Source organism: Sabethes cyaneus, chromosome 1 (genome assembly GCF_943734655.1).
Source record: "Sabethes cyaneus chromosome 1, idSabCyanKW18_F2, whole genome shotgun sequence".
NCBI classification, from domain to species: Eukaryota; Metazoa; Arthropoda; class Insecta; order Diptera; family Culicidae; genus Sabethes; species Sabethes cyaneus.
Genome location: NC_071353.1, coordinates 168,351,823 through 168,496,001, shown reverse-complemented (window position 1 = coordinate 168,496,001; position 144,179 = coordinate 168,351,823). Strand labels below are relative to the sequence as shown.

Below are 144,179 nucleotides of genomic sequence, written 5' to 3'. Positions count from 1 at the left end.
GGTGTACTCCGCTTTCCACATGAACAAATTGTATGCCAAACCAAGCATTTCTTGGCAAAGTTCGACATTTTCTGTTTTCGGAAGTTCTCTGAAACACCAAACTTATCCTTTGCAATAGGTAGAATTTGGGATTCCCAACTTTTTACCAATGACACGATGTGACAGATTCTGATTTTCGATGTATTTGTGCAGAACTTTTCCGCAAGTGAGTTGTTTTTTGACGGCATAATTTATATCTTTGCGCACCTGATAAAAAGACTCACAAAGTATAAGCAATGCACTTTGAACTTTCTCAATGCAAATTTTAAGTTGATTTTACCTAACGGTTCAAAAGTTAGAGCGTGCTGCAATTTTACCGTGAATACCCTTTACTTGTCAAACATCCTCTGGACCGCTGAGGGTCCGTAATAGAGGTTTTTCGTCAATTTTTTTTCTCATTCAATTCGGTTTTGACTCTTAGAAATGATACCCAAATAAAACCTTCTTTATTAAAGCCTCTAACCACTGTAAAAATGAATAACTAAAATACGTATATTTCAACCCGTCATTTCTCGGATGTATTACATGCCTTTTTGTACCAGTGTCCTCTAATTTCACCACTTCGAAACCATTTGTGCCACTCTTTACTCTTGTGGCAAGCATCACACGTCACGAAAAAGAAGGTAATCATTATCTTTTCATTCGTTTTGTCCTTTTCACTCAGCCGCTGATACACATCTGTCAAAATCTGTTGTGCAATGCTGCCAAAAAAAACTAAAAAAATTGATAAACAGTGCTGCCGAAACGAATTTTTTAAAACTCAACATTCGTGATTTGGTGAAAAGAAACTCAACATTCTTGCAATTTGCATTTGGATTGCGTAGTTTATTCTAGAGTCAACGAAAAAAATATATTTTTCACCATTGTCACTCGTATTGGGAGTACTTTCGAGAAAAAATAACAAAAGGAGGGAATGATCTGATGGATAACCTTGAGGACCAAGCGCAAAATTTAAAAAAATGAGGTAATGACAGCATGGGCGTAGCCAGAAATGTTTCCTCGGAGGGGTGGGGGGTTTTAACAAAAAAAATCTGACGTAGCCTAACCGTAAGGAGTTTATTCAGGAAATGGCGAATTATTTTCAGTTAAAAGCTATTTTGGTTGAAATTGAGTGTTCTTTTGACTAAAAAGATAATATTGAAATAATACCAAGCCAAATGTTAAAATTTTGCCTCCCAGTTGGCATTGAGATACGTCATATGTTCGAATCTCGGCTGGGAGAGGCTGTTAGAGTCCATCGGATTGAATCTCTTCGAGACGCAGTGAAGGTGCTGCTAACAACTTATCTTGCATGATTTTAAACTTCGCTCTTGAAGTGATCCGACGAGCAGATTTCGAAACCGGTGGTTTGATTTTCAGAAAAGGCAGCAAACTTCTTGGTTACGCAGGTGACTTTGATATTAAAAACAGAAACTTTGCCACTGCAGAGACCATTTGCGCTAAACTGAAAGCGGTGGCTAGGAGGATTCGGCCTAAAATAAACGTGTCGAAAATTAAATACATGAATAACAGAAGCTCAAACGAAACGAACGTGCTTTTTTCGCGGACGGTAATCGTTGACGGCGACGAACCAAAAGTGGTAGATGAGTTCGCGACAACACAAATAAGAAGATTCAGTGGTGTTGCTGCTCACCAATCACGGACAGCACAAGTCCGCAGACGAAAGAACGATACCCACTATCTTTGAACTTAACCTGTGGGCCAGAAGACGAATAGTATCAGTTTTCAATGGACAGCGAAACAGGACAAATTTTCGGCAGAATAAAACACCGCATGATCGTACTTGACCATCTATATTACGCAACTAAACTATCTCGGACAACAGTATTCTATTTATACGGACGTTACATTGTTCTAATCTTCTTACATTTAGCAAAGCTATTTGTCTCGCAGAGAATGCAGTAATAGAATTCGTCGCACTCAATCTCAGATAAAACAAATGACGTATTCAAACAGGACATCGAACCTGCTTTGCCCTTTGTAAAACGCTATGATCAAAAGGCATAATCCGCCGTACGAACCCCCTACTAAACCGATAGTTTTTATAGATTTGACAATACTGATGCAGGGCACACGCGCCTTTGCGGACGACATTTGGAGGAGTACAAGCTGAAAGCTAAGAGCAGCGGAGATGCATGAATCAAGGATAATAGATTGCTTTTGGGGCGAACCAACCACTGGTTGAAAGCCCCATTGAAAAATGTTAATAAATAAATAGATACTGCTTGGGGAGACGTACATTTGACGAAAACCGGTACCGGACAGGTCGTAAGGAAAACAGTTTTTCACAACAACCCCACCGGCACCCAGAACAGAGGGACTGAACGTGCGAGATGGCTCGTACAGGTCTAAAGTGACATTTTTTATTTTATAAATAAAAACTGCGACTTCAGAGACGCCTGGGAAATGAGCGACGAGTAACCCAAGATCGAGTTGATTAGAGCAACAGTAAGAACCAACCCGGCTCTAAGCTGCTGCTGATGACGACGAGGATCGCACAACATGCCCCGTAAATATTCCTTTGCTCTAAACAGCTGGCTGTGAAATTTCAAGCTTGAAAGTATAGAACAAATTTTCATCTGGGGGGCCCAAAACCCCGTCGCTACGCCCATGAATGACAGCAAACGATTAAGGATTTCTTAAGTTACATTTTACTCTGATCAGATTACATAAATTACATAACATAATTACATAACAGCCAGAGATGTGAGGTGATTTTTTAAAGCTTTTTGATAGCTCAAACATGACAGAGTGGCAAATTGTCGTTTGGTTCGGTCTGACATAACACCCGCCAAATATGCAAGAGAAATGACGGTTAACTAAGACTTTGATGCATCGTACCACGAAGCTAACTTGGCAGTTTGATGTCGTTATGAATGCAATATTTATCCGAATAAATCTCCTCTATTTTACGACTAAAATCTGGGGACGCCATTTTGAGGATTTGCTTGGAGCGACAAATTGGCTAGCGCCGGTCCTGTGTGTAAGGCTGGATGATGGAGTGGATTGCCAACCTGAATCCTTAAGGTCTGAAGCAGATATGGCAGTTCTCAATTCTCACAAACTAATCATCACGTGGGTTAGAGTTGGTACAGCGAAATTGATTATTACATGGAAGGATCCCAATGCTGGAAGGCGACTCTTATAACCCCGGAATGCGCACAAGTGTCTCTTCTTGTGGGTCCGCTCAATCCCTTTTGGCCCTTCTGTGACAGCATTAATGTGAGATTCATTTGATAATCAAATTTGGATCTACTGTAATTCTACCTACATACACTGGCAAGTCCTTGAAGTGATGATGGCTTTTCCCCACTACCTGCTACTACTGGTTTCTTCGACAAAGTTGTAGAAAACGTGAAAACAAATAACTTTGCTGAAGTAAAAACATTTCTATCTCTCTCGGGGGCAGAGTTATGAAGCATGTTCTTTGGAAGTTTCATGAACATTATTTTTTGACGTAGGACTACGTCTTTGTTTACTATACTGGGACTGGGTAGCACTTTGTGAAAACGAAAATAGAAGTGTATCGTTTGAATGAAAGATTTCAAATGCTAATAACTACTAATGTACTGAACGAAACTGAACAATTTATTGGATTGGATAGATAAAATGACCGGCAAATTTATTTTGTTTATTTTGTTATAAGATACATCATCTGACTTAATAGTAGCTTAATGATAAATAGTACGAGCATTATACAATACAACTAACAATGCAAGCAATATGAAAACATACAAAGAACATAGTTATCTACGAAGCCGTTGTTTGAACGGTGTTACGGTTAAGTTAAAATCAAATATATCGGCTACGGCTTTGAAGCTTGCCGACATGAAGCGTATGGGTTCATGTTGCCCGCACGTCACATTTCGCTGAGGTAATAACAGCAAATTTGGCCTTGGCAAGTATTTTGTTGTAGTGCAGCTTGAATGTTAGCGACGTATCCAAAGTAACACCCAAATCACGAACCTGGTTTACTCTGGTTACCGTCTGACCAAACTTTGTATAACTGAAGGTAATCGGGTGAGATATTCTATGAAACGAGATCGCACAGCATTTCTCGATGCTAACAGTTAGTAGGTTACTGGAATACCACTGGAGAAAAATATCAACCATGCACTGAAGCTCCAAACAGTCTACAGTATCGTTGACAATCCTAAATAGTTTCACCTCATCTGCAAACATCAGTCAGCAATCGTCCGGGAGTAAAAATGAGACCTCGTTTATAAATAGCGTGAAGAGCAATGGTCCGAGATTGCTGCCCTGTGGAATGCCTGAGAGATTCGTGTGCTGTGCAGACTGCTGCTTTCCTATCTTCACATAGAGCATTCGAGTCAAAAGATAGGTTCGAAGCCATCGTATTAGCGCAGAACAAATCCCAAGCTTTTCCAATTTAGCTAGTAGAATGTTGTGATCAACGCGGTCAAATGCAGCTTTTAAAGCGGTATAAACCGCATCAATTTGGGCACCTACGCTCATGGTTTGTAAGCACGCATAAAAACCATGTTTCTCTGAGGAGATGTAGTGCTTGCAGCTTGCGAAAAGAGAGTCGTGTATAGGGGGGGGGGGGGTCTAGGAGAGAAGTTTCAAGGAGGATGTAAGAGGGAGAGGGGGTTTCCTATACAAACGAAACACAAATTTCCTCATAACTCGAGAACTAATTAAGCAAATGGAACCAAATTTGAGACCCCTCACCCCTGCGGTAGGGGGATATGGATTCTCAAACAAAAAAAACAGAAATTTTTGCGTATGTGCCACATTTTATGCTAAGTAACAAGCGGTAAGCTGTGATGGTAAACTAGTAAAACCTTCTTGGAGCAAAATACAGTGAATCGACGCCGCTAACTTACATGCCTATTGCCATTCAAGTCAAAAGAGAAGGTGATTCAAATGGCATGTCATATTTGCGATGAACGTGCTTTGGCTCTAATATTATTTGTAACCAACGGCCCTTTTAAAGGCTACATGCGAGTTAAAGTAAGATTATTGAAACATGTCAAACTACGCATAATCATATTTAACACAATAATCTGTGAGCTGGTCATTCATTACTATTTCAACCTTTATGATGCACACAAGTGCGTTGTACTTATGAACCTCCGTCCACGTATTTAAGCCACCGTTGTATTTAATGAAAAATTGAATCTGAATATTTCGCTCTTCTCTTTTATAAATCCACTTAGACAATGTTACTCACAGATTCTTTTGAACATGCATATGCCAGTAATGCAGTTTACATTAGTCTTTGATCTAATGATCTGATACAGTCCTACGTCACCCTTTCGTACAACCCTTAGGGCTGTATACCTTGTAGTTTTTGAGATCCTTTCAGCAGCCCGCTGGTTCGTCTCTAATGTAATATGTTTGAAACATTGCACTGATTGTAAACTAGCCAAGTAACCTAGAAGCGGTCGTTGACAATGAATAAAGCAAGTAGGGATGGGAGCTATCATTAAAAATCGTTACTGATAACTCATTTGCCAGTACATTACTGATAACTATCAGTAAATAAACATAGGAAATTGTTATATTATAACTGCGTTATTCATTCTAAGTTTACTTTGTAATCTGCCAAGCGGGCTTCTGACCAGATTTTTACTACCCGGCAGAAGTATTGAGAGTACAACGTACCCACGCATCACATGTTTATTGATTTCAAAGCAGCATACGATACAGTTGATCGAGACCACCTATGGCACATGATGCACGAACACCCAGGTTTCCCAGATAAACTGGCACGACTGATCAGAGCTACATCGGTTCGAGTGATGTCTTTCGTGCGCATTTCGGAAACACATTTGAGTCTATCTAGATAACTATCCGTAGTTAATGATAGTTTTCCCATCCCTTAAAGCAAGATTGAAAGTGACAGTGTGAACCAACTAGAGTGGAAAAACAGTACAAACCTGAACCTGAATGAGCTAAAAAGAAAAAGTTATATTGCTATTTCAGTGTTAAATTTACCATTAAAAATAGCAATTTAAAATTAAAACTTAGCTTTGATCGGCTAGTCTATAAAGCTGATTCAGAAACGGTTTTGTTTTGATTAAAAACAGTCCGAACGTAATACATAACACTTTTAGTAGGGAAATCTGTTTTTTTTCTTCAGCTTATCACTTTCTGTCAGAGTAAGAAAGAGTCAATTTGGATTGTATGTGAGGAAAGTGAAAAACGCAATTGTATTCAATGCTGTTAGTGGACTCTAACGACCTTATCATTAGGTAATTGTGGAAGCAATCAAATGTGAGGATTAAAAAAATAACATCCACCGACTGCCATCAGTTATTTATTTTTTCACACAATAAAAACTTCAATTAACATTAAGTACATTAGACTTCAAATACGACCACAACCTCTTCCGTTCGCCCCTGCTCTTTTGCTCCACCCGTTTGAAGGCAAAAAACCCATGTTTAGTTAGAAGAAACACAAACAACACGGCGTAAAAAGGCAGATTTCACTTGCCCGCACCACCTCCCGCAACCGTCACCACGCCAGGACGGACCAGTCGGAAATCTGTCTCTGTCGGTCGGTACTTACCGATGATCGTGTCGAACCAATCATCATCCGGCCGCCCGGGTCATATTTGTGGTAGCAGCCGTCATCACGGCCACCATTCTGCCCCCCTTTTCTCCCCCAGCTTCCTCCCGGGGTACCCCCAGGTAGGTGCGAATGACTCGCAACAAAGTTGCGGTCATAATTTTCTCCCCACTGATGATCGAGAAAAAGAAATATTGTAAGACTTATGGCCAGGCTAGTTTGCCAGTAAACCAGTCGAAAATGAAACCTTCGGCCAGCTTCTCCGACGGGCGGGTACTTTTGAACTGCGACGCGGCGAGTAAGTCGAGAGCCGATCGGCCACTCGGCCCAGTCCAGTCCGACAGATCGACTCTTCGAACGCTGCGAGAGTTGGCTCCCACACAGGCCCTCTTCGCGGTGGTCCGCCGGTACACAAGGGTCCGGCCTTGTGATTAGCAACTTTGTTGCCTCCCTCCGAAACGCGGGTGAAGGGTGCAATTAATCGACTGACCGATACGGTTCGCTCGCGGTAAGATTTCTTAAAAACATCCTTTTTTGAGTGTTGAACCGGGGGCATTCCACATCGCTTGACTTCTTCGGATTTAAATCAGGAATTTGTTTATCGAAGCCACTGCGTCCAATCAAATACACGCACGCACACAAACACTCTTGTGTTGCATGCCCGAACGGAGCTCCACTTGCTTGCTCGCGGCAAATGCATAACCCTTTAAACATATCTCGTGTGATGACGCTCGAAGATAAAGATTCGGCCGGCCGCTTTTGCGCTGCATTCGGCGCGCTGTAAGGTGCAATCGATTCCACGGCCTGATGGGTGCGGACCTCTTAACCTATATATGCTGTGCTGTGTGTGGACCCTACGATACGAAGCGGTGCGGCGTAGCTTTTCGCTTTCGCCTGCAGTGAGTGAGACCGACCGAGAAGCAGATACCTACGGCTACGGTGATAGTCGTATGTCAACGGGTTTATCAAAGGAGGGCGAGGTACGGTAGAGAGCAGGCAGGGAGCGACGTGTAAAATCGCATTCTCTGCAGCCGATATGAGTACACATATCTCGCAGAGGAGGCTGCCTCTGTTGGTCCAGCTCGACTCTCTCGTGCACGAGGGTCCACGAGATGATCCAAAAGTCCATCCGAAAGGTTTCCATCGACGACGACGACGAGGACGGACGAAACGAACGTGAAATTGGAAATGTTGTCAACTCTATGTGTATGGTTCTTCTCACGTGTACGGAATTTTCCCTTTCTGTCACGTTTCGGCACGTTTATAACTATATGTGAAATGGTCAATGAAAGGGAAAAGTTGTCCGATTTGGTGATAAACGATCAACGAACGTCCTGTTTCGAGTGATATGGTCGAAGTAATTATCTCCGGATCAATAAAATATTCTGTCAGGGAAAAATTCTTGAACAGAATGTCAAGGACAAGTTTGTCAAAGTATTTACGGCTCACAAACCTGACAAAAACGTTTAGAATTCTGTCAAGCACCTACCTAGAGATTCGCTACTAAATTTTATATTCTTCAAGTGTTGTGTTGTGTTGTGATGCTGCATTTCCTCACTTTCGATTTTCTTAATTATTTTCACTTTTCCTAATTGAGGAACTCTTTCACATTAACTACACACAGATAAAACTCTTTGCTACAGTCCGAACCGATTGTCAGGAAACTAATTAAGAGATTTTATCACTTTGATACACTGACTAACTAGTGACTTCAATCACGAATACATTACGCTAGTTTGTTTATAGAGCGAAAACGGTAACCAAGGTAACGGCTCGCAGATTTAAGGCGCTGGCGCTGCCAACAAAAATGATTGCGAGCATAAAATTGAGTGATTATTTGTACCTGCTATTAACAGACAATAATATCTACTTTCATCATATGCAACTTTTCTGCGGTAAAAGTATCATCAATGAAAATTAAACAGCAAAAATGAATGTATGTTTGTTTGTTTGCATGTATGTCAATTATAAGCGGATTCGAACTCAACCTCTCCTCCCAGGCCAATCGTTGCCAAATACTGTAAAAGTATTACCTTCTTACTTACTTACTAATTGGTTTACCGTCCTACAACATAGCCTAACGAACAAAATTTCTCCAATTTACTCGGTTATGTGGGCTACCGGTCTGCAATTCCTTCGACACCGTGTACCACTCTCCTTCCGCCAGATCTCGCCCTGGTCATTTTGTTCCAACCGGATTTGAAGCGAACACTATTTTCTAGCTTTAGCGTCCTTTTGAATACTGAACGGTGGGACGGTGGAAGCAGTTCTTCGAAGAACACTTCAATGGAGAAGTTCAGAAGGAGCCGAAGCAGAAGTAAACCCGTGGAGTGCCCATGGAAGATAGCAACGTCCCAGTACCTGATCTCTAAATAAGAAGTCAAACGAGAAATTTGCTGAAGACCAATAAATCCGCTGGTAATCTTTATTGATTTCAAAGCAGCGTACGATACAGTGGACGAGACTAGCTATAGCAGGTAATGCACAAACACGGTTTTCCGGATAAACTGACACGACTGATCAGGGCTACATTGAATCGAATAATGTGTTTCGTGCGCATCTCGGAGACACTCTCGAGTCCCTTTCAGAGACGCGGTGAGACAAGGTGTCGGCATGCTGTTTAACATCGCTCTTGAGGGAGCGATGCGACGAGCATTTTCATCAAGAGCAACCAAGTCCTAGGGTTTTCAGATGACTTTGATATCTTAGCCAAGAAGTACGTCACGGCGGAAGCAATCTATGCAAGACTGTAGGCGGAGTCTAGGAGGATTGGATTAAAAATAAATGCTTCGAAGACCGAAAGTATGGAAGGAAGAGGCTCAAAGGAAACAAACGCGCGCCTCCCACGAATGGTAACCGTTGACGGCGACAACACTAGTAAAGAGAGCCAGCGACGCATTCAAGCGGAAAATCGGCCTTTAGCAAAACGCTACGATCAAGAAACATACGCCGCTGTACGAAGCTGACAATATACAAAACCCTTATCAGACCGGTAGTTCTTTATGAATTTGTAGCTGTGACGCTGCTCACGGAGCCCTTGCTGTGTTCGAGCGGAAGGTGAAGCGGACGATATTCGGCGGAGTACAAACTGCAAACGGAGAGTGGCGGAAGCGTAAGAATCACGAGCTACAGGCACTGCTTGGAAATATTCTCATAGCTTTAGCCATCCCAAGCTTCTAGCGCCTCCACGGGGCCATACCTGGAAATACTTCAATTTGTTTAATTGAGTATAGCCTAACAGTTCCTAACCTTACAACTGTACTTTTAGGCAACCATTGAACCACACGACTTTATTTTCAAGTTCAAGTACTTAAAATAATATTTTTGGTGGACTAAACTATTTTCGAAGAGTGTAATAAGGCGCTATATCCCTGGCCAAATGCAGCCTGGCTTCTGGTCTAAACGCAATTAGTTCATTCCGGAGGGCCCGAAATATCACTTAACCTTTATTAGCAAAGATACTCCCAACGTCTATGAATAAATCATTACCTTTATGGGAAGCGTTTGCTACTGGAGGTCCACGCTTTCTTCCTTCCCCTTGATTTCAAGAAGTTTAATGGAATACTATTTCACTTGATTTCTTGGAATTCTCTCTACGATTCATGCTGCGTAGTAGTTGGCCTGCTTATTGACAAGAAAAATGGTTAATTCAAGTAATCGTTATTTGCCAGGTTACTTTTAAGAATTGGCTGCGTTAGTATGAGATTAGATGGATTAGACAACCCCACAGGAGCAGTCAAAGGTGATTTGCGACATATGCTACGACTGGAAAATTGATACAGAGCGGCCCAAGACTCAGACCAATGCTTGAAACAGCACGAACCATCCCGGCTCTATGCTGCTGATGACGACGACGACTATTAGAACGGCAAGCCAATTAATCGAAGGTGTAGCTGAATTGCACATGTAAGTAGAGGAGTAGAGGAGCAAACGAAATCAACAGAGACCTACTTGACTCGGTGAATCTGCAGAGACGTCGCAGGTGGAGACGTAGATCCAGAGATTCACGGCTTGTGGATGAAAGTCATAGCATCTGAGCGTTAGCAGTGAAGAAAGCTGACTACATCCCATTTGTTCTAGCGAACCGGCGGATATGAAGTAAGAGCGCTATCTTGCGACTCATAGCCCGAACATATCCGGTTTCGGCAATTCGAAGACAATCGTGCAAAAAACTTACCGAGGGTGATCAGTCTATCTCTAGCGGAAACCCCTAGAACGACAACTCTATTAACTACGAGTTTGCCGAGTATAGAAGTAGAAGAACTACTGGTTTGCCAGGACACACGCAACAAGGCATAATGGAAGCTCGTTCTTATCCCGTAACAACCTCGTCTTGTAACTCAGTTAACTTTACAAACAACGCTTGTTTATCTGATTGCTGCCATCTCAGTCGTCTTGGTCCTGTTCACGGTGGTTCGGACGGAGTCTCCCAGCCTGCACTTCCAGGTAAGTATGTGTGTAATACAAAATTCGTCGATGAATTCAAAATTTTTTGCCTCGTTCCGTCTACAAGTCCGTACAATAAACAATTAGTGGATCCTTATCGCAATGAGCCTCCTCTTCATCCTACTCTACAACCGGGTCGCACTGTGAACCCGGGTCGCACTGTGAACCCTCCCAACTCAGTCGAGCTAATCGCAGCCTGCGCTCTTCACAGTCGTCCCGGTCCTGCGGTTGGTTGTGGTGTGAGAGTCTTTCAATCCGTAGCCTCAGGCGAGTACCCTTTCAACTCAAGTAATGAACTTCCGGTACCTGACACTCCAATTTTTTAGTTCGTCCAATATACAATCAAGGCCGGACCTTGCGCGCGATGATGCCAATGACGATGTGCTCATCTACTACCAAAACGCTGGAGGGATGAACTACGTCGTGAACGAGTACCTCTTGGCTGCATCTAATGACTGCTACGTTATCCTTGTTCTAACCGAAACATGGCTCGACTCTCGAAGTCTCTAGTGTCAGGTGTTTGGTCCCGAATATGAAGTTTTTCGATGCGACCGTGGGTCCACAAATAGTCGGAAGTTAATGGGTAGAGGCGTGCTTGTCGCGGTTAATCAGTGACTGAAAGCAAAACTAATCGAAAATGATCAATGGAACAGTATCGAGCAAGCGTGGGTGTATCTCGAGTTCACTAACTGCAGGTTGTTCCTGTGTGGAATTTACATTCCCCCCGATCGAGTACGGGACGAAGGTCTGATCGACGTTCACTCCCGCTCGGTAATGTGATCGATTTGGCAACAACAACCGACGAGCTCATTACTATCGGTGATTTCAATCTACCAGAACTTTTATGGCAACCATCCAGTAATGGTTTTCTCCATCCGGATCCCGATCACTCCACTGTGCACAGTGCAGCATTACGGCTTCTAGACTGCTACAGTTTTGCCATTTTACGACGTGACCAACGAGAACGTTCGCTGTCTGGATCTCTGCTTCACCAGCGCACAGGATGTTGCTCCAGTGGTTTCGCTCGCTCCGTCGCCATTAGTTAAGCAAGTGAGGCATTACCCTCCACTAGTGCTTACCCTCAGCAATCACCACTCGAATCTAACAAAAACTATCCCCCCTGTTTCGTATGACTTTCGAAATGCTGATCACCGAAGCATTGCCGAATTCTTCGCCACTATCAACTGGTTTGATGTTCTCGACGGAAACGATGCCGATAACGCCGCCTTAACTCTTTCGTACGCAATCGTTCGTCACCCAAGGTAATACATTCGTCAAACAGCAAACCCTAGTTGACCCGCGAGCTTCGCATGTTGAAGTCTGAAAAAAGAGCTGCACTTAGGATATAATCCAAGTTTCGCACCAGCTCACTGCGTGATCAATACATAAAGTTAAACACTGTATACAAAAGAACCAGTGTGACATGCCTTAGACGACACCTGCAGAGAATCCAGCGCAATCTAAAGGTGAAAACGAAAACGTTCTGGCAGTATGTTAGCGATCAGCGCAAGAAATCGGGCCTTCCATCAACTATGATCCTCAACGGACAGGTTGCTTCGGAGCCCCAGTATGTGTGTCAGCTCTTTGCCGATAAATTCGCCAGAACCTTTTGCGCCGAAATCATTCCGGACGACCAAATCTCCCAAGCTGCTTGCAATGTTCCGCTAATGACTGTGAATACTCTGTGTACGCTCAACATCGACGAAGACATGATCATTCGAGCCGCATCAACGTTAAAATCATCGACTAAATCCGGCCCAGATGGTATTCCGTCTGTGTTTTTAAAGAAGCACATTGAAGACCTGTTAATCCCTCTCCTGCTCGGGTTTGGTCTATTAATCACAAGCGGGGTATTTCCGCTTGCATGGAAAACCACCCAAATGTTCCCTGTGCACAAAAAAGGGGATCGGAAAAATGTCAACAACTACCGAGGAATTTCGTCATTGTGTGCCATTTCCAAGTTATTTTAGCTTGTAGTCATGATTCCGACAAAATCAATCATGCTATTGCGACTGTTAAATTGGAAAGACTCGGTATCAGCGGCAGTATGTTGCGTTGGTTCAGTTCGTACCTCGTAGATCGCTAACTGCTTGCGACAGTTGCAGGTTTTCAATCAAATGCGTTTCCGGCCTCATCTGGAATCCCACAAGGTAGTCATTTGGGACCGTTAATCTTCCTATTGTACTTCAATGATGTCAACTATGTACTCAGAGGTCCTCGTTTATCCTTCGCCGACGGTTTGAAGATGTACTCGAAGATACGTTCCAAGGACGATGCAATTTGGCTTCAACAAGAGCTTGAGACCTTTACGAATTGGTGCAATCTGAACTGCATGCTCGTCAATCCTGAGAAGTGTTCCATTATTTTTTTTGCCCGTATCAGAGAACCCGTCATTTTTAACTACAAGCTACGCGGTATAGAAATCCAGCGTGTCGACCAGGTAAAGGATCTCGGCGTTATTTTTGATAGCCAGCTATCGTTTAAACGGCATATTTCTTACATTGTGAACAAAGCATCCAGAACATTAGGATTCGTCTTCCGCATCGCTAAGAGCTTCACTGACGTATATTGGTTCAATGCATTGTCAAAACCGAATTGTGCCCTTCAGCAAGGTGTACCGTTCTGATTCAAACTTAGAACAGTCTCAAACTTCGAACACTTCAGAATAAAATGCTCGTAGCATCGCTAATATGATAAAATATTACGCTTATTGTACACCACCGTGTTCGGTACACTGAGAAAACTTTTCGTATAGTTTCTATGTGTCCCACACATAGATTTTTGCAATGTGCCTAGTCAATGAACTTTATATGTCACACAGTTATAATTTATGGGTAAGCGAAACTTTTGCACATACTATTCATATGCGTATATTTATTATGTGTATAATTGCACATACTATTCATATCCGTATAATTTCTATGTGTATTTCTAGGCGGATTATGTTTATATGTGGCACATGATAATCATCTAGAATTTCATATGGAAATTTACCATTAGTTATGTGCAGAATATTTTGAGTGTAGAATGTCCTCTATCCGGTGAGGTATGACATTGAATTGTAGGACTCCTTGTAAGAAATCAGCAGGCGCTGGAAAAAAGTGAGAACTCAAATTTTAACTTCGTTCGCATACTCTTAGCGTTTGGTGCAAAAGCAGCTGTTTTTTCGTTTGCATTATTTTACCAATTTTAGAACATTTACCTTCCCATATCGCGATTATTAGGTAAGTGCAAGATATACACATATTAAAGCATAGTCAAAATACAATATTTCATGCATTATTTCAAAGATATTAGATAAATAAAAAGTGTTCGAAGTTTGAATCACGTTTTGAGGCTCAAACTTCGAACACCCACGAATAATATCCGGTTTTTCCGGATTTTCTTTCGGAAACATGAATTATCTGCATTGTAAAATTGTACAAAGTTAACTTGCTTTAGATGTGGTACATAGAGTTTGAAAATTTTAGCAAATGACTGCAGAAGTACGGATTGAAACTAATTATTGTGTGAAAAATTTAAATCATACTGATAGGTGGATTTAAAAAGACAGTGTTTAGAAAAAGGATGAAATTTAACTTATTTATGTTGAATGACACTAAAAACATTAATGCTTTTTAAAGTAATACAAGTGTTCGATGTCTGAGACTGAAATATTCGAGCTTTGAATGTCGACCATGAAAGTGTTCGAAGTTTGAATCAAAACCGAACTGTAGTTTTTTAGTGTTTTTCAATGTAAATTAACATTTTATCCTCATTTTTTAAATTTTAACACAAAAATAATTGAATTGTCATGCTATTAAACCATTTATGGGAGTAGAATAAAGATGTTTTCGAGCATTTTTTTTTTTGTAGAAAGTTTCAGCATAGCTTAAGTGTTCGAAGTTTGAATCAGAACGGTACCCATCAGCCGCCATTATCGCTCATGGAAAGCTGGATTGCTTGACGTTCACAGTGCTATGTGTGAAGAAAAAGAGCTACAAAATGATTCTTTAGCTTTGAATTTCGGGCGATGTGATTTCGACGCTTTTAATAATTATATTGCTTCCATCGGCTGGTGGCAGTTTCCAGTAGGAGACTCCGTCGATTTGAAACAGAATTTAAAGCATAATTCAGCGACTTTTTGGAAGTATGTGAAGTCATTGAAAGCAGGCTCTAAAATACGTTCCAATATGGAGTTCGGTGGAACAAACTTCAGGTACGACAGCCGAAGCGGTCAGCTTCTTACCCAGTTTACGGTAGAACGACACACACATTGAATTCTGACTGCTTTCAGCATATACCATGCCATGATATCATATGTATTAATCCCCGGCGATAATATTTTCGATCGGCGAGGATCAAATAAGCACTCAAAGAAGTTGACATATCCAAAGCTGCTGGAGTCGATGGATTACCACCGTTATTCCTCAAGTATTGCCTTTTTTCAGTTGCGTGTATTTCAATCAATCGCTTTCAGAGATGACCTTCCCGCCGGTTTGGAAATCTGCTCGAATCGCTTCAATTTACAAATCGGGTACATCATGTTGAAAATTACCGCGGAATATCCATTGAGAAGCACATGGTATTTTCTCCATAACATATCGCTGGATGGCTCCACTCATATCTTAGCACCGGCGAAGTTTCGGTGTGCGTCAACTCAATTTGCTCCAGTGAATTTGACATTATGTCTGGTGTGCCACAGGGAAGCGTATTTGGTCCACTCATTTCCATCCTGTTTGTAAATGACGAATACGTTACGAGGACTTTCATGGAATGACAAATAGACAAATAAGACAGGGTAGCGTTAAAGTAAAGCTTTCCATAGAATAGAGAATTAGCACAATGCTCTTTCTCTCCATAGTTATTGGTATTTGTTTTTTTAACAAAGCAGTTCCAGCAGCATGAACATACATACGCATTCTCCTGCTTTTTAAAGTTTTGCTCCTATTTTACTAACACCAAATTATACCGAAAGGAACGACGGACCGTTCGTCCTGCAAAACTAATTCTATAGTAAAACAGCAGCAATAGAGACCTTAACCCAAAGGGGAGGAATGTTTCCCCCCTCGGTTGCGTGGCACGCCCGGGGAGAGAAAGCGAAACTATTTGCAGTTGTTGAGTTGAGAAGATAAGTCCCAGCCGAACAAACCAAACACACACACAACAAAGACTGACCAACCGAAACTTCCGAAAATAAAAAAAAAAAAAGCACAAAGCCAACAACAAAACCCCTGCTTGATCCAAGCAGGCAGCCGGGCGACCGCGACATAACCGCCCGAGGGGGCCAAGTTTGTTTTAGAAAGTGATGCAAAGTGTTGTTGTTGTTGTTGTAGTCGTCGTCGTCTTTTTGGATCTCCCCGAAGACCACGGGGAACCCGTTTATTCACGCTTGTAGGTATACGCTTTTTCCCGGCGCGCACAGATCATTCTTTATTATCTCTTTTATTTCCGCATTGTTTTCCTCCTCGGTTTACAATCGAAACCGGCATGACTTATGATGGCAGCAGGCAGGCAGGCGAGAATTGCTCCGCATTAAGATATGAACCGGCCAGAGTGAGGTTAGGTTGAAAGCTCGCGATGGAAATGAAAATTGACGGTGTAATATTTTATTTAAGCTACTAAAGAGGCTGTACGAGTGATTCTGTTTTTTTTTTCTCGGTTCACCGCTAACTAAATGGCTATCATTCCGCAAGGCCGTCTCGGTAGCAGCAGCGCAGCGCAGCGGCGCTGCTTTAACAGATTATCGCGTAATGCACTCCAACCAGCAGCTGCAGCTGGACTCGAAGGGGCCAACCGGAGAGTGAAACTGTACAACAACTATCCGTCTTAATACCCATCATCAGTACCGCGGCGCTGCGCTGCGCTGGGAAGAGACTTGCCCGGTGTGGACTCTTGTTGGCCGTTAGTGTTTTTGCTGACTCGAATGAAGTGCGAGATGAATTATGGAAAATAGCCAGGAAAAGTGTAAATAAAGACGACACAGACTGACCAAGAAGACCGATGCCGTTTGGCGCTGCTTCCCCTCTCGCTCGCGACGTTTTGATGGACCGATACGGAGATGACCACATTCCGAACAAAAGGAAAAGCTCAGTACCCCATCGCAGCATCGGCATCGGTGGCGGTCCCGCAGATGAAAACGAGCGAGGCGGTGACAGCAACGAGAGGGATAAGTATGTGCCGTACTCTAACTCCGGTTGTGGCTGGCTGGAGGTGATTTATATTTGTTTTGTTAGGGAAAGCCTAAAGAGATTTCAAACAACTTTCCCAAGAAAACTCGGACCAAGATGTTGCCAGGTGGCTGCAATCTGTTTGAGTTTCGCAATCCTGAACTATTTATCATAGCCGATCGGGTTGCTTCGATTGGTTTCGGTCTCAAAAAAAAAATGTTTATTTTGGTGACAGACTGACTCACTGCGAGTTGTCAATTTTTTCGAAACCCTTCAGCATCGATCAGTGCCGAAAAGTTCGCACTGCACGCGGACACGATCGTGGATGTGGCCGTATTGTGAAAGCATTGCCTGTACCTTTCTCCGTACACCAACCTAATCCTCATCCTCGACATCAACAACCTCATGAATGATCATCATCACTGTAGGACGGACCGGACAGCGGAACACATTGATGGCCCTGATGTGACCGAACGAACAAACCTGGAGCGAAAAACGCGCGGCGGTGGCTACTTTCACGATGGCATGGCCATCGCGCATCGTGAACGCGCGGAGAATGTCAAAAATTGTTCGCAATTTGGGACCGCCGTAGCCTCGAGGCTTATCGCGAATATTTCCAGCGCCGCCGCTCCGTACGAAGCGAGACGATCGATCGCAGGCAGGATCACGCCTAGCTAGTAGCACCGCGCCGGTCTTTCTCTTTCGTCGAGTCGAGAAAAGAAAACTCGTTTCCTTTGTGAATGCGCTGCCAACTGCGATTCTACGTTCGGTTCGGCCGGGCGAGTGTCGACAAGTTCAAACGAAACAGTAAATCTGTTATCAGAAAGATGCGTGGGTTTAGGTTTTCTACGCACTTATAAGAGTTTAAATGCGTCTAGTCCTTTAAAACACTAGCAGTAATGGTCAGTCAAAAAGAGCACTCCTTTCGCACTTTGCGGTGAAATATTATCAGGTAAAAGATGTGAAATTCCAAAATTCTTCGCCGTCGGATACTACATAAATGGTCCATGTAAACTTTACACTTGAAACACCTAGCGGCCGCGTCGGCTGCCACATCGCTATCAAGGAATGGCGAACGATTTCCCGAATTGCTTATTAACTTTATCAGGTCATTGTCATCGGGTCGGTAAAGCGTCCTGAAATGACTCTTAATTTCTTGCCACGACCAACGCAACGGAACGTTGCGATGCGATGCCGTGTTTCTTCACGGCGTCCGGCGGGCGATTTTGGGGGAAACCGCAAGCGCCGTTCAGAGCGGTTTTAAAATGAAACGTCGTTGCCGAGGGGTGCTTGGATTGCAGGCTTTCTTAGTTCATGTGGTCACATCAATAGAAACTTTCTTCTGATTTTATTGCTTGACAATTAATCACTAACAGTATAAGTTTTAACCTTACCTTTAATTGACTTTTATGTTGAATGTTTTTTTGTTTAGATTATAGTCACTTTAACTTTTAAAATGTTTGTTTCCACAACTGAATTAATTTTTACACTTGACAGATTGAACAAGCCGTTCCCAGCTTCCTCTCATATTAAGTGACATCGTTGTCGAAAACAACGCCATTTTGTGCTGCGCCGTTTTGTGCTGATCTTCTTTTGGCGTCAGTTTTCAATAAACCGGACGACGTATGCACTAATGGTTGCACTCCTGCAAGTATGAATGTTTGTCGCAGGTGTTGCCTCGCTCATCGTTTCAATGTGCATATTTGCACTTACACAAAGGTCCTTTGCAGGTTGAGCTAAGTATTTTGACAGATTTTTTTGGCCATTCCTCTTCACCTTGCCCAGCAATTTTAGGTCCCTTGAACCATCTACTATCAGTGCTATTATATACCCTCATCAGCGACGTTTCATTTCATTGGAACTCATTTCCATTCGGTTAGATATGTCAGGTTCAGAACATCACTGACCTTTGCTGTCACGAAAGTGCTGTACATATGGTCCGACTAGTAGATATGCTGAGAGATCCCTATGGATAATCCCTGAAGGACGGAGACGGATAGTTCAGCTCCAATCGAGGAATGGTAAGATACTTGAGGGGCTACACGACTCTTCGTGAACATTTTCACTCGCATCAACAAAGGTATGCAACTGTGTTTCCGTCTGAGGCTAGCCGTCGTTTGGAGACTGTTAGGAACGTGGAATATTTAGGTGTTTGATCTGCGGAAGGAATTCCAGCGACGTCTGCTACTTTTCGTAGCGTTCAATATCTCGTAGCATCACTAGGTTAATCTTGGGATACATGAGATGGTGTACAACCTAACCTAACAGATGGTAGATGGTCATTATAAAGCGGAGCACTTCTCACTTCGTGGAATAACGAGCACCGTCCAGCAAGTTCAGCTCAGAATCTGACCCATTTGATATTCTGGGTGAAACCGACGCCGAGTCGTTCATGATCCTCCGTCAGCCGCTCTTCGGTCAGTTTGCGAACGTAGTTCTTCGGTACGAAATCCAAAAACTTTCCCAACAGCACCCGTGCGAGCTCTGGGCTGTTTTCCACCCGCCCTTCAAGGCTATAGAAGCATTTTAAAGCAATAAGCTTATTAACCGGCATCCGTACGTCATTGTATCCCATCACTATGCCGATCGTTCAACCCTGGTTGGTTTTTATTGTGATTGATTTGCGCTTATGTGCTGTATTCCGAGGACCCTTCGACCGTTGCGAGTCTTAGTAGGCTAGGGGAAAAAGTAGGTTGGATTTTTTATGGTGTAAGTTGAAAGTATCTGACGTATTAATGACCTGTCAAAAGGGATTACCTACGACTGGCCAAAACACAAATGACCCAAATAACAAATGGCATAATATATCTAATGGCTGAATCACAAAAGGCCGGAACACGAATAGCCGAACGTTATATTCGGCCGAAAATATTCACGGGCTTCAACGTCGCTACCGACTAACTAACTAACATAACTAAGGGATAATCAGAGACGCGCGAGTTCGTGGTTCATTCTTCGCCTCCGTAGACCGTTCCTTTGTACGCCGCCAAAGATGGTTCGTAGCATCCGCCGTTCGAAAACTCCGAGTACTCTTAGGTCCTCTCCTAGCAGTATCCACGTTTCGCCTGTAGAGGTCACCCGGTCTAACTAGCGTTTTGTACAGTGTGCACTTTGTACTTTGTTCAACCGCAAGTATTTGTGGAGTGCGTAGTAGGCCCGACTTCCGCTGATAATACGTCTTTTAATCTCATGGTCACGGCTGGTATTGTTGTCCTCTGTTGCCAGTGAGCCAAGGTATACGAACTTGTCGACTACCTCGAACTCATCCTCGTCGATTACCACGGTACTGTCTAAACGGGCTCGGTCGCGCTCGGTCACGCCCGCCAGCATATACTTCGTTTTAGACGTATTCATCTTCAAATCAATCTTGTCTGCTTCACGCCTCAAATGTTCTGCCGACAGCATCCACACGTCGTCAGCAAAGCAGATAATTTGACTGGATATATTGAAAATCGTACCCCGCATTTCGATCGCCGCGCGTCTGATAACATCTTCAAGCGCAATGTTGAATTTAGCAAGTAGGAGAGACCATCTCCTTGTCGAAGTCCCCTGCGAGATTCGAATGGGTCCGACAATCCACCCGAGATTCTCACACAGCACTGGATCCCATCCATTGTAGCCATGATAGGTCTAGTAAGCTTACCCGGAAAGCTGTTTTCGTACAAAACTATTCATAGCTCTTGTTGGTTTACACTATCATATGCGGCTTTGAAACCGATGAACAGGTGATGCGTACGGACTCGAAATTCGCGGCACTTCTGGAGGATCTGCCGCAGGGTGAAGATTTGGTCCGTTGTAGACCGACCCTCCATGAAGCCGGCCTGGTAACTTCCCACAAATCTATTGGCTATTGATGATAATCGGTGAAAGATGACTTTGGACAGCACTTTGTAGGCGGCCTTCAGGATAGTGATCGCTCGTAGTTTTCACAATCCAGCTTATCGCCTTTCTTGTAGATAGGGCAGATAACCCCGTCTTTCCACTCCTCCGGTTCTCGCCTCGTATCCCCAATCTTGACAATCAGTTGATGCAGACAGCCGACCAACTTGTCCGCCCAAGTATGCAAAAGTTCCGATAAAAGGGGATTATGTGGCTTAATCAGCCAACGAAATAATCATGAATAGAACTCTATTCAGCCTAATTTTTAAATAATTAACGGTACTTTTAAGTTCATATTTGATGATTAAACTTCGAAGGGAACACAAAGCAACTGCTAACAGAACTAGAAAGTTCGCAAAAAGTTCACCTAAGTCACCTAAACACTGTTGAGCTAAAAAAGAAACTCCAATAATCTTAAAAATAAAAAAGATTGGGGGAATTTTCCCACTTCTTCCTGTTTTGTTGATTCATGACATTTCCCATTTAAAATTTCGGTTAATAGTGATAACCAATATCATTTATTTTATTTAATGAAAGAATCGACTGTTTTTTTAATAAATATTAATGTATTGTAAACTTACCATACACTACCAACCAAAGCTCGGAGGTTTGAACTTGAGTACTCCCTTTCGGTGACTTAGATGCATACCACTGCTGCCACTGGAATATGCGATTTGCATCGATTTTACTCGATGTGCTAATTTCTCATTTACCACAGCCGCGTAACGAACTTATACTCAATAACAACTCATAGGCAAAGATGGTGGAGGAAGAGATGGTGCAATGCATCAGGATAGGCTTGCAACGCCGAATGCTTGGGTTCAAATCCACTTCAATCCATCCAATTTATATGGTCTATCTTAATAGAACTTAAAGTGCTATTTTATAAATTTTTGACAAAGTTTCTTTAGAAGCTGCTTAGCGCTTTATGCAGCGAATCCAAGGCGACTTTGAAGTTTGGTTAATCACAGGCAAAGCTGCTTAGCAAGTTGTAGATCCACAGACGTAAAGCTTATTAACCTTCCTTAGACACCATTATCCGAACTATTAGTTACTTTCAAGTTGCACGTTGAACTTTCAAGCTGCTAAAGACATTTACGGTACTTTATTAATAATGAGGTTCGGTTTACAAATGTAGTGTCTGATTGTTCAGCATGAAAGTTCTGCGGAATTAAATTTGAACCACATCTGAACTTCCAAGTTCGTTCCTTAAGTGAAATTGGAACTTCTGGTTGCTTGGGCGGGCCCATTTTAATGAGTTCCGCACCAATGCCATTCTTTCCCGCTGCTTTGTTGTTCTCCAGCCGCTGGATGACTTCTTAAATTTCACTAGTCGATTTAGGTGGCACATCTTCGTTCCTTGCTACACCAATGAGGTCACTTCCTCCATATCACAGAGAACAGACAATTATGTTCATATAAAATATTTCGCAAATGGTGTGTAAGCTTCTAAGAAAGACACTAGCGACATCTCTCTTAGTGTGCGCTAGTTGCCCAATATCGTTGCTAAATTCATTATATATTCTTGTCATAATCTACATATTCGAAATACTGGCAACTCTAATGTCAGTTACTGTAGCAACCTTGCAACGGATTGATTTTGTTTACGTTATTTATTGAATACGACTAAACATTGAAAACAGCGAATTGAAAAACGCAATTCATTTTCTTCTGTTATTTTGATCGTATTGTGAGTTTTTCAACATTGCATCGTAAAAATCGCGGCTTATTCCCGGCCTGTGTGCCAATGGCTCGTAGTTTTCAAGTTCGATAGCTTGGGTAAACAATCCTGCTTTTTACGAGTCATAATGGCGGACGTGTTCGTAATATTTGGACAGCATTTTTGACATTTCCCTAATACATCGCACGTTTTCTTTCCGCGCGTTCACGGTAAAACTAAAGGAATGTACGGAAAGAAAACGTGCGATGTATTAGGGAAATGTCAAAAATGCTATTCAAATATTACGAACACGTCCGCCATTATGGCTCGTGAACAGCTGGATACGATAGTTGCTGTAGCAACTGTTAAATACAAGTTAAATGCTTTAGTGAAAATATGACGATATGTATTGACCGATATTAACAACCAAAGCTCTTTCTTTTAGTGATGTGAGCGCCACGTAGCGGGAGCATTACCACATACATTTAAAATGGTGGCGAAACTTTTACACACGTTGCGAGGCCAAGATGAATGTCTGTTCTCTGTGATCATATCATGGTCTTCCGCCCGGACGCCATTCAGGTGTTCAACGTAGTGCTGTTTCAACCTTTCGATCACTGACCCATCGTCAGTCAAGATTTTTTTCCTCAGTCAAGATCAGGGGCGTAAAATGTACTGATTGGTGACAAAAATTTGAAGACATTTATCTTTCTTTCTTGTTACCACTTTTGCGACATGCACACATGCACACTAAGAGAGATGTCGCTAGTGTCTTTCTTAGAAGCTTAGAAGCGACTGGTACACAAGCACCGAAAAGAAATGCAAGAACAACGAAAACATCTCTTGGTCTACATGTCATACACTCTTCGGTATCGGGGAGAAAATGTCACCAGTCTTGGAGATATTTTTTTGTATTCTCTTTTGCTGTTGCTCACGTAAACCAAACATACAGCTTTCCCCCAAACAACACGGTTTTAAATAAGAATCCTTATTCTCTATCACTGCTCCATACTATTCCAACTACAACTGTAAGCAAAAAGCGACAAATGCATGTCATTTCTACGACATTTTGTATGAATGGTCGGCTGACATACGAAAATGTTTGCTTATTATCATGTACGTATTCGGGCTAGTCTCGTCACGTGCAAGAGATAGGCACTGTCGATACAGAAACAGTACAGAGCGCTGGTATTGGTTAGAGTCTGACATGGCATTGCATGCTGGTAAATGTAAAGAAAAAATGTAACCGTTTCGGTCCTTTGACTCAAGATACCTCCATCTTTATCTCTGAACATTTCGGCTCACGGCACAAAGCTTTTGCGAGATTCGTTGAGTCTCTAATAAAACTCCCGTGCGTCGTGAAAGCGATCACAACAGGCATTTGTTATCAGGAAACATTTATTTGTTTACATCATGGCGTAGCGAATCCTTTCACGTATGCAATAAAACCCCTGCTGCACTATACGCTTGTCAGGTACTGGACAGTTTAATTAGAGTTTTGCACGGACGAACATAACCTCGCTTCTTTGACGTCTATCGGTGATTTGTTTACATGGACTTAGAATGGGGGTAAAATTATGGGAGGGAATTTGTTAAAGGAGTTTACTGAAGGTCAGAAAAGCACGAAAACTGCCATTCCAAGTAGTTTAGAGGGGGACACTGCTGGACAATATGCTTTTGAGACGTTTAACTCGAATTTATGTATGTCGCGTTCGTAAAATTCGGTAAATCCAGATATTAAACAAACCCCGAATAGATGTCAAATGGGTGAATTGCGTTCATTCGTGACGTTAGTGTGCAAAACCTCATTCCAATTCATTTCAGGTGGTCGGTGTTACGTCTTGGATTTCGGATATCTCGTTCAACATATAACCACTAGAAATTAACTAACGCCAACTATCTGCGCAACCGTTGTTCAATCGATCACACGTTTATTCTCGTTTCTTCCCGTTTTACACTGTTAATCTCATTCAATGTACTGTGTATAAAAGGTACGATACCACCGTCGGATTCTTAATATTAAAATAAACAGAAACATCTATAGAAACCATCATGCACCATTCATTCGTAAAACATGTGCAAAACGCTTATCCTTCACTTCGAGCAGTCCCCCGGACAGACTGGATTCGGTTGATTCGGTTTCACGGGTCCGTTCGGTGGCTCGGCTGAGACGGCTGGGCGCGGGCCGGACCGAGCCGGGCCGGCTAGGAAGTGTTTTATCGGGTCGTAATTATCGAAAATAAATTTCCTCGCTTGGACGATGTTTCATGTTTCATTCGGTTCGGTCGGCGATGGCCGAACGATAGCAAAAGAACCGACCGAACTCTTTGAGGAGACCCTAATGACGATGATTATAATTATTAAATTAAATATTTTCGGTCGTCGCTCGGTCTGCACACTGACTGGCTTCCTCGCCGTTCTCCTCCTTCGAACGAAGTGGTAGGTCGTTGTTCGACCGTTGTTGTTGCCGCGGTGTGATGGCAAGTTGCAACACAACTTGTTTTCCGCTTTCTTTTGCGAAAATGAGATGTTTTGTTTGCGGTTTTTTAAAAAAGACAATCGTCCACCGCAAGTGGTACGGTCCATTTGGTTCCCTTGCGCCCCAGTGCAGTGAGTGGTTAAATGGCGGTTTCGACTAATAGCTTCAACTTAGCGCGGGTAACATCTTTCTCGTTAAACGCATGTTTATCCCAGAGTCTCAAGGAGAAAAGTTGAAACCGCTGATTAAAACTATGTCCAAACAAAATAAAAAAAAAATGTTGGGCTTTCGAATACTAACTCAATTGCCATTCCCTCCGCGCAGTTGGATAACAGAACGCGCCCATCGTGAGGCTGCACGGTGGGCAGGCAGCGGATTACTGTCAACTATGTAGTGTACAATGAACACTAAACGGTTGTGGAAATCAGCAATCAACGCATTGAAGCCCTCCCCCGTGCACCTGCCAGCCACCCACCCGTCCGGAACAGTCAGTCGGTGGCGGCATTTGCGATAGGATTTATTTTCGTTGGCCATTCCGTTTCGAACCCGACAACCCGTCGAACGGACGACGTCGTGTCGGTCGCTCGCGGTTGCTGATAGACACTAATTGTGGGAAGACTATGCGCTTAATTCACAACGGTAGCGAAAACAGTGCAATCGCTCCGAAAGTGCATTCCCAAGTGCACAGTGCGGGACGGTCGGTAATCGCGCAATACGAGTGCACCCGCGTCCAAACGTGTGCCAGTTACAAATTGATGCCCGATGAAACCTGGCCGCGGGGGTCTCGCCGGTTGGAGGTTCACTAGATGCAACACAGGATTTGAATGCACTCACCACCATCTGAACGCGTTCCGTGAACTTGATTTGGATCGTTGTGAGGAAGGGCGGAGAAAGGTTGCTTTTCATCATCCACGACGTATTAACTAGACGGATCAGCCGCCACCACGAATGGAGTGATTTATTTCATTTGGCACATTCATCCCGGCGCTAATGTGCCGTTGATCGTTGATCCTATCCCATTCATCGCTAGGTTAGGTATTATACGAGAGACAATTGTGCGCAGGGGGTTGCTAATCGGGCAGGTTGGAAAGCTTTCCATGCTGATGATTAGGGCACGCGGTCCACGGCAGGGACCACCCACGGGCACCCTACTACTATACCTCCCGCCGAACGACAGGCCTGGGCCGAATCGTTCCGTTCAGCGGAGTCGAGCGTTAATTGGATCGTACTTAGCGTGCGGTTGATTGGAAATGAAGGGGTGTCAAATACCGCTCCGGCGGATATTTTGACACTCGGAGACTTTCATCGTCAAGCAAGACCGTGCGTGGTAAAGCTTTGTAAGTTTGCTGGCGGAAAAAGATTTGATTTGAAGCTTTTAGTCATTAACTCCTAATTCATAACAGACCCAATCTTCCCTTCCCTTTTCACGCTTATCAACGTTCTTCCATACCTAGTCTTAGGAAACAATCACACTAGAAGGAAATTTTGCAATTCAATGCACTAAAAACTACATTCCTTAGGTTGCATTGCCACTTACAAGTTCTACTAAATACTGAGATGTGTGTAAATTTTGGATTTTCAAATATTGTTTTCAACACTTTCACTTATCGAAGCATCTGCAAAAGTTAACTTGACGCACATAAAAGACAGACTTACCGTCCGAGCTGTTTTTTTAGCAAGAAATAATCATGATCATTTTTTCTATCAGTGTACATCTGAATAGGGAAATTTTCAATTAATTTCGATTTTCGGAAATTATGTATCTCGTTCGCCATTACCTGGTTTACATGCATGACAAGGAACCAACGTTCGAAGGTAAGACGAACACCAGCATAAAAATGAATTTAGCATCTGAACGACTACCGGTCGTAGCGCAGGATCTCCTGAAAATCTTTCTAGAAGTACATGAGGAACTTGGAGTACCGAAACATGCGGCATCTGACGACTTGGAATCTTACCGACGGCATCTCCAGAACCAGAAATTTAGTAGGGGAATGTCCCCGGTTATGAAACAGGTTTTGTTTGTTGGCCATAGCTTTTGATTGAATCATCCAATTTTAAATCTTTTTGAAGCATTAGAAAGTTTAAACATATACCTATCTTTTCGCCAAAGGAGGTATATGGTTTTTGTTTAAAACACAGAAGTTATAGCAAAATTTCAAAACATGGTTTTTTGTGGCTAAAAGAAAAGTGTCCCCGGTTGTGAAACATCTCGGGAAATCATTAGAAAAGAAAAGAAAATATAGAAATATCGTAGGAAAATCAAAAAATAAAATCATTTATTCATGGAAAATACTAAAAATACAAAATCATTAATCAATTTCTTCGTTTAATCATTTAAATCTGAATCGCAATGAATGCATGTAAAAAAGCAAGCAATCATATTAGCGCATTTCAAATGCACCGGCCTGTTACATGTGTTATAAGGAATTGATTTTTTGCTAAACCTAAATGAATCCTGCTGCCATAAAAACTCATAATGCTCCAATTGAAGTAATGTACGATCATTTAAGTATAAAATATTTGATTTTCTAGATGTTTCAAAACCGGGGAGCTCGACTGTTTCATAACCGGGGCGGTGGCCATATTGCAAGAAAATTATATTATAATTTTTGAGTCAATTATTTCACCTAAAATTTGCCTGTGTGATGAAATAGATGCCCAAAACTTAGCTTATATGCCTTTACCTGAGCTTTTTTATTCCATTTGGTTCACAAAATAATCAATTGCAAAACACGCGAAAAAACTTTTTTGGGTGTTTTTTGAAACACTTTTCCTACAAAGCATAGTAAATGATGAAATTTGACCGCTGTTTGCTCAAAAGCTATATTACTATGAAACTAGACGTTGGTAGTAACTTGACAGCACTAGGATAATAAAAACGTTCAAAATTATGGGTGTTTCATAACCGGGGCCGTTTTACAACAGAGGACAATCCCCTATCCGCAACGCGCAAGGGAAAGCGCCGACAAATTCAACAATCCGGTCCGAATTTCCAGTCAGAATTTTCGGAAGTAACGACTCCTTTCGACGAGAAAGAGGTAACTAATTTAATTATTTCTTCAACCGACCTACTTCCATTGATTTCTCCACTAAGACAGGATGCGACTGAAATTTTAATTTATTGTCAAAATTTCAAACGCATGAAAAGTCCAGCGAAAATGAAGGAAATCAATAAACATTTACAAATTTCATTCTTTTCTACTATTCTGGCAATTGAAACAAGCTGGGACGCTAGCGTAAAAAGTGAAGAAATTTTCGGAAGTGCCTTTAACGTATTCAGAGACGACAGAAATTTTCTTGAGTCTCAAAAGAAGTCGGACGGCGGAGTCCTCATAGCTTTGTCGTCTAATTTCAATTCTGAAATTATAACGACAACAAAATTTAAAGAATTTAAGCATGTCTGGGTGAAATAGCACGTATAGCAGATGAAACACATGTATTTGCCTCAGTGTATTTTCATCCAGACCATGCTCATAAAATGTCTTACGAGGCATTTTTCCAAATTGCCGAAAAAATTTTATCACAACTACCTCCTGAGGTTAAAGTTCACATCTATGGGAACTTCAATCAACGCCATGCAGACTTCATTCCGGACTCTGAAAATGAATGTATCTTACTCCCAATCGTTGGGGAAAATGAAACACTGCAGTTCAGTTTTGACAAAACTGCTGATTTGCATCTGAACCAAATTAATAATATTAAAAACCAACAAAATTGCTATCTAGACTTTTTGCACACAAACATTTATGAAGACTTCTGTGTGACTGAATCATTAAACCCACTTTGGAAAAATGAGGCATTTCACACAGCAATTGAATATTTTTTATTTATACACCAATACCAAAGACTCAACGATTGCGAATATGAAGAAGTTTTTGAATACGAAAAGGCTAACTATGAAAGTATTAGAGGTAGATTAAACTGTGTTAATTGACAACATATTCTCAAGAATGAAGAAAATGTCGACGCTGCTGTAGACATATTTTATAAAATTTGGTTAGAAATAATGATACAGAACATACCGTTAAAGAAAAGAAGACGTCACAAAAATTCAAAAAACCCAGTCTGCTATAACAACCAGATTAAGAATCTAAATCGCATACAAAAAGCCCATAAAATTTATAAAAACACGCCAATAGTGAAAATTTAGCAATATACTTGGACATATAAGGCGAGCTAAATTTAGCAATCACCCAGGTAACCAATAAGCATTTCCAATGCAATTTAAATGCAAGCCAATAAGCATTTAAGTTGCCTTAAATGCTACTTAAATGCTATTTTGGCAAAATATGCGGCTACTTTACGGCTAGCCCTCTTATAGTGCTGACAATGCTTATTTGCAGCTAGTTACCGACAAGAAGAATTTAAATAGAATTGTGGATGCCAATTTACAACAGTTATGCAGTCAAAAGGCTGATAAACAGCAACCTGCAGTATAAAATGCCAGGGATGCTAATAAACGACTGATTTACTGCTTATACTAATGCTTATTGGTTACCTGGGCAGCAATGCATTTGAAGAGTACAATTCAAAAATTGAAGTTGAAATAAAGACAAGTCCTAAAAACTTCTTTAATTACGTGAAAACCAAACTAAAATCTGACAACTTTCCATCCATAATGCATCTTGATGAGAATGTTGGGGATAGCTCGGAAAAGATTTGTAATCTCTTTGCAAAATTTTTCCAAGAAATCCATACAACATTTTCTGAAGAAGATCGCGATCGCGACTATTTTGCATTTTATCCGGAATTTTCAGTGGATATAGGCGTTAACCAACTTCGTGCCCACGACATTTTGCAGGCTTTTAAAAATTTAGATGCCTCAAAAGGCCGTGGCCCCGACGGAATCCCTGCAGTTTTCATAAAAAATCTTGCAATGGAGTTTACAGCTCCTTTGTTTTGGCTTTTTGACTTATCACTGGAATCCGGAATCCTTCCAAAAATATGGAGAAGCTCATTTCTAGTACCTTTCTTTAAATCGGGTCGAAAATCTGACGTACGCAATTATCGTGGTATTGCCATAATCTCTTGCATTTCATTTTTCATTTTTTTTTTTGCGAAATTTTTTTAGGCATACCGCCTCCCAAGAACCCAAAGGGCTTCTGTCTTGGGTATAGCTGGCGAGACACAGCGTTTCATAAGTCAGCCGCCCGCTCCGGATCAGTCGCTGTTGTATGCCGCCCCTAACTTGGGATACAGCCGCATACTTCCTGGTACGGAAACGCCGATTCACCGTGCAGTGGGATAACCGTCATGAGCCGCCCCTAACCTAGAGTCAGACGCTCACGGCTGGCAAGGCTGTTCCTTTTGCCACCACTCAGCAGATGCATGAATTAAAAGTATGGAAAGTATCAGCAGTAGGATGGCAGAGGGAGGCGGTTTGGAAACTGCGTTCTCCTTGATCGTACGCAGGGACAACTAAAGTACATATATTGGCGGGACTAGCTTGACTGCGGCGAGGAGATTGGAGTCTCCATGAAGCTGGTATTGAAGCATCCCGGGGTCCGGTTGGATACCGGTAAAGCGACAGCGTTGCTCGCAGAAACTAGGGTTCCATTCCTGATCGGCGCAGGGCGGTCATCGCCGGAGTTAGAACAGTTCTACAGTTCGCTAAGCAATGGAATGGATCCAGTAGTTTTCTTATGTTGTTACTAAACTCTCTAAAGTACATCTCCGTAAATTCATAAATAACCTTAAATAGCTCACATAGGAAAGGGGACAGTGGATTCCCCATTGCAGCTTCCGTCATTTGTTTATAAAGTTGCCTCGAAATTCAAAATAACTTTCTTCCATACAAAGTTGGAACAGTTTCAAATAACACTTCACTGTTGTTCTCAATTTATTTCCACTATATTGTGAAAGTAGCCGTTCATCGGAACACTAGGGAACAAGAAATCATAATTTCCTCATGTTACTTGAAATTTTTAGTTTTTAGTTTTTATATTTGCGATGGACATTGCTACATTCGGGGCAACACCAATGCTCAAAGGTTCGTCCGGGAGTTTCCTAGAGCTGTCGAAGAAATCGTCCATAACCATTACGTGGACGACTATCTCGACAGCTTTCAAAATGAAGAAGAAGCCAAACAAGTAGTAGCAGAGGTTAGAGAGATGCACAGAAGGGACGGGTTCGAAATCCGCAATTGGTGCTCCAACAATTCAGAAGTTTTAGCGCATTTGGGGGAATGTACGACTAAAGTGGAGAAAGATCTGAATTATGAAAGCGCTGGGACGCCCGAGCGGGTACTTGGCATGCTTTGGAACAGTGAAGAGGACACGATCCATTTTGAGACGACCATGCGAGGGAACATCAAGCAGGTTATTGAAGGGGACAGAATTCCTACCAAACGCCAAATTTTGCAATGCATAATGACACTCTTCTATCCGCTGGGGCTTCTAACACCGTATTTAATATTGGGTAGAGTTCTGATTCAAGATGTGTGGCAATCTGGAACGAAGTGGGATAAACAGGAAGGCGACAACGTTTTTTGGCGATGGCGTAAATGGATTAAACTGCTTTGCAACATAAACCAAGTGCGCATTCCCCGCTGTTATTTTCGTCATTCAGATAGCTCCAGTCTGAAAAATGTCCAGCTGCACGTCTTTGTGGATGCTAGCCCAGTTGCTTGTGCGTGCGACATTCGAATAGTCCATGCGCAAGGAGTGGAGGTGTCGTTAGCAGCCGTCAAAGTAGAGGTTGCCCCTCTCAAACACATGAGTATCCCCAGATTAGAGCTCCAGACCTGTGTTCTAGGTTCGTGCATGATTAAGCTTGTTTTGGAGGGTCACACCTTCGCCGTCACTAGGCGGTACTTCTGGACAGACTCGAGTACAGCTCACACTTGGATTAATAAGGATCCTCTTATATATCGTCCGTTCGTTGCCCATCGAGTGGGAGAAACACTGGAAACAACAAAACGCGAAGAATGGCGATGGCTCCGGTCTGAAATGAACCCAGCGGACAAACCAACTAAATGGGGTGTCGGGCCACATTTCAGTGCCGACAGCGTCTGGTCCAATGGTCCTAACCCAGCTAGCATTTTCATATGTATATAAAAGATTAAAATCAGCATTACGTACAGATATACATGCTAATAAATCGTATTTGATGCGCAAAATTGGCATATCCGTACTATTTTGGAGGCGATATACGTGATTAGGAATATTTATAAGCGTTACGGCTATATATGTATTTATATACGATAATATCCGATTAAGCGCGACTCGCTTCGTAACGCTATACGATTTTGTGCTGAAAATCGTATGTATGTCAGTTATTATCATTATATACGATAGAAAATCAACTTAGGCCCACTTTATCAAGCTTTAATTACAAATTCGAATTTGTTAAGAGATATTTACGATAATTTTCGTACATTGATATTTGAGTTGGTGCTAGCTGGGAAGTTTCTTCAGTTTCCAGAAAACCACTGACCATATACAGAGCCAGATGACTCCGGGCTTCCCTGTCTACTACGCCCGTCTTATACGCATCAAAAAATGCTCGTACCGGCTACAATCGTAAATGTTAACCGCTTCTCGTCGTGGATCAGACTCCGGCGGGCCATGGCATATGTACATCGAATTATTATGAATGCTCGTACAGATGCTGCTTTCCGATGTACTAGTTTCAGTTACAGCGAGTTGCGAAAGGCAGAAATGACTTTATTCCTGATGGTACAGTGGGAATCGTATCCGGAAGAAATAGCTATTTTGACATACAATCATAGTTTAAAAGAACTTGCAAAAAATACTGTAGAAAACTCTAGCTCCATTTATCCATACACTCCGCAGACCGATAAGCAAGGAGTCCTGCGCGTGGCCGAATAGGGGCAGCCAAACGTGTCAGCTGTGGTGTCAAATTTCCTGTAATACTTCCTCAGAAACATCGCGTCACTAATTTGATACTCGAAGACATGCATCGAGGGTTCAAACACGGAAACAATGGTTGTGAACGAGGTTCGTCAACAGTTTTGCATCCCACATTTGAGAAGAGTAGTACGAAATATTTCCAACCGCTGTCTGACCTGCAGAATACAAAAGGCGCGACCGGCTATACCACAGATGTCCCCACTTCCCGTGGCACGATTATCTCCATTCGTCAAACCTTTTACATATGTTGGCGTAGATTATTTCGGCCCAATTCTAGTAAAAAGAACCCGTAGTCAGGTCTTCGAGATCGTAGTCAGTCGTTGTCATTCTTCACATGGTTGACTATACGGGCAATACATCTCGAAGTTGTCTGCAACCTTACAACCGAAGCCTTCATCCTGAGCGTTCGAAGATTAGTCGGCCGCCAAGGAGCACCCATCAAACTGCATAGTGACAATGGCACGAACTTTCAGGGAGCAGAAAGAATCTTACGGAAACAGATATTTGTCGGGTTATCCGCTACATTTACTAACACTTTTACGATATGGCGATTTATTCCTTCTGGTGCACTACACATGGGAGGGTGCTGGGAGCGTATGGTAAGAACGGTCAAGAACGCATTGTCATCAGGATATCATAGGGAGTTAGTTGTCTAATACTGTTAAATCGTAGCAGAAGCTGTTGGAATTTTTTGTCTCCCAGTTTACGTTGCGTTCGTGCGGAACAATTGCGGTCATGTTAATGCTTCTGTCATCATTTGTAATCTTTTTAGCATTTTTTGCCGTTGTTTTGCTATACTTACCGTTGTATCTTCGTTGTCTTTTCTTAGAAATCTTCATGTCGGCTGCATGTAGCGCATTCATGGTCTTAAAGAAATTGACAGCCTTTGTAGTGAAGTTTATGGAAATCCTTAGATACGAGCACTTAATCTGTAGGTCCATAGTAAATTGCTTAGTCCGTATAAGCCTACCTACAGCTGTAACCAATAGAAAATTTTTGGGCGAACCTCAAATGAAGGATTTACTACAATGACCCAACGCAACGGAGAAGCAGCTGATCGCCAAGGCCACGAAAGAGTTGAACAACCTGCCGACATCAATTTTTTCATCGGCCATGGCTAAGGTTCCCGGCAAAGCGTCGAAGCATTTTTGTAGAAGGTTCAATAAACGTAGGACTAACGAAGATTTGTTCCATCGATTTCTTTTCCAGTCATTTTTTCATCGCCATTCGAGATTTATCAGGAACCTAGTTTCTTTTGTATCGCGAATTGCTAACCCTTCTAGTTCACCAAATAAGCCGCTCAGCTGCACATTTCTAAGGTGACATTTTTTGACCCGCACAAACCCTGTTTTGCATATTTCTAAAAGTAATTATGCTTGGCTTGGAAGGCTACCGACGAAGAATTCGGGCTCTACATATTTTGGTAATGAATAAGAGAAATTTGAATGCATTTCATAAATCGTGACCTGAAAAGTATATCATTCCGAAGGCCTACAGCGCATATCTGGAAGATGTCAGAGTTGTCGGCCGTAAAATTCACTTATAAACTAATTTTCTCACGCAGTCGCGTTGATGACCTGCCGTTTTTTCCGTCCTCCAATGCGGAAAGACCCCTCCGACTACAAATATGTGACACTCGGCCGAGCCGGCCAGTCTCCCTTTCGTTTTCCCTCACACATTAAACCAGTCACACAGATTTGGAAATTTGCATTTAAAATTCATTTGAATTTTTGATGACTCTGGTGGTCTGCAGCGCGGTACTTTTCCTGTGTGATTCTCTTCCCGGCCTGCGTCCCTTTGATCAATCGGTTCGGATGATAATCCAACTCGGCACTCGGCCGCGGTCAGTTTGACAGCTATTTGTTTATGTCCCTTGCCGGAGGCGATCGCCGCATTTGGTCGATCGTTTCTCGCGCGCTCTCTCTCTCCCTTGTGCGAACATGCACATACGACCGGCCAGCCAGCCCAAGCCCAGCATCAGCGAAAGTTGTTTTGGCACATGACAGCGACGGACGGACGGTCGGACAGGGGGTCTGTCGTCAACGCGTCGTTCAAGGGAATTTTCCCTTTCCATTGTTTCGCGAGCGCTGAACTGCGTGCGGAACCTGTCGAATTAGTTTTCGGGCAATTCTTCTTGCTTGCGCGAATGAACGAACGCTTTCGGTTCCACCGGAGCGTTTGATTGTATCGCGCGCGCTAGATTAATTGGAGGAAAATTGCTTTTCCAATTTCATTTTTTGGGCTCCGACCAACCAAGACAAGACCCAGCCCAGTCAGTCAGTGCCGATTTTACGTTTAATTACGATCAAGGTAGCTCACAGGATGAAAAACGTCGCTCATCTTTCCTCTATTACCGAATGCAATTTTTTGGTGCAATTTCTCTTATAAATCGTATTGTTTAGAGGCGTTTTTTTCTTCTATCGAACTCATGTCTGCTCGATAATTCAATCGCGGTTTGTTGTACCTGTTTTGGTGGAGGTATATCAATTGGGCTGCCTTAGACTGCAGGTGGGCTTCCTATAAACGGAGAAAATATTTTAAACACAATTTAATTCAAGCTCTAATAACACACAATTGCTGCGATTATGAAACGCGGGAACTTATTTGGGGAAATTACCGCCATCCGCGCTTGGAGTCGCAGCCATCATCATCGGCAGTCGTGAGATTTGCGTTTTAATAGGGACTGTTTTTATTGTTTTTTCCACGATCTTTTGTGCAATAGTACATTGACCTTTGATTGACGGAAAATTCCCGGCTGTCACATGTTTCTCTAACTTCCCCATCTTCTATCTTTATGCCGCACTGTTTATTATTACAAATTACTTCCACGTGCAAGAAATCGAACAAAAATTGCACACATTGTTTGATGAATTTGATAACGACTCCCTAACCATACACATTAGACGTCAATTTCAAACCCGTTTATTTAACTATTTCGTTTTCTCCGTTCCCATTTCATCTTGCCGGACACACAAAAAGGCAGTAATGCCGTCCACGACACCCGAATGGCATCCACTTTCATTGATTGATTAGCTCGACCGCCGGCCACACCGGCAAGGCTGCTGCTGCCTTGTGGTCCAGAGCGAGCGGAAGCGACGAACCTACCTATCATAAAAAAGCAACCGACGCACATACCAACCATCAGCAGCAGCACCAGTCAATCGCATCACAACGCGACAGTGTCCGTCCATACCGGACCGCACCGGGGCACACGAAAAAAATGTCAATGTCACCGCGCGCAGTGAAATTTCAAGGATTTATTGACTTGTTTTTGGCAGCTTTCTTCTATCACGCAGGCTGATGCCTCCTTTCGGCTAAAGTTGGCAGAAAATTTGCATACTGCCCGCTGCTGCCGGGCGAAATTGTTCGAAAATCGCAGCAATAAACATCGGGAAACGTGTTCCGTGGCATCCGATCGATGCCGTCCGATACCGGCGACCGTGTCAGTTTAAGCTGCATGGATGGATGGTGGAATGATATAGTTTTTTTTGTGTGTCTCCGTTTGCATGCACAGATCTATGGCGCGTGTTCAAGATTTTGGATGCCACTGTGGCTGGCCCATTTGGCCGGATAATGCAAGATCCGTTTTTGCCCCGCAAATGACAGTGAAATTTTATGCATACCGATGCGATGGGGTGATGGTGGCTATAAATCATACACACGGTGACGGAATGGCTTGGAGTCACATCGAGATGAATGGCAAATATATCATCGGATTTGGTTTTTAGTAAACTTTTTACCATATTCTTTTATGCTCTCAATGTCTTCCGCATGTGCAGCTGTAAACAAATTAATTAACCTACATCGGGTGATAGTTTGTGGTCCATGGCTTTGTGAGGCATCTCTGTTTGGGCAAAAATCTAATATAAATCGCTTGTGGGGGGTTTTCCATTACTGCAGATGAAAACTGTGATCTGGCGAAATTTTACGCGTTATTATACTAAACCGATTGCCGTAACTCTGTCAGTCCAATACAAATCTATCTCCCTTTGCTTTAATTACCAGTCGCAGCCGTTATTGAAAAGCGTTACTGCTGGTTCGCATGACATCCTGAGACATTTCATCCTGAATCTTCTCCAAACGTTGCTTGAAGGTTGTTGACACCGCTGGGGAGTGCGACGGTGTAATCAACTACGGTGCAATCGGCTGAACGCGGCTCATGGAAACTGACGGATAATAATCAAAACAAATGAAGCAAGGAAATCTAAAATCTAAGGTTTTACAAAGTAGTTTAGTAAACTTTATTATTATTTAATAGTTATTAAATATCCCGCAAGTGCTTTATATATTGAAGAGCCAAAGAGGATAAACCGTTAAGACAGTTTGTGCAAAACCCACAAATATTAAACTGATCGCTTAGCAATACAGTGTTTTGAAATAGAAATTGGTGAAACAAGTCTGCACACCAGGTCAAAGGTTTGAACACGCGAATCTCGCTGTTGTGCTTGTTAACTAGCATGGAAAGAGAGAAAGATTTATAGTAAAATCAAAAAGTAATCTTTACCAGGAAATGCATAAGCAAGAAAAAGTAAAGGAAAAGTGAAAGAAGAAACGATAGAAATAAGGAAATTCTAGTGTGTACGAAGGATAATAAGGAAACTACTTATTGTAAGGCAAAGAATCAAATGAAAATATATGAAAATCAGATATAGTTACAGTTTGAGCTGCACAAAACAAATTGCTGCTACGAAAATAGTTGACAGTTCCATCCGAACATTCTCAAAAATAAGTAACGAGAAACCGGAATAGAATATCCTTTAAAACGCTATGTCCAGACAAGCGACGTAGCCAAGATTTTCGTCGGGGGGGGGGGGCAGCCATTTTTTTATTAGAGAAGTTTTAAACCTAAGTGGTTCACTCGCCTCTCGATGGAGGCCAAGTTATTATGCAGAAAACCATTTGTTTAAGCAATATATCTAATGCTTATGCTACTGAATTTTCTTTCGAATTAATTAATGCCATTGCAAATCATATTTAAACTATTTAACCCCCCCCCCCTTGGAAATTGGCTTGAAAAATGGGGGGGGGGGGCAAAAAAATAATTTGGTGCCTGCTGGAATACGAGCAACCTTAGCGGAGATGGAAACTAAGGTCGTATACCAACAGGGGAGGAGGCACAGTGTGTCTCGACACTGCAAGATGGCAGCCCCATCACGAGACTCGGAAGCGTAAGCCCTAGTACGGCTACCAACAACAAACACCTTACAACAAGAGTCAAGAAATATCTTCTCGGAATATTCCGCATGGACCAAGGCGACGAAATAAGGACATGGAATGGAGACTTGGTACCTGGAACAGCATATCGCTAAATTTCGTTGGTGGCGACAGGGTGCTGCTCGATCAGCTAGAACCCCGAAAGTTTGGCATCGTGGCACCGCAGGAGATCTGTCGCAAGGGCGAGAAGGTGTGGAGGATCCGTGGCGGCAGAGCCCGATTTTTCCAGAGTGGTGGAGCTACCAACGAGCTGGGAACGGGCTTCGTAGTGTTGGGCAAAATGCAGGATCGCGTAATGGATTGGAAAGCGATCAACGAGAGGATGTGCGTGTTGAGGATAAAAGGCCGTTTCTTCAACTACACCATCATAAACGTGCATTGCCCACACGAAGGTAGACCCGACGACGAGAAGGAAGGGTTCTATGCGCAGCTGGAGACAACGTACGACAGCTGCTCACCACGGGACATCAAGATCGTCATCGGGGATATGAACGCCCAAATCGGCAGGGAAGTAATGTATAGACCGGTGATCGGGCCCCATAGCCTGTACACCGACACGAACGATAACGGCCAGCGATGCATCAACTTTGCGGCTTCCCGAGGCTTGGTGATCAAAAGCACCTTCTTTCCCCACAAAGATATCCACAAGGCCACCTGGAGATCACCTGACCAACGAACCTCGAACCAAATCGACCATATTCTCATCGAGGGACGGTTTTTCTCGAACATCACCAACGTACGCTCCCTACGGAGTGCGGATATTGACTCGGACCACTACCTAGTAGCAGTACATGTGCGCTCAAAACTATCGATACCTCGCGACAAAGTCGCCCTCCTCGGCTAAACCTTCGGCAACTAGACAATCCGCGTACTGCCGAAAACTACGCGCGCGTGCTGGATGAAGCTCCGCCTTCTTCTGTGGAGCTAGATGCTTCGACCCTCGAAAACGGATGGAGTAGGATACGCTCGGCCGTCAACGAGGCCGCAACCGCGGTGCTAGGTGTGGAAACCTCGAGTGCACGAAATGATTGGAATGACGGGGAATGCCAAGAAGCGATAGAGAGGAAAATAAGAGCTTGGGAAAACTATCTGAGCATATCCACGAGAGAGAATTTGGCCAAGTATTGACGAGCGAGGAATGAGTTGACCACGATCCTGAGAAGGAAAAAGCGCCAGAAGGAGGACAGAGATCGTGAGGAGCTTGAACAACTATTCCGGACTAATGATATCCGCAAGTTTTACGAGAAGGTGAACCAAACTCGCAAGTATAACACACCAAATCCTGACATGTGTAGGGACGAGGGAGGGGATCTTATCACAAACGAGCGCGAGGTGGTCGACAGGTGGAAGCAGTCCTTCGATGAACACTTCAACGGCGATATAGCAGCAGGAAACGCAATGGAAGTTAACCTCGGAGTATCTACAAACGACAACAGCGTACCGGCTCCCGATTTCGAAGAGATCTGACGGGAAATCGGTCTGCTGAAGAATAATAGAGCCGCCGGGAAGGACCGACTCCCGGCTGAACTCTACTAAAATAGCCAAGAAGCGCTAGCAACGGCACTTCACTGGCTGATTTCAAGGATTTTGGAAGAAGAGAAACTACCGAAGGAGTGGATGGAAGGCATAGTCTGTCCCATCTACAAAAAGGGCGACCGGCTAGACTACTGTAACTATCGCGGAATTACGCTGGTCAACGCCGCCTACAAGGTACTCTCCCAGATTTTGTTGCGTCGTCTATCCCCAATAGCAAGAGATTTCGTAGGGCAGTGCCCGGCGGGCTTTATGGGGGCCCGTGCTACTACGGATCAAATTTTTACTCTCTGACAAATCCTCCAGAAATGTCGAGGGTACAACGTGCCCTCGTATCATATTTTCGTGGATTTCAGAGCAGCATACGATACCGTTAAACGCGAACAGCTATGGAAGATAATGCACGAATACGGTTTTCCGGACAAACTGACGCGGCTGATCAAAGCTACTCTGGAGCGAGTGATGCGCTACGTGCGCGTTTCGGGGACACTCTCAAGTCCCTTCGAATCGCGCAGAGGACTACGGCAAGGGGATGGACTATCCTGTATGTTATTGAAGGTGTGATCCGGCGAGCGGGCATCGAAACGAGAGAAACGATCTTCAGCAAGAGTAGCCAACTCCTAGCCTTTGCAGACGACCTCGACATCATTACTAGAAACCGTGGGACGGCGGAGGCAATCTACGCCAGACTAAAAACGGAGGCCAGGAGGATAGGGTTACAAATTAATGCGTCGAAAACCAAATATATGGTAGGAAGAAGCTTCCGAGAAAATAACGTTTGCCTCCCACGGACAGTGACTATTGATGGCGATGAACTAGAAGTGGTTGATGGGTTCGTATATTTGGGATCTTTGGTCACTGCCGACAATAATACGAGTAAGGGGATCCATCGACGCATTCAAGCTGAAAATCGAGCCTACTTTTTCCTCCGCAGGACGTTTCGATCTAGGAGCATACGCCGCCGCACAAAGCTGACGATGTACAAAACGCTAATAAGACCGGTAGTCCTCTAACCTCTACGGACTTGAAACGGTAACGTTGCTTATGGAAGACATACGTGCACTTGCCGTTTTTGAACGAAAGGTGTTGCGGACTATTTTTGGAGGAGTACGAACGGAAAGCGAAAAGTGGCGGAGACGTATGAATCACGAGCTACAAGCACTGCTTGGAGAGATTCCCATCGTACACCTGGCGAAAGTTGGGAGACTACGGTGGGCCGCCCACGTCGCAAGGATGCCGGACGACTGTGTAGTGAAATCCGTTCTCTTCAAGAACTCCACCGGCACCAGGAATAGACGGGCTCAACGTGCTAGATGGCTCGACCAGGTTGAAGCCGACTTGCGTGTGTCGCGACGCGCAACGAATTGGCGATGAGTAGCCCAGGACCGAGTACAATGGAGAGGAATTCTTGATACGGCAAGAGCCACCCCGGCTCTCGGCTGAATAATCATCATCATGTGAGACAATATTTCAGCAAAGAATAGCCAGAAAACTGCGCTTCCGTATAACTAAATTCCTTTTTGGCTGGTCTGCGAAAACTAAACAATGTTTACTTTTTTCCACTCAACCGGCAAACAAGCGTAGTGGCTTCCATAGTAACCGCGGTAATCGCTCCTGCATTGAATGTCAAAACCGAACTGTGCCCTTCAGAAAGTTGTATCGGCCATTATCGCTCGTGGAAAGCTGGATACACACCAACGAACGACAAACCCGATGACGTAAAAGAGGAGTTCTATGATCTTCAGGAAACTCTGCCCAGGGTATGCCATAAAGATAGTCATCGGAAATATAAATGTATAGGTTGAAAGCGCAAAGTTCTTTCGTCCCGTTATTGGTAGAGAAAGCCTCCATCCTACCACAAACGACAGTGGCCTGAGACTGCAACATCACTGCAGCTAGAGGAATGGCTACATATTTTACACGATGGAATATTTGGAAGCATAACTGGAAACACCTTAACGGAGATGCCTGCTCTCAAATCGACCACGTTTTGGTTGACAGCCGGCACTTTGCTGATATCGCAGACTCGGAAGACAGATGAGCGGATCGGTGAACAACTTGGGGAGAACCTGAACGAACAGTGGAGGCACATCCACGACGCGATCAGTACTACAGCGCGAGAAGTGATGGGTACTAGTGCTGCAGCCACTTCCGGTGAGTAGTTTGACGCAGAGTGTCAACGAGTGACTGATGAGAAGTATCGAGCCAGTAGTCACATATTGGCTGCAACTGTGACACGCCAGAGCAGAGAGAGATACCGAGATGCTAGAGCTGCCGAAAGAAGACTTCACCGTCGCAAGAAACGCCAGCACTGGGATCGCGTTCTTGCGGAGGCGGAAAATTGCTTCGAGAGGCACGATACGAGAAGCTTCTTTAATGCAATCAACGGAATCAGGAACCGAACCGTGCCAGCTCCTGTTATGTGTAACGATAAGAAGGGGAATCTGATTACCGAAAGATCGGAGGTGGCTATGCGTTGGAAACAACATTTCGATGCATTGTTGAATGGTGGACAAGATGGAGCGGTCAACAGAAACAAGATAACGATTCAGGATGATGGGCAAGCTGTGGATCCACCAACTTTGGACGAGATTAGGAAAGCAGCGAAAGAGCTGCAAAACGGCAAAGCAGCTGGAAAGAACGGCATCCTCGCTGAACTTTTGAAAGTCGGGAATTTTGTGCAATCCATCAGGTCACACTACAGGTATGGACTGAGGAGGAATTACCTACGGACTGGTTGGAAAGTCTGATAAGCCCTATTTATTTACAAAAAGGGCCATCGACTCGAATGCAGCAATTTGTCGAGGCATTACTCTCCTCAATTCTGCATACAAAATTCTCTCCCGTATCCTGTTTCTTGCGACCTTCACCCTTTTGTTAATTCTATCTAGAATTGAAGGAATACCACATTGAAGTATTAAGGCGAACAGTGAAGAGGAGGGTATCCTGGTGAAATCTCAATTCAAATCTAAAATCTAAAAATCTAAAATAAATAATCGTAATGTTTTTATAATTGATCAGTTAAGTAAATGAAACTAAATGAGTTTTCAAAACTTTATTTTATCTTTTTTTGGTGCAAACTAAATAACATATTGTGAATGGAATCAAAAATAATGGAAAATAATTAAATATTTTACCGTTTAGTTATAAGTTCCAATGTCAAATTAAATTTTTTTAAAAAGAAAACTTTCCAATTAAATTTTTGAATTAAATTAAGTTCGAAAACAGACACTGATGAAGTCTGCAAGTCATAAGCTAAATATGTATCTGTCAAGAATAAATATACATATGTAGTAGAATTTAACTGGAAAGTTTTCTTTTTTGTTTAACTTCAAGTTTTGTTTTCTACTAAGACGCTCCAAAAACTTCAGTAAATTTTTTAATTAGAAACAAAATTTCATACTGTTTCAACGATAATAATTGGAGAATACATTTAAAAAATCTTTTTGCACATCTCAAAACTATTATGAGTCAGCCAAATTGTAACAAATCTACTGGTCAAATGTAGCAAATAAAGGTTCTATTCTTTTCGACAATAAGATTGACCGGCGGCAGATAAAAACGGCTTTGATGGGTTAAATTATAATGGCTAGTTATCAAAATTCAGCAGGAAATTAGGTTCTTGATTCTGTTTCAGTAAACCATAAAGGCTAAGTTTTCTATTAAAACATTTTTAATAAGAAGTCAAATTGATTAAGTGACCAAAAGCAATATTATAACGTGGCCCGGTGAAATTCCTTTGCTCAGAAAACCTCACCTGTCTATGGGGTTTTAAAGCGTTTCGTACTTAAAGTACTGCTTCGGATCCTGCACCGTATCGGTGCAGTTGGCCTGCGGGATCGTAAACATATAGCTCAGATCGATATCGTACCGGGGCAGCTTCTCGCGCAGGAAGTTAATGACGTTGGTCGTTAGGGTCGGCTCTCGGGACAGCATTAGCGCCGACAGGTACTTCTGGGTTTTGGTCTTCTCGGCACAGTGCATGATTAGGCCCCATGAGCGGTAGTCGGTGTCAATGACGTAGGTGTTGTACACTTCCTCATCTGCGGTGGTGGCAGTAGGCGGTGAAAATAAGGGAGTGAAAAAAATGACAACAGAAACGTTTACTTACAGGTCCATTCGGCGTGAATCCAGTGGGCCGGCGCGGAATAGTTCGGAATAACCCAGGTGATATTTCCTCGCTGGAAGTTTCTCAACGGATCATCGGAGAAATAGTAGGTAAAGTTCATGGTTACGAATCCGTCGGCGGTGGAGAACGAACTCTGCATGCAGGAGTATTCCGGTAGGGTTTCCGAAGAGGCAAAGTACTGGATCACGTACCAGTAGCCCATCATTGCCGTCAGATCGAAGTTCCGCATCGCTCGTACCTAGAAAGTTGGGTTTGAAATTGGAAGCGTTTCGCGGGAACCGGTTGCGATTATACTCACTCTGGGGCACTTTTCATTTCGGTTACGTCTTCTATTGCCCGATTGGGTACTGCACTGGTGCACCAGTATGAGCAGGATCAGCATGCACCTCAGATAGTGGCGACATCTGATCATCATTATCAATTCTCGTTAGTTCAGGTTGGGCCTGACGGGTAAAGCACTGAATAAAAGAGGAAAACATAAGGTGACAACAGCACGAACGAAGAACATGCTTTAGAAGGGAAGCAGCCGGTGCTGCGGGAGACGGGAAGTGGACAACGACGTGCACACCCTTCCTGCACTGACGGTTGTTACTATTATTTATAATGTGTCAAAACTTTCACCGTCAAGGATGATACGGCGGAGAGAGGGATCGCGGCTGGCGCGGAGCAAAGGAACGCAAGCAAAAGCCGCCGCTCGTTGGACACCGCCGCGTCACGAGATGGCTATACGATCGGGGAGGCCCAAGTGTTGTATATCCGTGGAATGGTTTTTCGGCGCAGCCGAACCTTCTTCCAGCACTGCGCAGCAGCGGAAGGTTTCTCTTTTTTCGGCTTGGGACCTTCGGGCGGTTTCGCAAAACGGCACATTGTTTGATACGTACCTACATGGTCGATGGGACATGGTCTCTTGGAGGTTTGGGGGAAATTTTCAACCCAAAACGTGTTGATTCTTTTGTCATGCTTGTTTTTTTGCCATCCAGCAGCGTAATACTAGTTAGCATTTTTCTTATCTTCCGGGGGCTTTCGTTGATGACTGCATGGCGCTCTGCGCATGATATTCTTCAAAGATCATTCCCGGATGGTCAGCTCACATTTCAGTTAAAAATATTTGAAATATTGCAGTGAGAAGCATACTTACCAAATGACCAATAAATTGTTATTTAATTTAAATGCCGAAATTGCGTTGCTAATTGAACTTTAAAAGAATTCACTCGTCACTGGCACGATATTAACTACTCACTGCTTGCAGTTTGATTTTCGTTTTCGTTCTCAGAACGATTACGAAAAAGATGGGTAAGGTTCGATAAGAACTATGCAGTACATTTCTTGTGACTAGGAGAAAACTAACACAGAAACAAAGCCTGTGGGCGTAGAGATATTTATGTTTATGCTATGATTTCATTTCGCATAGCAGCGCACAGGTTTATGGAAATAAGGAGAGAAGGAATAGGATTATTTGGCTTTTTGTACCGAACGACCATAAAACAATCAATCAGAATTGGTCGTAAAATGGGATTACTTTCTGCACTTGAGTAAACAATCGGCGTCAAATTTTATTTTGTCTATAACATTCAAAACTTCCGTCCGTTGGCACTGGCGGGCACTGACGTGCCCCTTCTTCTTCATACAATTTAATTTAATTTAATTTAAAATAATTTCGGTAACTCAGAAGTCCGCAGTTTATAATTTAATCGGCCACTATTTTTGCGATAAGTAAATGAATTGCTTGAAAATAGTTGAACCCGCAGATTAGGTTTAAAACTCCAGACATTCGGGTGCAATTGAATTTAAAATCAAAGTTGAAATTGAACTAGAAACTAGACTTGAAACTGGACTATAAATTAGAGTTTAAATTGGCTTGAAGTCAGACTTGACATAGGACACTGAATTAGATTTGAATTTGAACTTGTTTGGGCTTAGAGCCCATGTACTTCATACTGAACTGGAAGATAGACTTGGAGTTGGATTTCAAATCTGACTTAAATTTGGAGTACTTTGGACAGGAAGTTTTACTTGGAATTAGACATTAAATCGAACTTAAAACAGCGTTAGAAGTTTTTATTTAACATTGGAATGGAATTACACTCAAAATTGGATTTGAATTGTCAATTTCGAACATGAACAAAAACTGATCATATGACACCTTGAATCACACTAAAACTTTTAAAATAGATTCAAATAAGCCAAATTGAGTACCAAGAACTACAATGGCCAATTCCGAACATGTCTTTATTATCAAAAATATACCACATTGTGTTATTGACTTCCCAGGGGTTCCCGGAGTTCCCCAAATATGTCCAGATATGACCAAACCTGACCCTAGATAGCAGATTTGGCTTCCATTGAAATCTAGTGTGACTTAAGGTATCGCACGATAAGCTTTTGTTTATGTACGTAATTGGCCACTTGTCTGGGTGTTCCCGGAAGTCCCCGGAACTTGTCCAGATAGAACCAACGTGGTGCTAGGTAGTTGATCTGACTGTCAATGATCTAGTTTTTAAATTCTGGCGTAATTTGAGGTGTCGCATGGTAAGTATTTGCTCATGTTCGATAATGGCTATTTTCCACAGCGATAACTTAATCCGTAACATTTCCCAATAGAGCGTAAAACTCCTAAAATGGTCGGCAATGGGCATTTGTTGCATAAAAAATCAATACCGGCTGTGATTTACGTTCATTTTGGAAGTGTCATTGAAGATTTAAAACTTCAAAAGGGCGTAACTCAAAAATTCGTCGATCGATTTTTTTATAATTTGGCTCAGATGTGTAGGATGGCAATACAAACCAACTGGTATTTTCCGTTTAAATGGCCTATTTTATTTTTTAATAACGGTATTTTGAACTCCGTGTAACCACTACACCGAGACTGACCCTGCTGGCCAACTTGTCCGAGCCCATTTTAATAAGTTCCGCTCCAATATCATCCTTTCTTTGTTCCATCCGCTGCTTTGTTGTTCTTCAGACGTTGGCTGACTTCTTAAACTTCCCTCATCGTTGGGTGTGGCACATCTTCGTTGCTTGCACATCAATGGTGCTATACACACAAATTGCCATTAAAATAATATCTGCAACGTCAAACTAGAAACACTGTAGAAACGATTTCGTTCGAAACTCAAATTCCATCGGAATTGGTTTGCTAGATCACAAATTTTACGACCAACAGGGAAATTATCTTTAATGCAAATGATAAAAATTTTGCACACAGGAAGAAACATTGAAACGAACTATGTATCACTATGTATCATGCAGTATTGAAACTTGAAGTTAATTTTTCCTCTGTTCACATTTGATGGACCGAAAATCAAAGCCTCGGGTACGGGTTAAGACTGACCATTCTTTATCGACAGATTTCGCAGTTGGCTATTAGAGTACAGAACAATGACGGGGCGAATGCAACGATCCTACTACTGACTCCAGAAGCACCTCCCAGCCAAAATTCAAACATATGACGACTGGCTTGTTCGACCAGCATCATACATAGCTCGAACCTAATTGGCATTGGCGTAGCTAAAAAAATTTCCTGGAGGGGGCCCAGGGGGTGTCTTCCAAAAAAAATTTTTATTATGTATGAAAACATCAATAGTAACTGCACAAAGGCTGGTAAACGGCTTGGTAATGCGTAGCATCGGTGCCTTGTGCACTGAGCCCCTCTTACCTAGCAACTCCTACCCCTACCTCCTCGTGGTACCAGCCGGGATACGAGCAACCTCGGTGGAGTTCGGGTAACCAACCCCGGTGGAAACCAAGGTCGTATGCTGACAGGGGAGGAGGGCTCCTTCGAGCTACGTTGGCCCTCCGGCAATACTGTGGGGTTGGTTGCGGGCTTTGCAAGCCTGAACCACTAAAAAAACCAAAGCAATGGACTCCGTAAGTAATAATAACTCTAATCGGAACAATCGGCAAAGACCCAGGCGACGAAAACGGACTAACGATTGGAAATTAGGAACATGGAACTGTCGGTCTCTAAATTTCCTCGGAAGTACCCACGTGCTTTCTAAAGAAGTGAAGAGCCGCAAGTTCGACATCGTAGCTCTGCAGGAGGTATGCTGGAAAGGAACGATGGTACGTACGTATAGAGATGGTCATACCATCTACCAGAGCTGCGGCAATACACACGAGCTGGGCACAGCTTTTATAGTGATGGGCGAGATGCAGAAGCGGGTGATCGGGTGGTGGTCTAAGACATGATGTCAAAATTGTCATCGGGGACTGTAATGCTCAGGTTGGTCCGGAGGAGGAATTCAAACAGGTGATTGGACGGTTTAGCGCTCACCAGCAAACGAACGAAAACGGCCTAAGACTTGTCGACTTCGCCGCTTCCAAGAACATGGCCATACGTAGTACCTTCTTCCAGCATAACCTCTACCATCAGTACACCTGGAGATCACCCAACCAAACAGAATCACAAATTGATCACGTTCTGATAGATGGTCGGCACTTTTCAGACATTATCGACGTCAGAACCTATCCGGGCGCTAACATTGATTCGGACCACTACCTAGTGATGGTAAGGATACGTCAAAAACTATCTGTTGTGAACAACATACGATACCGGCGCCCGCCACGGTATAATCTAGCGCGACTGAAGCAACCGGAGGTCGGCGAAAACTACGCGTTATCTCTCGAAACCGCGCTGCCGGAAGAGGGTGAGCTGGATGAAACCCCTCTTGAGGACTGTTGGAATGCTGTGAAAACAGCCATTAACAGCGTAGCGGAGAACGTCCTAGGCAGTGTTGCACCGAATCGACGTAACGAATGGTTTGACGAGGAATGCCAGCAGATATTGGCTGAGAAGAACGCAGCGCGGGTACAAATGCTGCGTAGAGCCACCCGTCAGAATGTGGAGCGATACAAACAGAAGCGGAGGCAGCAAACCCGACTCGTCAAGGAGAAGAAGCGCCACCAAGAGGAGAAGGAGTGCGAAGAACTTGAACAGCTGTACCGCTTTCACGACACATGGAAGTTCTATCAGAGACTCAACGGATCTCGCAAAGGCTTCGTGCCGCGGGCCGAAATGTGCAGAGATAAAAATGGAGGTATCTTGACTGACGACCGTGCGGTGATCGAAAGGTGGAAGCAGCACTACGATGAACATCTGAATGGCGTGCAGGCGGAAGACCATGATAGCGGAGGAAATGACCACATTGGTGCAGCAAGCGACGGAGATGTGCCACCCCCATCGACAAGGGAAGTAAAAGAAGCCATCCAGCGGCTGAAGAACAACAAAGCAGCAGGAGAGGATGGCATTGGAGCGGAACTTATTAAAATGGACCCGGACAAGTTGGTCGGCTGTCTGCATCAACTGATTGTCAAGATCTGGGATACGGAACGACTGCCGGAGGAGCGGAAAGACGGGGTTATCTGCCCTATCTACAAGAAAGGTGATAAGCTGGATTGTGAGAACTACCGAGCCATCACTATCCTGAATGCCGCCTACAAAGTACTGTCCCAATTCCTCTTTCATCGACTATCGCCAATAGCCAATAGATTTGTGGGAAGTTACCAGGCCAGCTTCATGGAGGGTCGGTCTACAACAGACCAAATCTTCACCCTGCGGCAGATCCTCCAGAAGTGCCGCGAATTCCGAGTCCTCACCTGTTCATCGATTTCAAAGCCGCATATGATAGCGTAAACCGACAAGAGCTATGGAAAATTTTGGACGAAAACGGCTTTCCGGGTAAGCTTACTAGACTTATCATGGCTACGATGGATGGGATCCAGTGCTGTGTGAGAATCTCGGATGGATTGTCGGACCCATTCGAATCTCGCAGGAGACTTCGACAAGGAGATGGTCTTTCCTGCCTGCTATTCAACATTGCGCTTGAAGGTGTTATAAGGCGAGCGGCGATCGAAATGCGGGGCACGATTTTCAATAAATCCAGTCAATTTATCTGCTTTGCTGACGACGTGGATGCTGTCGGCAGAACATTTGAGGCGGTGGAAGATCAGTACACCAGACTGAAACGCGAAGCAGAGAAGATTGGATTGCAGATAAATACGTCTAAAACGAAGTATATGCTGGCGGGCGGGACCGAGCGCGACAGGGCTCGCTTGGGCAGCACCGTGGTAATCGACGGGGATGAGTTCGAGGTAGTCGACGAGTTCGTATACCTTGGCTCGCTGGCAACAGAGGACAACAATACCAGCCGTGAGATTAAAAGACGTATTATCAGCGGAAGTCGGGCCTACTACGGACTCCACAAACACTTGCGGTCGAACAATCTGAGCCCCCGTACAAAGTGCACACTGTACAAAACGCTAATTAGACCGATTGTCCTCTACGGGCACGAAACGTGGACATTGCTAGAAGAGGACCTACGAGCACTCGGAGTTTTCGAACGGCGGGTGCTAAGAACCATCTTTGGCGGAGTGCAAGAGAACGGTGTATGGAGGCGAAGAATGAACCACGAGGTCGCGCGTTTCTACGGCGAACCAAGTATTCAGAAAGTGGTTCAAGCTGGACGGATACGTTGGGCAGGACATGTTGCTAGAATGCCGGACAACTATCCTGCAAAAATGGTCTTCGCATCAAATCCGGTAGGAACAAGACGAAGAGGGGCACAGCGAGCGAGGTGGCAAGACCAGGTGGAGCGAGATCTGGCGAGCACTGGGTGCCCGCGGAACTGGAGATCAGTTGCCATGGACCGAAACAGATGGAGAAATTATACTGCGCAGGCCTTGTCATAAGACGTTAGGCCAATTAATTCAGTAAGTAAGTAACTGCACAAATACAATGTTCTCAGGATAAATATTTCACTTATTTTATTAACTTTTGCGAGTCGTCCTGTACGATGTAAAGAGTAATAAGAATGGTCCAGTGAAAAACCCTCAAATGCAAAACTTTTCAGTTTGCAGTTTTACGAGAAGGTGAACTAAACTTGTAAGGGCTACAGACCGAAGCCTGACATGTGTAGGGACGACGGACGAGGAAGGGAATCTAATCATAAACGAGCGCGAGGTGGCCGACAGAGGGAAGCGGTTCTTCGATAAACACCTGATTGACGAAATTGCAGTAGAAGGTGGAACGGATATTAAGTAATGTTCCAGCACTTGATCTCCAAGAAGTCAAACGAAAAATCGGGTTACTGAAGACCAACAAAGCCGGTAAGAATAGCCTACCGCTAGATCTTTAAAAACATGCCCGAAAAATGCTGGCAATGGCTGTACGCTGGGTTATTACCAAGATTTGGAAGAAGAAGCTACCAGAGGAATGGATGGAACGAGTGGTTTATCCTATCAACACAAAAATTGATAAACGGCTGGTAAACGCCGCCTACAACATACTCTCGCAGATCCTGTTACGGCGGCAGTCACCGATAGTACCGATAGTGATAGACAGATCTTGCAGAAATATCAGGAGTACAACATGCCCATTCATCATATCTTTATTTATTTCAAAGCAGAATACGATACAGTCCATCGATACCAGCTACGGCAGATAAAGTACGTATAAGGTTTTCCGGATTAACTTACGCAACTGATCAGAGCTTCGTTGAATCGAGTAATGTGTTTTGAGCGCATCTCGGGGAAACCGTCGAGTCCGTTCGAGACACGACGAGGGTTGACACAAAGTGACGGCTTATCCTGCATGCTGTTCAACATCGCCCTTAAGAGGGTGATCAGACGAGCGAGCATCGAAACCAATGTTAGGGTAGACAACCTTTCGCTACTTGATGTGCTAGCATTTGCGAATGCTACCTATATGCGTAGTAACGATCTCATATACCTTTGCATACATTACATTGTATCACTTTGTTTACTCTGAAAGTTATTTTCGAACAATAAACCACGTTTCTTAAATTCGCTGTTTATTTTCTGTACGAGTGCATTTCACTATCCTAGACCCGTTTTAACCAAAAGCATAATTTTCTCTAATTCCTAGGCTTTGCAGATGACCAAGATTTATATCATAGCCAAGAGCTTTGGAACGGCAGGGCAGAGGCAATCTACGTCAGACTGAAAACAGGGTCTAGGAGGATTGGGCTAAAAATAAATGCGTCGAAGATCAAATACATGAGAAAAAGAGCGTGCTTCCCACGGACTGCTTGGAGAGATTCCCTTCGTACATTTGGCGAAAGTCAGTAGGTTGCGGTGGGCCGGACACATCGTAAGCATGCCGGACGACAGTGCGACAGTTCTCTCCGCAGCACCGGCACCAGTAACAGGAGGAGTCAACATGCAAGATGACTCGACCAGGTCATTAATGTTTTGTAACTTCTGAGACGACTGGGAAATTGGCGACGAGTGGGCCAAAATCAAGTTGAATGGAGACGACTGCTTGAACCAGCATGAGACACCTCAGCTCTAAGCTACTGACAACGAGAACAACTACGTGTTTACAAAAATACATCTACACAGTGGGAACATACACGCCAAATTTTCTTCCGGTTTTGAAGTTTCAGTGGGGAAAATTTGTAGAGGGGGCCTGCAGAATTCTGAAGGGGGCCTGGTCCTCTAGGCACCCCCCCTAGATACGCCAATGCTAATTGGGTGGGCTATTCGATTAGCTGAGTTGAGGTTATATTTTATTTAGCTTCCTAAAAACCACGAAAATCAGCTCTGGTGATAGCTTGGCACTAGTTGACGACTGGTGGCGATACTGAACTATTTTTCCCAGAAAATGAGTTTGCTTAAGGTGAAGAAAACTCAGAGACAGTGACATTATAAACGACTTTTTATGGACAGAAAATATAATCGTGTAATTAGATGTATTGTTGATCGCAGTTGGGGTCGTTGAGCTGCTGCAGTTTGGCTGTCGTAAAAGATCACTATAAAAATTAATCATTCTGTACTTTATTGCGTTTTTAAAATGAAATTTCCCCTAATAGAAAATAAATACACAAGTTTTGAATAAAGTGGCTTTGGTATAAAACAAAATACAGCAAAGTAAGTTTGGTTGCATGCAACCCACCTGCTCGATTTCTCTGCAAGAACCAATCACCAAAGGTCAACGAAAAAGGAAAGTTTGATGAATTTCTCCGTAAATTATTTGCTATTTTCTCACAATAAAATAATAAACACCTGCTCGTCTGCCGTCCCGCGCCTTCCCCACTGGTCCACCGCGTTCGCCAGCAGACAGACGGCCAATTTTAGCAACGTCTCACGCATTCGGCAAATAACGACATGCAAATAAGTCAATGCTGACAAATTGCTTATCTCGGGCCGGTCGACTCCGACGAGCATCATCGGATAGTGTGCGCCGGTCCATCGGCACCGTCCGTCCGTGATACGACGACAGTTGCCATCACAGCCAGCAGCCGTGGCCGGCAGCTACTTAGCTTTGCTAATGTTGCTGTTTTACGTGCAGGCGTCCGACGATGCCCCATGCCAGGGGTGTGGCACGGCAAGGGGGAACTTGATTTGCTTACACATGTGCGCAACACAACGACGACGGCGCAGCGGCGTGGTGACGCGGTAAGAGTGCAATGTCATTCATCAATTGCACACCGAGCTTCACCGAGGATTGCGGAACATGCAACCGCGGGATCGAACGTTGACCACTGTTCACCTCTCGCGTTTACCTCACCGCACCACACACACCGTTGTACGGGCCGGGCCGGGCCGAGCCGAGCCGGGAGTCCACACACGGTACTTAGCGCTGGCTGTAAAGTGATCGGCGGTCACTTTCGCAAATTATGCACCAAGAAGAACAGGACTGGCCTGTTGCGGCACGAATTAATGGATTTGACATACCGCAGCCAGCGAGCGAGTCACTCGGCGGTGGGTCGAGCGGGAGGAAGCAATGCGATGTATCCATTAGCATAGTATTCGGTTCGCTGCCGCTGCTGCTGGTGCCGCTGGCTGCCGGCATGGGTGGTGGCAGTTTGATCAAGGTCGTTTTGGTGTATGGCGGCTTCCAGTCTCGCAACGTTATTTAAACTGTCCGAGAGCAAACTCTCCAATATGCGAGGTGTACGCTGTTTTATTCTTCTGTGGGTACTTATTTGTTGAGCAAATTTCCTGTAATAAAATAGAGACCTGTTGCTGGACCAGCCAGCACTGGCGTGTCCAGACTTAGGCAAAAGGTGGGACACCCGACCTTTGAGAAGAATGTTTTGGCCTGGCAAAACGGCGTCACAAAAATACCGGCCGATTAGTTCGAAAGCTCTCGGACTGTCGGGTGCAATTGGATTTAAAATCAAGGTTGAAATTGGACTAGATTGGACCCAAAAGCCATTTTATAGTTTTTATCTGAAATTGAATATGTCATTAAATTAGTTTTGAATTAGGACATGGACACGAAATTAGACATGAACTTGAAATTGATAGTCCTCAACTCTTTCTCACAGTTTATTCCTTTCGTTCTTCCTTTTCCAGTTCCGGTTTTTCACTTTTCGTTCGACTTCTCTTTTCTGCACAAGTTTCTTGGTTCTGATTCTAACTCTAATTTCTTCTTTTTCCTTTCATTTTTCCTCTTTTTTCTGTCCCATATTCTCTATTTTATTGTTCTGTTTCTTCGATTACTGATTTTCAATCCTGTTTTTCCGCTTGTTTCTCACTCACTTTTTTATAAATTTTTTTCACGTTTTCGGTCTTTTCTCTTCCCTTTTTCTGTTTTTCGGTATCAGTTTTCTGACTGTTTTTATCTCGTTTCCTTTTCGTTTTGCGTCTTCCTCTGTTCCGTTTTCCCACTTTTCTGTCACATCGATTCTGGTTTTGGCTCCCTTTTTCTCTGTGCTTTCCGGTTTCCCTTTTTTACCCATTTCTTTGGACTATTTTCTTGTCTTCTTCTTTTTTTGTCCCATTTTACCATTTACCATTATTATTTTGTCCCATGCTTCTCCTTTTATATCCTGTTTGACATCTTTATCGGTTCCCTACTTTCTCGCTATTTTATTTTCTCCTTTTGGGGTCTTATTTCCCTATTTTTCCCAGTTTACTCACCTTTTCTGTCACGTTTTTTTTCTGTCCCGCCCTCCCTCTATTTGTCTCGTTTTTTCTCCTTTTCTCTATCTCTTGTTTTTCTTTTTTTTCCTGCTGTTTCCTGCTTCTCTTCCTTTTCTGTCCCATTTTCCATATATTTTCTTCCGTTTTTCTTCATTTTCTGGTCCGTTTTTCCTCTTTTGTTGTTTCATTTTTGGTTTTCGGTGCACCTTTTCTACTATTTATTTTTCTCTGTTCCATTCTTCCTCTGCTTTTTCAGTGTTTCTTTTTCGTTTCCCATTTACAGCAGTACAGTGTCTTCAGGGCATACACGTCGTGGAATTCACGGGCAATACGACGGATAAATCCGAGCACGGCGAATGCTTTGGAGGTTGTCGCAGTGATGTGCTCGTTAAAACAAAGCTTGCCGTTCATTGTTTTACTCCCAAGTCGTTTATCGACGTAACACGATCCAGGCTGAGACCGTTTACTTCGTAGTCATTGTTCAGATGTGTTCGCGCTTTCGTAAAACTTATTACGTTGCACTTCGTCCCGTTCATTTCCATGCCATTTAAGACACACCAACTGGCTACATTGTCAAAATCTTGCTGCAAAGCAGCGCAGTCGATCAGCGAGAGCTGATGGTCCGGTATATTTTCAAGTCGACAGCGTACATGAGATGCTGAGAGTTAAGTCGGTAGCTTAATTAAGGGGCCAAGATGACTACCTTGCGGCACACCAGATGGAGTTGAAAAACTGCCTGACTCGACCGATTCTAGTTGCACGATAGCATATCTGTCCGAAAGGTATGATTGCAACCATGAGATGAGCCAGTGAGGAAAAGCAACCTTTCCAACATTTTCAGTGTTAATTCGTGGGGCACCTTATCAAAGGCTTTAGCAAAATCCACGTTAATACTGTCTACTTGGTGGTCCACTTATTAAGGGTTTAGCACAAGGGTAAGTCGCTGAGAATATTCCGTTCACCTCTCATTCATAGACATTTTGTTCAGTCTGTACCTTACTGTGCCGCTGAGGTGCTGATCGTGTGAAGCCTGTCAAACTCACCTGCGCCCAGCCAGACTGTTTTGATCGTTTTGACATTAACAAACAATGGCAGGGCTGTCAATTTCTAACATTTCAAAATTTAAATGTGGAAGGGGTCAAAGGGGTTGGGCCACAGTTGCCATGAACTGTGAAATGAATGTGCCGCAATAGGGGTTTTCCGTCAAAAAAATTTTTTTTACTAAATGTTCGGTTTTGATTCTTAAAAATGATACCCATATAAAACTTTCTTTATTAAAGCCTACTGTAAAAATGAAAAACTAAAATACGTATATTTCAAACCGTCACTTCTCGGATGTAATACATGCCTTTTTGTACCAGTGTCCTCTATTTTCACCACATCGAAACCATTTGTGCCACTCTTTAGTACTCTTGTGGCAAGCAACACACGAAACGAAAAAGAAGGTAACCGTTAGCTTTTCATTCGTTTTGTCCTTCGTTTTTGGACTGGCAACCCTATCCCTACTCAATGTGTTTGACAGTAGCCAACAGAGCCAACATCTACTGCCGGCGTGGGTATTATTTGCAAAAATCTGGCTAAGATTTGAAAATAGTACCCATCTGCCAGCATACCGGCTTTGCAGAGTGAAAGGAACAGAACAAATAGCGGTGTCATGCTGTTTCATTTACGCAAATGGTTAGATGTTGACTCTAAAAACATGGCTGCCTAGCAGGACCGGCGTGTCAAAAACTGTTGTGCAATGCTGCCAGAAAATATGAAAATTTTGATAAACAGTGCAGCCGAAACGAATTTTTTAAAACTCAACATTCGTGATTTGGTGCAAAGAAACTCAACATTCTTGTCACTCGTATTGGGAGTACTTTCGAGAAAAAATAAGAAAAGGAGGGGTATGATCTGACGGAGAACCTCTATTGTAATCAATGAGGTAAGCTGTTCTCTAAATTGAGCCTGCAACAATGTTCTAAGCAACTTACCCTTGGTTTAGCAGCAGAATACAATTTCTCGTCGATCAGAAGTTCGAGCGTTTTTGCCCTTTTCTTCATTTGGGTCAATTCTTAGAAGTTTTTCCGATCGGTTGGTGTAAGAATATTGAAAATCGATCGAAAAACCGCTAAGCAATTAGCACTCAAAGCCTTTCAATTTTCGTGACGCTCGCATTTTTCGATTTTTTGGAATGACACCCTATCTCAAAACTTGCCGTAAGACGTAGTCCTACGTCAAAAAAACTGACTCACATGCAGCGCTTGTGTGAGCCTTTTATCATCTAACTGGCACGATAGAAAAATAATCAATATAGGACACTTTCTGGGCGGGATGCTTAGTCATCCGGGACCAAGTCATCTGAATCCAGGACAGTTCCGCAACATTTTGTATGTAAAACTGCTATTGAAATCCAAAAATTCAAAAATGCTAGAAGCTTAAATACTTCTACTGTCATAGTCATAGAGGTAACCGTTGATCGTTAAAATTGCGTATTTTGCATTTTATTATGAACAGTATTTAATGGACACCAGAAATCAATGCGGCCCGCGGTTGTGTTAAAAAGATTTAATTTGATTTGGTTCGCCTCCGCATGTTGCCCCTTAGCGCATAGCGTATCCAGCTTTTTACGCGCTATAATGGCGGACGCTATAAATTGTGTTCGTAATATGTGAACAATCTTTTTGACAACTCTGCATACATCAAAACTGGGCACTCTTTTCCTGTACGGTAGTGTTGCTCTTTTTTTCGTTTACGCAAAAGAAGGAAGGTAATAGTTTTGTTTACATTTCGCACAGTTTTGCTTTCCTTCTTTGACGTAAACGAAAGAAAGAGAACGGTAGTGTTGCAAGAGAAGAATGCCAGATTTGATGTGTGCAGAGTTGTCAAAAAGTTTGTTCGCATATTACGAACACAATTTATAGCGACCACCATTATAGCGCGTAAAAAGCTGGATAGCGAACGACGATGAAATTTTCGTGCTCGAAAGCACAAGAAAAGCCAAGACACAAACCACCACCGAGGCGAAGGTGTAAATTGCTCGAAAACTAACGATTGCCCTTCGGGCGGCCCGTATGCAACTGCTGTGAAATCAAGAAATTAAGTATAAATTGTATTTATTAAATGATAAATCAGACTTTCTTACACAGATAGTTAATTATTTATACAGACTTGATGCTGTGAAGGCCCAGACACAATGCATACGGATTTTACTACGTTGCGGATATTTGACAGAAAACCCATGGAAAAACTGTCAAATTGCCGCAACGTAGTAAAATCCGTATGCATTGTGTTTGGACCTTGACGCTGCTCTGCTCACGGAGAACATACACGCTTTTACCGTGTTCGAGCGGAAGGTGCATCGAACTCGAACGATATTTTGGCGAAGTACAAACTCAAAGCGGAAAATTGCGAAAGCGTACACTGAGAAAACTTTTCGCATAGTTTCTATGTTTTTCACACATAGATTTTTGCCATGTGCCCAGTAAATGAATTTTATGTGCCAAACAGTTACCATTTAAGTGTTTTTAAAATTCATCTTTAAAATTTGCACATACTATTCATATGCATATAATTTTCATGTGTACTTCTGGGCGGATTGTGGCACATAATAATCATAAGGATTTTCATATGGAAATTTTCCATTAGTTATTTGCAGATTATTTTGAGTGATGTATGAAATGAATCAGCAGCTCTACAGGCACGTGGCATTGCTTGGAGAAATTCCCATCGTACATCTGGCAAAAGTCTATATGTCACAGTGGGCCGAACAGGGAGACTGTCTTCTTTTCTGTATATTCGTCGCTTTGTCATCTAGTTACTTTAAAAGACGTTCTTTTAATATCTCTTCGTCGCGTTTACGCCGTTTGTTCTTTTTTTGTCTGTTTTTGGCATTTTTTTATCATTTTTCTGCGGCTTTTTTGTCGTTTTTGTTGTATGGACATTACCACTGCACCCATACAGCTACCGGTTTCTTCATGGTACAGTCCAGGGTTTCTTCAGCTTCGACTCGCCTTGCTGCTTTTCCGAAAGTCGGCACAAGAATGAGGTATCACTCATAATATCTTTTAACGTTACATTTGAATTTAATGTTGTATATATGAAGTGCGACTGCATTTAATTATAAAGTGACCAGATTTTTTTGGGATGAATGCAGGACATATTGAATGGCTTATTTGCTAAATCGGTTCGGAAGTAAAAATGGGATCATTTAAAAATTGGGCACTTCATGTTGGCGATAGCGGCGCTCCCACTGGCCGTGGATGCTGCTTAACCCTCTAACGGGTAAGACCGTCTGTAGACGGCCTTCGCTTTTGGTGCTCCACAGTTGCATACGAAATTTGTTTTGAATTGACAATAAGCAAAATGTGTTCAGAATAGATTTCTTGACATTTTGATATTAATATCACAACATTCTGACTATGCATTCAAAAGTTATCATCTTTCAAAAACAAAAATTCCGAAAAATTTCGAAAATAATGCGCGAATATTCCGTTTTTTACTTTTGGAGAAAAAGGATATCTAGAACAAAGTGATTGACCTTAAAATTTTTGTATGAGTAAATTTCATGCTTTATTTCAATTTTGTATTGTATTTGAATTGAAAAAATATAATATATTTGAATTGAAAAAAAACTGGGTAGAGCGTTAGACATGAAAAACGAAAAAGAGAAATTTGACTTTGTTACCTAGCGCTCCTCCAGATAATTATTTTTGCATGAAAATCAGAATTTAAGGTTCTTTTGAGTGCACTTTTATGATAAAATAGTCATTACCTTGATCGCATCGTTTTTACGATGTTGCCTGTTAGAGGGTTAAAGGTAACGTGGTTTCGAGATATTCATCATGCAGCAGGAGAAATGAAAATAATTGTGTAACTGTGGTCACCTGCAGAATCCATCAGCGTCGGCTCGGGAGCTGGCAGAACTGACAGATTATCCTAAAAGAGGTGTAGTGTACAGGGGGTTACAAGGAAACTCACAGGGCAGTCCGCAAGGCGCAGGCCAGACGTTGGAGTTGAACTCTTGATCGTCAACTGCGGTTGAGGGTCACTCGTAAAGTCAATGCTGATCTCAGCATCACGGATTGTGCTTTGGCGAAAAAAACTGAATACTGACCGCTGTGTTGTATGGCGAATCCATCTCGGAATAGCTACAAGTGTTATAGAGCAAGTGGGGAGCCCAACAGAAGCCTCAAACAATAAACATCGGCTAGAATCCGGTCTCGAGGGCTCTGCGGCCTGGTGACGACGAAACGCGACGCATGTGTCTGGCTCGATGATGAATGAGCTTCAGAGAAGGTCGATTTCATCCAAGCCTAGGGGTTCAATTATTCATGCTCTGGCTGGCGGAAGGGTTTGTAGCAGATTCGAGATTGGTTTTGGGGATGGGTTCGTGATGAAAGGTTATGACTTGGCAAGGGATCTGTTTCATTGGCATCCGTGTGAAAACCAGTATTTTGTGACGGATAAGAATTCGAAGATGCACAGGGATAGGTGCCTAATGAGGGGGATTTTGCCCTTCATTAAGTTCCATGATAGCCTGCCGCAGTTTCAGCATGCATGCTACAATGGACAATGGACTTCAGCTCATCTCTAAAGAGCTTAGTGCACCAAATTGTCTCCGGGTTCGTCCAGTATTGAAATACTGGGGGATAATAGTGCGAAAGCTGAAGATGAAGTGAACACTCACCAGCGACATTGGTCAGATGAGGAGTTCGAGGTGCCGGCTGGATGGGACCGTGACTGGAGAGGGTATACCGGCTGACAGGCTGACGTAGGTTTTTTTATGCAATGTAACATAATTTTTTATGTTTCATGCTTAAAAACTGTTTCGATTAAAAAATTGATCAATGCGGGACACTTTCCGGGACGCTTAGTAATCCGGGACAAGCCATCCAAATCCGGGACAGTCCCGCATAATCCGGGACGTATGGTCAGCCTAATTTAATATCCAAGAATATGTAGAATTCAAAGTTTCAATCCAAACCTTATAATTATATACTAACTCAAAATAGTTCTAAACATCATGAATGACGTCTTATGGAAGTTCGTTCCAGTAGACAACTCTTCTAATGAAAAACGTTTTACCATAGTGACTCGTCCTGCGCCTTGGAAAGACAAATTTCCTCAGTCTCAACCCTCTGAAGTATTGCAGCTTGCTGTATAAATAATCCGGATTGTTAGACTTAAGGAGCTTATGAATGGTTATACATGCCCTCGCTTTAGCAAAGTTATAGAAAGAAAAACCGAACTGACAGTGTTGTTAGAACATATCAATGTGAATACGGTTAGTGATGTCCGTTAATCGTTCGATTAATTTAACTAATCGAATAACTATAAAAATATTCGAATAATTTTTAATCGAATACTGCCAGCACGAGTAGTTGAATTAATCGAATAGTTCAAAGGAAATAATATGAATGCGAATAGTCCCCGAATAATGGCCGCTAATCGTTCATAATCGTTCGATTAATGAAAAAAGTATTCGAATATTTCTAATCGAATACCACTAGTATGAATAGTTGAATTAATCGATTAGTGCAGACAACGCTCGTCGAATAATCGGTAATCGAATAATTGAAAATTTCGGACATCACTAAATACGGTTATTATTGCGATATTTGCCCCTATTTAGACTACCCCGATTTACACGATTATCACAGTCGAATCTCGCACACGATTTCGCTCAAGGAAAAAGAAGGGAAAGAAGAAAAAAGAAGTCCTACTTATAAGTTGATTAAACTAAACGCCACTCTATCAGCAGGTATCAGCATCTTTGGCTCGAGCAGCACACCCAGTAAACCATTTGGTTTGTATATCCCGATTACAACTGAGATATACGAAATCATATCTGAACGAAAAAGTTATATTTCACGCCATATAAGAACATATATGTACCAAAGTGGAGGCGATATACGTGCGAAAAAATTTTGACAACTATTTGTAATTCAATTTTGAGTAGTTTTTATAACACGCAACTAAATACTCCTGATTATATGATTAAGATATAATCAAATATTGCAATCGTCTATAATGCTTTATAATTCACAGTCATGAATTGTATATGAAGACACGCACGACTGCAAAACAACTTATTGTTCACTTCGGTTTGACATACTCTAATCATTATACAATTCCAATGTGAAATTGACATGCAAACGATTTAATGTGAACTTTCTATTACGATTTTGTGTTATCTGGGCGGCGGCCTTAGGCCCCGTACAGAGTAAACGCGACAGCGACGCGACACGACTTCGCTCTCATGTTGCTAAATGCACAGTCTTGCTTCGGGCGAGAAAGGGCTGCGCGTATAACTACGGCAAGAAATGTCGCGTTGCGTCGCATGTCGCTTGCACTCTGGCGGTACCCTTACGCCGGCTTTATATTAGCAATATTTTCCGTTGTGTTTTATTCATATTTTGATAAGTCATAATCTCGGTCATAATGGTTGGTTGGTTGGTTTTTATTTATTAACGGAGACTTTAAATCATAAGATTCATTCGTCTCTGAAGTCATAATGGGACAAATGTGAATGCAAGTGGCGCCGCTGACTAACGAATCGCCAAAACTACCGAAATCGAGCAGTTATTTGAACGTGAACGAGGAACGGCTGTTGCAAAAGTTTACACAGGTTGAGCGCGCTAGCTTGGATGTCAATTCGCCAGTGGTAACACTTCCAACAAATTTTCCAGCAAAACATCGTTTCAATGACACCCCTAAAACTTGGAAAAAACACTAGCATCACCTGGTGCAGTCTTCACGCTACGGAGATCAGGTGACTATAAGGTTAGCAATGATATAAATTCACTTGTATATTATCTGACAACAGCGCCACCACAGGCGAGCGGCGTTCTCGCGCAGCGGCTGTTGTTTGAGTCCCGGCTTAAGTGAATATTTGAAATGATCGTTTTTATTGGCAATGGAATGAGGCTTCAGTGTTACGTCTGTTAGTCTGTACTATACCGTCTGATACTGTGGATGAGGTCCAGGTGGTTCAGATCCAGGTTGGTTACCGTAATTTTCAATTTTAGCCAAGTTTTTTTTTTGCAAACTCTGCAAACTGCCCTTCACAGCCCTAATCATCGCTATTTGATTTTCGAGCTGTCTCCGATTCATATCTTCCAAAAGTTTCTGACCTCCCTGAATTTCAAGCTTCGTGATTGTCAGACGTTTGCGTTACGTTTCGGTTCAGGGATACCAGATGTGCAAACTGGTTGACCATTGCAGACTTTTAGAAGCATTTAAAAAAATAAATTTGGAGATTTTGAATAAAAACCGTAGATTTATTTCAATTTTTCATTTCAGATCTGAAATCTTTTTCGGATTTTTCTATAAAACTTAATTCGATGCAGATTCTAAATGGATTATTAATAAGAGGTGGGAAAATTTTCTTTTAATGCTCGTTGTTTTTTTTCAACCACCGAAATAAGCTGGCACCTCCGGTGCGCTATAGTGTTTGTGTGGCCAGTTTGTTCGCATTTTGCGCGAGCTCTTTGCTTGCGCTTTCGGTTTGACACTGTTGGCAAAAAAGGCGAAACTTGCTGCTGATGTTGCTGGATGTGTGCAACTCTGCTGTCGGTCGCTGTGCTTTGACTGCCTGTCTGTGGTGTGCTGTGATCAGTCACTTTCGGAGTGGTGTGTCGTTTCGTTTCATTCGCGTTTGCGTTTGTCGTCGTGTGTGAAGAAGGAAAAAGTAACTTTCCCGTAAATAGCTGCCATTTCGGGGTGATTTTTGCGTGTTTTTCCGCCGGAAAAGTGTACCTCTCGATCGTTGCACGATCGGAAACTATGGAATACGGTAGTGAAAGTGGATTCCACTGGTGGAACGGTTCAAAAGAGCGTTTGTTGGAGATTTTTTCTTCCTCGCAGCAGCGGAAGCAGTAAGGGTATCGAAAACGGGTTGGTGTGAGGAGGAGGAGGAGGTTCCTCCACCACTAGTGCACACACATCCCACCATCGGCTACTATTTGCTGCTGCAGCTGAGTCGGAGGTGGAATAAGTGCGAGCGAAAAGGCAACAAACCACACGGACCTAAAGAAGAAAAGTGCGTATGCACCATTCATGTATAGTTGCATTGTCAAGCGTGAAGGTGAGAAAGAGATGGGCTTCGCTAGGTTTCAGTGTTAGGATAGGAGAAAGAAGCTGGATATTTGTGGATATTTTGAACCACGCGCGGGGTTCCATCATAGCATTAATTTATGCGGCGCGGGTTGGACTGGCTGGCTGCGGCTGGCTGGGGTGTGCATTGGGCAGTAGTCATCATCGGTCGCCATGAATTTCTGCCATTGACAAAAGTCTGGCAGGGAATCCTTCGCGAAAAATTCCACTGTCAAATCCGTGACGTTCGGAAACGCTTTTGGTTCAGCACGGTCTGCTTGGCTTGGCCAGGCCAGAGAAGGCAACATTGTTTACAAACAATTGCAGTAGGTTTTGTTTTCATGGCCTCTGCCAGTTTTGCCTTGTCTTGCAAGACTAGTGGCGCACGATGTTGCGTTTAAGGAGGTAGATTTTTTTTTATTTGTTCAAATCACACAACTGAGAAGAAGGAGCAGCGAGACAATCAACTACATACTATCGGGACAAAAAGAAGGTATTTTCGTTCGCAGACACACGGTCTTTCCCCACACGACACCCCGGCTGACCGTGCGTCGCTCGTGCTGCTCGAGCCGTTCGTTCGATTCGATCCGTCTTCTGGTGTGCTGGTGTTGGTGTCGCTGTTGGGTTGTAAACATGAAGGTGCACCATTTCCCACAACAGCGTAAACCAGTTTTGGATTAGAATGAGATAAACCTTTTTCTTCTGTGTTGCTGCTCTCGGTATCGGGCCTGGCGACGTTTGTTTCGTGGATTTTTTAAAGGGTTGTGCCAGTTTCTGCGTTATGCTGCCGTTGATTTACCTGTCCTGGTTCTCAAAGAGAAATATAATTGGTGGAAGAAGCTGAACGCTGTGATGTTCATCTAATTTATTTGATTTGATTAGTTTTGCATTGCCTGTATGGGCACAGGAGAGGTTTTTCTACGGATTAGCAATTAACCTGGTGATTTGAGGTTTTTAAATTACGTTAAACTTCGTTTAATAGTTTGCAATATTGAAGAATCCAACAGTGCTTTATGTTGTAGCTATAATTTCGCGGTGAAAATTTGTGATAATGTTGTTTGAAATGATTGGCACTTTCTTTTGGAAGTAAAAAACTGTTTCCGTGAATCACAGTAATTGAATCGGATTGGCATTTGATAATAAATTTGAAGTAAAATGAACTGTTAGTGAAAAATTATGGGTAAATGAAACTATAAATCTCTTTCTCATCACAACGCACTCGGAAGCTAGATTTTATAATAATTTAAACTTATTATATTCCAGAACAATTTTAAAATTAAAATTATAACTGTTAGTAAAAAAAACCATACTAATAACGGAAAAATGTCCAAATGGAACAAAGGACATGGGTTAATCGTCCCGATTGATTCCCTGTTGAAGGAAAAGGAGAACACCAATCGACCAGCGCCGCTGCGCTCGGCTGGTTTGGTTGGGCGTTGGGGCATCACCAGCTTTACCTCAATTCGAAACACTACCTACGGTATGACCAAACCTCTCAAGACTTATTCAATTTGAGGTTAATATTTGTCGTTGTTTACAGCATATGAAAGCACCAGTCCGAAGGAACCGGAGGTGGACCTCAACTGCTCGTCCAGCCTGGCGAGTTTGTCCACGCAGGTCCCCAACGCACCGAAACCGAAGAAATTCTTCAAAAGTCGCAACACTCTACCCCCTGTGCCGTCCAGTGCAACGCCCGAACGGCAGCAGGATGCGCTCTTTCATCACCAACACCAAGCGGCAGCACAGCTGCAGGCTCGTATAGCGCAAAACGCGGGCGGTAGCCCGCCCTACCCGACTCCTGCAGCGGCGGGATTTTATCAGCAGGCTTCCTCGAAATCACCGGCACGGGCTGCCGGTGAGAAGACAACGGTAAAGAAAGAGAAAACCAGAAAAAAGAAACAGAAACCACTGGAAGTGGTACCGGAGGTTCCCGTTGAACAGCCCGAACCAACCACCGAAGAGCTAAATAGCTCTTCCAAAAAAGAGAAAAAGGAAAAGAAAGAGAAGAAACCGAAAAAACTTAAAAAAGAAGTCGAATTACCGCCGGAATTACCCAAGCGGAACTCGTCTCGAATCCGAAATAAAGTGGTCAACTATAACGAAGATGACGACAGTTTCGATACTACTCCCTATCGGCAGGAGGCAATGCCAACGCCTCCGGTACCGACAGGAGAAGCACTGGAACAGCCGGCTCCGCCAAGCGGAGCCACAGCACCTGTTGCAGAGCAACAGCAAACGGAAGAGGAGTTAGAAGAACCCATCCCAGAACCGGAGGATGACGATGAAGATGAAGAGCCGAACGGTGAGCCCACGGCTGGTGTGAGTCCAGCTGCCGCTCCACCGATTGCCCTTCCAATTGTTGAAAATGTGACCGAGACTCGACCGAAGCTGAAGGAACTCAAAGCTGTACCACCACCAATGGCAGTGCCTGTTCCGCTGACCTCACCTTCGATCACCGAGCATCCGCCCATTGTGCTGCGAATTTCCAAGGTAAGTGTGCAATGTTCACTTGTAATATGCGAATTGAAAGAGATTAATTGAAGCGCCGTGTGTCAATTGGTGGTTGTTAAAAGCGAGGAGAGACTTCTAAGGTCTAAGTGGCTCTAAGCAGCAAAGTGAAGTGTTTGGTAAACTATTTGACTTGTTCAAATAGTTAATTACTTCTGCATATTTTAAATTTCGTTACAAAATTATTGTGCAAAGTGCCAGTTGCTTTCACAACTTATTATTTATGTCTGTTCCAGGAGTATGGCAGCCAAATTGATGAATATGCTTTAAATCAATTACTTTGCATGTGGAATTGAACTTATTATTAAAGCCTTTTTCAATTCACAAACATTAAGGCGTCCTTTTTGCTAGCGCTAGCAATTAGGAAAAATTCAGTTTAAGAACCGAAATTGATTTACTGACACCGAGCTATATAATGAAGAAGGTTGTCTGGATAGATCCAGCGCAGATCGCGCTATGCAAATCTTATTCTTTTGAACTCATTTGAATGCAATATAGAGCTGAGGTAAATTCCAACATGCTGCTGAGTGAATGTTGATGAAGCTGGAAGCATTGGAGACGATTTAAGCGCACCTTAACCGTCTGCAAAGATATTGAAATGTAATGGTCCAAGCATGCTGCCTTGGGAGACACCAGAAGTCATAAGAACCCATTCTGGAATCAAATCTTGAATTTGTCGCTAATCAAAATGTAAGCTGCACCGTCGATAGCAATTTTGCAAAGTCGATGTAGACCTAGTTGACTCACCTTGCCGTTTTGCTTCGATTGTTCTGTACATACCAGAAACGTAGCACATCCGATCAGTGTTTGTTTCGTGAATAGCTGCAGTTTTGATGTACTGGTCTTTGACTGGAGTCAAGTTCTTTGAGAATGCTATCTATTTCGTCATGCAGATTTGAACAATGGAAATTGGAATCATATGTTGGCTCGTGAGTGAGAAACAATTTAGTTTCTGTCCTGGTGCAGCTTTGCGAAACACTGAGAACAACGAAGCGACTTGTCTCGTCTGTTGAACAGAGAACTTCAAGCAAGCTCTAGCTGAAGCTGGTGACTATTTCAAATGACGGTGATTGGAAACCAGGCACGATTGACTAGGTTGACTTGGTCGTTTTCAGTACTTGTGACTTGAGCAGCACGTTAATCTCATTTTACCATGAGCAAATGCTGCTCAAATTCAATTTATTTGCATTTAAAGGTACTAAATCTATTAAATATTTGATAGAAAAGTACAAACGAAACATTAAAACCGATCGTCATGATGAAGAGAGTCCCGCTTTATTGATGCTGGTTAAAGCCAGTTTTGAATCAAAGTGGTGCTGTAGCGATTGAAACCAAAGTCGCTAGATTGTTAACTGACGATTTGCAATTGGAAGTGACATCAGGTCCTTCCCGCAGTAATTACCAATACAAGTGTCAGGACCAAAGTTGTGAACAGTATTTGGGATGTAGCTGGTGAGCTTTAATTCATTCATATGCTCCAAATCCTGCAGGAATAACACTAAGCTGGATTGTCGACATGTAGTTCTCGTAAGTTTATTTGAACCGTTCTCGACAACTTAATTATCCCTCACAAAGAGATGTGCGAATAGAATCTGATCTAGAAAAGTGTTTCCGAGTTTTTCTTGGTATGTTACAGAAGCTGTTCAGTCCAGTAAAGATTAGCAAAACCTCATATGGATGTTCTTTTTCTGTTGATTTTTTTCCTCTCCTGTAGAGCCATATTACAACTGCGTCCATTGTTGTATGACCCATATTTTATCTGGTGCTAGTTAGATATCCTATCACAATTAAGGTGTAATGGACAATGGTTAACATAGCACACGGTCCCAGTTAGGCTCGACTCGTTGTATAAAGTCTAATACCCTACCAGGATCGCCAAATGCCAGGATGCCAAATTTCGAAAGGCTCTAATAACCCCTTTCCAAATATTGACATCCTTTGATTGAATAATGCTCCTCAATTGCAGAGTATATGTTCAGCAGTTTCTATATCTAATCGGCAAAAACGACATTCAGTAGTATCATTTTTACCTATTTTATTTAAGTTATATCTGCTCGGGCAGTGACCAGTCAACAGACCAGTAATTACGCGAAGATCTTTTTTACTAAGATTTAATAAGATCCGGGCTTTTGCTGCACTTGCACTTTTTGCTTGTCTGGATGTGTCCGTGGCGTTCCAATTTGATTCTACCATGGACATTTCCCATTTTCTTATTTCGGTTCTCAGAGCACACTCCGGGACTCCGCAAAACGGTTCCGGACCAATGAAGTTTGATGCAGGACCTTCTCTTGCTAGACTGTCGGCTTTTTCATTTCCCTCAATACCACAATGACCGGGCACCCTGTATAAAGTTACTTCGTTCCTACTAGTCAATTGCCTAAGAGAGAGAAAGCATTCCCACACTAGGTTCGATATACATGTAAAAGTTTTAAGCGCATTGAGAGCCGCTTGGGTATCTGAAAATATGCAGATCTTTGCAAATCTGTACACCCTATTTAAACAGATATTCGCACATTCAATAATGGCGTGAATGTCTGCTTGAAATACTGTTGAGCTATGACCCATTGGTATAACTTTCCTGGCTCCAGGGTCAGAAACCCCAGCTCCAGTATTTTCACCCATCTTTGACCCATCAGTATAGAACACAATTGAACCTGGACGCAAACTTGGCCCACCAAACTCCCAAACATAGCGGCTTGATTTAACCACTTTGAAGGGAACGTCATAGTTTATCTTCGTTGTCATCCAATCTTCAATTGTAGGAATATCTGAGTTTAGCCTGAAATCCTTAACGATCCTTAAATGTCCTGTCAGATCGCCGACTAAAATCTTGTTATACCGTTTGATTTGCAGGGCACTTTTCGCGGCCTGTTGCTTCACAAATTGATGCAGAGGTAACAGGTTAAGAAGGGCATCCAAAGCAACTGATGGTGTACTTTTCATTGCTCCAGTTATTGAAATACAAGCAAGCCTCTGTAGTTTATCTAGCTTTACTTGAGCGGTTACCTTATTAGGTTTGGGCCACCATACAAGTGAGGCGTATGTAATTTTCGGACGAACTATTGCCGAGTAAATCCAATGGACAGTTTTTGGTCGTAGTCCGCATGTTTTCCCCATGGCTTTACTACCAACCCATAGGGCATTTGTACCCTTAGTGATAACCTTGGCTAGATGGGAGTTCCAACTTAGTTTTTGACGTAGGACTACGTCTTACGGCAAGTTTTGAGATAGGGTGTCATTCCAAAAAATCGAAAAATGCGAGCGTCACGAAAAATGAAAGGTTTTGAGCGCTAATAGCTCAGCGGTTTTCCGATCGATTTTCAATATTCTTACACCAATCGATCGGAAAATCTTCTAAGAATTGACCCAAATGAAGAAAAGTATGCATTTTTGATGTTGAACTATTGAAAAATTGAAAATAATGAACCTATGTTTTACCAGAATTCTCGCTTCGTAATTGGTTGGAAGATTCATAACGATGATCTAAACCTATACCAATTTGATATCTGTGCTTGGAAAGTAAGCCAAAACAAGTGACAAAGTTCCCTCATTTCAACAAGATTTCTTAACATCGCGGTTCAACCTAGACCATTTTGATGTCCTTGCTTGGGAAGTATGCCAGAGAGAGTGACAAAGCCCCCTCGTGCCAACAGATTTCTTACGAACGCGATTAAACCTAGTCCAATCTGATGTCTGTGTTAGGGAAGCGTGCCAGAAAAAATGACACAAGTTCGTTGTTCCAACAAATCGCAAATGCTTTACTGCGTGACGATTAAACCTCGGCGAATTTGATATCTGTGTTGGAAAAATGTGCTACAGCTGTAGTTATAATACGGCTCTGTATGAATACGCATGCTTGCCGTTTCATTAGAAGTGTAGTGAAAAGATGTGCTGTTGATAAAATACGATTGAATTGGTAAAATCCCTTCAATATGGGAAACCATGGATAATCAAAACAATCTTTAATTTCAGTAAGGTAGCAGGAAAGTAATAGTTTGTGTTCTTGATTTTGTTAAATTGTTTTCAAATGCACAATCTTTGCAATGCGTATGCAATGTTACTACTTTGATAAATGTTACATACAACGCATGTAACATGTATATATGTTGCATATAGCATGTATACATGAAGAATCGAATGATTACAAGCATAAATACATGCTACTATCACTACAACGACACTTACGTAGTCTTGCGTCACCTATATATGCGGTCGTGTCTTGCACACAACCCCTCTGATTTTTTGGCCAAAGTACAAGCATCATTCCTGTTTCTATCTAACCCAGTCATTTCACTCGCTATTTCGAGAATGTCTGTCCTGGTTTCAAGATTTACAGTTCTCAATGCCGGTGCACTTTGGTCTCCGCATGTATTAATGATTGAACAGGGAAAATGTGATCTCATCATTAACTCTAATGTTTCCTTAGTTGAGTTAGTAAAAGAGCCATCCTCTTTTTTCAAAGTACCTAACCCATTAGAATGATCTTTAGCGAGGATTTTCTGCAATCTAGCAGTTGCTGGAGTATTTTCAATGTTTTCACATGTGTGCCTCCAGTGAATCCTCTTTGATCTTCGTATTTCCCTATTATAGGCAGTGAGAGTTTGTTTATACTCCTCCCACTGTTGTGTTCTTTTTGCCCGGTTAAATAATTTCCGAGTTTTCTTTCTAAATTTCTCCAAAGTTTTGTTCCACCAAGGTACATCTCTATTCGTAGAGCGTTCCTTTGCAGGACAGCTTTCGTGATAAGCTTGTTGGATCAGGTTTGAAAGTTGTTTTGAGTTGTCCTCAAGTTCTTTACATGTCCTTGAGCAGCCTTTCAAGTTCTTGACTCCAACCTTCAGTTTCAAATTATACTGATCCCAGTTTGTTTTCCTGGGATCTCTTATAATTTCCTTAAGTTGCTGATTAGCTTCGTAATCAAACATGATTTGCTTGTGATCGGACAAAGATTCTTCATCCGATACGTGCCAATTTTTTATTTTATCAGTCATCGTTGGACTGCATAGTGTTAAGTCAAGTACTTCTTGCCTTATTGCGTTTACAAAAGTTGGCTCTTCCCCTTTATTGCATATATCTATATCATTTGATGATATATAGTCTAAAAGGAGTTCACCTCTGTTATTGGTATCTGTGTTGGCCCAAACAGTGTGATGGGCGTTTGCATCACATCCAATTACAAGTGCTTTGTTTTGTTTCTTGCAGTAAGAAACCAAATTTACCATTTCTGGTGGAGGTACTTCACCCAAATCTCCTGGAAAATATGTTCTCTTAGATTTATTTGAACCGTTCTCGACAACTTAATTATTTATTTATTTATTTATTATAAATTATATTCATCTAAGTCTTAATGAAACATATAGCACAAGTCAACAAATTAATATTATATCCGGTCAGTTCTCTTCAATTTTTGCACAAATTTTCCGGTAGATTCACCAAACTCGAACAGTCCTCCAGCCTGCGTGAATGTCCGGATACATGCAACCATTGGTTCATGGTACCCAAACGTGGTTCGATGAAACTCGGTATGCAATAGCGCCGTGGTGCGTAAATGTCTTTGCGATGCACGAAAGTTTAGTTTTGTCAGTAAGGTCAGTGAATCAATGTCATGGTTAAGTATTTTTGCCACTAGCGTTGCCTGTTGAACTTTGCGGCGCCGTTCGAAAGTGTCTAAGTCTAGCAGGCGACATCGTTCTTGATACGGCGGAAGATTATCAGGATCTCTCCAAGGCAAATCCCTAAGGGCCACACGGATGAATCTTTTTTGAATGCGCTCGATTCTTAAAATCCAGGTGAGCTGATGGGGCTGCCAGATCATACTTGCATTTTCAAGCACAGGACGGACTAACGCACAGTATAACGATTTTGGGCAGCGAGGATCCTTGAAATCTCCCAATTTTGACAATAAACCCAAGCTGTCGAGATGCTTTAGAAATAATAGCAGAATGGTGAAGGTTAAACGTAAGTTTGGAGTCGAGTACGATGCCGAGGTCGCTAACGTGATCCACTCTCCGGAGAGTACTCCCGTCTATGTTATAGTCGAAGATAATTTGGCTCTGGATGCGGTGAAATGTGATTACCTCACATTTTGCTGTGCTTACAATCAAGTAGTTCAACTTGCATCTGTTCACGAAGACGTCTAGTAATTCTTGCTGCCGGAGACAATCGTCGATGGAACGCACGGGAAGAAACAATTTAAGGTCGTCAGCGTAAATAAGTGCGCATCCGGCTTCAAGCAGTGTAGTCACGTTGTTGAAAAATATAATGAAGAGCAGAGGATGTTGCTTCCTTGGGGGACACCAGATTTATTGGTGAACACACACGAAACGGCAGATTCTAGTTTAACTTGCAAGACTCAGTCGCTCAAATATTAACTAATCTACGACAATAGCCGCTGTGAGGCCCCCAGTCGCTGAAGTTTTCGTAGAAGGATACGGTGGTCGATACGGTCAAATGCAGCTTTCAGGTCAGTGTATACTGCGTCCACTTGGGCTTTTTCCTCGAGTAGCACAATGAATGCACGTGGAAGCGAAATCGAGTAGGTTAGTCGAGACCGATCGCGCAGGCATAAACCCGTGCTGGTAGAAGGACATATAGTTTTTCGTTCGATTGAGAATTTCGCTGCTTACGATAATTTCAAAAAGCTTGGAGCCAGCAGACAAGCTTGTGCTACCTCTGTAGTTCCGTACATTTCGGCGATCACCACTCTTATGGACGGGGAACATGAAGGATTGTCTCCAGATACCAGGAAATTTGCCTTACGTAAAGGATTTGTTGAAAATGCGACACAGTGGCGTAGATAATTCTGATGCGCAGCAGCAAAAAATAGCAGCAGGAATTCCATCGGGCCCCGCGAAGAAGGATCGCTTCAACTTAGGTGCTGCTTCAACAACCATTATTGGGGTAATTTCAAAGGTGTCGAGGTCAACTAGTCCTTCTGGGACGTTTACCGCAGCCGATTCAGCTTCAGCATCAGTAGCGAACGTATTGGCGAACACAGAGGAGAAGAAAGTTGCGAACATTTCACAGGAGTCCATGACGGAACGCGCCTCGGAGCCGTCAAGATAAACATTAGCAGGGATAGAAGCACTTTTGCGTTTATGCCTCACAAAGAGATGTGCGGACAGAATCTGATCTAGAAAAGTGTTTCCTAGATTTTCTCGGTATGTTACGGAAGCTGTGCAGTCCAGTAAAGTTTAGCGATACCACATATGGATGTTCTTTTTCTGTTGATGGTTCCAATCGTGTTGTTTGAATATGCTCTAATCGCACGTATGCACGAAAGTCAGCAATGAGAATCGTCTCGACTGTTAAATGAGATTAATTTATAATCGGTCTTCCAATATACTTGAGGTATTATTTTCTGCAGAGTAGCTAGACGTTTCAATCCAGTGACGAGGGACGAGAGAAAACTGCCAGAATTTGAGATACACGGTATGAGTTGATTACAATAGTAATGAGAGGTAAAAGTCACCAAAAGGACAGATTGTGAGCAACTAGATTAGCTTTTCTTTGCCAATGATATGCGCTAGTCATGAGTTTCTTAAGGGCTTAACTTAGTTTCTTAACTGACACGTGAGACATGAGATCACAACTGACCGTGAGGTGGACAGGTAAAAACAGTTCTTCTATGACTTTTCTACGGATGATAACTAGTCGGCACTCGATCTCCAAGACCCACTAGTATATAACGACTTACAGCAAAGTTCTACATGCACTAGAGGCTGGTTGTTTCCAGGATTTGAACAATGCAGAAACTATCGGAGGAATGAATGAAAAACCTTTGTCCCACCGCTCAGACATTACCGATCTCAGAATCTACCAGAGCGCCAATATCAATGCGGGCCACTACCCAGAGACGATTAGGATGCATCAAAAGTTATCCGTTATCAATAACACACAATAATGACGCCCGCCGCGGTACGATCTCATGCAACTGAAGCAACTTGATGTCACTAAAAGAAATATCATCAAATTGAAATTTATTAAAATTTACGAGGTGTTCTTTACGCGTAAAAAGCGACTTGAATGTACATTTTCTTTTGATCCGCACCGCCGCGCCGGAATAGTGCGAGTTGAATGAAGTCCCTTTTGAGGTCTGTTGTAACACTGTTAAAATAGCCATTGCGGAGAACATTTTAGACGGTATGGAAGCGAATCGACGCAACGAATGATTTGACGAAGAACATCAGCAGACATTGGGGCCTATTCTGCAACGCAAGTGACTGGACATACCAAATCGAGTTACGAATCGAGTCACTTGAAACTATCGCGTTGTTCGATTGAACTCCACAGATGTCGCACAAAACGCGAGTTGCATTGAAATAAATTTGGCCGTGTCACGTCAGTCGCCTCATAAAATAAGCCCTATTCCATTGCGGTTCAACAATTTCGTTGAAGCACGATGATGGTCCCATTTCTTAGGTTTACAGTAGAACGCATAATCAACCCTTTTGCACTCGTTGACTAATGCGGTTAAGAAGCCATGGACAGCTACAAACAATGCTTTACACAGATTTCTCCTGGTTGCAAAGGTGTCCAGTCCAATTAGCATCAAGTGCGCTTCATACCTCGGTAGCTGGAGCGGATTATTCTATGGCAGGCGACGGAAGATGAATAGAATTTCCGTTGTATTTTCTCTAACCGATTCCGATTCCAGACCGCTGAACAAAATTCCTGCGTCGAACCTATTTCGTTTGCGCAGTACAAATTCTTCAAGCAATATCCATCTAACAAGTCTTTCGCCGTTCTCAAAATCAGGCCAAAACTGCAGGATCCTGATTGTAGGTGAGTTGGGAGTCAAGGCAGGCTCCCAGATCCTTGATGCAGGACTCGTACCCGAGATAACAGCCGAAAAGGATTGGTGGTTTCTTTCTGGAGAACGATACAACTGTACACCATTCTATTTTTCTTACTGCAACTTGAAAAGATCTCTAGTTGATGTTGCAGGTACATGGCATCATCTACTTTTTTGACTTCAAAATAGAGATTCTTAAGATCTTCAGCAAGGGAAGGCCTGGATCCGCATAGCGAAAAGTGCACATCGTAAATATATAGCACGAAGATGAGCAGGCAAAGCTGCCTTATGGAATACCAGACGTAGCTGTAGTCGCTGGATATTAATTCTCCGCTTCCACCAGCTGGATATCGATCTACCAACTAGAACTTCAGTCAAAGCAGTACGGTGCCAACAAATTCCATCCTATGATCGAATTTGCCAGTCACAATTTCGTGATTCAACCTAACAAACCCAGCAGAAAGATCGGTGTAGATTGCTTCCGTTTGGAAACACCCTGACATACTATCCGTAGCATAAGTAGTAAATGATTTGCCATGGTTGACCGATGTTGTATGAATGTATGTTGAGAATCGTCGAAAATTTGTCTTCACTGGTAAAAGATTAGTCTCAAAACCACTTTTCCTAACTGCTGGGATATCGCCCAACAACCTACGGTACTTCGAAGTCTTTTATGTCTCACCGTTTGTATAACATCGGGAAAGTGCTGGAAGACTTGAGAAAAATTGAAAGGATGCAGAAAAGGAGCAAGCAAATTTCTGGTACATTTTTTGAACAGAATAGCCGATATCCCATCCTGTCCAACGGAAAAAAGGTTCATTTCAGGGAGTGCTTTTATGGCATCTATCACATTGATAACATTCAACGAATGCCCAGAAAGTTGTTAGCGGCCCAAGTTTCCAGATGCGTTTAAGCCTAGCCTTGGACACTAAGAAGATGAAGATTCACCTATATCTCAAGCCAGATGCTAGACCTGTCTTCAAACCAAAGCGTCCAGTTGCATTCACATCCATAGAGAAGATTGATGCTGAATTGGATCGTTTGCAAGAATTGGGAATCATTACGCCAGTGGATTTTTCGCAATGGGCTGCACCAATCGTAGCAGTTAAAAAACCAGGAGGAAAAGTGCGCATTAGTGCGGATTACTCAACTGGACTTAATGCCGGTTTGGGACCCAATCACTATCCGTTACCAGTACCAGATGATATATTCAGCAAGCTTAACGAATGCCGGTATTTTAGCATCATCGATCTGAGCGATGCTTATCTTCAGGTTGAAGTTGATGACGACTCGAAGCAGCTACTAACGATTAACACGCATCGAGGACTTGCGCCGGGCGTAAAATCTGTCCCAGCAATTGATGAACAGCATGGTTGCTGGACTTAAAGGAGTGGACTCGTTCTTGGGCGACATTTTGGTGTATAGCAGAACTGCAAAGGAGCATCGCGAATTTCTTCACGCTCTGTTTCAACGTCTCCAGTCATACAGTTTCATTTTGAGGGAAGAAAAGTGCAAACTTCTTCAGCCGCAGATCAAATACCTTACACATATTGTAGATGCCAAAGGACTCCGTCCTGATCCGGTCAAGATTGAATCTATCATCAAAATGCCGCCGCCGCATGACATTACAAGTCTACGTTCATTTGTTGGTGCGGTAAATTTTTATGCAAACGGCCACTTGACGCGCTGCTCAGAAAGACACCAAATTTAATTGGAATAGCCAGTGCCAACAATCATTCCAGCGGTTCAAAGAGGTTCTTCAGTCGGATTTATTGCTTACGCATTATGATCCAGCTCTACCCATCGTTGCTGCCGACTCATCGCAGTGTGGAATTGATGCATCAGTTTCCCGATGGTACTCTGAAAGCTGTTGCACAAGCGTCTCGCTCTCTCACTTCCGCAGAGGCAAATTATGGTCAGATCGAAAAGGAAGGTCTTGCGAAAAGGAGTGTTTTCCGTAACAAAATTCCATCGCATGCTGCTAGGTCGCAAGTTCACGCTTCAGACAGATCACCATCCACTGTTGCGAATTTTTGGACTGAAGAAAGGAATTCCTGTTCACACGGCAAACCCACTTCAACGTTGTGCACTGACACTCATGTGCTATAATTTCGATATTGAATACGTATCCACAACTCAATTCGGATATGTCGACGTACTGTTTCGATTGATCGACAGCAACGTCAAACCAGATGAGGATTTTATCATTGCTGCTATACAAACGGAGGACGACGTTGAGGTGCCACTTCAAGAAGCCATCAGCACACTACCGGTAACATTCAAATCGGTGCGTAACGCTACTCCCCCAGTGCCCAGTACTCCAGCAAGTGGTGCAGCGTATCCATCTTGGATGGCCTTCTAAGCTCGACAGTATTGTCAACGCTGCAGTACGACCGTTTTTCGTTCATCGAGATGCATTGCGGGCCGAAAAATTCGTAGACACCTTGAAGAGGTCATTGCGTAAAATCAACGAAGGGAAAGCTATTTCCGAAACGCTCCAGACATTCCTCCAAGTATATAGGACTACACCTAGTCGTGTTCTTAACGGCAAGACTCCGTCACAGCAGATGCTTTGTCGTAACGTGAAGACAATCCTTGATCTTCTACATTACAATCAACCGAAACCGGTAGTTTTCAACTACAGTCAGAACGAGTAGTTCAATCTGAAGCACGGCGCAATTCCACGTGATTTCAAAAGTGTAGACAAGGTCTACGCTAAAGTCAACAGCAGCAATAATAAATGGCAATGAGTTTCCGGCGTTATCATTGAAAACATCGGACGTGTCAACCACAATGTGCTGCTCGACGAGTATCACGGACGCAAGAAGCTTATTAGGTCGCATACCAGCTAACTTAAGCATCGTTGTAATGAGACAACAACTGACGCTGAAAGTTCGTTGTCCCTAAGTATTCTGGTAGATATGTTCGGCCTAAACAATTCAACCAGCGGTAGCGTACCGCATTCCACGAGACGTTCACTCCAGTTCGAGGAGGAAATAGTTCCCGTTGCGTCAACTTCCGAGAATCAAGCCGACGTTCAACAACAGTGAGGTAGCGGTAGAAGGGCCGAGTGACCTGTATTCAACCTCAAGTCCACTGACCATCGCAGTATCGGATTTAGATGTCGGTTCCAGCCTCATTGCTTGAAAGGGAACAACTTTCACATGATTCCATTACTGAGTCTCCACCTGTTCGACCCCAGAGAACACAAGATTGCAGTAGACCGGGTACCCAAATGAAGAATAGATTTTTCATCATTCATGTTATAGCCTTTGTTCAACTTAGTTGATAATAAATATTTCTACAAGATTGAAGTATAACAGTTTGTCTCAAAAAGAACCACAGAATGTTAATATCTGTGTTTTATCGGGTAGACCAAGTGGCGTTTAATGCCCTTTAAGGCTTTTAGGTGTTCTCCAAAGTTGTCTAGGATTGCATTTTCTTGCTACGACAACTCAAGGTGAACTCAGCAAAGGGCCCTGGGTTTCCGGTCATTGCGATACAGAGGGCAATCAATTAGTCCATATCAGTTTTGTGGAATGACTGATCGTTTGCTGTATTGTGAACTGAAACAATGGAAGAACAGAAGGCCAGTCAAATGGCCGTACGTTCAACCGATCAAAGAGCTGTTTAACGCTGAGTTATTCAAAAATTGTTGAGACTCAATAAGAGAGATCTCAGTACGTTGACCGGTCCTACGGCAGGACATTGTCCGGGAAAATATCATCTACGAATTCACTGTTTCGTACATAATGATATTTGAAGCTTTTGTAATGTCGATAGTAAAACCTTACCAAAGCCTGAGAAGTCCTGGTTTGTGGCCACAAACAAGAGTAACTAGTTTTATAACACATCTCCGATTAGCACCTGTCTTGATGTAGCTACAAGCCTATCTCTTCCCGCTTAAAGCGGGTGGATAAAAACGGGGCATACCACAATAGTTCAAAATAATGGAAAACCATAGAAGGGAAATCGACACTCTGAACCGTGAAAATACGCTGGCATCCCAGCCGTATTCACCACTCCGTTTGGTTATCATACCCAACACTACCACTACGGTGGCGCCACGTGCTGCGACCAATCACACGGGCAAAGCAATTATTTATCAGTGATTCTTGATTCTTGCATCGAATCCATATGAATCGAAAAGTAAACGAATGAACGTGCGAACGTCACTCGATCTGTGTATGAGTGAGTTGGTTTTTTCTGTACGACAGCAATTAGGTAAACTCCGACAACTTCGGTGTCGTTGTAGTGGTTAGACCGAAACGAGGTCGTCATCCACCAGAGCTAGAGAGACAGAGAAAGAGCAAACTCTATCGCACATCAGTATCGGACTGGATGTCTTGGAATCAATGTTGCCAATTCTGTTCAAAAGTAATCAGGTGGAATGTTAAAGTTTTGCCTCGACAAGCGCGGATTAAATCCTGAAGTTTGGCCTCACTGCACGAAGTGAAAAGAACAGCAAACTATCGAAACGACCAACGGACAATCATCGTCCATCAGTCTCGTGCTAGGCTTCGCTTTGTGTGCGCTGTTGTTCTATGCTGGTCCGTTTGTTCTTCGACCTCGTGTGCGCGCCATCTAATCTGTATTGTGTGTCCCCCGTGCAACGTTGTGCATAATCATATCTGCTGTGCTGCTTAATGTTTTATAAACATATTTATTGGCTCATATGCAAACGGGCAGACTGCTGCATCGGACGACGAAAGTGACCGCAATTGCTCGGAATCGGAATTCATTTTGTGCCAGTTCTACTAGAGTGGGACACGTATACTTTCGAAGTTCGTCGATAATTCATGCTATTAAGTATTGTGTCATTTGTGTTGTTACCGGACGACAAAAAACCATACGGTTCGGTGAAATAAAAATTAACGTGAGGTGATTCGAAGCACGGCGCTCCTCTGGTGGTAGCATATTCTGAAGTGTTTTTTTGGTGCCTCCTAGTGGCGTTCATTTCAGCCGCCAGCTTGCTTTATTCGTGTGTGATATGATGATATTCACTACGAAGCATCTGCGTGCGGGTCGGCGGGAGTAGGGAAGCAGTTGTAAATAGAGTAATACAGTTACACACTAACACTACTGCGGTGGTTAGCAGCCAACCAGCCAAGCAACCAACCAATCAACCACGTACGGATACGGACTCGGACGGTTGCCTACCAACGGTTGTCGGTTAGGTGTGAAAAGTGAAGAAATCTCAGTGCGTGTATGCTAGCAAGAAGTTTAATTGAACTGTTGGTTGCAAGTTGACTAGTTTAATCACCGATACAAAGGCTGGATTTGAAAACAGAAGACGGTGAGTTGATCAACAAAATAAGACGGAACTGTTGTTTGTATCAGAATTGATATCAATTCAAGCGAGAAAGTGATCTAATTACACGGATGCCCTCAACTAGGTTATTAATTAGTCGAATTTGTTGCAATTATCGCTCCAAATAGAATACTGTTATTCTAAGCTTTAGCAGTCGCTCAGGCGACACAGTTCACATGCTTGTGTGGGTTCCGAGTCCGGTTGTTGATAGAAGCCTAGTAAAACAAGCAAAACACGTCCGCGGTCCGCGGATGGACGACTGGCTGACGGGAAGAGGCGACGGCTGGAGCGGACTTAATATCGCTCAACGTGTGTGCCTGTACCTATGACACCTGATACTCGTGCTGGCGAGCGAAGCGCCTTCGCTTATTGTAGCAGCAGTGCGATTATGCTTACACATTTGTGCGCTGATATGCGACGGCCCTCGTCGTCCGTCTGCTGGAGCGATAAAGCGTTTGTGGGAAAAGTGCAGCTTTTCATTCATGCATGCTTGGAAACGTACAAAACGGATTAGCACGGAATCGCTGTGCGATTTGCTATTTGCTCGGCGTTTTGATTTTCTCTATACGCTCAAAGTTGTTGAAAGTTGTCTATTTTGCTTAGTAGGCAAAGTCCTAGCAGGGCAAACTTATCGACAAAACAATCTTTTGCTTACGTTTTCGATCTCTAACTTGAGAACTCATAGAACTGTTGAATCAAAGCAGGCTTTTAACTTTTGAGCGTGGTTCTTTGGGCAGTAACAACTACTGCCCAAAGAATAACCCCGATCACCGCATCATCAAGGAACTGAAACAAAAACTAATTTATTACGTGAAGCCAAACAAAAAAAAGGTCGTCATAATGGAGAAAGACGAGTACAATACATAGATATTAGAGGAAAACAGAAAGGAGGCTCGATCCACTAACAGGAATAGATAAACAAGTTAATTGGGTACAAAAACACAACTGGTGTCCTCTGGCAGTGATTGGCATGGACCCGAATTTGGCCCAACATTGGCCGGTATTTAAAGAATCTAAAATGGAAAAACCAGGAAAATTTGTTGAATATCTTGGAATACCGAGAGGCCTAACAGTAGACGATATAATGGTCCCTTTCGATGTTGCTGTTTTGTTCGCTTGCGTTTTTGTGAAAGAAGCTTATTGATCCTAGGAAGTTTGCTATTGAAGCAACACCAAGACAATGCATGGTGAAAAAAGAGGGATAATTAAAGCTGACACGTTTGTGTACAGAAAAGGATTACTGTACCCAGTGATAACTTAGTTAAGTAACTGCCATAAAAACGTCGATGTCATTTTTAGTATCATAAAACCTCTATAATTACCTCTAAAAGAACAAGGGAAACCAACGTAGATGGAACACATTTTCCCTGTTCAATCATTAATACATGCGGAAACCAAAGTGCATCGGCATTGAAAACTGTAAATCTTGAAACCAGGACAGACATTCACGAAAAGACGAATGAAATGACTGGGTTAGATAGAAACCGGAATGATGCTTGTACTTTCGCCAAAAAAATTTTTACAAGAACCAAGGTTGAATGGGCGATTGACACTTTTGAACCCTTCAAATCACCGGGTAGGGATGGAATTTTTCCTGTACTACTACAGAAGGGCAAGGCGTTTTTAACACCTATTCTAACAAACCTTTTTCAATCAAGCCTGATACTAGGTCATATACCAGTAGTATGGCGACAAGTACGAGTCACGTTCATTCCGAAGGTTAATAAGAAGGATAAGACTTCACCAAAATTCTTTAGGCCGATAAGCTTATTGTCCGTTGTGTTAAAAACAATGGAAAAAATAATTGATGAGCATATAAAGTCATCATATTTAGCCAAAGATCCTTTGAGCAAATATCAATTCGCATATCAAGAAGGCAAATCTTCAATAACAGCAATACAAACTGTTGTAAAAAAAAAACTAGAAAAGTCTTTTGAAGCGAAAGAAATTTCACTAGGTGCCTTCCTTGACATAGAAGGCACATTTGATAATTCATCTCATAATTCAATGATTACGGCTATGACGAAACGTGGTTTCGATATATCCATTATCGACTGGATTAGCGAAATGCTATCAAAAAGGGAGATATCAGCAAGCCTTGGAAGCTCATCTATAAGCATTAGAGCAGTAAAAGGTTGCCCATAAGGAGGCGTAATATCACGTCTATTGTGGTCTTTAATAGTTGATGATTTTCTTCAAAAGTTGACGGCGCTAGGCTTTGAAATAATTAGCTTCGCAGATGATATAGTCATAATTGTTCGAGGAAAATTTGATTTTATTATTGCTGACCGAATGCAAATGGCTTTAAATTTGATTGCATCATGGTGTGATAGGCAGGGCCTCAGCGTAAATGCCAATAAAACTACTATCATACCATTTACGAGAAGGAAAAAATTCACATTAAATAACATCAGATTGATGGGACTTTCAGAAACTGTGAAATATCTTGGAGTATTTCTTGACAGAAAACTCAAATGGAACACAAATCTAGAGCAAGCAGTAAACAAAGCAACAAATGCTCTATGCATATGTAAAAGAAATTTTGGTAAGCAATGGGGACTGAAACCGAAGATGATCCATTGGATCTATCCGGCCATTGTCAGACCGAGGTTGGTCTGGTTGCCAAAAACGAAAAAGAAAACTTCAAAGATTAACCACTCTCAATAACAGGCGCAATGAGAGGTACACCATCGAAGGCATTGGATGCTTTACTCTAAATACTTCCATTGCATCAGTTTATACAATTAGAAGCTAAAAAAAAGTGCTCTGAGAATGAAAAGAGCAATGAACCTTATCGAAGGGGACTTAACAGGTTATCTCAGTATTCTAAAAACTATTAGTATTAATCCTCTTGTAACCAGTAATGAAGATTGGATGGAGGAAAAATACAACTTCATTCGAATGTTTCGTGTATTTGAGCCTAGACGTGATTCCTGGGAAGATGGTGGTCCCGATCTGCGTCCAGGCTCGACAGTTTTCTATACAGATGGTTCAAAAATGGACAATCAAGTGGGAGCAAGAGTAACTGGCCCAGGAATAGACATGTCAATTTCTATGGGCAGATGGCCAACTGTATTCCAAGCTGAAATACAAGCAATTCTAGAATGCACGACTGTGTGCATGCGCAGGAACTACAGACATTCAAATATATGCATCATGTCCGACAGCCAAGCAGCTCTAAACGCTCTAAATTCGGCGACATGCACATCAAAACTTGTCTGGGAATGTATTCAATCACTCCAAAAATTGTCTTGTAACCAAGTCAACTTGTAGTGGGTTACAGGTCACTGTGAAATTGATGGAAATGAAAGAGCTGATGCGCTAGCAAGACTCGGATCATCTCATCAATTTGTAGGACCTCAGCCCTTCTGTTGCTTATCTACTTTTGCTTTAAAAATGGAGCTAAAGGCATGGGAATGTACGAAAGTGGAATCAAATTGGAGTAACACTTTCAATGCTAGGCAGTCGAAACGTTTTATCTCTAAAAACGTTTCAATGACTCGCAAAATCCTGGAGCTTTCGAAGAAAGATCTAAGCATTTATACTGGTCTTATAACAGGACGTTGTCCGAACCGCTATCATCTGAAGCTAATGGGAAAACTTTATGATGATACATGTGCTTCTGTGGCATAGAAAAAGAAGACTTGGAACACCTGTTATGCCAATGTCCGGTAATTCTCAATAAAAGGTTAAGGTTCTTCGAAAAAGGGCTGTTAGAACCGTCTGATATTCGGAGAACAACTCCCAGCGCAGTAGTGCACTTCATCTGAAGTGCATCACCGGGCTGGACAAATGCTATTAGTCAAACAATGACAATCACTTCTGATAGTGGGTCGTCATCTTGACAACATAGCTATAATAAAACGGAGAATATATCACAATAGATCAAAGAAATCAAAGACAGTAGCAATAAATTTTGATTACCCAGATATCCTTGGATATTTTGTAGATATCCTGCTGGCTCACTGACGGGGGTAGTAGCCAGGTGGAACGAGTACTTTCAGGCGCTGTTAAATAGAGTTAAACACGGAGAACAGTAGGAACAGGATAAGAGTTGACTAAGCTGTGGAAGCAATGCAAAAGGAGGTTAAGAAGACAAGGTAACGCTGCTGGGAAGAACGGTATTTCGGCTGAACTTCTAAAGCGAGCGGCTGCACGAAACAATTCTCATTGTACCGTTGACAAGATTTGTGCAGAAGAATAACAGGCAGGCTAATACCGCATATAATGAGTTTTCCCATATCCTGTTCTGTAGACTGAGGGCGTTAGCGGAGTCCGTCGGCGGGAGTACCAAGCTGGTTTTCGCGAGGGTCACCCCATGATGGAGCAGAAGTTTAACCTGTGTCAGTTACTAGACAGTTGCAGATTCATCCTTTATTTGTGGACTTTAAGGCGGCATACGCTAGAGTCAAACGAAATGAACCGTTGCGGATAATGCTAGAATTTTCTAACAAAACTAGTTAGGCTGATTCGTGTGTCGCTGGATGAGTCAAAATCATGCATCATAATAGCTGGACATCCTTTGACGCGCTATTCTGACGCGTGATATTTAGGACCCTATTATGTAATTCACATTGAGTTGCTTGACCCGACTCAGTCACGGTCGAAAGTCGAGTACGGAGACAGCAATCTGTATAGCCAGTTCAATGCACGATCAAAATAATACGAACACGCTCGTCATTTGCTGATAGTTGAGTGACTAGCAGGAACGGAAAAAATCGCTTCTAACGATCAAGAACATTGGAGTGTTCAGATTCAGATACATTGTCATCACTCCTTATAAGCGATAAACACGTTGTAGTGATCTGTATCAGATTATGACGCCTCATATCAGATCATGTTCATTGCTTGATCTCGTTGAGCAATATAAAGGATACAGACGATCGGTTGTGTGCATCACTCTTATTACAAACAACATGCGTGACCTTTTTTCTCATAGCTAGCTAAAATGTAACACCGTGATCGGCTGCTGATAATTGATAAGAGATTGAAATCTTGTGATTAAAGCTATAGGCACATTGTTTGTCATAAACTGTATAGATCATGATCTGTGCGTGTGGCGATAACTCACAGATTTGAGCTGCTGTCGACTGACGTATGCAGCACCAACAGCGGACTAGTCGAGCAAAGTGACACTCGCCGTGACTCACATAATAGGGTTCTTAATCATCAAGGCACGTAATCAGTTTCGCTGGAAAACCATGTTTTAGCATAATTTGCCACAGCTCATTTGCTGCCATTTTGTTTGATTGAATCATACGCCGCCTTGAAGTTTATTAAGAAATATGGAGTCTGCATGTTGAATTCCTGGAACTTATCGAGGATCTGTCGCAGGGTGAACATTTGACCTGTCGAAAACCGCACAGATAAACACGAATAAATGTTTCCTACAACGGCCTCAGTCTACAAAACAGGATGCGGGAGAGAATTTTATATGCAGCGTTGAGAAGAGTAATGCCCCGCTAATTGCTGTGATCGAATCGAATGCAGGACTTGAACCGACTGGTCAGTCTAATAGCAGGCCTCTTCATTACTGGGTGTTTCCAAGTATGCTTCTGAATGTTCCTTCGTGCGAAATAAATACTACAGATAGCCATTTTTCTTGCTGCAGCGAAATTGATTGACCTCAGGCCATTGTGGTTTATGTTAGAGTGGAGGCTTCTCTACCAGTAACGGAACGAAAAAACTTCGCAAGCGAGAAGCTTATAAAACTCCTGCTTCATGTCAGAGGGTTTATTACTTTTAAAGAATGTACGCTTAATCAGAACATGCTAAATATGCCGTCCTATTAGGGCTGCGATGCTCAGTCTCACGACATGTTTTCCGTCTAGGATGTTACCGGCGAGACAGCGTATCATAAATCAGCCGCTTGTTCCGGAGCAGTCGCTGCTGTACGCTGCCGCCTCTAACCTGTGCTCCCGCTGCTCACCTACTACGGAAACGACGATCCACCGTGTAGTGAAATCAATGTCTTGAGCCGTTCCTAATCTGGGGACAAACGCTCACGGCTGACAAGGCTATTCCTTTGGCCACGCTCAACGGAAACAGACTTATCGTGTACCCGAAGGGGTATCGAGATTTCGATGGTATGAGCTCTCGCCTGCGATAGTGGGTTGCAAGATCCACTGGGTCATGCTCAAGTACAGGACCGAGATAAGCGCAGGATGTGGGGGGGGGGGGAGGGTAACAACTGTACCGTGAGGATCTGGAGCTTTCAAAATACTTACAGAAGTGCATCCTGGTGGCGGAAAATTAGCGATAAATGGATGGCGATTCTTGTCAGAGGATGAAGCCGCAATCGTTTGCGCTTACAGCTTTCTGATGCTTTCTCATTCATCGCCGCCCATCACAGAATCTATCACCTGTACTTCACTTTTTCCACCTTGAGCCGTTTCATTTACCGGATGGTTACAGTCTCTGCTTGTGCTCGAAAAAATTGACAGCCCGGCATGAAGGCGAATACAATTTTACCTCTGGTAGTATTTTTTATCAGTCAGCCCATGGAGCTGGCTACTGAACTACTGACAGTGTTTGTCTTACGTTTTTTTACCCTTCCAAACAATTCTTTCATAAATTGCAGCAGTGCTGAATGAATGCTCGCCTAACCTGTCAGCCAATTTTCTTGCTCTTGACTGATATTTTAGATCTCAAAGTTGAGTTTTTTATGCTGTCTGCTTTTTTAAAATCAACCGGAAGCTAGCTGAAGAAAGTTAATTAAAACTTCGGAGCAATGTTTACGTTTATTGATAACTAGCTGGTTGCCCGATCTCACTCGGGGCCCCTTTGTCACTCAGTCACTTGTACATCTATTTCGGTCATAAGGGGCCGTGCACTAATTACGTAAGGGATGGTGGGGGGAGGGGGGACTCCGCAAAATCTTATTTGTGGGGGACGGGGGTTTAATCTTTGTTCGTAAAATTTTCGTACACAGAAAAATTATGAAAAATTTACATTTTTGAATAGCAGCTCATGTTACTTATTACAAAAATAAATTAAATTGATGACTTAAGTTGTGAAGTGTCGAAATCCTTAATGCTGCGATGAAAGTATTTTAGCCTTACCCATACCCATTTATGCTATTATTTCAACATATTTCGTTGCAATTGCCTATCCCAATTCCGCAAGGCAGCAGCAAAATACCTTGTGACATCACGGGAAACATTTTTATTTAAGACTATGTTTTCGGCAGGACAGTCAATCGGCAAAGCAAAACGACATTTTATTAATTCCATGCCCGACGTTTCGATGTATTTAACATCTTTTTCAAGGAGTTAGAACCATACATCGTCTTTTGGCTGGTGGTTTCGGTTGAAGGTTTACACTAGTCATATTGATTAATAATACTAGCATTAACCGAGTGTATTCGAACGGAATTCTTGCGGATATCAGCAAGATGTTAAATACATCGAAGCGTCGGGCATAGAATTAATAGTGTCGTTTTGCTTTGCCGATTAACTGTCCTGCCGAAAACATAAAGTCTGAGAATCATCAACAGTCGATAGCTCCACTTTGATTTTTATTTAAGAGTAGCTTATTCAACTAATGTATAGCTGTACCAATGGAACAAGCGCTTTATAAGCTGCTATACAACAAAAATATTGCTATTGATTTATTGTTCTTCTGTTCTCAAAGATCTTGCCTGCCGCGTGTTCCCAGAGTGGGGTCAGTATTTTGCTTCTAAGGAAATCGTGAATGGTCATTACAGATCTGTATATTCGACGCAACGCATTGCGAATACTAAGATAAGACCATGTCGCGTGTCATTTGTCGACCAACATTTGAAATGGGCGAATAAGCCAACTGTCAAACAGAACGAGTGAGAGTTATTTTTTGCTGGAGCAGCATAGGAAAATGAACTCTCACTCGTTCTGTTTGACAGTTAGCTTATCCGCCCCTTTCAAATGTTAGTCGACATTTAGAAGAGGCAAAGAAACTCTTTGTATGCTACTTTACTAGGACATGTATTTAGAGGATGTAGAATAGATCGATGCGAATTATGTGAACGTTCTGTTCGTGAGTGAGCTACGAAGGAATTTGTAGCAGATAATTGATTTTGTTTGGTTTTTTATGAACTTGTTTGAACTTTGTTAACTGTGAAAGAATATTGAAACAGTTAACAAAGTAGGCCGTATGAATAAAATAGTTTGTTTTGCTTTTTCCGTTTAAATCGTATGGAAGGATTTGTTCTAACTCTTTTATTCATACGGCCTAAGGTCTAACCTTTTAAATAAAACTTGAATTTTGATATTTCAAAAATCTTACCTAGATTTACGGGAGGGGCAGGGGGTATTGGCCAAAATCTACGTGATAAATAGTTTCGATGCTCGGTCGCAAACAAATGTCATTTACACTGATCTTTCCGCAGTTTTCGACAAATTGAACCACCAAATCGCTATTGCTAAACTGGATAAGCTTGGCATAGGTGGTCCGTTGCTGTGTTGGTTCCGTTCATACTTAACCGATCGCCACTTAAAGGTGAACATTGAGGGCAGTCTCTGGATCGTTCACTGCTTATTCTGGAATACCACAAGGCAGCCATCTTGGTCCTCTAATATTCCTTATCTACTTCAATGACGTCAACTACCTGCTTAAAGGTCCGCGACTCTTGTTTGCTGACGACCTCAAGTTATACTCAAAAGTCGAAAATCTATCCAACGCCGCTGTCCTTCAGGAGGAACTATCGACCTTTGCCAAATGGTGTGTCGACAACCGCATGCTGCTTAACCCCAACAAGTGTGAAGTCATCACATTTCCCAGAAAGCTGAGCCCGTTCGTTTTTGACTGCAAGCTGTCAAATACGCCATTACGTCGTGAAAACTGCGTTAAGGATCTGAGGATATTGCTCGACTCTAAGCTTACATTCAAACAGCATATCGCGTTCATCGTGGACAAAGCCCTAGTCCGCTCCAATCTTAAATATTGTGCTTCAGTTTGGAGCCCATACTATTAAAATGGAGTTAGCTGAATCGAGTCAGTGCAGCGGAGATTAATTTGTTTTGCCCGTCGGAGACTTCCGTGGAATAACCCTTTCCAACTGCCAAGCTACGAACAACGCTGTAGGCATCGACCTAGACGCCCTTCATGGTCGTCATGATGTAAATTATTTATTGACTTTACGAGTGGATTGCTCGTATATATTGGTAAACCTTGATATTCACGTCCGGAGTCGTACATTGCGCAATAGCCACTTTCTACAGGTGCTGAATCGACGGACTAACTACAGCAGCTTCAGCACGATTACCGGTCTCCTACGCCACTTTAACCGTTTTTACTCCAGCATCAAATTTGCCGTCAGCCGTAACGTGTTGAAAAATCGTTTTTTATCAATAGCGCGTAGTTTTTAGGTTAAATTATCATTTGGGCCACAAGGCCTGTTGATGTACAAATAAACAAATAAAACAAAACCCTTTTTTTCATTTGAATATGTCTACTCCCTTTGTCAGTTCCTCTCATGTTGTCTCCCAACCACTTGTAAATCTGTCTTCTCGGTAATCCCTATAAATGGACACAAAACATTTTTTACGTTTTTGAACTTCCCCCTTTTTAATGGCCGCCCTATTCCCCCTTTCAGAAATAAAACAATTTTTATAACTGCCGTCGTTCTAAATGCAAGAGAAACGTACCCCTTCACCCATTTGAACCTTTCTCTCCCCTTGTAAAAGACCGTTTCCCTTTTTTGTCAACCCCCCGGCATAAAAGAATCATGCCAAAAAACATGTGTTTGACAAACAACGTTTGATGAAGAACAGTCTAGAAGTTCAGGAACTATGGCGGAACATACATTCATATTCACGTTCCTCGTCCCCCCACATGTCAGTTCCTTTCCAGATAGCTCCCCCTTCCGTCACGTAACTAATTATGCATCGGTTTGCTCAATGATTTCTCCTCGGGGGAACCCCCCTCTTTTCTCAAAGCCAATTGCACAACTGCAATCGCTTTAAATGCAAGAGAAACGCAACCCCTTTTGCTTATTCAGATCTCTCCCCCCTTGTTAGGGACTTCCCTCTTTTGACAACTTCTTAGTGCTAATTTCATAATGTCAAGGAGCTTGTGCCAAGTTTGACGAAGAACCGTCCGTCCGTCGAAGTTATGGCCTCCCCCTCTGTTACGACCTTCTCCCTCTTATCAACCCCCCAGTGCTGATTCCCTTATATCAAGGAATATGATAAAAACGAACGTTTTTCTTCTACTTCCGACGTTTCGATTTGTATTGAATCTTTCTCAAGAATTCTATAAAAATTACGATGTTTTGTGATATTTTTATACAAAATTGTAATGCAAAAACGGTAAAGCATACTATACTGCCTATAATCGCATATGAGTCCCATCTGCAATATCATCGAGTTGAGAAAACAGCGTTTGAAGGTATTTTTCTTGTTTTGGTTATTTCACCTGTTAAGCGCAGTTTATTCCTATTTTTTCGACATAACATAATAAAATAGACCTTTAATATAGCTTATTTATTAAAACTTTGCATTTTTTGTGAAAATTGCAATTAAAAATAAGGTAGAGACTGATATGCGATTACTTAGGCCATCGAGTAGCTAAATAATCGCATATTAGTCTCAGCTCTTCTTAGTCGCAACCGTTCTGTGATAGAAGTAATTATGCTACGAATAGCATTTTTTCTCAGCTTTCCAATGGTGGTCTTGAAATGAAAATCGATTGAGGAGCTCATGGTGAAAACGGTGATTTATATCATAAATTCCAATAAGGTGTCTAAATTCAAGATGACCACCAAAAAATTAATTTTTACTTCAAGAATTTCAACCTGCTCTTCTTCTTTACAGAACTATGCCATTTGTTAGTTGTTTCATTGCAAATTTAGGAAACATTTCATGATATATATTTCAATATTTTGCTAAAAATTTAACTTTTTTTTTAAACCATCAAGCCCCTTCGCGAACGAGGGGTCCACTGTTTCGAGGTATTAAGAATTCTCATATTTTAACCATTTCCAACCAATCAAGTATAAGAGTTCCAATATTTGAAGACCTCACGTGTCATTAGTGGCCCCGTTTCAACGAAAATTACTAAATTAACTTTCGTATGGAATTTCTTTGAAATAACCCTGTATTTATTAATTAACTGATGATTTTTAATAATTAAAAAGCGTAAAAACAACAAATATTGTTTATATGGATTGAAGTAAAATATATGGCCATACCCAGGAAAAACATTTGGTGGGACTGATATGCGATTATTTTTAAGATGGGACAATTTGTCTTCATATTTTTTCAGACTTTTTGAAATAAAAACAGCTTTTTTTGTATTTTTAATGGATAGTAGAGCAAGAAAAAGAGAGAATCTGATATTTAACTCAAAAACGATGAAAATGCATGTGGGACTGATATGCGATTATAAGCAGTATAGTACATGTTAGAATTGTCTTGACACATTTTGTTACAGAATGCTAGCACCGTTTAAAAAAGTGACCGTTAATGCTCAACTCAAAAGAGCCACTAGACGAAAAACGATAATTTTCTGTAAGTGTAAATGTTATATTAACCAAACAATTTTTGTAAATGCACTTTTTATAGAATCCTTGAGAAAGATTTAATACAAATCGAAACGTCGAAAGTAGAAGAAAAACGTTCGTTTTTATCAGCAATTTGACTGCAAAGCCGAAAAACAAAAGTTTTTTAAGATACTCTGTCGAAAGCTACAATAAGAGTCAAGAAATATGTGTGCCAAGTTTGATGGAGATCGGTCAAGGCGTTCTGGAGTTATGGTGGAACATACAAACATACTCATGTAAAGTAGTGGATGTTGACTGCCTGTTGATAACCTGAATATTTGCACTGAACCAAAGGCACAAATCTCTACCATTCCGATTATATATCGAGAACAAATGGTCGGATGATGACTGCAAGAATACTGTATTGAAGGAGTAACGAAATTTCGATGTAACTGCCCTAGGGATTCCTGGTTATATTCGATCACAGGACCGGAATGAATGCAGGATGCTGACGGGAATAACTCGACTATACCGAGGGAACAGAGGCTTCAGAAATGCTTGCAAGCCAAGACTAAAGATAAACAGTTTGCTACAATTCAGGACGTATATACGGCCATTTTTAAGCTTTTAAAGGTTTCCCAAGTAGTACAAAATTAATGCCTTACTATGCTTACACATATGCCACCGTAGTAAATCTGGTACTAGTTTGAAATGCCCGTCAAAGAATCTGACGCCTGGAATTCACTTTTCCCACTTCCGTTTGCTTCATTTGCTGGATGGCTGCAACCTCCGCATCCGTATGCCCCAGCTGTCTGGCCAGAAAACCTACACGTGCTGGATCGAGTAGAGCCCCAACATTCCATGTACCGAGTCCCCGATAATCATTGTTCTTTTTCATTCACCAAATTCTGTATTGATTAATCCATCCGGAAGCCGTATGATGTTTGTATTGCGCTCTGAGTTTCCTACCACGGGGATCCTTCGATTAAACCATTTACTGGTAGAGCTGCTACTGGTTAGACTTCAGTCTTCCTATTGGTTGCTCCTATCCTGGTTGGCCCTACGTACGGGTCGAGGTAGGAACTGCTGGATAATGAAGTTTTTAGTTGCATTCTCGTGTCCAATGATTTACCAACCATGTAGAGATTTCTTAAGAGAAATATCATTGAAAAGCTCTTGTCGTGAATATTGTTCAAATGAAATGTTTGTTTTGAACATTATCCTACTATTTTGTGCTAATCTAAGTCTTTCCTCTCAACAGGGCACCTCTCGGCTGATCAGCACCGACAGCGAGGATGTTAATTCGCCGCCTCACGGTACGACTACAACCGCACAGCAGCAACCACCCACGCCGGTAGCGCCTGCTGTCCGACAGTCAACTCCACCCCAGCCGCCCGCCGCACCGGAAGAACCCACGGTGCCCCCACTAGTACTGACAACGGCAACTGCGGTTCCGACAATCGTTACGCGATCACCACCAACACCAGCACCGGCAGCCCCAACAGCGGCGGCGCAATCGGCTCCCCCCGAGGAACCCAAAAAGGAAGATCTCAAAATCAAAATCTCACTTAGCAAGTCGGCTTTGATTAGCAACGGAGGCAGCGGTGGCAGTAGCAGTGCTGGCAAGAGCAAGAAAGAAAGCAAGAAAGAGCTTCGGCACTTCAAAAAGCGAGTGCTGGCTCGAGAAAAGGGACGAACCAGCAAGCGACCGAAGCGTACTGCCGAGGAGAAAGACCCCAACGAACTGGACAGTGCCGACGAAGATCGGCAAGCTTTGGAACTGCTAGGTGGCGTAGCGGAAGATCTGCGTGTTGATCCGATCGTGATACCGGCGAACCGTCCAACCTTCCCCCTACCCGGAACAGACGCGTACGAACTGTACCGTACTCTAGCTTCACCCTCCGGTGGTGACGATTTCGATTCGCAGAGCTCAATTCTTGGCAGTGCTTCGTCCAACAATACACCGAAACACGGTGGTCTAGCGGCGGCCGACGATTGTCAGATAATTCACAGTCGAGGTTCGAGTGACTGTGGTAGTGATTTGGAATTGTCGCAGAACAGTTCAACGGCGGCGGCGCCGCCTTCGGAGATTTGTTTTGAAAGTGAAAATACGCAGGAGAATCGCGAAGAAGAGGCAAAGAAGGACGCCCCAACCGTCGCCGCTGCGGTAGACGAAAAGAAAGAACCACCGGTGCGAGAGGAGCGAGTCGAGGTTCTGAAGCTCAGTCTAAAGGGTGCGAGAACAGCGACGAGAGCCACCCGAAGTAGAATGAAAAACATTCAGGTGGAGGTGGTGTCCAAGCCGGAACCGGTACCGGTTCCGGCGGAGATAGCAACCCCGGAACCGGCCGTCAAAAAATTCGGACGAGCCACCCGCAATCGCAACAATAACAACAACGTGGTGGTGGCAAAACCCAATCAAATACCTGAACCAGAACCAGCATCTCCACCGGCACAGCCCATTCGGGAACCGTCGCCCCCTACGGTGGCCCCCGCACAGAAGGTAGCCACCCGCCAGTACAGCCGGCGGAAGAAAAATGTGATTCCACCAGATTACCAGCAAGCCTCCGCCGTCAATCCAGCGCTCGAATCAAACCCCGAAGAGTCCGGTCCACCCCCTTTCACACTATCATCCGAAAGCGAATCGGCGCTAGCCTCTATGCAGTCTAGTTTGCCGGCTTCGGCCGGCGGACTGGATCTCACGACCACTGGTGGAGCAGCAGCAGCAAGCAGAACGGAACCTACCTCCGGCTCGGCGAACAACGTTCAGGATGAAAACCAACCGGAACCGACCGACGTGTACAAAATCAAAAACAAGTTCAAACGTTCGTACTTCCGCAGCGAAGAGCTGGCCAAACAGAAGCAACAGTTGCTGCAGGACATTCGACCTCTCGGGGAAACTCCGAGCAATAACACCAGCACCGTACCGGCAGCAGCTCCGACCAGCACGCTCACAGTTCCACCCATCACCATTCCAATCGGAAACCTCCAGCATCACCAACAGCAACAGCAGCAGCAACAGGACTCACAGCAGGACCACACGCCGCAGCCGGTTAAGTTGGTGATATCGAAAAAGAAGGGAAGCATTTTCAAGAGCCGCCCGCTGACGGGAAGTGCCGAAGCAGCGGACAAGAAGAGGCACGTCTACAAGCACAAGTGGGACGACGATGACGACGGTGATGGGAAGGATAAGACGGCCCTGGCAGGGGAAACGGATGCCGAGAAGAAGACGGCTAACTTCGAGGGGGAACCATCCGGCTTGTCGAGGGTGAGCTCCAGGTTGCGTAATTCTGGTGGAGCTTCCAGCATGGATTTCGAAGACGATGAATTTGACGATGTGGACAGTAAACTGCGGTGTGATAGAAATGCCAAACCGTACTATACGGTGGTGCGGAACGTTAAGAACGCTCATCAGATTCAGGAGATCGGTGAATCACAGGAGATGGACGATGACGTCGAGTATATCCTGTCGGCTTTGCAACCGGACACACCGAATGCCACTCGCTGCCTGTCGGCGGTGACGTTGGCCAGCAAATGTATGACTCCCGCCTTCCGGATGCACGTACGAGCGCACGGTATCGTGACGCGGTTCTTCAAAGCCCTCCGAGATGCTCATCTGGATCAGAGTCTCGGCCTTTGTACGGCCACTATTCTGTTTGTTCTGTCGCAGGACACTCTGAACGTTGATCTCGACCGAGACTCGTTGGAGCTGATGCTAAATCTACTGGATACGGACCACCTGTCCAGCTCCGATGGAGGTCTCACTGCAGCCCAGCTGGAAAAGAACAAACAGAAGGTTCGGGAGGTGTGCGAAGAGATCAAGAACTCCGGCAAGGCAAAGCACATGGACCTGGACAATCTGACCGTCGGTTCGCTAGCGATGGAGACGCTGCTTTCGATGACCTCGAAACGGGCGGGCGATTGGTTTAAGGACGAACTGCGCAAGCTAGGTGGATTGGACCATCTGATAAAAACTGTGTCCGACTGCTGTCGGGAAATTTCCGACTACGTCGTCGAGTGGACGGACGATTTGCTATCGAAGCTGCGTAAGATCGAACGCTGCCTGCGGGTGCTCGAAAATGTTACCATCTTGAACGAGCAAAATCAGAGCTATATTCTGAACTACAACAAGGGCAGTCTGGTGCATACGCTGGCGAGGCTTTTTAAGCTTGTTGATAGTGAGGTCGTGCTGTACCCGACCGACGAACGAACGCCTAAGGACGACCGAGGAGTCGTACTGCGGGAGGTGATTCCACCGATACTGAAGCTGTTCATCACCTTGACGCATCCGTTCGATGAGACTGGTGGGTTCGATTAGAATTATTCTACTAAATTGGCAAGAAATAATCGGTTTTGTTTTTTTTTTGTTTCTTTTAGCGTACGGAGCCGGTGTAATCGGTGCCCTGCCGAATGTGATCGAAACCAGTCTGCATCTATTGCTGCGGGTCGGTGAATACGTGCCGCAGAAGTTCATCTTCGAGATGAACATTCTGGTGCTGCTGTTGCTGATCAACCTGACGATGTACACCCAAGCCAATCGGCGCTATCTGATGGTCTCGCGGGCGCCGGATGATTTCAATCAAACGATCGAAGCTTCCCGTAAAGGGGCGCAGATGGCCGTTCAGGCGCTGGTTGAGTACTTCTACCGACAGGATGAACTGGCGCGGTAGGTTTTGCTTTTGATGGAGTGAAGTTCAAACGAAGAATGGGTGGTTTGATTGTGGTTTTTGATTGTAGGTATGCGGAGAAGAACACCGATGCTATCCTGGATGCCAAATCGCAGAAGAACGAGGACCTCGAGGAGACAGTTACCAAATGTAAGTATTTATTGGCTCTAAATATTAGCGTTGATTCCGCCTCTGGCGATACTAGCAGCACATTTCCGTCACATTAAGTTATAACAACTCATTTGTGACTATTTTTAGTCATTAGCAAGTTGCAATAACTAAATTCGATGGAAGTGTGCTATACAGGGAACGACGTGTAAACGGTTAAATCTGAGGCCTGCACTCCCAGAGGAATTTTCTAACCGCAAACTGAACTAAACTGAACTAAAATATAATGTGCTGCATGAACCGTGAGAAGTTGCCTACGAATCATGTTTTTATCGACTTCAAAGCAGCATGCGATAAAGTTAATCGAGACCAGCATATTTTCAGCAACAGTAGCCTCCTCTCCTAGGATTTGCAGATGATTTCGACGTTTTGGACTAGTATGGGGCTGCGAATTAGAACTACATGAAGTGAATTGTACATTCTTAGCAAACTTACAAGCTTACCAAACAGTTCAGCATCGTTGTATAGTTTCTCCTTTCATGAACTGGGAAGTCGTGAACGGCATCTGGGACATCAAGTCTAACGCTATCTATCGAAATGGGACGGTTTACCAATTGAGTTCATGAAGATTATTTTACCGTTAGTTGTGCAGCACATTACTTATTTATTCAACCCGTTCATAGAATGTTCCAGCTTCCATGATACTTGGAAGTACCCAAAAGTTACACCGCTAAGGAAGAAAGCTTACTTGAACGACATCAATAATCTGCCATTTTTTTTATTAGAGAAGTTTTAAACCTAAGAGGTTCACTCGCCTCTTGAAGAAGGCCAAGTTATTATGCAGAAAACCATTTCTTTAAGAAATATATTTAATGTTTATGTTACAGAATGTTTTTCCAATTAATTAATTAATTATTTTAGCTAAGTATTCATGTAAGTTACATGATGTAACACAAGTAACTTTCTAATGGTTTTCAAAAGTTTGCGTACAATATGATTTCTGCTAATTTGTTTTCTGTTGAGAAGAATGTTTCATAGGATTTTTAAAGACTGGAACATACGCCGCTTAAGGCTGACGATGTATAAAGCGCTAATCAAACCGGTAGTCCTATTTTTCAGCAGACGAATTTTTTGCCGGTTCTCTTCGAGATCGGGAGCCGGCACGCAATTGTCGTTTGTAGGCACTTCGAGGTCAACTTCCGTTGCGTCTCCTATTGCTATATCGCCGTTGAGGTGCTCATCGATATACTGCTTCCGTCTGTCGACCAGCTCGCGCTCATTGTGATTAGATCCCCTCCCACGTCCCTACACACGTCAGGTTTAGGTGTGTAGCTCCTCACGATCTGTGTCCCCCTTCTGGCGCTTTTTCTTCTTCAGGATTATGGCCAACTCATTCCGCGCTCGTCGTTACTTGGCCAAATTCTCTCGTTGATATGCTTAGATAGTTTTTCCAAGCCCTTTTTTCCCTCTCTATACCTCTTGTTGGCATTCCCCGTCAAACCAATCATTTCGTGCACTCGAGGTTTCCACTCCTAGCACCGAGGTTGCGGCCTCGTTAATGGCCGACCGTATCATACTCCATCCGTTTTCGAGGGTCGAAGCATCTAGCTCCACAGAAGAAGGCGGAGCTTCATCCAGTACGCGCACGTAGTTTTCAGCAACTGGCGGGATGTTTAACTGCAGAATGCTTAACCGAGAAGGGCGGCTTTGTCGCGAGGTATAAACCATCGATAGTTTTGAGTGCACATGTACTGCTACTAGGTAATGGTCCGAGTGGATATCCGTATCCCGTAGGGAGCGTACGTTGGTGATTTTCGAGAAAAACCGGCCCTTGATAAGAATAGAATAGCGTTCTTGAGTGTCCGCTTCAGCTACCACAAGACATCTTTACCAAGATGGCTGGATGTAAGGTCTTTAGTCATATTGACCTATCCGATGCCTATCTCCAAGTGGAAATGGACCCTTGAGATCAACCTCTCCTGACAGTCAACACCCACAAGGGTCTATTCCGCTATATTCGCCTCACGCCTGGAATCAAGTCAGCTCCGGATGCTTTCCAGCAGATCATGGACGCAGTGGTTATTTGGATGATGTGCTAGTGGGAGAACGTACGAAACATGAACATGACCTGAATCTGAAACAAGTGCTTCAACGTCTGGAAGAATACGGATTTACAGTGCGAATTGAAAAGTGCAGGTTCAACATGGAAGCAGTGGAATATTTAGGGCAAATCTTGGATGGTGATGGCATCAGACCTGATCCGGGAAAAACTTCAGCTATCGCTACCATGCTGCCGCCTCAAGATGTTCCGTCACTCCGTTCATATCTTGGTGCCGTAAATTATTACGCAAAGTACATTCCGGAAATGCAATAGTTACGGTTCTCGATGGATCAACTCTTGAAATCTGGCGCAAAGTGGATTTGGTCGGATGCATGTCAGCGATCATTCAACCGATTCCGTGAAATTTTACAGTTAGCGCTCACGCACTACAATCCAACCATGGAACTCATAGTGTCAGCGGATGCGTGAAATTACGGAATATGAGCGCGAATTGCCCACAAGCTGCCAGACGGATCAGTGAAGCCGATATCGTATGCGTCAAGAAGCCTAACACCAGTCGTGTCCAACTACAGTCAAATCGAGAAGATAGGGTTGGTGTTGATCTTCGCAGTAACACGGTTCCATCGGAAGATCTTCGGACGACATTTCCTTTTGAAAACGGACCACAAGCCATTGCTAGCTATCTTTGGTTCGAAAAAGGGCATCTCGGTGTATACAGCCAACAGACTCCAGCGATGGGCGTTAACTTTGTTGCTGTACGACTTCAGCATCAAATATGTCAGTACGGATAGTTTCGGCTACGCAGGTATCCTGTCCCGTCTGATCAACAGCCACGTCCGTCCAAACGAAGACTGCGTCATCGCATAGATCGAGCTGGAAGAAACCAAGGAAGACATCGTCAAGCAGTCAGTGAAAGTTCTCCCAGTTACGTTCAAGATGATTCAAACTGAAACAAAGTCGGATGCAGTCCTGAAACAGGCGAAGCAGTTCGTCCAAACAGCGTGGCCGTCCGATCAGTCCAAATTCAACGATCCACAGTTACAGCAGTTCTATCAGCGGCGCGACAGTCTCAGTTGTTTCCGATTGTCACACCTACGGGGAACGACTAGTGATTCCAACGAAATTCCAAGATCGAGTTCTACGCCTTCTATACAAGGGACACCCAGGAGTAGAAAGGATGCGGTCCGTAGCTCGTAACTACGTCTATTGGCCTGACTACGAACGGGAATGGATCTACTGAAACCGTCAACTTCGCAACCACAAGCAAGCTGAATCCAAGCAGGAAGATCAATTCAACCGGAAACATGGCACGAAAGCACGAAACTACGATGCCAAAGATCTGGTTTGGAATAAGGTTTACCGAAACAATACCTGGTCATGGGAACCCGGTCAAATTCTAGAACGGATTGGACGAGTTATCTACAATGTGTGGTTACCTGGTAAGCGGGATCTTGTGAGGTCTCATGCGAATCAACTGAAAAAGTGGTATGAGTCAGAACAGCCGGCAACACGAGTACAACAGCAGTCTACGCATATTCCGCTAAAAACGTACTTCTGGAATTCTGCGGTCTACGTGAATCTACAACAACCGAACCAGCAGAACCAGAGTCAGCCGAACAAGAAAGAGAGCAAGAAGACCACCCGTGAGGTATGAGCCGTACCATCTCTTCTAAGAGGGGGAGGTGTTGGGAGGACCACCCTACGAACCAACTACGCACCACCTGGATGTTGGTCGACTCATCGTCTGACACACCCTGTCAGAGCGATTGCCGTCTACCGCTGTCAGCCGATAGCAACATTAGAATTGCATACCAGAACATACACGACTCGCATTTAGTGAAAACCACACCGCATTCAATCTCTGTACTTTTACTACAGTTAATAAAGTTTTAATTTGTTTGTTGTATAAAAACATCGGCGATTCATTACAACAGTCGCCTTTGTCAATGCCGAATGTTCCGAGTAATGGAGGGCTACATAGTTGAGAATTTTCAAAGACAATAGATACAAACGATGTCGGTTATATTGTTATTCAAAGGCGCACTCATCAAAAATATGCTTGTGCTATAGTTTTAGCTTGTGGTATTGATATTCTGCTTTGAATTTTTTTTAAATGTAAGCCAAAATATTTCGGGAGTGGGGGGCTCCTCCAAGGCACCCAGGGCCTCCCCTGGCTACGTGGCTGCATTGAGACATGGTGGGTTGTAATACAACCAGTAGTACGTTATTCGAAGGAGACGAAGTATTGGAAGTTAGGGTACAACTTTGCTGGGCGATTGATTGGATACGCGGACGTTAAATGGGCCAGTGAAGTTTGCACGAGGAAGTAAATGACCGGATGTTTTCTGTTATACGAATGGAACTACATGTCTCATGGGCAAGCCGTAAACAGTTCTGTGTTGCTTTGTTTTCTATGAAGTCCTAGTACAGGCTCTGAGCGAGGTTACTCAAGAACCCGCCTGCCTTCGGGTAGTATTAAAGGAGATTGACAGATCTGAAAGTGGATCTGTTAAGATACTGGAGGATCTGGGATTAGTTGAGCTGCATTAGTTTTGTGAATTCCATTTTGAGTGATCTAATCTAATCAACTTTCTTAAATTTTCGTTCCGTTCCGTTCCGTTCTACAATAATAATGAATGAAAGAACTGTCAATAAATTTAAGGGGGTCAGCCCCGGCGTAGTGGTTAGCATTCAACTTTGTGGTTTTTCGTTTAATTGATCATAAATTCGAATAGAGCATACAAATATCAACTATATAACATAAGAAATTACATGTTTACTCCAAAACTAAAAGCATGAGAGATTTTAGAATCTCGGAAATAGGGGTTCGTTATGAGTCAGGTAACACAGTAGCAAGTAGATTCGCGGGAAGTTATCACGGCGGAGACTTGAAAGCTCTTACGCTGAGGAGCCGGGTTTTACGGCGAAAGTAAAGCGTTGAAAAGAAAGAAAAGCAAAAGTGCCGAAGGACCACACTATAATGATTACGGGTAATAATAGAAGTGCTTAGGTAGCAGATAGGAAAATTAGGTCAATTCGTGTCGTGTGTTCGAGTCTCGGCTGGGCGGTGCTGCTAGATAGAGTCAGTAGGATTTTTGCACTGGCCCCGTGGCTGTCCTGTGCTGTGAAGGCCGGCCGCCGCGGGGCATGTCGATGGGAAGGGGTCGAGTCTTAGAGAGATGTTTAAGCCCATAGCTTTACTGCACTAGCTCTTTGGTCTCGAGGGTTGGAAGGCGGGTGCGTCTCTATATTTTAAAGCTTCTGTCGACTACCGCGAACGTCCAGCTTGTGCTGCGCCCAATTTACTTTGTATCTTGGGACAGTGCATAAATGCTAATGCTAGGGGGATGAAAAATTAAATTTGCTTTGATAACTTGATAACCACTAATGCTCCGAAATTTGTCTTTCCTATTAGTTTATTTGTGGTTGTTTGTGTTGTTATATTGATAGCGGGCGCGCGGTTGAGGAACGGTGTTAGGTAAGGCTGACGAATCCTCCACTTCTTCACTATACTACATTTTACAACTCAAGTAGTACAAAAAATCCAAAGCACATTTACAAATTCGATCTATCATTTTTCTTATCATCATCGTCATCATCATCATCATCATCATTGTACTTAAAATATGACATTCCGGCCTTTGGCAGAGAGATCTTAGAGCCAGTTCGTGGAGTCCACGCAGGGCCGGGCCGCCTCCGCCTACGAGCATAGGCATGATGACTATGCTTGGAATTCTACTTGTGTTTTAGTGGGCGACATTGCCTGTCTCGTCAAGTAGAACTGGTGTTTGAAGTCTCCCTGACACTTTGTTGACATCACAAAAGGGCCCCGCGCAGAGTTTTATACGCTATTAAGCGACCAGTTAAATAACCTGAAAAAAAAGGAAAAAATAAAGAGGATTACAAAAAAAGATGGCCCAATGTAGTTGCCAACAGCACGTGACAGTAGACTTTTTCAGACAATACTGAATGATTACAGCCGCTACATGGTTACATATATCACATATATCGACGATGAAACCAAATTTTCTAACAGCGATTGAAGCGATTGGATCGTTCTCAGGAAACGCGAAAGTTCTACCAGAAACTGAACGGATCCCACAAAGGCTTTGTGCCGTGAGCCGAAATGTGTCGGGATAAGAATGGCGGTATTCTGACGGACGATCTTGAGGTGGTGACCGATAAGTGGAAGCAGCACTTCAATGAACACCTGAGTGAGCCCCAGGTGGATGACCATGGCGGCGGGAAAGATGGCATCGGAGCGGAGCTTATTAAAATGGGACCAGAAAAACTGGCCGTTTGTATGCACCGGCTGATTGTTAGAATTTGGGATACGGAACAGCTACCGGAGGAGTGGGAAGATGGGGTTATCTGTCCGATCTACATGAGGGCAACAAGTTGGATTGTGAGAACCATCGAGCAATCACAGTTCTCAATGCCGCCTATAAAGTGCTGTCCTGAATCATTTTCCGCAGACTATCACCATTTGCGAACGAATGCGCGGGAACTTATCAAGCCGGTTTCGTCGAAAGTCGGTCTATAGACGGATCGAATATTTACTCTGCGGCAGATCCTCCAAAAAGGGCCATGAATACCGTGAAGAGTTCCCACGCACCATTTGTTCGTTGACTTCAAAGCTGCATATGATACCATCGACCGGAAAGCGCTATGGAAAATCATGGACGAGAAGAGATTGAAGGTTGAAGCTGACATGCGACAGTTGAAACAGTTAACGAATTGGCGACCCGTAGCTCAGGAACGAGTACAATGCAAACAATTTCTTGATACAGCTCGACTCTAATCTGCTAGAGGTGGAGTATGATTTTAAACCGAAGCAGCAGCGAATTAGACTCCAGAGAGCGAAAGAATTGCTGTGCTTAGCCGAAAGCGATCAATTTCCGAACATCGCGTTTTCTGACGAGAAAAACTCCGCAAATAAGCAATTGCTTTATTCCGCAAACGGCAGGGTTAACTTAACCGAACGTTCATACGCGCGATGTGAAAGTGATTCATCGCTTTGAAACCGTGGACGGACAAACATTTTAGTCACAGACCGTGGACGTCTGGCTCTCGAATTCACCGGACGCAAATTCAATAGAATTATTCTCTCTGTGCCAACTTTGGAGAGCAAGTTCCGAGCTAAAAAATGCTCCAGCCTAGAGAAGCTGGAGAACGCCATGGTCCTTGAGTGGGCTAAAATATCGAGAAGCCACATTCGGCCAACTTGAAATCAATAACAGTCGTTTTTCAAATCCACCGAATTTATGACCGTTTGAATCAATGCGAAACGATGTGCCGAACACTGCTTATAAGCAGTGGTACCAAAGGTGTACTAGAGTTAGCTATTAGATAGTGGATTTCCAGTTGAATTTTGATAGAGATCAGAAATGAAGAAGAAGCAGACCCGACAAAAAACTATAGCCGTCTGACTTCAACATTCGTTCAACAGCTATACGATGAAAACCTTCAAGCAGTGCCAGTACCTCGAGATTCAAACGCATGCAAGATGAGCTGTCATCTTGCCTCAACCTTCGCCGCTCTCAGTCGGGTCAGTTTGTCTGGAAACCCGTGCTCGTGCATTATCAGCCATAGCGGTCGACTGTATCGTATACCGCTTTGAAGTCAATAAACATGAGGTGTGTGAGTACATTGTACTCTTGACGTTTTTGGAAGAGCTGTCGGATGGTAAAAATTTGATCCATAGTGGCGTGAGCTCCCATAAAACCCGTCTGATGATTCTCTACGATACCTTGTGCTATCGGTGACAGCCACCGTTATAGGGTCTGGGAGAATACTTTATAAGCGGCATTTACCAACGTTATGCCGCAATAGTTGCAGCAGTCGATTAGGCATAGGCATAGCAGTGGGTACGAAAAGCTTTATGAAATATATATCAGTCACGGCCCTGGACACTCGAACAGGGATACTTCACGATTCAATCCAGATCTGAATACAGATCTTCAAAGTGGTACACCGGATTTGGCTGAAAAATCGAGGAATCTATCAGCATTTTCGCGAATCTGTTTGGGCTAGTGGTGCAACAGCGTTTGACCTTTATCCTCTACATACAAAGTATTGCAATCCTTAAATCGACTGATTCCAAAGTCCAAAAGGTCCTTAACGATCACACTTGAATCACTAACCACACAGCGATTGACCGTACTATTCGGGAAACAATGAACACGCAATACTGCCGATGCATCTCAAAAGCGAAGGACGAAGCGCACTTTAAAAAATCAATAAATCAAAAGCTTTATGCTTCTCACGCTTGTCTTTACTATCTTCTACTTGCAGTGCTGCAGAAGGCCGGTCACCACATGGAGCACACGCTGATGGCCAGCTACGTGTGCCTGCTGATCGGTTGGATCGTTGCCGGCAGCGACGAGAACGAAACCGTCGTTCGAACCTACCTGAAGGATGGCAACTTCCTGACGATGGTGAGCTCACTGGAAAAGTACTACAATTTCCTCAATCTGACGGCAAATGTGAGTTGCACAAACTTTCCCCTTCACCAAATTGTCATCTAACCCACATTTTTTTCAACCGACAGTCCGACGCCCTTAGTCTGCAGCACGTCCGCCAAACCAAAAACATCATCGACAATCTAAAACGACTGGATGCGGCCGATCGAGAAGCTTCCGGCGGCAGTAGCAGTTCGTCAACCACCCAACCAGCAGCGCTGTCAGCGGCCGCCGCCTCTACCAGCTCGGCAGCAAACCAGCCGCAGCAGCAGCCGGCGCCGCATCGCTATGGATCTCGCCCATCAACCCGCGCGCACTACTGATAGAAGGGGGAACAGCACGACGCGGACGCCGCGCCGGTGATTCCAGCCGGACGACGACGACTACGAGTGATGCCCCCCCGACGACGCTTGTTGTAAGTTGTATTTTTCCTAACTCTACCGACATTTCTCGCATTCTCTACTCGTGAATTGTAATCGTTCGTAGTAGACACAGTAGGATCCTTCTTTTTACCCGTTCCGGTTCGTCATCCAAACAGACAGACAGGCAGGCAATCTTATTTTAATCTGTTTCCAAAAACGTTTGCAAAAAAAAAAAAAACAAATGCTAAACGTAAGAGTGTAGAAACGGTGGTACACTGATTGATTGAATGTCATTTTACTATTTCCCAAGCAATTGTTAATTAAAAATCTGCACCTAGTAGAAAGATTGTGACGTTGTCGTTCTCCTTTATCGGAGAGAAAGTGAGAGGAAAGTTCAGTTTAATTTCCCCTTGATATTTAGACTGTTCTTCTTTTCTTCGATGATAGGTAGGTTAGTTTAGGTTTTCCCAGCACACAAATAATGCTATCGAAATTGATAATAAAATCTGTAACTTAGTTGTGTTTGTTTTAGATTTTGCGTTGCTTGCGTTCGGCTTTCGTGTTTAACTTTTGCGTAGACAACAAAGCTCGTTTCGTAGCATCCCTACTAGGTAGTAATAACGGTAAACCGGTTTTACCGGTTTACTATACCTTACTTAGTATACTTATGTATGTGTTTGTATGTGTGTTGTGAGGAGCTTAATCGTGCGACGGATTGTCGCCTCTACCACAGCAGTACTATTGGCTAAGTGTTATGTCAAATACATCAGTGTATGTGTGTATTGTATGTATGCAAGGGAAGAAAATGAAAAAAAGTAACGGGATGATCGCGAACGTTTTCCCATTCTAGGCCAGTGGGATTTTTGCTGGATCCGATTGGCAATTGTAATTTTAATTTACATAGTTTCTATAGCATGTACAATACTGAGTTTTCTTCTCCTGTAGAAAGTAAGCTAAATAAAAAGGGTGACACTTTGCTGTTGTCACGTTCGTGAAAATAAAACACACACACAAATAATTCGTATAATAAAAAGGCAAAGAAACAGCGGTAAATGTAAACGCAGCTTTTTTGGAATAAGAAATTATTACTAGAAGTAAGACAAGTAAAACAGAAATATGAGAAATAGTGATAAGCTTTAGCGTGTTAAGCCTTGTACATAGTCTAATGGTAATATATTGTTTAAATTATTAAGATGCATAACAAAAGAGAGAAAAAGAGAGCAAAGTTCTTTGAGGAAAATACAACTTTTTAATAAAACCGCGAAAATAATCATGATTACGTTTGAGGGTTTTAACTACGACAATAATAACGTATCCGATGGTGAGCTTTAACTTTGCTATTGATTCATATCAATACCATCTTCAAGCTTCAAATCTAGTAAAAATATAAAAGGAAGGCCAAACATTTGATAAATTACAGATTTTACAGGGGACTGCTCTTTCGCAGTGTCTCCGGGACGTGGCGCCAAGGAAAGAAAGTAAATCCTCCAAACTTTACTAAAGAATCTAGTAAACTAGTAAACAGTCCTCATTACTGGTTTTCATGAGAGTCGTTCCACGACGAATCAATTGTTTACCGTTCGTCAGTCGCTAGACAAGTTCCGGCAGTACAACTTGCAGACTCATAATCTGATTGTGGACTTTACGGCAGCGTACGATTCAGTCAAACGTATAATAATGCCAGAACATAGTTTTCCGACGAAACTAATTACGCTGATTCGTGCGACGCTGGATGAATCAAAATCATGCGTCATAATAACCGACCTCAACCACTTTCGTGATGTCGGATGGACTGAAGCAAGGGGAAGCACTCTCTAACCTACTATTCAACATCGCCTTGGAAGGTGTAATACGAAGAGAAAACGTGGAAAGGGACGGGACTATCATCACGAAATCTCACATGTTTCTTGGTTTTGCGGATGACGTCGATATCATCGGAATCAACCGTATCAACCGCCTTTGGGCTTTTTAAACGGAAAGCAGCGAGATTGGGACTTACCATTAACACCCCCTCAAACAAAGTACACGGTTGCTGGCAGGAAATGGAGTCCAAATGGTGTTGCTCGTTCAGCTGGTGCTCGATGGAATTGGAAGACAGTAGCCCAGGACCGACAATACTAGACTTTACTTTACTTTTAGGACAAGCTTGAGCGAAGTTGTGGTGAGTGCCCAAAACACGACCTGAAAATCTTCATCGGAGATACAAATGCGCAGATCGAGAGGGAAGAATTCTTCCACCCTGTCATTGGAAGACATACCCTTCTGTCTGTCTGTTGGATGGCCTCTCCGCTCACCGATACCTTCACCACATTGGTTCATCAGTTGACATCGTTGACATACCTGTCAGCTGCAATAGACGTCATCATGGGTATCGGCGATCAGAGGTCAACCTCAGTCTAATCATCAGTCTCATGTAATTATATTATCTCATATTTTGATAAATTTTTTATGTTAGTCAGTTAGTGGCTACATTCCTGTACCGAAAGCCCACTAACGTAACAGTGGCGACGAGTCGGTAGAAGTTTCGCAGGTTAAAGCGCATTCCGGTTCGGTTACAGACAGTTTTCTTTCACCGCGTCGCGGACAAAAAAAGCATTGGCGGAGTTCAATTCAACAGCGTTGAGCCCAGGAGGATCACAGCAGCAGCCACCACGTGATGTTTCGGAGCAGTTCTTCGAATTGTCTCCAACCAATAAAGCGAATCGACGTAACGAATGGTTTGACGAGGAATGCCAGCAGATATTGGCTGAGAAGAACGCAGCGCGGGTACAAATGCTGCGTAGAGCCACCCGTCAGAATGTGGAGCGATACAAACAGAAGCGGAGGCAGCAAACCCGACTCTTCAAGGAGAAGAAGCGCCACCAAGAGGAGAAGGAGTGCGAAAAACTCGAACAGCTGTACCGCTTTCACGACACACGGAAGTTCTATCAGAGACTCAACAGATCTCGCAAAGGCTTCGTGCCGCGGGCCAAAATGTGCAGAGATAAAGATGGAGGTATCTTGACTGACGACCGTGCGGTGATCGAGCCCTACGATGAACACCTGAATGGCGTGCAGGCGGAAGACCATGATAGCGGAGGAAGTGACCACATTGGTGCAGCAAGCGACGAAGATGTGCCACCCCCATCGATAAGGGAAGTTGAAGAAGCCATCCAGCGGCTGAAGAACAACAAAGCAGCGGGAAAGGATGGCATTGGAGCGGAACTTATTAAAATGGGCCCGGACAAGTTGGCCGGCTGTCTGCATCAACTGATTGTCAAGATTTGGGATACGGAGCGATTACCGGAGAAGTGAAAAGACGGAGGTATCTGCCCTATCTACAAACAAAGTGATAAGCTGTATTGTGAGAACTACCGAGCAATCACTATCCTGAATGCCGCCTACAAAGTGCTGTTACAAGTTATCTTCCACCGACTATCGCCAATAGCCATTAGATTTGTGGGAAGTTACCAGGTCGGCTTCATGGAGCGTCGGTCTACAACGGATCAAATCTTCACCCTGCGGCAGATCCTCCAGAAGTGCCGCGAATTCCGAGTCCCCACGCACCACCTGTTCATCGATTTCAAAGCCGCATATGATAGCGTAAACCGACAAGAGCTATGGAAAATTTTGGACGAAAACGGCTTTCCGGGTAAGCTTACTAGACTTATCATGGCTACGATGGATGGGATCCAGTGCTGTGTGAGAATCTCGGGCGAATTGTCAAAAAGCAAAGCCTTGGTGCTAATTCCGTTATCGAAATTTGCTTCTGTTTTTACCGTGGACCCCCGTTCGTTTGACCGTTTTTAATCTGACCATATCTCGCCAGGCGTTAGAACGCCCTCTCCGAGAATACGCAGTCTTTGTTGAATTAGAGCGCTGCATTGACACAGTATATGTTCTGAGGTCTCGATCTCAAAATTACAGAATCGACATATATCATCTGTCAGCTTACCTATATTTTTAAGGTGATATTTGCTCGGACAGTGTCCGGTTAAAAGACCGGTCAGCGTACTCAGATCCACTTTATTCAAACTAATTAAGCTGCGTGTGATGCTTTTACATGGCGTAATGAAACGCTTTGATTGTCGTAATATTGGAACAGATCTCCAGTTGGCATCAATCGTTGATGATTCCCAGACATTCCGTTACACCTGCAACTGGATACCGGTTCCGACATAACGATTATTTCACACCGATCGTGGGTGAAGCTTGGTCGACCGACGCCGGCTCGATCCTATGGACTTTTACAGCCTCTCCCAGTCGAGATTCGAACACACAACATACCTCGATGCCAACTGTGCGGCAAAATTTTAACATTTGTCTGATTTTATATCAATTCGATTTTTTTGTCAAATGAACACTCAACTTCGACCTAAACAGCTTTTAACTGAAAATAATTTCCCATTTCTTGAATAAACTGCTTAAGGCTAGGCTATGTCCGATTTTTTTTGTAAAACCCCCCTCAAGAAACTTTTCTGGCTACGCCCCTGGGGTAAATGATTTGTTGCCAGTCCCAACGTACAGTTAGACATCTTGGGCATAGATTGGATGGATTTGTTCGGGTTATGGAACTGGCCGATCGCATCCTACTGCAACCGTGTCAACAGTTTACAATCTCGCATAGTGTCTACGCTGCAATTTCGTTTTCCTGCAGTGTTTAAGACCAAGATGGGCCTCTGTAACAAAACGCCAGTTCAACTTGTGTTTAAAGGCACTTCCAAGCCTGTCTTCAGACCCTAACATCCGGTCGCTTGCAGTATGGAAAGCGCCAGAGCGATTGCAGGAGTATGGCTGCACAGTTCGTATAGATAAGTGCCATTTCGGAATGAATGAAAGCAAATACCTGGGACATATGAACGCAGAGGGCTTTCAAATTAGCGCCAGGTTCGTTCCCACTGTTAATGGATACATTGCTAGGTGGACTCGAATGTATAATCGGTTACGTGGACGACATTTTAGTCGGCGGTCGTACCGAAAATGGGCATCAAAAAAACCTTTTCCAACCAGATCGAGGAAAGATTTCTTCTATCGTGAACATGCCAGCACCGTTTCACCCACAAAGCAACGGTCTCGCAGAGAGGTTCGTCGGTTCCTTTAAAAGAGCAGTTCGCAAAATTACAACCGGGGGAAAGACAATGGAAGAACTACATCCACCTACATCAGTCAGCCGTCCAGATTTGTGTATGCAAGAAGAACAATACAGCATGCACGGCACAAAAGCTCGGAGTTAGTTCCCGCAGGACAACGTCTGGGCTAAAGGTTTTCAGAAATAACAAATGGTTTTGGGAAGCTGGAACGGTAATCGAACGTATGGGTAACGTGATGTACAACATTTGGCTACCGGCGAAACGAAGTTTAATCCGGTCTCATTGTAACCAATTGAGAAGTCGCGACTGGAAGGAGCGTCAAACACAGCTCCGGTTCTCACAAACTCTCGCCTCACGCCTCCACGAGTCATATGATACCAAATGCGGCGTAGCCTGGGCAATGTTGTCAGTCTGACAATAGCGAAGTGAGGAGATGCGACGCGAATACTGGCGCGGTAACCATAGCTTGGCGGTAGGGGAAATGCTTCGTCAAACACGAGCGTCTGTTCGCCAAGGGGGTGTGGCTTAAACAGCGTCTGTTCTCCATGTTAGGGGCGGCTGATTATCATACTCGTCCTCGTGCCAGCGGGGACTCAAAACAGTCACCCTTATTCTGCGAGTCACATGACTCAATACGACAATTGTCACTCGCCGTGACTCGCCACGGTGAGTCGAGTCACCTAAGTGACAATCGTGTCACCTAGGTAAGAAACTCTTGTCACCTAAGTGACAAGGCGAGTCACCTGATTCGCGGTGACTGCAACATAGTCACGTCACTCGCCTCGCAGAATAGGGGTAAGTGCTGTGCCTGATGGTCCTCCGGCGAGACAGGGGGTTAGAGGCAGGCCCAACCAGCTGCCTTGGAAAATAAAAAGTTACCCACAACGAAGAAGAAAATAGGGATCGGAACAATCGGCGTCGATACGAAATAAGGACTACGATTGGAAACTCGGGACATGGAATTGCAAATCGCTCGGCTTCCCGGGTTGCGATAGGATAATATATGATGAACTACATCCCCGAAACTTCGAAGTCGGTAGCACTGCAGGAACTTTGCTGGACAGAACAGAAGGTATAGAAAAGCGGGCATCGAGCGGCTACTTTCTACCAGAGCTGTGGCACCACCAACGAGCTGGGAACCGGCTTTATAGTACTGAGAAAGATGCGCCAGCGTGTGATTGGTTGGCAACCGATCAACGCAAGGATGTGCAAGTTGAGGATGAAGGGCCGTTTCTTCAGTTACAGTATCATCAATATGCATTGCTCACACGAAGGGAGACCCGATGACGAGAAGGAGGCGTTCTACGCGCAGCTGGAGCAGGTGTATGATGGCCGTCCGCGACGGGACGTGAAAATCGTCATCGGTGACATGAACGCGCAGGTAGGACGAGAAGCTATATATAGACCGGTAATCGGGCCAAACAGCCTGCATGCCGCAACGAACGACAACGGCCAACGATGCGTAAATTTTGCAGCTTCCCGCGGTATGGTAGTCCGAAGTACCTTCTTCCTCCGCAAAGATATCCACAAGGCTACCTGGAGATCACCAGACCAACGAATAGAAAACCAAATTGACCATCGATGGTCAATTGGGTCCTAAAATTTGTGATAAAAAGATGATTTTTTTAGAAGGAACGATAAAGCTTCCCATTATGACTACCAGAGTATAGTTTTTTCTTTTTTAAAAAGATGCAGAGCATTAAAAAATTAAAAAACAAAAATATTGTAATTTATTCTCCCTTGACATTAGAGATCTTCCTTGACATAACGAAAATAACACGTTTCTGGCAACAATGATAAATTTTTGTCACTGGCAACTCTGGTTTGACATTAGAGCAGTTGATCGTTTTGACAGTTACAGCTTCGCAGTTGTCTCTTGTGCTTGTCTGCGTTTTGCTGGTCGTGAGGAAGTGGAACATCAAATTTGTACTAGTTATCGGATAAAAGTTTTGATTCGGGCAATGTATTCCAATCCATCGATTCACGGTGCTAGACTTTGTCCAAATCTAGTTTGCGCTAAGAACGACTAAACGATGTCAAACTGATGGCCAACAGTATAATCTCGGTACAATCGACCCCGCAGATCAGTATGAAAAAAAAACGCCAATCGAAACTGACACCGTATAACCAATCAGATTGGTATGTTCTGCTACTCCGACGTGAATCAGCAGTAGGGCGAACGGCTGACCAAAAACTTCTGTGCGTTTCTAATCAAACACGGTCGCATCTCGATGGCGGGTGTTGCATCCGAAAACTGACTTTTTGCAACTTTTGACTTTTTGATACACTATCAAATGAACATGAAGGTAAACAAAAAGTTTTCCGTGACATTCGTGTTGTCTAGACATCGCTTGACACAACCATGCACAACTATAGTTTGTCTATATAAGGTTGCCCAAATGTTTATTTTTTGTTTTTAATTTTACAAAATTAAAAAAAAAAGGTTTTTAACGGCAATAGCCTAAAAATATAAAATTGAATATCAAAATATGTGTTCCTAACCCAAACCTCATCGATTCAAGCTAAAAACGACATAGGGCTTTAGGACCCAATTCTTCTCTGATGTTATAAACGTTCGCACCTACCGCAGTGCGGATATAGATTCGGACCATTTCCTTGCAGTTGCAGACTGCATGCGCTCAAAACTATCGACGGTGTATAACACGCGTCAAAGTCATACACCGTGACCCAACTTCGAGCAGTTGCACAACCGGAGTTGCCCAGGAATACGCGCGGCAGCTGGAAGCAGCGCTGCCAACGGAAGAGCAACTTAGTGCAGCAACTCTTGAAGATGGTTGGAAAGGCATTAAGACCGCCATCTAGCTCTAACGGCGAATGCGACCAATTAGTGCAGGAAAAGAATGCTGCAACATCGTACGAGGGCGAATTTGGAGCGATATAAACAAGCACGGAAGAGGCAAAACTCGGTCTTCCGGAGGAAAAAGCGTCAGCAGGAAGAACGAGATCGCGAGGCGATGGAAGAACTGTACTGTGCTAACGATAAAAGGAAGTTCTACGAGAAGTTAAACCGTTCGCGCAAAGGCTATGTGCCGCAGGCCGATATGTGTCGGGACTCAGACAGTAATCTCCTCACGAACGAACGTGAGGTGATCGAGAGGTGGAAGCAGTATTATGGCGAGCACCTTAACAGCGATGTAGCTGAACATGAAGGTGACGATATGGCAATAGATCTTGGAGCACGTGCAGAAGACGACAGAATACCAGCCCCCGACCTCCAGGAGGTAGCAGAAGAGATCGGTCGGCTGAAGAACAATAAAGCGGCTGGGGCTGATCAGCTCGCCGGCGGACGCTGCACTGGGTCGTTGTCAAGATTTGGGAGGAGGAGCTTCTACCGGAGCAGTAGACGGAAGACATCGTGTGTCCGATCTACAAAAAGGGCGACAAGTTGGATTGTTGTAATTACCGCGCAATCACACTGTTGAACGTCGCCTATAAGGTACTCTCCCAACTTTTATGGCGTCGATTATCACCATTTGCACGAAGTCTGTCCAGCTTCTTGGTTTCGCTGACGACATTGACATCATTACACGTACCTTTGAGAGGATGGCGGAAACGTACATCGGACTGAAAGCTGAAGCCAAACGGATTGGACCTGTCATTAATGTATCGAAAACAAAATACATGAAAGGAAGAGGTTCTAGAGAAGTGAATGCTGACCTCCCTCCCCGTCAGCAGTTGATCTGCTACTAAATGATCAGCCGTGTAGATTTCCTTACATTATGTAATCTTTGGTTTGGTTGGATTCCATTGTCGATATCCGTTAACACAATAACCAACCAAATAGCAGTCTTGGCTTTTGGCTTCAAGCTTACACACTTAATCGGTTCGGTAAAATTTTTTATTGCACCAAACATTATTAATGATCTGCAAACGTCGATTGGCACCATCGAAATTTTTGCTGAACGTTCAGCTGTTTAGATTACGGTAAAATTTTACCGAATTCGGTGCTTTTTGTTAAGTGTGTAGACCGTTTTTCCTTAGAAACGTGACTGAACGCCTTGCTTCCGAAAATTCGCAATTTCGACACATTTGGTTTATGCCCAAACCACATTTCGTAAGGTGTTTTCATTTCCGAGAGTGCAGATGTTGGACTACGATTAGTTGTATAAACAGCTGCCACTACTGCTTCACACCACATCGACCGTTTGAATCCCGCATCATCTAGCATTGCTCTCGACCGTTTCATTATAGTTCTATTCATCCTTTCGGCAACGCCATTCTGCTGTGGCGTATAAGGCACAGTTAGTTCCATTCTAATACCTGCATTCTCACAATATGCGATGAATTCCGCATTAATATACTCTCCACCGTTGTCACTTAACCTTGCAATTGTTGTTCCAAAATGAACGGTGGCCATTGCAGCATATTTTTGAAATGCTTCCAGTACAGCGTATAGACAGCGATAAAATGCGTGAAATCGTCAATGAAACTGACAAATATTTTTCTTCCATTTCAGGAGGCGGGGGTGCTGAAAGGACCGCATACATCCGTATGGATTAGTTCAAGAGGACGAGCAGAACGAGGTCGACTACTCTCCTCGAACGGCAAACGTGTTTGCTTCCCCATCATGATGCATGATTCACATACCTTCGAATCCGGGGCATCACTTCCTCCAATATCGATTCCCTCGACCATGTTGTGACGAATAAGTTTCAGCAGGCCAGTATTCCCGATATGCCCGTACCGACAATGCCACAGAGACGTTTTATTCTCCGCTTCCGAACCCATGGCTGAATTGGTTCGGTTGACGGTCACATCCAGCTCTTAAAGTCTACCCTGTCGTTTCCAACCGTCGACACCATCTTCACTTCTCCAGCAAACGTACTCGTTAACGACACTCCGGACTTCGCGACGTTTATCAATATCGGCGTTTCCAATTTCCGAACGTTCACTAAGTATTCTTTGTCTCCTACCATATGTTCGGATGCTCTGCTATCTAAAATCCAGCGAAAATCGTCTCTTGGTTCCTCTTCCGATATGACAAAAGCTACGTCATCGTTCGTTTCCGATAGATTGGCTCGTTGCTTCCTCTGCTTTCCTAGATTTTCCGATGGCTTTCCTGCCTGAAGTCGGGACAGTTTGTTCGTTTGTGGCCTATTTTTCCACAAGCGTGGCACTTAAACGTAAATTTCCTGCCCTTACCATCAAATGCTATTCCAGGTTCCAGCTTTTCGGTGCTGTGTTGTCGCTTCACGTCTTCATTCAGCAATCTCGTCCTGACAAATCTCATCGAACATTGGTCTACCGGTAACGTTTCCAAAACTGTTATCAACTGATTGTCTTCGTTTGCAGCAGAAAGAATACTATTACGTCCTTAGCAAACTTCATCTCGGCGGATTCTAGTTCACGTACTACCTTTTCGAAAATAAGTTCCTTCATCGGCGACTTGTCGTTGTACTTCATTCCGCTCAGCTGTTTCAGTAGAAAGAAAATTCCTGACACACCCTTCCGCTCAAATGTGTGTTTAAGCGTGTTCCAAATGTCCTTGGGAGATCGTTAACCACGAATATATTCCAGCTGGAAGTCTGCAATTGTGTGGATCAGGATTGACTTCCACTTCCTCCGTATCTGCTTTCGCTCCTTCTTCGTCACCACTTCCACAGCATCAGCCTCGTTTTCCTGGTAAAAATCTTCCTCTTCCAACGACGTCTGGATGCAATGGGGCAAACCAACCTCTTCCAGGTATGCCTCCATCCGGAAACTCCAATTTGAAAAATTCCTTCCGTCAAACAGGTACATGCGTTGAGTACGGTCCTCTTCCATTTTCACGATTCTTGAATTCTTCGGTTCTTCCAACGAAAAAATTACTTGTGACTTCTAGTAAATTCGATGAGTGAAAATTTTCTAACACGAACGCGATTACTATATGGCTACCTGTTGCGTGGGAGCCCATAACCTGTAGAGAAACACGAGTTGTTAACGCAGTGACGGTTTATTAACAAAGAGTTAGACTCACACCAGAGCTAGTCGTATTTATAGTAAACGTATAAATCAAAGGTTGCTAAGTTTACAAAACTAATGTTGGGTCTGTATTTCAACACGGCGGAGTGCAGATGGAAAACGTGGAGGAGACGAACGACCCATGAATTGCATCAGCTGCTTAGGGAACCACCCATCGGCCACACCGCAAAAATCGGTCTCCTGCAATGGGCTGGGCACGTCAGGAGGATGTCGGTCGACAGCCCGGTTAAAAAAGTTCTCAATAACGATCCGACTGGAGCAAGATGGATCGATCAAGTGGAAGGTGACCTGCGGACCCTACGCAAACTGCGCGGCTGCCAAATTGCGGCCATGGACCGAGTGGAATGGAAACGACTTCTTCGTACAGCAGAGGAAACTACGGCCTGGAGCTGATTAGGTAAGTAAGTACTTGAATTCATCGATAAGCGTAAAGAACAGCTGCTGTGTAGGCCCAGTCACTTCTCTCTACGTCTGGAGATCCAGCGATTGGAGGCGGGCCCAATGAGCTAAATGGTTCGACCTACCATCTACTGTTCAAATCGCGAGAATCGGCCGGCTGCTGTGACCGAAACCCGTGGAAAGGATGTATGACGGCAGTCCAGTAGAATGTATGAATGGTCCTTGACAACAATCCAATAGAATCGAGGCGTGTAGATACCCAGCGGAAAAGCTATTTAGGCTACAGACGGTAGATAATCTGCAGACGCGCAAAGAGAAAAATTACCAATTGGGCAACACTTTTTTTGTTTATTTTATTTAAACAGTTTTGGCAACCAGTCAGAATTGGATCAATCTTCCTATAATCAGCAGTAAGTTGCGTGAATCGCGAGGTATGTTCCGTGGAACTTCGCGCATTACGACGCATATTTTGCAAATTGAACAAGACAATTGAATTTTTTAAAGCATTATATGATATATGGAAGGTAACTATAATCCATATGTTGTTAGTAAATCAATAGTTTAAGTTTTAACATTTCAGGTAGATTACAAAACTTAGTCTTCCATGCCTATACGAAACACAAGTTTATTTACTTTGCTCATTTGGTGTCTCGATTTGACGGTTCGATTGGTGTTTTATGCCACGCTCTTTGCGCGTCTGTAGATTATCTACCGTCTGTAATTTAGGCCAACCAGGTAGTGTGGAAGCTGACTTGCGAACCCTACCGATACTCTTCAAAACTGGCGACGAATGGCCATGTCCCGAATTGAATGGAATGGAGACGACTTCTGTGTACAGCGCAATTCAATATAGGATAGGAACCTCTACCTGATTAGAATCTGAGTTCTGATCAGAATGGCTGATTTCAGTCTTCGTCTCAGATTCCAAAAAAAACGGGACGTAATCTGTTAATAGCTAGTGCATATCGTTCGAATCATTATTTTTTCATTGGGGCTTGAGTGAGATTGACTGTTTCTTCTTGCTTGGTGTGAGTGCTTGATTAAGCGAATCATCATCGTTGTATGTGTGCTGTAGCGTATGATGTGTAGCAGAAATGCCAGGAATATGAATATACATTAATCTGCGTTTAAACTAAATTGATAACCAAACTATTTTTTCAATATCTTTTCAAAACTGGGGAAAAAGCACATTTAATGCTTACTTAACCTTTGCAAAAATATAATAGGACAAAAATATTAGGCTCTGCTTATGCTGCAGTTGCTGCATGGTGAATTTTACTAATTTTATAAGTCTACTTTAAGCACGCTTTAAGCAATTTGGCAAAACTGGCAGGCCTGCATGATAATTTTTTTCTGCTGGCTTCGAAGAACATTAAGCTGCGTATCAAAACAAAGAAAGATTGCTAGACAGACGAATTCGAGAAAACATTTTAGTGATTTAATTAATCAAGTCAAGTGAAATTTTTCGTTGTCCACCGTAAGAAAAAAGCTACAATCCGATAACGGGAAACAATGGGTAAAATCTTCCTGGATCACATCGGCGGCCAAAAGCTGTACGCTTGTGCTGCTTGCGAAACGAATCTCACCAACAAACGGGAACTGATCAGTACCCGTTTCACGGGAGCCACGGGGAGGGCCTACCTCTTTAAGCGGGTCGTCAATCTGACCTACTCGCAGGTTCAGGATCGTGTAATGTTAACCGGACGGCACATGGTGCGAGATGTGATGTGTAAGAATTGTAAGGCCAAGCTCGGCTGGATGTACGAATTCGCCACCGAGGAAACACAGAAGTGAGTTTTGTTTGTTCGTATTGCTTCATAGGAAAGTACTGATTTGAGGATTTTTTTCCGTTTTAGATACAAGGAAGGTCGGGTTATTCTGGAACACGCACTTATCAGTGAGTCGGAGGGTTTTCAGGAACCGTGACCCTTCCTGTTCGATCCGATCGAGTTCTAAATTGTCGTTTGGACTAGACTTCAGGGTTTGGTGTTTGATGTGTGAATGAGAAACAATTTCCCATATTCTATTAATCATCATTAGCGATTAAGATTCTAGCATTTTGGACGTCGTTTGCATTGGAGTTTGGTAAAATTTAAAACAAATATTTAATCACGAAAATGTATTTCAAGCTAAATAACTATTAAAATAAAACGTTACAATAAACGCTAGTGTATAGATACAAAAGCAACAAGCAGTGTTTTGATATTATTTTGCACCCAGCTTCTGGGCCGCAGCGAGGGCATTTTCGTTCGCCAGCATTTGGAACTCCTGGAAGCGCTGCGACACCCGCTGGTTCATCTTCAGGAACTTTTCCATGCAGTTGAGCGAACATTTGTCCTCCTTGTCGGAGATGGTTCGGCCGGTGAACTCGCTGACGCAGTCCACGAAGCACAGCTCGGACAGTTTGTTGTACGACAGCAGGAAGTCCGAGAACTGTACGGAAGTCGTGTTGGATGGGTAAAAAAATATGAAGAGATGAGTTGAGGTTATTATTTAGTTACTGATAACGAGGGTGGGATAATTACCGATTTGATTTGGTCCTTGTCCAGCTGGTCGATGCTTACTTGAGTTGCCATGCTTGAAGGTTGAGCGGCTGTGGTTAATGAAGGGGAAACAGTTGAATATTTAACTTTTATTCCTGTTGATTGAACGCTGGTTCTACAATTCAATCTCGGATCGATCAGGAGATGAAAACAAAACGATTCTTTCGGCTCATACTTTTTTGACAGATGAGATGAGGACTGATGTTCAGAGTTGCTAGACAGTTTTTTGAATTACAATATTACGTACATTATTAATTTGAAATTATTAATACATTATTTCGAAAATACCGAAGTAGAAGTAGATAGTCGGAATTTTCAGTAACAGCAATAATAATCTGTAGTTTGAAAATTTATTCTGTAATCTGTAGTTTGTATCCTTTCTATCTTATTATGTCTTTTCAAGTTCCTTACATTCTTTCATAACTTTTCATATCCGGCAGCACTGCTGCAGAGAACCTGATAAAAATCAAAGAAAGGAAAATAGCGAAGACGCAAATCAAACTCAATGATTGAATGTGCAAATGTCCAAGAGTTTTCATAAAATACAATGCAAATTGAAGATTTTCAATCAAATGATGGCTTTCTATAGAAACTTAACTACAATAACTCGATCGAAAATCATATCATAAAGCCTGCAATCTCTTTCCATTTGGGACTTCGAATAAACCAAATTTATGATTGATTTTTAATAAAACAACTCAACTTCCATCAAAATGAAGCCAAACTTTATTTCGATGAAACGATTTTTAGCGCTCGCTGCAAACGGTCTTCATACAGTTTAGGTTTTTCTCCCTTCCTCTTTCAGCCAAAGCTTAATTTACACACAAAAAAAGTTCATTGCCGCCCTTAGGCGTTCAGGCGCGACATTTGGTGCTGTTCCCATTTGACCAGCGGTCCGTGGTCATTCTTGAACTGGACACCGCATCCATCGTTCACCAAACGGCCCTCCTCCTGGTGCTTCAGGTACTCGTCGCGGTCGTACTTGGTGAAGCCCCACTTCTTGGAGATGAAGATCTGGAAGAGAGTACGAAGAAAACCCGTCCAATTACTACACATTTCAACTCAAATTACAGGTTTGGTACTAGAAAAAGCACATCAGTGGTAAGTCAACGTGATTAAATGGTAATCAATTTCCCGCTTCGCGGGAATCAGAGCCCTGTGCTCTGAAAGCGATATCATCATAGAAAGATACTTATGCAGGGAACAATTCAACCAGCGAAACTCACCTTCTGACGGCCGGGGAACTTGAACTTGGCACGACGCAGTGCCTCGATGACCTGAGCCTTGAAGCGATCGCTCGAACGCACGGACATGATCGGCTGGCCGATGTGTACCCGAGCGACGGTTCCCTGCGGTTTGCCGAAGGCACCACGCATTCCAGTTTGGAGCCTATCGGCTCCGGCACACGACAACATCTTGTTGATGCGAATGACGTGGAACGGGTGCAGCCGCATGCGGATGTGGAACTGATCCTTGCCGCAGAACTTAACCAGATACTTGTTGCAGCAGATACGGCCCGCCTCCAGCGCTTCCGAGCTCAGCTGTTCGTACTCATCGGACACCAGGTGGACGCACAGCGGGAAATCTTCGACCGAAGCCTTCTTGCGACCCAGATCGAAGATACGGATCTTCGGATCGGGAACACCCCGACAGAACCGAGACTTAGGGTACGGCTTGTTTTTACAATAGCGATAACTGCGGAAGAAAAAAAAACAACACAAATTAAAACCACGGCCTTATATCACACACGCCTACTTAGATTAGTTAGTTGATTGTAGCAAACAACATTGAGAAGCGATTCCATTGAAATGTGGACACCTTTCTCACCCTATTGTTTGCCATTTATTTTAATCTACCTTTCCAAGTAAATAGTCACTAAATTAGATTCATTTCGGTGACTTGCGGTTTTAACCGCAAAAACTAGAAAGGCTAGTCACACTAACTACGATTTCACAAGGTTATCAACTTTCAACACCTCAACCAGTAATTTTGAATCACAAAACAAAAACTTACCATCTTGCGGGACGTCTTCCCATTTTGAACTGTAATAGAAAGAAATGAAAACACAATTAACCCTCTGTGCACATTATCCAAAGTTACAAATTAACACGAAAAAAGAAGGAAGCTGGGCTTTCACACAACTTTCGGCATTGCGTTCAGTAAACGTCAGCCATTCCGAAAGCGAAAATGTTTCAAACTTCGTTTGTTAGCCTAAGAACATTTTTTGCAACTAATTTTAACGAAAATTTCTCACTTCACTAGTAGAAATTTTTACTTCATTGTGAAAAGCACCGGCTAAGCTTCAATTTGAAGACAATTTATCGACGAAAAGTAATATTTTTAATGAACTTACGCGAAATTTCTTCTACCAGCGCTCACAAAACAGTGTGCAGGCTGGTGGACGATCGACACCGGAAAGAGCGCGGCTGACAGTCGCTGTCAGACAGGTTGACAGCGCGTCGGTTTCCGGTGGGATGACAGCGTGATTGCGAAAGTATCAGGGCTGATGCGCATCGAATCGAGGCGAAAAGTGCTACACTGAATCAAACGAAATGTATTGCTGATTGTATGAACAATTTTACCAAGATTTTACATTCAATTTTTACGTTCATAAAAGTGCTATTTTCGATTGAATCGCGTCGTTATCTTCAGCACACTTTTTCGTTATATTTCAAACATTAAGGTAAAATTAGTCGTCATCGATTCTGCCAATAGGCGTTTTTGACAAGCTATCGCCCGCTTGGAGGCGCTGCATAAAAAAAGTGATGAAAAGTAAAATCGCTGTCAAGCTCCATACATTTTTGAAAAAAGCTGAAATAAAATGCAATTTTTGATTAACCCTTTCAATTGTCAGGAATTTAGATAGCGAAATATTGGAAGAAATTTGTTTATCTACGTTAAGGTAAGTGAAAATATTCGAATTAATTAACTTTATGGCACAAAAATTCTTCTTCTTCAGCAGCATAGAGCCGGGGTGGCTCGTGCTGTTTCAAGCACTCGTCTCCATTCAACTCGGTCTTGGGCCACTCGTCGCCAATTTCCTAGTCGTCTCAGAAGTCGCAAATCGTTTTCGACCTGGTCGAGCCATCGTGCACGTTGGGCCCCCCTGTTCCTGGTGCCGGTGGGGTTGTTGAAGAGGACTATTTTCGTCGCACTGTCGTCCGGCATCCTTACGACGTGTCCGGCCCACTGTAGCCTGCTAACTTTCGCTAGATGTACGATGGGAGTCTCCCCAAGCAGTGCCTGTAGCTCGTGATTCATACGCCTCCGCCACTCTCCGCTTTCCGTTTGTACTCCGCCAAATATCGTCCGCAGCACTTTCCGCTCAAACACGGCAAGGGCGCGTATGTCCTCCGTAAGCAGCGTCACGGCTTCAAGTCCATAAAGAACTACCGGTCTAATAATGGTTTTGTACATTGTTAGCTTCGTGCGGCGGCGTATGTTTCCTGATCGTAGCGTTTTACGAAGGGCAAAGTAGGCCCGATTTCCCGCTTGGATGCGCCGCTGGATCTCCTTACTAGTGTTGTTGTCCGCGGTCACCAGCGATCCCAAATACACGAACTCCTCTACCACTTCCAGTTCGTCGCCGTCAACGGTTACCGTCCGTGGGAGGCACGCATTTGTTTCCTTTGAGCCTCTTCCTTTCATGTATTTGGTCTTCGACGCATTTATTTTTAGCCCAATTCTCCTAGACTCCGCTTTCAGTCTGGCGTAGATTGCCTCCGCCGTCGCAAAGTTCCTGGCAATGATATCGAAGTCATCTGCAAAGCCTAGAAGTTGGCTACCCTTGGTAAAAATCGTGCCTCTCGTTTCGATACCCGCTCGTCGGATCACCCCCTCAAGAGCGATGTTGAACAGCATGCAGGATAGACCGTCACCTTGTCTCAACCCTCGTCGCGTCTCGAAGGGACTCGAGAGTGTCCCAGAGATGCGTACGAAACACATCACTCGATCCAATGTAGCTCTGATCAGTCGCGTCAGTTTGTCCGGAAAACCGTATTCGTGCATTATCTGCCATAGCTTGTCTCGATCGACTGTATCGTATGCTGCTTTGAAATCAATAAAGATGTGATGCGTGGGCACGTTGTATTCCCGACATTTCTGCAAAATCTGTCGGATAGTAAAAATTTGGTCCGTAGTTGCGCGAGCCCCCATGAAACCCGCCTGATAATTCCCTACGAAACCTTGTGCTATCGGTGACAGCCGGCGTAACAGGATCTGGGAGAGTACCTTGTAGGCGGCGTTTACCAGCGTTATTCCACGATAGTTGCAGCAGTCTAGCCGATCACCCTTTTTGTAGATGGGACAAACCACTCCTTCCATCCATTCCTCCGGTAGCTTTTCCTCCTCCCAAATCCTAGAAATAACCCAGTGTAAAGCCTTTGCTAGCGTTTCTCCGCCATGTTTATAAAGCTCTGCCGGTAGGCGGTCCTTCCCAGCGGCTTTATTGGTCTTCAGCAGCCTGATTTCTCGTTTGACTTCTTGGAGATCAGGTGCTAGGACATCACTATCTTCCATGGGCGCTCCTAGGTTAATTTCCGTTCCGCCTCCTTCTGCGACTTCGCCATTGAGGTGTTCATCGAAGAACTGCTTCCACCTGTCGACCACCTCGCGCTCGTTTGTAATTAGATTCCCTCCCTCGTCCCTACACATGTCAGGTTTCGGTGTGTAGCACTTTCGAGTTTGGTTCACCTTCTCATAAAACTTGCGCGTGTCATTAGCTCGGAATAGTTGCTCTAATTCTTCACGATCTCTGTCCTCCTTTTGGCGCTTTTTTCTCCTCAGGATCGTGGTCAACTGGTTCCTAGCTCGTCGGTACTTGGCCAGGTTCTCTCTAGTGGCAATACTTAGATAATTTTTCCAAGCATTTTTTTTCTCTTCCACCGCTTGTTGGCATTCCCCATCAAACCAATCATTTTGTGTACTCCGAGGCTCAATACCTAGTGCCGCGGTAGCGGCCTCTCCGATGGCCGAGCGTATTCTGCCCCAACCGTCTTCGAGGTTTGAAGCACCTAACTCCTCGGAAGAGGGCAGTGCCTCATTCAGTACTCGCGCGTAGTTCTCGGCAGCTTGTGGGTTGTCTAGCTGCCTGGTGTTCAGCCGAGGAGGGCGGCTTTGACGTGTCCGGTATACGGTGGACAGCTTTGAGCGCACATGTACTGCTACTAGGTAATGGTCAGAATCTATATCCGCTCCCCGACGGGAGCGTACGTTCGTGATGTTAGAGAAGAACCGGCCCTCTATGAGAACGTGGTCAATTTGGTTCATTGTACGTTGGTCAGGTGATCTCCAGGTGGCTTTGTGGATATCCTTGCGCGGGAAAAAGGTGCTTCGGATCAAATTCCTTCACACAAATGGGTAAATAAAGACCTGAAAAAAATTTTACATTAACACTAGATATACCAGACCAGTCATTTTGACTGGTCGTGCAATTTCAATTTGAATTTTCTACAATAAGCATTAGTATAAGCAGTAAATCAATCGTTTATTAGCATTCCTGGCGTTTTATACTGCAGGTTGCTGTTTATCAGCCTTTTGACTGCATAACTGTTGTAAATTGGCATCCACAATTCTATTTAAATTCTTCTTATCGGTTACTAGCTGCAAATAATCATTGTCAGCACTATAAGAGGGCTAGCAGTAAAGGAGCCGCATATTTTGCCAAAATAGCTATTAAGTAGTATTTAAGGCTACTTAAATGCTCATTGGCTTGCTTTTAAATTGCATTGGAAATGCTTATTGGTTACCTGGGTAGAGAAAAGGATCGTACCGGATATAGGGCACGGGAGGGTACTTTCGGCCCATCAAGCTATTGCTTCTATTTTTTCGGCCTATGGCCTAGTTCTAGTGGAAGAACAGGTGGTTTTGACGCTCTTTTAATAAAAAAAACAGTAGATTACTAACTGTCTTGAGAAAATATTTATATAACATTAAAAGTGTATGTCGGCAAAGTATTTTTATTAACGAAAGAAAAGGAAAATAGGCTGAATTTAGAAGCCGGCTGAAAATACCCTCCCGTACCCTACTAGTCGTTCAAGTAAAATTAAAAGCCTTATTTAAGAAGAAAGCAGCCTGCATCCTCGCCTTCAACTGACGCCCACTCAACATTTTATAATTTCCCCCATTGTGCTCATATCCCGAATAATCGCTATAGATCCCGATCCGGTGGCCCGGTTGCTACAATACCAGCAGCCGGTGTGAGCACGTTAGCATCAGAAAAGTCGATCTACGCCCAAACGCAACATCCAGAAGGGAAGGCGGTGTCGGTGTCTGGAAGGTGCTAAGCGGAAGTAGGCGACTGCGGACGAAAAGGGGGCTGCGAAGTGAAAGAAGAAGCCCAAGTAACAATTTAGGATCAGAAAAATTGAAAATTATTTACGAGCGTCGTAGGACTCACAAATATCGTGAACTAATTGGAAATGAGTTAGTTCTTCTAAAATTGTAATAGAACTAAAAGGAATTCATTTCCATAGTTCACGAGAATTTCAGGCTGATCAAACGCTTTTATAGCTGATTTTATTCAACCTGTGGCTGAACTATGGTTTCGTTTAGTTATAGAAATAAATATTTTTTTTCAGCTCTTAAACATCCAAATCTGGCAATTTTAATCATGCTTCGGGATTGTTAATAGCTGCTTTCGAAGAAGCAATAAAACTTAAGGTGAAGGTCGTCAGAGTCCAGTTGCATTTTTTACTGATTTCAGTACTTTCACGACAAGAACAGAGTTGCTAGTAGTAGGTAATAATCTGTTATGAAGAACTATGAAACGTAGAATCGCGTATCTATTTTTGCTGTTGAACGAGATCCGACAGTAATTCTATTACATAAAATGCTGTTTACGGTGAATTTTATTATCAGTGAATTTTATAAGTATATTTTCGACACTCTACGACCGTTAATTTAATATAATTTAATAGCGAAAATTATTGGTCAATTTCATGCTCAACGTAAATATGGCATCACTCCACATATACATCCGTTTCCTTGGCAACGTACAATAACGATGGTCGCGGATTCGGAATTACAATCGAAATAAAGTACATAAAGTTTTTCATATCAATTCAAGTGAACAGTTTGTGCAAAATCATTACAATACTGTTCGGGTGGTAAACTAAAGTTTTCTGTGTCTCAAGTTAAGTTTCGCGAGTGATGTGACGACTGGAATGGCCGAAAAACATTACTGAAAAATCGTCGGCGAAAAAGTGAAAATATAGTGATGAACATTAACTGGGCAAGAAGCTCAGTATTTAGTGTAATTTATGCCCCAAAAAGTAATAGAACCTATAGAATGGAATAGGCAATGTTTAGAAGAAGAGAAGGGAAGGGTGATATTCGGTGGAGGCTTTCACGCGTTTTTAAATTGCCAATTTGTGCAATGCTGCCAATTCTATTTTTAGAATAAGAATTAGTTCTGCAATGCTTAATCAATGTCTAATCAACCTTTATGCAGCCAAAAAAAATCTAGTTAAAAAATGAAACGCGTCATTTTTTATTTATTTTGTTATGGCGTCGTATGCAATATTTTTAATTTAGAATAACTTTAATTCGTATATGGAAGCTAATTTAAAATGTATGTCGTCTTCTTTCGGGAATTGAACCGCCATTTTCTGATCCGTAAAGCACTCACTGTTTGGTAACCAACGTTTCTTGGACCCCATCAGCAGCTGTATATAATTTGGACACTTACAGCAAAATCAAATGGAAGTGTCCACATTATGTACAGCTGCTGATGGAGTCCTAAATACGTTGATTACCCTATGATCCGTCTTACCTGCATCTACAGGACAGACAGTGAAAATATCTTTACACCTGAAGCAGTCAATACATATATACTGATACTGATATATGTTTTTACTGCCAGTCCAACTGCGAAATTCTATGATCTGATAGTATGTGTGCTATGAGCCTAATGAAAGCTTCTACCAGTTCATAAAGCCACTTTGTCGCTTTAAAGCAGCTGTAAAACAGTATGATGTTTATAGCTGTTTAAAAGTAAATCGTTTTGCAGAAAAATCCGCTATTGAGCTTGTTTATCAGCTTTTGGGAGAGAGCTTATTTGAAAACCTAAAGTAGCTTAAATATCGCTTGTTCAAACACCATTTAAGTGCTTACTTTATGCAGCTTTGATCGCCTTAAACCAACCCGTAAACAACAATTACTCTTGCAATTCAGCTACCGTTGCTACTTGTTCTGGAACGTCCTTCCGACACTATCTACGTCGTCAGCGAAACAGATAAATTGGCTAGATTTATTGAGGAACGTGCCCCGCACTTTTCATAACACCTTCTAGCGCAATGTTTGTTCAACAGAATAGGAAAAGAGGAGACAAGAAATACCATCGCCTTGTCGAAATCCCTTGCGTGATTAAAACGGGTTTGATAACGCGCCCGATATCCTCACACAGCACCAAACACCATTCATCGTGGCCTTAATCAGTCTTGTCAGCTTCCCGGGAAAGCCGTTTTGTCCATAATTTTCCAAACTCTTCATGGTCGATAGTATCGTAGATCACCTTGAAATCTATGAATAGGTGGTGCATAGGGATTTTTTATTCGCGACATTTTTGGAGGTTCTGTCGCAGTACAACCATTAGGTCCGTTGACGATCGCCCGTCCTCAAAACCGGTTTGATAACTTCCGACGAATCTACTTGCGTTAGTCGGCGTTAGTAATCGCTCGATAGTTCTCACTTTCTAACTTGACCCCCTTCTTTTTTATTGGTCATATTACTCCCTCCTTCCACTCCTTCGATAGCTGTTCTGTTCCCCAGATCCTGACTATCAGGTGGTGCAGACAGCTAGCCAACCTATCCGGGCCCACCTTGATAAGCTTCGCTGTTATGCAATCTATGCCAGCTGCCTTGTTGCTCTTGAGCTGCTTGATGGCTTCGATCACTTCACCTATTGTGGGGGTCGGTGCATCATCATAATCCGCCGTATTGGTATTTCGTCTCTGCGCCATGTGGTGCTCATTGAAGTTTTGGTTCCACATTTCGATCACCTCACGTTCATCCGACAAGATCCCTCCGTCTTTATCCCTACATGTTCCGTCTCGCGGCACAAAGCATTTGCGGGATACGTTCAGTTTCTTAAAGAATTTACGCGTTTCCTGGGAACGATACAGCTGTTCCATGACCTCGTACTCCATTTCTTCCAGACATCGCTTTTTATAACGGAAAAACAGGATTTGCTATCTTCTTTTCTGTCTACTATCGTTCCACGTTTTGACGGGTCCCCTGCTGCAGCGTCAACGTTCAACCCCCGCGCTGCATTCTTCTCGTCTAACCAGCCGTTACGACGACTACTCTCAGCGCTGCGCCGTTGATGGCACCCGGAGAGCAGCCTCAAGGCATTGAACGTACTCAGGTAACTTGAGTCGTTCCAGATGGTACCGAATGTCAGTAACAACGTAAACTCTTTCGGGCACTTTTACGATCAAAAAGTAGTGGTCAGAATCGATGTCCGCGCCACGATAGGTTTTAATGTCGATGATATCCGAGAAGTGCCTTTCATCAATCAAAACGTGGCCGATTTGCGCGAGTTCGTCTGTTGTGGTGATCTCCAGGTGTACCGATACGGGAGATTGTGCCGGAAGTAGGTACTTTGTATGGCCAAATTTTGGTGGCCGCGAAGTCAATGAGTCGTCGGCCGTTTTCGTTCGTAAGCGGGTGTACGCAGGACTTTTCAATAACCGGCCTGAATTCCTCCTCCTGGCCTCCTGGCAACTTTCTGGCCATCCTCATAATATGCCTCATAAGCAAAAGTTTGTATTAGCACGTGCTATGATGTGAGAAACGTCGTGATGTTTAAAGCAGAGTTGGGAGTAATACACCTAGGTTTACGGTATAGTAAGGGTTTCTTATGTGTGTACGAAATCACAATACATTTCGACACACACAAGGTTCGCAAGCCCCAGTTGGTGACTCAAAGACAAGGGTGAAGAATCGTTGCAGTTCACAGCAGTCCATCAAAGTTCGGACGATAAGAAATAATTTCAGATAATCAGCGTAAATAAGTTTACAGCCAGGCGGGATAATAATGCACCCGTTAACGAGCACTCCCAGGTTACTCCCCTGCGGAACACCAGACAGGGTAACGAATGACAGCGTAACAAATGTACATATATGACTAAATCGTTTATTTTATTTTCTTATGCCAATACATCTTTTAGCTACGAACTTAATTGACTAGAAAATATTTTATGAGTGCGGATAGGCTGATTCCGACCTATTATTTGCTAACTTTTTCACACATTGTCATACATTTTCCTTTAGCTACTGTTTTTTATTTTCAAATTAACAATGATTCTTTCGATCTATCATAGATTTCACTTGTTACTAAAAGCAAACCCAATTTTGTCCATATTGGGAAAGCTGGCACCACTACGAATGTTATTCACCCTTCCAGCTGATCCCGAATCTCGTCTGGACTCCGACTTGGACCGCGTCAGACTTTTACCCGACGAAGACTCGCTCAAAGTATTGTGCACCGGTTTGCTAGTGATCGATAGGTTCAGTGCAAACTTTAGCTCTGCTTTCAGGGCCTCCCAGGGAGTAACCTGTAACGAAATTAGTTTAGAGATGGAAGAACACTTTGAAACTTGCTCAAAGGGAAAACCTTTTCATCAACGGCCACCTTCCGAACGTTCCACAAAAACTCCAGTATTCCAATTATGAAAGCACAGAAGCAACCAAATGCCAAAACGACGAAAACACCACCAACGTTGTCGATACCCAGCTCGGCTGCACTATCCCCGGCGGCTTTCGTTCCCGGAGCATCACAGCGACCTCCACCGTGTCGCTCTTTCCACCAGCGATTTTTCAGCTGGGAAAGCTTACCCTCTTCCTGCATTTTCAGGACCGCTCCCGAGATGGCAGTTCGATACGGTGAATCTGGTAAATAAAATCCTTTGACAACGGTTCTTTGAACATTGTGCTTCCGGGAATACTTACTGACAGGCATAGCAATTCCGTAACCCTTCGAATCCAACAAACCACCGATTTGCGTCAGCTCACAGTACCGCTCCGTTATGTACTCCAACGAGGTGGACTCCATCAGAAAGGCGTACAGCCCACGACCCTTCAGCACCCGGTCCCGGCCCTCGTCGTTACTCTTCGTAAAAACCGACGGCCGGGTAGACTCCATAGCGGCCCACATCCGCTGGTAGGTACTGAAATTCGAACTCCGAAAGAAGCTCAACGTACTGCCACCCAGCACGGCACCGTACTTGATCTTGCTCTGCTTGGCCAAATCCTCCGCACTTTCGATGGTCGCATCCATACGTTCCATCGTCAAAAAAGCGGCCAAGTTGGCGGTGTACGACGAAAGCATGATCAAAGCAAAGAACCACCACATTCCGGTTACGACACGGGTGGAGACGGCTCTGAAATTAAGAATTGTTGAGTTGGAAGGTTTGTCGGGGGAAAATTTGAGCACCTTACTTGGGTAGAATGTCACAACCTTGACCCATAATGGAACCCATGGTAAGCCAGAGGGCGTTCAGCATGTCCCAAATGTTTTCGACCTCTTCGACGTCTTCCTGCTTGCAGGGATGTGGATTTTCCCAATCGGCTGGAGCCATTCGTGAAAGTACGAATAGAAGTACCGACACACCCAAGTAGGCGGTTGCCATGTAGATCCACACATCCAGTGACAGAGGTGACAGGAAGGAGAACAGATCCTTCGGTTGGGGAACGGGTTTGGCATACAGAATGCTAATTCCCAACGTCATGAAAGGCATCGTAAAATCCACGGCCGTCCGCCGTTCGTACGTTATAGTGAGATCGCAAATGGCAAGGTCGGCTTTCTGGAAGTTGGAGGAAGATTTGGAACGTGTGTTTGAGGAATTTACTGACGTAACAACCTACCCGATCTAGTAAGTGCTTTACCAAGCCGTCCCATTTCTTGGTGACTTTGTTGTAGGATCCGTACTTGCCGTCGGGAACCAGAATCATTCGATATTGGAAGCCCAGTATTTGTGAGATTCCGTCAATTAGATCCAGTGAGTAGCCTTCAAACTGGGCATTGCCCTCGAAGAATTCTCCTTCCTTCTTTTCCCTGTTGAATTATGGAAGAGGATCGAATGAATTTCATTTTAAGAAAGTTGATGGCACTTACTTCATCATCAGAAACGGCGCTCCAAGTCGAGAAGCTACGATGAAAGTTTTGTTCTGCAGGGACTCGACGATTTGCTGATGAACATCCTCCTGGCTGCGGGTGTAGTTCACACCGTTCCGAGGATCCCAGGTGGCAATCTTCTTGAAGCCTTCATGTTGATTCAACTCAATAATATCCAACTGGAAGTAGGTTCGACGGCCATCGTCATCGAAGATGATCGGCCCAGTAATTCCGTGTTCGGTTTTCTACAAACAAATAATTTTTTAATCAAAAAACTACTCATTTTAGGTGTTCCCTTCAATACCAACCACTTTCATGTAGTTAACGATCCTTAATCCAAACGGCCACTGCCGTAAATTTTTATTCCCGCACGACAGCTTGGACGGTGTGATCTCCTCGGTGGCATCCAACTCCCGGATGGCCGTAGCAAAGATCTTAACTGCATCGTTGTATAGCGCCGCCTCGGTCGAAACATGTTCCGGCGAGATTCGGAAATCATTCTTCTGCCTCGCCTCGCCCTGTTCCCAGTCATGGACGGCATTCTTAATCTCGAAACTTTTAGTGTCCATCAGCCGGATGGCTGTGATGTTCGACCGGAAGTACCGGAACTCATCGAAATCCAGCGTGTGGGCATCGATCGACGTAATGATGTAGTTCTGATACTCTTCCAGCATTTTTACTTCCTTCGCCTGGCGTAGAATGTCCAAAATCTTGCTCGGATCGACTTCCAGTATGATATGGCTTTCGCCTGACGATTGAATATCCTTCAACAGCGGCCGATAATCCGGATCGTCGTCGATCTGACGCACCGTGATGGGACTATCCCCAGGTCCGTGTATCTGCAGAATATCCTTCAACCGCATCAAACCCTCATCGCTATCATAAATGATCGTAAAACTCTTCCAACTGTAGTCCACGATCAAATCCCGCAGCGCCTGCGACAGCACATCCGCATCCGGGTACAAATTGATCGTCATCGCCTGCAGGTCCGGATCGACACCGCCCAACGGTTCCGGATCCCAGTGCGTGATGATGTGCGGTATCTCGATGGTCCGGCAAACGGAACTAACGATGCCGGCACTCAGCAGCGAGCTCGGGCCGAAGATCGCCGTTACCCCTTCGGCCGCCAGTTCGCACGTTCGCCGCTCCATCCGGAAGCTGTCGTCCATGTTCGGCACGAACCGAATCAGCGGCACCAGCTCGAAGTGCTTCTCGTGCATGTTGATCCGTTCGATCGCGTACCGGAACGCGATTACCGCTTCGTCCGCGCTGTCCCGGAAGATTGCACCTGGTAAAAGGGGCAGTTTTTTGCATTATAAAGGTCAAGATAACAAAACATGAGGTTGGTCTATAAATTATGTTGAAAACATGGTGATTTCTTATAACCAAACAAAATAAACGAATGGTTGCGATGGCAACGGTTTCCGATCCGACAGAGTCAGTTCGTTTCCCGATTGCTGCGCGCGATTGGATTTGTTTGACAACAAATCCATTCGGTAGCTTTCGCTACCGACAACCACGTGTTCAGTCGGCTGGACTCGGATCGGTTCGGTAAAAGTTGCGCACGCAACTTTTCCCACTAAAAATGGCGTCTCACAAATCAACATTTTTCTCTGCGTTACCCAAAGTCAAAAGCAAAAGTGAAATGTTAATGAGGGCTTCACTATAATCATATCTTTTTCGTTGAGAAAACTATCAATCAAACAGTTCACGGATAATTCCACAATCTCTGCACCATTGCTGACGACCACAACCCTCGGGAACAGACGCGACTGCCGCCATTTTACTTTTTCCACTGCCACCGATCGAAGCAATCGATTTTCCACCAATTACAATCGATTACAGCCCCTCGGGATTGGATTGGATTCGATTCACGATAGCGTAAACAATCAAGCAAGCGTAATCAAAACTTACCGATCGGAATTTCCCGCTTGCTGCGTACGCAGCAGCACAGCAACGCACCGACGGCGATCGACAGCAGCAGTCGGAACATTTCCAATATGGCGCCGTCTCTTTTAGTTTACTGACTGACTAACTTTTGATCTTTTGTCAACACTCCCAACAGCAGAGGCCAGAAACCGAACGTGCGTCGTGAGTGAACGTCCCGCACGAAGATCACCGGCCGACTGATCCGGGTGGGGAAAAATCGCGCCGTGAAAAGTCGCTGTACTCCTGTCTGTGCACAGTGTGAGTTTTCATAGCTCACCGAACCGACGAGGCGCGCCGGTTGGAGGGTGTAACGCCGTACGGTGTGCCCCGCGAAACAGGTGACGATGCTCTCTATGGTAGACTTTGACCGACTGACTGAATCAGCTGCTTCCGTCAGCTGTTGACACGGTTTCGGGCCGAAAACATGGATTTATTTTTAAATCAAGTGTTGTTAAACACATTGATTGGCAGAGGAATGGTTCGGGATGCAGTTTCCTAGCAGGCGTTGAATGTGTGTGCTTTAATGAAAACTAGTTTTATGGTATGCGGTTCTATTTTCGCAAAAGGTTCTATCACATGTTGATCCGAATCAGGGCTGATTCGAGACAAATGATGTAAACCGTACATTGGCGATAATCGGGGCTTACTGTATCACACCCATATAGCATGTGGAAAAAGTGAAATTCAATTTGCAGATTATTTCCGCCTAACTGATTCTGAACGTTTGATTGAAATCAACATTTTAGTAAAGGTAGGTCATGTAGCACTGCTAATGTTCGATGTTACATGTGTGTTGCAGTATGCTTGTCAACTAACACGACTAAAATATACATTTACCACGTGCAAAACAAGTCGAGGCCTACTACAATGTTTACGCCGACGAATATGATGATTGTGACTAATTTTATTTTTATCTCTAATGAGCGAAGCCTCCTATCCTATATTTAAATAGTTACAGCACAACTTTTAGATTTAGATGAATATTTTGATTAGGTACGAGCAAATATTTCTCAACATTAGGTAGGGTTTATTTCTAATTCCCATCGTAGTAAGGAAAGTCACTCTAATTTTCATCATTTCTTAGGAGGATTTAATGAATACTCCAAAAGTTCTGCTGCTGATTTGACTAAAACACACGGATCGGAAGGCCGTGCCCCTTGAAATCACTAAAAAGCGATTATTAAAGCATTTTATTCAAATTACGCAACTGACTTTATATCTTAAATTCGTCGTACCGTTTTAAAATCCGTCCATCAAAATTTTTCATCGTCCGAACTAAAAATCACAATAATGTTTACTAAGCTAGCGCGCATAACAAATGTTATTCTGCAAAATTTCTGCAGGTCAGGCAAGTTTTCCTGGCTGTAGAATAACGACAATGGCTTGCATGAGCTATTTTCATTTTTGAATGACGGAAATTAGAACGATTAGTCGACATTTTCTTCTTCGTCGCTTGAAAAAACGCAGGAAATTTGGTTAGTAGGACTTCTTTAATGATAAAAAGGATTTAAATCGATCTCAGCTCACTTTGATTGATCGCGTATGATAGACAACAAACTAAAATATTAGAAAATCACTAGTTTTGAATTGTGTGTCATAAAAATGCTGATATTTTTAATAATTTGTGTTGGACAGGACGGAAATAGGCAATTACGACGAAGCAGCAACATACCCTACTGTGAATAATTGTAACGAAAATCACCAGTTTTCTGAAGCCCTGAAGTGAAAGGATATTCAATACGATGAATACTTCCTTTCTTCTTGGTAGCTCTGGTGAGATGATGGATGGTGGACTTTTCTTCATGAATATAAATATGAATATAGGGTACTTACACCTACTGCAGCAGCACGTCCATTCATAGTAATGAGCCTATCATGTCAAAAAGAGTTGTGCATATTAACGATTGGTCTTGCTTCCCAACTCTTGTATGAAGGACTAAGAATAGGAAATTTGTCGGCAAGCAACATATTTTACACATCCCAGGGATTATAAGAATCTCCTTCCAAGGGCTAACTAGCTTGACTCTTCCGGAACTCAACTGTCCGATTGATCATCCAAACCCAAAGCAACTGCCCAGCAATTACCGGCTCGTGAAGACAGATGACATTTTGCCCTCCAGTAATGCGATGACTCAAACTGCTGTCCCAGTGCATCGTCTTATTCAAGAAGTATTACTAGTATATTGTTATCACTGCTTCTTCCGGACGAGACCACAGAACGTCTTCATACGTCTTCGCCACTCTCCACTTTCCGTTTGCACTCCGCCAAAAATAGTCCGCAACACCTTTCGTTCAAAAACGGCAAGTGCACGTATGTCTTCCGTAAGCAACGTAACCGTTTCAAGTCCGTAGAGGACTACCGGTGTGATTAGCGTTTTGTACATCGTCAGCTTTGTGCTGCGGCGTATGCTCCTTGATCGAAACATCTTGCGAAGGGAAAAGTAGGCTCGATTTCCAGCTTGAATGCGTCGTTGGATCTCCTTACTCGTATTATTGTCGGCGGTGACCAGAGATCCCTAATATACGAACTCATCAACCACTTCCAGTTCATCGCCGTCTATAGTCACTGTCCGTGGGAGGCAAACGTTACTTTCTCGGGAGCCTCTTCGTACCATATATTTGGTTTTCAACGCATTAATTTGTAACCCTATCCTCCTAGCCTCCGTTTTTAGTCTGGCGTAGATTACCTCCGCCGTCCCACGGTTTCTAGTAATGATGTCGAGGTCGCGCACGTAGCACATCACTCGTTCCAGAGTAGCTTTGATCAACCGCGTCAGTTTGTCCGGAAAAGCGTATTCGTGAATTATCTGCCATAGCTGTTCGCGTGCAACGGTATCGTATGCTGCTCTGAAATCTATGAAAATATGATGCGAGGGCACGTTGTACTCTCGACATTTCTGAAGGATTTGTCGGAGAGTAAAAATTTGATCCGTAGTAGCACGGGCTAGAAATTCTCTTGCTATTGGGGATAGACGACGCAGCAAAATCTTGGAGAGCACCTTGTAGGCGGCGTTGACCAGCGTAATGCCGCGGTAGTTACAGCAGTCTAGCCGGTCGCCCTTTTTGTAGATGGGACAGACTACGCCTTCCATCCACTCCTCCGGTAGTTTCTCTTCTTCCCAAATCCTTGAAATCAGCCAGTGAAGTGCCGTTACTAGCGGTTCTTGGCCATTTTTGAAGAGTTCTGCCGGGAGTCGGTCCTTTGCGGCGGCTCTATTATTCTTCAGCTGACGAATTTCTCGCCGGCTCTCTTCGAGATCGGGAGCCGGCACGCTGTTGTCGTTTGTAGGTACTCCGAGGTTAACTTCCATTACGTCTCCTGCTGCTATATCATCGTTGTGATGATCATAGAGGAACTACTTCCACCTGTCGACCACCTCGCGCTCGTTTGTGATTAGATATTCTCCCTCTTCCCTATCACATGTCAGTTATGGAGTGCAGTCTGGCGCTTTTTCCTCCGCAGGATCGTGGTCAACTCATTCCGTGCTCGTCGATACTTGGCCAAATTCTCTCTCGTGGATATGTTTAGATAGTTTTTCTAAGTTGTTTGTTTTAGATTTAGCGATAGAGAGCGCTTGTTGGTATTCCCCGTCAAACCAATCATTTCGTGCACTCGGGGTTTCCACACCTAGCAGCGCTGGTGTGGCCTCGTTGACGGCCGAGCGTAAGACTGTCGCAGTGGCCTTTTAACCCGATGCCCTACTGGCATTCAGAAGAAGTGCTCTAATGGCGTTGTTGAATTCATTGAAGTACAGGTTCTATTAAAGCTATTAAAGGGCGGTTCACCAAAAAAAAAACCTAGAACGAGAACCTCAAGGTTTTCAGGTTCAGCAGACAGTTGCTTAAGTAATCTAAAGCTTAGGTAACTCTCAGTCTGGACCAGTAGTGTATCGAAATTTTCCTTGACTGTTGTACCTATAGTTTACTTGAGGTATTTTTAAAAGACTTTACGGTGGGCTCCCATCAGACACCGAAGTTCGGAGGGCAAGATATCATAAATTTCAACTGATTTCTTTCGATTCTGAGTTCGAAAACGGACACTAATGAAGCGTGCAAGTCGTGGGCGAAATACGTATCTGTCGCGAATAAATATAAATAGTAGAATTTAATTGGAATAGTTTTTCTAAATTTAAATTCAGGTGATTTCTTTCTTCCAGGCAACACAAAATGACGGCATGTTGAAATTACAGGGATTACAATAGACTCAGAAGTTCGGCTAATGCTTGGGAAGCTGTAACAAAGTTCCAATGGGACGGAGGACGGAGCCAGAGATATCCAATGAACCGCTATCATGGAATCATTTCATAAAAAGCACTGGTACTTGTACCTTTGAACCATAGAGGTGTTGGACAAAAGGAGACTGCTCAACCCCTCTTATTAATGTAGTGACGTATCTGGTTTTGGGTTATTTTTAGACACACTAATTGTGCCTCTTCCTCCGTGAACTGTTGAAATCGCCGACCGAGAAGTTTTAATCTAACTTGTTTTTACTTTCAGGACGACGACACTGTGCAGGCCCTTACGACTTGCAAGGTACTGCGCGTGACGTTGTTCGTCTGTCAGCGTGTTAGCTGCGATTCTCAGCGCGGGTTTTCGGAGAAAGGCTCCGTTCCTATGATATTCTCCCTTTCCACCCTTTCCCCTCCATTTCCCAAAAAAAATCATTACTTTCCCCTACCGTTCCTTCATCAATTGTAGGACCACCGTTTCAGAAAATATTAATAAATATGTTTGACCGCATTCCAAGGTCAAAACTAAAAACTCGAGGTTGGTCTAGATTCATTTTGTCGTTCTGTGAAGACAAGAAGACGATTAAAAAGCGTAAAAATTGTCATCTTATGCATCAACATGAAAAAAATGATTACGAAAAAGAAAGAATGCACGACAGAAAGACGACGAATGGACAACAAAAAGACAAATAAAAGACAGAAGTTTTGTTGACTGGCAAAAAAGTGAATATGAACAAAAACCAAAGACAAAAGACAACGAAAAGAAGTTGAAAAGTCAAAATTAAGACGACAAAAAGAAATATGAAAAGACACCAACAGATGACAAAAAACTAAGAGGCTAAGACTAAAAGGCAGCGAAAGGACAGCGAAAAGACAACAAATATATGATGGAAAAGCTTAAGAAAAGACAAATAAAAAAGATGAAGATGAAAAATACGGTGAAAAGACACCAAAAAGCGCCTTCACATGAAAAAACGCTAAGAAGCGCAACAAATGTTACAGAAGACAATAGAAAACGATGAAAAGTCAATAAATAGAAGCAGCAACGGTGATAAAACGGCGATAAAGTCGGCAAAACAATGGCAAAAACAGTCAAATGACGAATGACGACAAAACGTTCAAAGAGCGTCCGCTTCCAGGTCACGAGCAGCTCATAACGGTGATCAAAGTAAAGGACAATAATGTTGCAGCCGGTCAGATAGTGCGATGGCCTAACACGGGGGAACCTGAATTTTGGACAACAGCCTGATTAGCGTGCACGCATCGACGAACAACGAACCCAATTACGTTAAGGCAGAGTTCCATGAGTTTCTTAGAAGTGGTATTGAGAGGAAGAGTACCCAGAACATAATGACATAAAGGACGACATCGAGCACAATTTAGTCTTCAAGGCAGCGTACGATTCAGTTCCCCTATTCTGAATTTCGAACGGATTGGTATTTCGAACGAAAGTGGATGGTATTCTTTATTCCGCCAGTAAAATCAAATGGGCAAATTAACTAGATCGAAACAAGACGAACGAAATAAAGATTCGTTCGAAATATAGAATAAAGGTGAGTAAATCGAAATAAATTAAGGCGTATTATGATTGCATATCGCATTCAAAAGTAACTAATTAGGTTGATCAGGTTGCTGGTTCCGCGTTAAACAACGGTGTAGTGGGTGAAACATTGCACTCACTTGTGAGGTGTGAAGGTTTGAAGCAAGGCGATAGACCGTCGAATCTACTGAATTCACTAACATAGCATTGGAAGGGCAAGCGTCCAGTGAAGTGGTACCACTATTACGAAGTCTCTCATGCTTCTAGGGTTTAAAGACAACATCTATATCACCAATGTAAACTGTAGAGCAGTAGAAGAGGCTTTCAGGCCCCTTAAGACGGAATCTGAGAGTGTTGGATTTGTAGTAAACTCTGATAAAATGAAATGTATGTTGCCTAGCATAGAGCGTAATCTTGTATATATGCTTGAGTCGTCCGTGTTTGGAAAGCACAGAAATCGGGAAGAAAGCGTAAAGCGTACAATTTCATTGTCAAATTATATATTGAAAATACTATCTTTTTTTCAATGAGGATCAATTCGAAGAAAAATTTCCTATCGATTAATGCCAAAATCTTGTTAATCGGCCAAAAAATGAAAGAGTTATATGATTTCAGATCCCAACCGCTTTTCAGTTTATTTTACACATTTATTTTCTTCTAGACGCAGTCCCATCAAAATGGATTCAAAGCGAACAAACATTCAATCCATTACTAAGAACATCGAGTATGTTGCAACGATACCTATATTTTAATATTCTATTCCTCCCCCTTTAAAATACACACATCAAATTCCTCTCGATACAGAAAAGCTTTAATCTAGTATGTAAAAAAAGCTTCACCGCGTTATCTCGAACATAAAAGTCTCCATTAGGGAAGCTTTCCCTGAATTCTGCAGACACAGCGACGACGGCACTTACCGACCGTACCGCTTGTGAGCATAACTTTCCGCAGCACGTTACTACTGGGCTGACACTTGTGTCTCCAGCAAACATAAACAAACCTTATCAGCCAGAAGTACTAATCTGTATATAAACAACGCATTCAGTGGATCGCGGTTGGGAGCTGGGAAAATGCGCATGGTCATTTCCTTTACTCACACACAGCCAACTTGGATGCTTGATCCTGCTGTCAAAAGCAAATGATAACGTAAACAGAGAGAGGATGATGGGGAGAGCTTTGTATGTACGTGTGTGTGTGCGTTTTGTAAGCGAAAGGAAAAACGGAAAAGCGCACTTTTATCAACTACTGGACCACTGGCAGCATCCTCAGTCGGAGATAAACGGTCGCGTCGAGACATTCGTTGTGCTTTCGCGGAAACCGGGAACTGTTTTGGGCTGTTCTTTGGTCCTTTGGTTCGTTCGTAGGTGTTTGTGTATGTGTGCATACTACGGAGTAGTAAGCTCGGTGGCTCACTGCTGGTGTTGGTGCAATCAATTCATCTGCTATAGTCGGGAGTCTGTCAAAGGCGGAGAAGAAATTTAATGGACCAGAAATGTAAAGTGTCAGAAAGTGTGTGATTTTTCCTGGAATTTTGCGGAATTTTGAGGTGTCCCCGGATTAAACGGTTGTCGTGTCGCGGTGGAGAAGTTTCCTCTTGCGTGGTCCGCGAAAGATTGCGTGTGTGAAATTCTGCGGGAATGATCGTTCGGTTTGTCTCCGCAGGGCAAACATGTAGGTAGTGGAAAAGATTAATATCCTGTTTTGGGGCGGTGGTAACGTGCTGCTGGTGGCGTGTGCTTGGTAATTCTACGCTGAAGGAAGCGTAAGCAGGCGGGGGCTTCCGAGCGAGTGTGTGCTTTGTTTGGGGGGCCTGAGATTGTCTTATATTTTGGGAACGGAAACGGATTCGTGATGCGATTTGCTGCGCTGTTGAAACTTCTAGCTGTCGGAAGCTGGATGCTGCTTGCGCCGCGGCCGAGCGGGGCTCTGCCCGACATCATCCGGATCGGTAAGTACCGGGAGAAAGCGAAATACATTCAGCCTGTCTGAACTAGTTTCCGCTGCTGGCTGCTGCTAGCACCCTTGGGGAAGACGAACGACGCACATTTACGTGAAAAGCTAGAAGCTGAAACATCATGCATTTATTAATAGACGTTTGAGATATGATGGAGCATCATCGCTAATCTGTTCCCTTACAGCCCGAAGCTCTCCGACTTATATATATTTATTATCATCTCATTGCGAGGACTTTTATGCTCTTTTGGGACGGACGATGTTGGGCACAAAAAACAGAAGCAATGGAGCATGGATTTGGCCTTATTTCTTGTGTACATATCTACAAGCTACTGTGTAGCAACTTTCGTCAGCTGTCACGGGCCACATCCGCTAGTGTTGTCGCTCACAGCGCCGGAGGCGCTTTTTCTTCTACCCCTTGTTCGCGTTTACTTTGTTTCGATACACCCTTTGGTTTCTGCTGGCACTGGCACTGGCACCGACGACAGAACATAGCAAAAATTATCCTTTCACTCGCTGAGCCACAGCAAATCGGCCGGAATGATGGATTGATGGATGACGATGTTGGATCTCAGCAGGCTGGATCATTGCGGAGTATTTTGCTGTCTGTTTCGTGCCATTAAAAAAGGGTATAAAGTGAGTGCGGTTTGCTTTGTTGGGGATGAGTTTCTGCTGATTTACCATGCCACTCCACCGCCAGCCACAGCCATCGGAGCGGCCTGTGCTGAGGGAACGCATGGTCGATGGTGAAATGATGCTTTTGGCTGTTATGTTTTCATGGTTGTTTATGCACGTGATGAAAATCCTTTATTTTTATGTCGGCGAAACGTAAAAAAGTGCATAAAACATCTAAATAACGACTGGGTGGTGAAGCCGCATATGATAATTACTTTTTAAGGAGAGTAGATTTTAAGGAGATCTGATTAGCCAGATTCTTTGTATTCGTGGCACAAACAAAACTTTTATGATGTTTATAACTTTGCCTCCGCAGGAGGTCTATTTCTGTAGCTCCGAGAACCGCAATATAAAACAATGGTAAGTTTTATTTACATTAAATTTTAAAAATCAGAGGGGTTGTATTATAGACATTACCTTAAATAAGAAAACTTTTTTCCGACTTTGACCCATGTGCAGCCAATATAACATTAATTAAATTAAAACAGGAGTAAAAATAACAATATGTTCTTCCTAAACAACCAAAACCATTTTCTATTGTTGTTGCTTATCATAAAACCAACAGTTTTTTGTGTCCTTCAGCACAGATATGGGTCATTCTATGCGAAGTGTCCCAGCCCGTGAAGCCGACCTTCTCAGATTTCAACCAAATTTTGTAAGATTGTTCGTTTCAGGTCAGTAGGAAAACCCCTAAGTTTGGTGCCGATTGGATCTCTACTCGATTAATGGGATCACGTTCTTTTTTTTTAAAGAAAAGACCCCTTCTTATAAAATCCTCTTATTTTCTTTTGTTTATATCTAGGAAATATTAGGTTTACAAAGAAAATATTTTGATGTTTTCAAAGGAAACTGTCCAAGGAACCCAAAAAATATAGCAGTCTTTAGCGGAAGAGCTGCCAATTATTTTTTGATTCGATTTGAAAACCAAATTTGCGTTTCTCTCTCAATGAGTACAATTTGATCTTAAAAAACCATTTCCTTGATTTTCTTTACATAAAAATCAAAGGTGTTCTATGCCGATCCAGAGCATTATTGCGCTGTCGTATACGTCCCTGAATTAAAATCATTGTATAACAAAACGAACTTTTGGTGTGTTAACACTGGGATTGTGTTAACTTGCTTCCTTTTGGTTGCCGACGATCAGAAAAGCTACAACTATACTCCTGCTGGGCTGTCGTTGCCACACAATTAGCGAATATAGCCATAATAATGACGAATGTTCGCGAATGTTCTCCCGAAAAATACATTTTAATACTGCAATCGTTTTCAGAAACGTCCCAGAGAAACCAGAGAAGTCCGTTTCGTTATTGTTTTCCATATGCGTCAGACCGTGTCCGTCGCACGCAGTGATCCAGTGTGCTATGCGTGATGTATGAGTGCAGGCAGTTTGCAGATACTAATTCAACATTCAACATGTTGCGTTTGAAATGAAATTGCAACGAAACTAAAAAAGATAGGCGTTTCACGTCAAAAAACGAATTGTATCAAATCTCAAATGTGGTCCTCTATCACCCCCTGAAATATCACCAATAAGCTACCTAACATCCTGTATTTGCGTGTTGTTTGCATATACAACTACTACTTTTAAGTGGTTAAGTATGAAGAAAATGTTATTTACGTGTAAAATTAAAAGAAGTGTCCCTAAGTGGAAACCTTGGGGAACCCCAGATGTGACTTGAATTGGGTCAAAGAGGGCATTTTGAAAGCTAATAATTTGTTTGCGTTCCGCTAGATATGACTGAAGCCATTTCAAGAGTTTCGATTCTATTCCAATTTTTGCCAATTTGAATTGAAAATGAGTCAATATGAGATGCATATGAGACCTTCCAACCGCGTTCGTGAGTGCTAGGAAATATAGACATAGTTTCTTCGGCAAAGTTATAAATATTGTAAAAACAAGCAACTTTGCTGAAGAAATAAAATTGCTATCTTCATCGAGTGCTGAACTATAGGGCATATTCTTTGAAATTTCTTTAAAAATTAGTTTTTCATTCTTAGTTTTTGTTAGTTGCATTTTACAAGAACAAATTGTTCTAGGCAATTATCGAAGCACTCAAAATACACGTTTTTGCCGAAGACCGCAAATCTCTTGGACCTTTACTTGCTGAGTTAT

The 144,179-nt window shown here is 43.3% G+C and overlaps 6 protein-coding genes across 6 annotated transcripts; 2 read left to right on the top strand and 4 right to left on the bottom strand.

Annotated features, from left to right (window-relative positions):
* Positions 1 to 43,335: 43,335 nt before the first annotated feature.
* Positions 43,336 to 45,139, bottom strand: LOC128745352 (apolipoprotein D). Its single transcript, XM_053842397.1, has 4 exons — positions 45,075 to 45,139; positions 44,235 to 44,394; positions 43,919 to 44,174; positions 43,336 to 43,850 (listed from the first exon to the last, which is right to left on the bottom strand). The coding sequence occupies exons 2-4, from the start codon at positions 44,349 to 44,351 to the stop codon at positions 43,579 to 43,581; spliced, it is 645 nt and encodes a 214-aa protein (XP_053698372.1). The 5' UTR covers positions 44,352 to 44,394; positions 45,075 to 45,139; the 3' UTR covers positions 43,336 to 43,578.
* Positions 45,140 to 63,435: 18,296 nt separating this feature from the next.
* Positions 63,436 to 106,902, top strand: LOC128738730 (protein wings apart-like). Its single transcript, XM_053834066.1, has 8 exons — positions 63,436 to 63,848; positions 65,165 to 65,381; positions 65,442 to 66,391; positions 93,234 to 96,276; positions 96,350 to 96,638; positions 96,710 to 96,789; positions 105,104 to 105,294; positions 105,360 to 106,902. The coding sequence occupies exons 2-8, from the start codon at positions 65,225 to 65,227 to the stop codon at positions 105,591 to 105,593; spliced, it is 4,944 nt and encodes a 1,647-aa protein (XP_053690041.1). The 5' UTR covers positions 63,436 to 63,848; positions 65,165 to 65,224; the 3' UTR covers positions 105,594 to 106,902.
* Positions 106,903 to 118,470: 11,568 nt separating this feature from the next.
* LOC128739499 (protein yippee) lies at positions 118,471 to 119,264 on the top strand. The gene is made up of 2 exons (XM_053834995.1): positions 118,471 to 118,872; positions 118,939 to 119,264. Exons 1-2 carry the CDS (start codon positions 118,595 to 118,597, stop codon positions 119,006 to 119,008), a joined length of 348 nt encoding a protein of 115 aa, XP_053690970.1. The 5' UTR covers positions 118,471 to 118,594; the 3' UTR covers positions 119,009 to 119,264.
* On the bottom strand, positions 119,199 to 119,778 carry LOC128739509 (mitochondrial import inner membrane translocase subunit Tim9). The gene is made up of 2 exons (XM_053835005.1): positions 119,608 to 119,778; positions 119,199 to 119,515 (listed from the first exon to the last, which is right to left on the bottom strand). Exons 1-2 carry the CDS (start codon positions 119,656 to 119,658, stop codon positions 119,288 to 119,290), a joined length of 279 nt encoding a protein of 92 aa, XP_053690980.1. The 5' UTR covers positions 119,659 to 119,778; the 3' UTR covers positions 119,199 to 119,287.
* A 550-nt stretch (positions 119,779 to 120,328) lies between these two features.
* On the bottom strand, positions 120,329 to 122,070 carry LOC128733014 (60S ribosomal protein L10). Its single transcript, XM_053826540.1, has 4 exons — positions 121,979 to 122,070; positions 121,639 to 121,667; positions 120,852 to 121,320; positions 120,329 to 120,639 (listed from the first exon to the last, which is right to left on the bottom strand). Exons 2-4 carry the CDS (start codon positions 121,659 to 121,661, stop codon positions 120,472 to 120,474), a joined length of 660 nt encoding a protein of 219 aa, XP_053682515.1. The 5' UTR covers positions 121,662 to 121,667; positions 121,979 to 122,070; the 3' UTR covers positions 120,329 to 120,471.
* A 7,880-nt stretch (positions 122,071 to 129,950) lies between these two features.
* On the bottom strand, positions 129,951 to 133,733 carry LOC128733144 (glutamate receptor ionotropic, kainate 2-like). The gene is made up of 8 exons (XM_053826772.1): positions 133,655 to 133,733; positions 132,049 to 133,028; positions 131,741 to 131,985; positions 131,491 to 131,680; positions 131,065 to 131,429; positions 130,576 to 131,006; positions 130,241 to 130,515; positions 129,951 to 130,181 (listed from the first exon to the last, which is right to left on the bottom strand). The coding sequence occupies exons 1-8, from the start codon at positions 133,731 to 133,733 to the stop codon at positions 129,951 to 129,953; spliced, it is 2,796 nt and encodes a 931-aa protein (XP_053682747.1).
* Positions 133,734 to 144,179: the final 10,446 nt, after the last annotated feature.

What these genes read in the sequence shown, in the direction of transcription:
- LOC128745352 (XM_053842397.1), bottom strand. Translation starts at nt 44,351, where the DNA reads ATGATGATCAGATGTCGCCACTATCTGAGGTGCATGCTGATCCTGCTC. An exon ending in GAAATGAAAAGTGCCCCAGA is followed by an intron (nt 44,175 to 44,234) that starts GTGAGTATAATC and finishes CCAACTTTCTAG; the next exon opens with GTACGAGCGATGCGGAACTT. An exon ending in GATTCACGCCGAATGGACCT is followed by an intron (nt 43,851 to 43,918) that starts GTAAGTAAACGT and finishes CCACCACCGCAG; the next exon opens with ATGAGGAAGTGTACAACACC.
- LOC128733144 (XM_053826772.1), bottom strand. Translation starts at nt 133,733, where the DNA reads ATGTTCCGACTGCTGCTGTCGATCGCCGTCGGTGCGTTGCTGTGCTGC. An exon ending in TAAAGCACTTACTAGATCGG is followed by an intron (nt 131,430 to 131,490) that starts GTAGGTTGTTAC and finishes TCCAACTTCCAG; the next exon opens with AAAGCCGACCTTGCCATTTG. An exon ending in CGGAATTGCTATGCCTGTCA is followed by an intron (nt 130,516 to 130,575) that starts GTAAGTATTCCC and finishes TTTATTTACCAG; the next exon opens with ATTCACCGTATCGAACTGCC.
- LOC128739499 (XM_053834995.1), top strand. Translation starts at nt 118,595, where the DNA reads ATGGGTAAAATCTTCCTGGATCACATCGGCGGCCAAAAGCTGTACGCT. An exon ending in GCCACCGAGGAAACACAGAA is followed by an intron (nt 118,873 to 118,938) that starts GTGAGTTTTGTT and finishes TTTCCGTTTTAG; the next exon opens with ATACAAGGAAGGTCGGGTTA.
- LOC128738730 (XM_053834066.1), top strand. Translation starts at nt 65,225, where the DNA reads ATGTCCAAATGGAACAAAGGACATGGGTTAATCGTCCCGATTGATTCC. An exon ending in GCATCCGTTCGATGAGACTG is followed by an intron (nt 96,277 to 96,349) that starts GTGGGTTCGATT and finishes TGTTTCTTTTAG; the next exon opens with CGTACGGAGCCGGTGTAATC. An exon ending in TCCTCAATCTGACGGCAAAT is followed by an intron (nt 105,295 to 105,359) that starts GTGAGTTGCACA and finishes TTCAACCGACAG; the next exon opens with TCCGACGCCCTTAGTCTGCA.
- LOC128739509 (XM_053835005.1), bottom strand. Translation starts at nt 119,658, where the DNA reads ATGGCAACTCAAGTAAGCATCGACCAGCTGGACAAGGACCAAATCAAA. An exon ending in ACAAGGACCAAATCAAATCG is followed by an intron (nt 119,516 to 119,607) that starts GTAATTATCCCA and finishes ACTTCCGTACAG; the next exon opens with TTCTCGGACTTCCTGCTGTC.
- LOC128733014 (XM_053826540.1), bottom strand. Translation starts at nt 121,661, where the DNA reads ATGGGAAGACGTCCCGCAAGATG. An exon ending in GGAAGACGTCCCGCAAGATG is followed by an intron (nt 121,321 to 121,638) that starts GTAAGTTTTTGT and finishes TTTCTTCCGCAG; the next exon opens with TTATCGCTATTGTAAAAACA. An exon ending in AGTTCCCCGGCCGTCAGAAG is followed by an intron (nt 120,640 to 120,851) that starts GTGAGTTTCGCT and finishes ACTCTCTTCCAG; the next exon opens with ATCTTCATCTCCAAGAAGTG.